At 37.6% G+C, this 144,179-nt stretch overlaps 1 protein-coding gene across 1 annotated transcript; it reads left to right on the forward strand.

Annotated features, from left to right (window-relative positions):
- Positions 1 to 6,499: 6,499 nt before the first annotated feature.
- LOC143180627 (lachesin) lies at positions 6,500 to 90,251 on the forward strand. Its single transcript, XM_076380495.1, has 8 exons — positions 6,500 to 6,648; positions 52,584 to 52,744; positions 66,523 to 66,708; positions 67,301 to 67,496; positions 69,650 to 69,778; positions 82,410 to 82,529; positions 82,800 to 82,970; positions 89,970 to 90,251. The coding sequence occupies exons 1-8, from the start codon at positions 6,585 to 6,587 to the stop codon at positions 90,215 to 90,217; spliced, it is 1,275 nt and encodes a 424-aa protein (XP_076236610.1). The 5' UTR covers positions 6,500 to 6,584; the 3' UTR covers positions 90,218 to 90,251.
- Positions 90,252 to 144,179: the final 53,928 nt, after the last annotated feature.

Genomic DNA, 144,179 nt, shown 5'->3' on the forward strand with positions numbered 1-144,179 from the left:
GCTTTCTCTGTTCGGCGTGGAAACCAAGCTGTGAGGAATTGGAAGCGCGAAGGTGTATGGGCGAGATATGGACCTGAACCAGCGTATCGACGCATGGTGTAAAATATCAATTGTTTTAACGCTTAATTCTAACCAAATTTTTCATTCGATTTTTTTCAATGGTTTTAATCCATATAAAGAGATGGAGAAAGGTCATTAAATAAAATGACATATACTATATTGATTAAATGAAATTTTTAGTAAATACAATTTTTCTATGATTTTTGTCAAGAAAATGGGACAAACTTTTGCATCAATCTAATATTAATCCTTTCATACAGAAGAAGAGAGGACTTTTGTATTTTTTAAAATATTCCTGATTTAGAGGATGTATTTTCTCTTTCAGGCTATAGATATTCTATATATTTACAATTATTGTTAGTCAATCAGACTATTGATATTACACATTGGTAGGTAGTAATATTACTCGGTGTTTTGTGCTCGTTGTACAACTCGGACGTACTGTGGAAATTGTTTAGCTGATAAATAACACTCTCTGTTTATTTAAGCCGATACAAAAGATTCGCTGATGTTATTCAGAATATTTTTCTTTTTTCATTGCCTTCGGCAACTGTCAGCACAATGTTCAGCGAGTTTTGTTTCTCGCTGGGAAATTTCCGCGTTTTTTGTCAGTCAAAGAATTTAATTTTCCATTCAACGTATCCACATCGATGTGCAATGTTATCCTTACCTGAAAAGTATACAATTTCGTAACATCGTTTCTTTTTGTTCTCACTGCAATTTCATGCCACGTAGAACATTTTGGATCAATAGACGCATGCAATAGTTCTACATTTGTCGAGCGATTTCGGAATAAAGGATAAAACTGAACAAGACATCCTTGATAATCTATTTCTCTTCCAAATAAAGAAAGTTAAATTGTAGTTGGCAATCTTTACCGAGATAAATTATTTTTCTGGATCTCTGAGGGAATAGTAGACATAAGAGCAAAATTAAAAAAGAGGTTTTGAATTTGTAGAAGTTGCCTGTTCCATTTCAATTATGCCGTGCAAAACTGTGTAAGAGGTGTATCTGTAGCAATAAAGCTGTCTCGCGGATATCAGTCCCTGTAGATTTACTTTGGACGCCTTTCTGTATTCTTTACGGGACATTTGTTAAAGTTGTCCCGGTTTTATGTGACGGTTAATCTACAACGGAGAAGCTAACGTTCCCTCGAGAGTAATGTGTACTAGTCTAGACTATTGCTTGTCCCCAGAGATATCATCCATCTAATAATCATTTCGCTGAAACACTTACACCTTTCTCCTCGGTAGGCTAAGCTGTCTTCAATTGTACTTACATTTCTATCCAAGCGAAAAATTCATTCCGCAAGTCCACTACCCTCGAAGAATAATCCTTGTTGGAGCAATTATCGAAGGAATATGAATTGCTAGAGGCTGAGATCGATATCATGGAAGGCTTCGCAATTTAAGGTGTAATTGCCCGAAAATACTCTTCGCTATCGCTAACAAGGAAACGAAAGTACATTGACTCTCTCGCAAGACCAGTGATTAACATTTTTCCTTACAAAATATAGAACCAGGCTTTATAGAACCAAGATTGATTTATCTCACGATTATTTGTATTACATAAAATAGAAGTCGAGTTATATTTTTTCTTTTGAAATATAGTTGTCTTCGAATGACCATAAGTTCACAAATTTGAAGATTTAGGAATTATATTATGTTCACAGTATATTAGATTTTTTAGACTGATACAGAGGTTAGTCCACGATGAATAGAGTGATTCGGAAGCTGCGGTATGGGTGCAACGTTTCAAATTTATCTTCACGTAAATTTCGTCTACTCTTGCAACGAAATACCTGCGCAGCCGCAAACGATCGTCATCGGAAAAGTGATAGTGTCGCGGTTTGGTCTGAAACACTATATGTGTATGTACCTACGTGCTGCGCTATGTGTATAAGACCTTTGTAGGCTCAATGGCCTGCGATGAATATTTTAACCATTTTGGCGTGACGTTCCAGATATTTGAGAATGCTGAATTGAATTATTTATCCCTGTGCATCCTACGTGGAGATGATTTTTACATGTCTACGTTCCAATAATAGTTTTATGACTTTGTCGGTTAGAATTTTCATATCCAATGAAAGTTCCGATATGTCGTCGAATATGTTAGTTTTTGAAGCTTAGGAAATATTGAAAGAAAATTTTAGATAATATTAATAATAGCGATTTTCTTTTAGACAGTAGAGAAGTACAAATTATTGTGTCTTACTACTACTTCAGATTAATTTTACTAAATTTCATAATTATCCTTGTATAGTATCCAGGTAGTGATTTTTTTCAACACACTAGAAATTTATTACTAATTAATTGCCTGTTTCTTTTTTACAATTCAAAATAAGTGTTTAAGAGTGGATATATTACATAGCAAAAAACACAGCAATAATAATACAGTTACTTTTTCCTCTAATAAGAAACTCAACCAACCACTTAGCAAAGTCTTTAAAATCGTATTTAACATTTCTTCATTACCTAATTAATCATTCGCAGGAAACTAGGAACTTTGCTAACAGTCACGTGACACCTGAAAAATAATTATCTTGGATGAATGATCTCTCACGCTAAGCCCATCTGAGACCACCTTAATCTGCATCTAATCTAGCTACGTGAGCCCTTATTACACATGCAACACGGAGGGTTCACGATCGCAAGAATTCCTAGCGGAAATAGTTTGATCCTTGCCCACAAGGAAGTGATGCGGATAAAGGAGATATTTTCATAACATTTTATCAGCGATACTCAATCTAGTATCATTCATATTACTCATGTAACTTACTCGGCATTTAATTCGCTATCTACACACGAGATCACGTAACGATTTTAAGTAGTATAGCCTGAAATTTTCTCTCCTTCAACAACTGCTCCCTTCCACAGTAAAAATTTCATTCCTTTCAATTCCCCTAAAATGCGTCTTCCCTTCGCGAAGACAGTATGTACCGATGAATTCTAATTCGCCCAGAAGCCAGTAAAAATTAGCCGAACGACAGTGGAAAACGAGGTCTGAAATGTAAAGTAACTCGAGTAGCAATAGCATTACCTTAACGTCGCTTCTCCCAGAGCAAGGAAAAGGGAGAGCCTCGGCCAAGTTTTCGGGCTCGCATTCACCGACTGGCAGACGTGCCGCAGAAAAAAGTGGTCCTTTCAAAGTCGTTCCGGTGTTAACTCAAGACTTTCTCATTCGCTTACAGGGAGCCTTTCGACCCCGTCCTCTCTGCACGCGCATACGTGCATTGTAAATATGCACCGTACATAGGTGAGCGCGAATGTAAATTAGAGCTAACCCCGTCCCCGTGTCTTTTTGTTCAGCTGTCTGCGTGAAAGAGCCAATTCGTTGGCGCTGCCGCCGACGCGACGCCACCGCTACTTCTGCTGTTTGTGGTATAGATCGGCTTTACCTTCCCGGTAACGAACTGCAGCGTTTCGTGTGTTCTGCGCTCCGTGTTTCGCATTTTACGGAGAGGAGCTCGCCTACGCTGCGGCGAAGACGTACGTAGGAGTCACTGCCTTCGTAAATATCGCCATCAGAATTCCCCTGGGACCGATGCAAAGGTTCATATCGTGATTTCTGTTTGCGTTCCTCCGCGAAGCCGACTTTTAGCTTCCAGCGGCGCGTCGTTCAATTAACTGATGCAATTACGATGTTTACTTTATGGCTAGAATTAAGGGCTGGTCTCCAGTGTCCTGTTTAGAGGTTTAACCGTGACAAGGGTCGAAGTTCAAAAAAGGGCTGGATCGATGCAACGTTTTGCCTATTCGATCTCGTGTCCATTGCAGAGAGCTCCGCCGCTTAAAGGGAGCACCGAAAATGATCGATTGTTGGAGAAACTTGACACCTCTTCTTTTTTTCAAGTTGACGTATGGTTTGTGTTTTTCGACACTTTGTGAGGTGAAATTTTTTAGAGGGCTTTTGTTAGATATTTATTCTGGGCTTAAAGGAAATTAAAATTTGATCTTTCAGGGATTAATCTTATGATTAATCTTGAGGGGTAATTCGATAATAAATAGAAAGAAATAATTGACAGTGCTAAGTACAGTAAATGGTAGAAAGCGTGAACATTCTGCTTCGTTTCCTTTCGACAAAAGAGGTTCATGCAAATTTCTACTTTTCGATGTTACTTTCTTCGTGTAGGTCATAATTTTTCAAACACGCACTGGGTACCATGTTTTATGAGGTATTATATTTGTCGACACACGACACATTTCTCCTCGTAATTTATTTGTAGTTAGGAGCGTACGCTACAATTTAAATAATTTCGCTGGGACAGACATCGTCGGTTGCGCTCAAAGTACGTTGCACTTCACGTTCCACATTCAACTGTATTTTTTACTTCGTGCCTGCACCAGGAACTGTACAATTCCTCACGTCGTTTACGAGATTTCGTAAATTCTGTCTAGGTTCTGATTTGTGTTGTGGTTCCCCGCGAACCAGTGCCATCTCCATTTTCCTGTAATCATAAGCTAGCTAGGTTGATTTATGATCTACAAAACCCAACTATTTTAAGGACAATTTACTTTAAAACGAAATTACCAACAAATTCAGAATTCATTCTCAACAGAATCCACATTTCATGAGAAATAATTCGAAAAATGAATTCTACAGGTTAAAATAACCTGAGCCCAATGCCTTCGTTCACGAAGCCACGACAAATTACGGTAGACTAATTCGATTCCAGCAGAAAATAATGGAACAATCATTCAGCGATACCGCGCAATCTAATAACCGTTCCAAGGCTCATACAACTTTGCAATCATTGGAAGAACCGATTCACCAATATTTTACGATGGCAGATAATTTCGTCGATCGGGCTGGAAATTAGTGTCCCGCGAATCAGCAAAACCGCAGAGGCAGGCGTGCGTTATATTGTTTATGTCGTTCTCAATTAAAGCCCGCGACATCGCTGGTAATTAATAATTTAGTGCCCGTGTCCGTCCACGGTAACTGTATCAACGACCAATTGCGCGCCGATGATTCGAAACGATTTCAACGAGACGGCCCGTACTTTAAGCTTCCGTTCCCGATCGCGGATTAACATTACAAATACACTTTATTGGCGGCATTAAACTGTCTCGCCGCTGGAGAACGGTCGGAAGAGCTACGAAATCTGATCAATGGCGTGTGCACCGCGTGGCATGCGTTTCACCGAATGCACACGCCGCCTCGTGGCATATGGAAAATCAACAATTCTGCCAATACCCGTGATTCGCGGCCAGCGAAATGGTAACGGGCGTAACCAGTGTCATTTGCAAATAATCATGCGAGTAATATCCGCGCGTTACAATTTTTCGCCGCGTCGACTGTGACACGCACAGAGTTATCGGTGCATGGGAACTCGGTGTTTATTCGATGTTTATGCGCTTAGTAAATTTCGGTGGGTTTTAACGCTGTCCATTATTTTTTATCACGCTGGATTTTTTTCGTGTTCATTCTTTTCATAATTTTGTAGTGGTGGTTCGTGGTGTTGTGTTTGAAAGTCGAGGGACTCTGGACTTTTTGTGGTTATTTTTCTTCTTCTTGTTCTTTTTTCTGTTTTTAGTCGCGTCAGGTATTTAATTATTAGCGATTGTTAATTATTTTATATTATTTTGGCTCGGTTTGAAGAAATTACTGAGGTTCTCTTTTAGTAGATTATTATTTAGCAGTGACTTGATTTTGAAAATATTCCGATTATTGAATTTAGGGGAGGTTAGGCAGTATGTGGTTTATCGTATTTGCTAAGTTGCAGTCAGAGCAAATAGGAACAGGGTTGACAGGGTATTTCTTGGATAGAATGTATGAATGGGTGATTTTCGTATAGCAGATTCTAATTCTAGATAATGTTTATTTTTATGATAGTTTAATGATAGAAATATTTGATCACTTTGAGATTTTAAAAATTCCCTCAAATGTGAAAATGGAAAATAGAAAAATAATTTTAATACCTATATTTTAGGGGAATATCAACGAATGAAAAGTGCAATTTTTGTTCAGTTCTCGTAATCATAATTTCTTCTAGGGAGAAAGTTAGAAGGCTCCACGAACAAAGAACTTAATTCACATACGCTATTTCAACCCCTCTCCCAGTACGTCTGACCCCACCCTCGAATCTCAGTAACATCATCGACTGTTCGCCTTTGACCTGCCTATTAGGCAAGTTCTGGGGAACACGATCGGACGTCAACAAGGAGAAACGACAGGCTGGCGTCAGATAGCGGCGGTAGAAGTGGTGGGATAGTCAGTATTGTCAGGCAAAGGTACGCGAGTCGAAAGTTCGTTCGGTGGAAACGGCCGATAAAGCGAACCGATGACGAGGTCTCCTTCTGTCCGTTCATTCAAAACAGCCCTCCCATGTCCCCGTCGCTGTTCAACCCTTACGCCTGTTCGACCCACGGTTACGAAAATAACGATTAACCGAGGTTTCGCTGTTTCAGGCATGCTATGCGTCAGAAGACTGGAAACAGAGGCCGCCGAGGAAGATGACAGGGTTAAGTAGATAAAGGGGAGTAAGACTGGTTCCATCGACGGACAATTCCATCGCGTTTCCCATGCAGTGCACAATGCTCTGCCATCGCGCCCTTGTCGTTCTCTCCGCTGTCATCGTGCCAATCGGTAAGTGAAAAAGTTAATCGTATGTCGAGTGAACGTTTTTAATAGGGCTCCGTTTTCTACCGGATATTGACTCACGTTGGTACTGTGGGAGTGAAGTGGCGGTTTTCAATGGTGGCTTGAAATTGAAAAATTTTGGTTGGTAAACAGTTATATTGCGTTTGGTTCAAACGCAGTTTGATGTACTATGTGGACGTTTCTGTCGGTTTTAGACTTTAGTGTACTATGTTTGTATAGTATGGTATTAATATTTTAATTGGGAGTATATTTAGTGTTCGATGACAGGAGTCAGAAATTTTAATAGGTTTAAGACGGTCTGATCTATCCATGAGTATTTTACTGCTGTTCTAAATGTGTTAAGTGGTGATTATATGTATTAAAATAAGACAGCATTACAGTTGAGGCTTCGTTTTTGAGTTATGAATCGCTAAAGCTACATTTAAAGTATCTACGCGTAATAAGTGTCTGACTTATTCTACTTGCTTTGTTGGACCGAGCTAGTGAGCGCTGGCAGTAGAATAGGTCTCAAGTCAGACACACTTAACGCGAACTTTAGACGTTTTGGCATGTAGGATCCTCTTAAAATTTCTGATATTTGTTATCGTAAACTAGTGGTATACTAGTATAATAAAGGCATACTAGTAGTACAATACATATATTTGTCTATTTTTTATTTCATTTTTATTAATTTGTCATTTTTACATACTTTCAATTTTTTCTATAATTACTCTGTTTTATAATACTTTTAAATTAAAAACATTTAATTTTTCATATATCGTAGTATTTGAGATTTGAAATGTTTTAAAATTTATCTTACTGTGACTAAATAATGTTTCCGAAATGCTTCGTAAAAGTCAAAATTTCATACGAGTAACTATGACAAAAACGTCCATACAGTAACGATGTTAGTGCTTCAACGTGACAATTATTGTCATTGTAAAACGATACAATGGAGCAGGTTATTAGAATGAAGCAATCAAACTATGTGCAATTGCGAACTTTTATATATCAGACAACGATAATGTACACGCATATTTGGGATTTATCGACGTTGTATGGCACTTAAATAGTCCAATCGTTGGAAGACAAAGGTCTTTTGTTCCCATGGAATAGTAAAATGGCTCACATATCTATACGTGTGTCGTTCCATCAAAATCGATATACCGGATTTGAAGCTTTTAAGCTTTATATGGGCGAAAAACGCGTTGGGTGCTCTCAAAGGGAGATCTCCCGCGAATTATTTCAATTCCACTGGTTCCACGTCGAGCCTTAAATAAATTTATGTGACTGTTACAATTTCAATGCATATCCTCGGAAAAGTTTATTATTCAGCAAAACGAGCAGTGAATCAATTTTCCCCTTTCAGTAAATCAATTTTTTGTTAGGTAGATTTAGTATTGATAGTGCCACGAGAAAAACCGATTATTCAACCTTACATCTTTAAAACTATTATTATTTTTACACATGTGATTAAAAATTACTGCAATAGGTACTTATATACTATACTATTTATAATAATGTTATTATAAATATATTAATAGATTATTATCATAGTATCATAGTATTGTATAATGATCTATTACAATTATAATATTGATAGTTCGCTGCCAAAATAAATAAGTCCCTAAGCCCTCAGAAAAGTTCGCTTCTCTTGTACCATAGGCCGAATTCCATCTCTGTGTCAGAGAAATCTGTGACCATTTTCTGCAAAAGCTTATGCATTCATCGCTCCCTAAATAGCCACACCGACTCAAAATTAGACCGCGATCAATCCCATTCCCTGTTCTGCGTCAGCAGGCCAGGCTCCTCGGGGCAGCAGGATCCAGATCGGATATCAATTCGCGGCTGGTGGGTTGCGTTCGACACGGTATGGTAGGCAGAGCAGAATCCGTTGTGCGCTGACGTCCGATGCAGATACGCAGCGGAGAAGCGGTGCCAAATACGGACTCGTGGAAGCGGTTCGGCGTTTGCACGAGATGTGGCGGGGCCAGGAGCCGTCGGTGCAGCCAACTTCTGGCCCTGATGTTTATTCGGCGAAAGGGAGTAGAAGCCCCGCGACTGGGCTTGTCGTTCGCGAATTAATTTACCGTTTCCTGGGGGCACGAACCTTCGTCTCTTCACGGAGACGCGGAGGGTCTGCGGGAGAGTCCCGACCTTCGATCCCCTTTCCACGAGGACCCTAGCACGAGGATTGTAGCGCGAGCAGGATCGCGTGGAATTCGAAGGCTCTTTCGCTCGAGCTGTTTAATTTTCGATGGGGAAAGTAAGTTGCTCTATCTCGGTCGTGTGTCTAGCCCCGCAGTCTCGGTTCGAATGAAACATACGGATTGACTAATCGGTACAGGAATAATTGAGCTAGCCTGCGGTGGGCTGGTCTCACCTGTTCGATTTGGCTCGCTGGGACTGGCCCGCGGACGGATGGTGGAAGAATAATGAAATAAATTCTCCTGTTGGGGACACGCTCATTGGCGACTGGCCAAGCCTGTTCTACAGGGATTGGGACGATTTAAATGTGCGGTATTGAAAACGTTAGCTGAATTGGTGGAACGTATTGCGAATTTTGCGGTGTGGGCTTTCGGTTTCGGGTGTGCTGGACTGCGGTTAGGTGCACGAGAAGCAGATGTAAGTAAAGAGTTGAATAATTGGCGGAATTTCGTGTAGTTAAGGTGCTGTTGGAGTTGTGATAGTGTTTTGGAGGGCTGAATTTGGGAAGTTTGAAGTGTCTGATATCTTGGGAATTTGAGGGGTTGAGGAGCGGGGAAGTTTTGAGCGAATATATGGGGTGTTTAAAAACATATGCTATTGAAGTTTTTAACAGAAGATGTCTGGGATATGAAGATTGCCTGGGTTTTCGTATCTTCTGGGATTTTTCTTTTTTCTCTTGTTTCTCCTTTTTAACAAATATCAGCCACTTGTTATTAGATTTCAATTATATATTATTAAGCTAGTATTAGTATATTCCTCTTCATACTTCCTCGCTATAGACATAAATGTAATCTAACTACAGATTAATTGAAAATTCTCATATTTCTATGTATACAATATTCGGCATGCAGTAGCGTCTTACGTCAACATCATATTGCAATCAGTGTTAGGACTGTTGAATTTATGGTCCACTAAATGCACAAATTACTACTGTGCAAGTAATCGGCCTAAATGCAACGTGCACCTGTAAACACAGATATAACTTCTTACATCATCACAAACTATAATTAGAAATTAAACCAACAAATTATATATGGTACGTTCCTACCTATAATCTCAGCTTTCAAACAAAGGCAACAGGTATTTACACAGAAGTTACAACTTCTAGGAAAATATATCAAACTACTGTAGTACAATATTTTCTGTCGAATTGGTGCATATAAAATTTATGTACTACAAGTGATTATACATTTTCCTATTTTTCTCAGAAGACTCAAATATTTCCTGATTTTATTAATTATGTATGTGAAGTTATATGAAAATGAAGAATTCTATTATTTCAAGTTTTTAAGTTCGAAGTTAGAATTCAGCAATTTCATATGTACGTAACTCGAGAATGTCTATTCATAGATATTTTCTCGGTATCTATCAAGTTTTATTTATTAAATATCACGTTTTTAGTTATTAATTAGTATCACATATAGTCAATAAATTTTCGTGTTAAAATTGCTACATTCCTTTATACATCCAATACCACAGTATCCATTGTAGACGCTCTAGATATGAGAGCTCTAGATACCCGCGGAATCGAGGGTAAGAAAGGGAATAAGGAGAGGAACGAAGAAGGACACGAAGGTGGAAGGTGAAACAGTAGGGTAGGGGTTGCAGAGACGAGCAGAAATTGAGTCCTATCTCTTGGCCAGCAGATAAGATTGTTTGTCCATACTCTGGATCACCGTCGGACTCGTCGATTGTTCCACTGGCTCCTTCTCGTTCCCTCTTTCTCTCACTCTTTCTTATCTGAAAACAACGACCTTTCCGGGCAAATTGGTTGGCTCGGCTCGAAGTCTAGTAAAACGTGATTAATCGCTCGCTTCCTTTCGCGGCATGTATCCACCTTGAACACCAACACCGCCGTCGCGTCGCTATCGCCACCACCACTACCACAGCTACCATCACTGGCATCGTCGACTGTTCGAGCTCCCTGTAGCGTAGCGACTAAGTATATAGTGATAATCGGATAACTGTGGCCCAGAACTCAATTGGGTTCCAGCTTGAAGGGTCAGTCTCGCGCACTGCTTTCTCCCGAGCGTGGATGAACAAACGTGGGGGAAAAGAAACGGGCGGAAGAAGTAGCCAGCGAAAGTACACGTTCGTTAAACTAGAAGCTTCTTCTCTAGTTGCATCTGCAAGTTTTACTTCTTACTTGTGGGAAAATCGTTTCTTTGATCGTTCCTTGGAAACGAGCGTGAACCCCAGCTCGCAACGATTAAAGTTAGAAACGGCAAGGTTTTTGGGGTGGGATCATATGTCAGCGCTTCAGGGGATAAGAGTGATTAAACCGACTGATTGCGTTTTATGAAGTTTGATAGGGACTTTGTGCTTGTTTTGCGAAATGAAACCAGGACCTGTTTTGGTAGCGTAGATAGATTTGCAGTGACTTACGGAGTGCTTCACGTGTGTCCTGAATATTATTTACTTGTGGAAGTTACTACGGTGAATTTTTTTCTTTTGTGTAGTTTTTCTTTAATTTTGATACAGAAAGTAAGGCACTTGTCTTTAAATTATGAATATGAACTTATTTAATAACGAGGAAAGTAATTGTACAACAAACTTGTGTGTCATCTATCGAAGCACGTCTGGTTACAGTAAAAAAGGGACACTTCAAGGCAAAAGTATTGCAAAATGGATGTTTCTACGTTTCCTCGAACTATTTGTTACTTTTGTAGTTTTTTAGCGATAGATCCTTTCCACGTAATTTTGGTAACAGATGTACAAGCTATTATTATAAAAAAATGCGTTCCTCTTATATCACACCAGCTGGAGGGTTAAGTAATAAACATTTATTTAAATCGAATTCTATACACTGTATTAGGAATCTATGGTTACAAAATTATACTTTTCGGGAAATCGTAAATTAGAGATTTAATGCGTTTATATTTGGAATTGGTGATTCTAGATATTCTATTTCGGGAGGAGAGAGTAATCTTTTGTCTTCTTTTGCTTAATTAAATTTAGAAGTTCTGATGTAATAGATGGCTATAAATCAACCTTTGGAATTATTGGATACATCTACCATGCGTAGAGAGGGAGGGAAAGGGACATATTTATACTATCACGAATCAAGCTTCTCTAATTACTTTTGCTTTAATTAAAGGGATGAAAGGTCTGTTCGCCCGTAACCATAAAATCGCTTTATAACGGTATCGAGAGAAATTCTATCAAAAATTGAACGGACAATAAACGAATTTAATTTCGCTTTGTCGATGTACTGATTAATCTATCAAGAGCATGTCCACACGTGGACATTGTTTACCTACTAAATAAATCTCATTCTCTCTGTCTCTCACTCGATACAAATTCAATTTAATATCTACTAGATCGTTAAAGGGCTGAAAGTTCATTTATAGAAAAAGTATCAAATGCTGAAGTTTTTTTAATATACAGACATTTAAATTTCAGAATTTTCAAATATTCAAAATTTCAAAATTTTTAAATGATTAAATATTAGATTAATTCAAATACACAAATTCTCAAATTATGAAATTTTAGTTTAGTTCAGTGGAGAGGTGGTTTTCTGAGAATCTTTTTCTGAGTCAGACGGCTCTCAGGAACTTGATAAATTTTTTGGCAATCTCTTTAAAAGTAAAATTAAAGTTGGAAGACTCCACTTTACAATGAACCCTTAAAAATTGAGCTACGATTTTTTCTTGCCAATTTATTGCACTTTGAAGGAAGTATACTGCTGGTGTTAGAATTACCAAAGGCATACTTTTCATTCAAAGCACGATAACTCGGCGAAAAAAAAAATCGCAGGCCAATTTTTAAGGTCTAATAGGAAAGAGGAGACTTTGTAATTGAAATTTACTGCAGAATTAGGCGCTAAAAAAATTTATCCAATTCCGAAGAGTTGTTTGAATTTGGAAAAGATTTTGGGAAAAACCATCCTTTCTTTCTCGGCGTGTCGTGAAGTGGAGAAATTTTTTCTGATGAATTCAACTCAGGAGTGAGAAAATAGAGGCTTTGTCCTTTAAAATGAGACTATGCTCATCCGCTTGCGATTTTTTTTGACGAAGTTACAGCAGTTTGAATATTAGCCACTTTTTCGGTCTCTGGACCTCTACGTGATTCCAAAGCTGGAGGCTCAGTTTTCCTTCAAAGCATCATAACTCGGCGAAAAAAAATCATAGATCAATTTTTAAGGTCTCATATGATAGAGGAGACTTCATACTCGAAATATGCTGTAAAATTAGTCGCTAAAAAAATTTATCAAGTTCCTGAGAGACGTCTGAACTTGGAAGATGTTAGTCCAAAAAACCACCCTCTCTTTCTTGGCGTGTCGTGAAGTGGAGAAATTTTTTCTGATGAATTCAACTCAGGAGTGAGAAAATAGAGGCTTTGTCCTTTAAAATGAGACTATGCTCATCCGCTTGCGATTTTTTTTGACGAAGTTACAGCAGTTTGAATATTAGCCACTTTTTCGGTCTCTGGACCTCTACGTGATTCCAAAGCTGGAGGCTCAGTTTTCCTTCAAAGCATCATAACTCGGCGAAAAAAAATCGTAGATCAATTTTTAAGGTCTCATATGATAGAGGAGACTTCATACTCGAAATATGCTGTAAAATTAGTCGCTAAAAAAATTTATCAAGTTCCTGAGAGACGTCTGAACTTGGAAGATGTTAGTCCAAAAAACCACCCTCTCTTTCTTGGCGTGTCGTGAATTGGAGAAATTTTTTCTGGATAAATTCAACTCAAGGATAACAAAATAGAGGCTTTTCCCTTTAAAATGAGACTAGAATCATCTCCCTGCGATTTTTTTTGACGAAGTTACAGTACTTCAAAGATCGACAATTTTTCGCCCAGAATTAGAATTTAAAGAATCCTTTAACTTTGCTACGAAATATATAATAGGAACACAAATCTCCATAAAAATATCTGGTGCCCCTGTATATCGCTCTAAAACGCCCTGTACTTCAACACTACACGCTCCCGCTGCTGACCATGCCCCACGCGCAGCCCTAACAGCGCCCAAGAAACGCGAAGTCAACCGCAGCCCTTACCGCGACTAAGCGACTAACGTATCCGTGACAAAAAGGTCGGGTTGACGCGAGGCTGGAGCTGGGCCATGTGTTGGCGCGCGTGAGGCACATACCCCTGCCCCTTGCTCTGTACATACGTCCGTATGTAGCAGCGGATTTCAAGTCCGTGACAGAGCACGGGAGAGTTCGATTTGATCGCATTGCATTACGAGCCCCGCGCGCTGTCTTGTATCGGTCGTGGCGAGATTCGAAAGTAGATTGGGAAGAACCGGGGCAAGCGTGCGGCAGACAGGCGAGGTAATACATACAACTCGCTTGTTGTCTGGCATCGAGTTGCCACGGCGAGAGAGACAGAAGTGAAGCTGGCAGGTCTCGGGGCTAGGGCGAGGTGGATAGAGCAGAGGGGCAGGGGAGAAGGAGACGAATGTCGGGGTGAGCTTTGAAAAGCGTGGCGGCAGCTACCGGAAGTCTTATAAACAATCCTAGGAGCGATGGGAACGGAGACTCAACTACCCCCGGCGCAAAGAGGATCAATGGTGAACGGAATGCGTGTAAACAGTGGAGCAACGTTACACGATCGCTTCTCTGTGTGCGACGCCTTCAACCCCTTGTCGTGTTCTTTCTTCTAGCACACGAATACGAGAAAGGAGCATCGATATCGTCGAAGCTGCGTTAGCGTTCGTCTAGGGGAGGTTCGGGGGTGTCAATAAACGCGGCGTCGACTGACTTAGGATGCTTTGGACTTTTGGTGCCTAAGTGTGGGGCATGCACCTGTTTCGTTCGTCGACCAGAGTCAAAGTAATTTTCTGCGAGGCGTTAGAGCTTTGTGCTTTTAGCGTTGGTTATTTTGCTTGCTCTGTTTTTATGGTGGATTTTAGAACATGATTCTTTTGTGCTCTTATTTCAGTTTTCATGTAGAGAGTGTTTGGGGAAGCTGGAGATTTTCGTGGGGCTTTGTGAAAATTTGTTTTGCAATATTAGTAGATAGACTATACAATTATTGTAATATAAAACACATTACCATTTCAATATTGAGATAGGTCGATTTTTTGTTTCATTTAAGATCCCTTCACATTTCTCTAATTGTTTTAAATGGAAATATATCAGACTTGTTATACATATAGTCTTTGAGATCTTTAATTATTGAATGAACAGTATTATGTAAGGACTTAAGGAGAAGAAGAAAGGACTCGAAGGTCAACTAGTGAGAGCAGAAAATTTGTGGGAATAAAATTTAACAGCGTCTGAGGGTACTAGTATCATAATGATATCCAGACCTGACTGACATATCGTTATATAGAACCTAGTATGGGATATTGAAGTTATGATGGTGTCGAGACATTCTATTCACAAGTTTCGTTATTTCCTCCGCGCGCCTCCATTTTCACGCGATTTAAAGTTCCACGTATCCAGAAGAAATGTTACGCCCGAAGTTTCCCATTACGTTTTCTATTTAACAGATTCTAACTCACATATTAACCAATTCTTAGAATCGAATCGATAAAAATTCATGCTTTTATGCCTAGCAATGAAAGAAAAAACGACTTCATATCCAAACAACTAAAAGAAGAATGACCACAAAATACATTTTCATCGATACTTGAGAAATCCATTAGTTCATACATTCGACTACAGTTCGACTATTGGCGCGCCTCGACAAACTCTCAGCGCTCGTATAAAAATCGATCAGACCGTTACGTTATTTGCCACGCGGCATCCATCGTAATTCAGGAATCGCCTTTATCGGAATACACGGGAGAAGGATAGGCAGTCCAGGAAGACGGACACAGTGAAAATCCGTTTCGGAATCATATCCTTTTCTCCCATCGCTATGTATGATGTACGGACTGCATGCACATGTTGCATTATGCATCGTGTCATAATGCAACCCTGAGGGGTGGGGGAGTAACGCCAGATTCGCGAATTCCTTTTGCCTGTTTTGCAATATCGTCGGATGCGGTTCTCGGGTTTCCTTTGCTTCCGTGAAACCGCTTCATCCGTTCCTCTTCCATTCCCCTGTCCCCTTCGCTCGCGTTTCCCACGGTACGTGGTAGCGTGCGCATGGATCTGCTTAACACGTGATTCTCAGGCGGCAAACCGCTTGGCAGGATGTTCACGTGCGATCGGAGAAACCGTTTCTACCTCGCTCGTTTTCTGATTATGAAATTATATCGTGCCCCAGAGAACCGACACCTCAGGATTACGCGATGCCGTCGCGCGAATCCTTTTAGAGCCACCCTCCGCCTCTAGTCGCTGTCGCACTGACACGTTCCATTTTCGGTTGCGTCGTCATCGTGTTGCCTCATCTCGGCCCCCTTCAACGACTAGGATCCCCAATTTGGCAAGTGGTAAAAGCCCTTTCGCGAACGAATTTATTTTTCCATTATTGACGTCTTTTAGATTTAACTTCTGATTTCAGTATGGTTCCAATTGTATCGCCTGATTAGTCTTGAGTGAAAAGTGTAATTGGCTTAGTCGAGCAGCTTCTGGACATTGTATGCCAAAATTGTACTGTTTTAAATACAGTGCTTGAGAATAGTAGATTGTGCCTGGCTGCTCAAGTGACTATTAAATATGTAGGTGATTAACAATTAATTTATTATTCACTGGCTCTGATGGTCTTTAATATTAGTATGTAGTAATTGATTTTTCTACAGATAATTCCTAGCAATCTTTTTATCATTGCATTTACAAGTTATGATAGTTATGAATAAATTTTTTAAGATTGACTAGCATTCAGGTACTTTAAAGTGAAATGTCAGACTTTGTAATAATTGCATAAATAGTTTCTTTCTCTGTAATGCCACTGTGTTTGTAATATTTTAAGATATTCGCATGCCTCGCTCAATCATGGACCGCAAATCGCATTTTTGTAGCTTTAGTTTTACGAGGACCTAGCATACCTTCGCGCTTTTCTATCAGGATCGCGTCCCTTCGGCTGAATACTCAAGGTGTCTCGAAAAGGCGGGGGCAAGGCTCGCGGAGAATGTTCACACGTTATCGCCCCACGGGGATGAGGGTGCAAGGAGACTTCTAATTTGGAAAATTGCTAGGCAGATCGCCTAGCTCACCTTACAACCTAGTATTATTTATGTTCCTCGAAATTGGTCATATGTCCTTACTTTACATACTACCCCTAATACCCGTGTAATATTATATTACGTATTCGTTCTTCACTTTCCTAGTCCTTCCTTACAATGTCGCGTAGAAAGAAGGTCCTCTTTCATCAGACTTGTCTGTATTAAAATACTTCACTTTTTTAATATAGATAAAAATTCAGTTTCACCTTTTTGCAATTGCTTACAATTTCTTAGATATACGTATTTTTTAGAACTCTTCTATTGAAATTCATGATGAATATATCTCAAAATTAGGAATAAGTCTTAGGAAGATTTTAGAAGATTTAGGAAGAATATTTTCAAAATTTAGTTGTGCAATTACTTTAAAAGTGTATGGAAATTTTAATTAGTATACTATAGGTACAATTTCCTTTCTTATAAACCTTCAGTTTTCAACTTTTCTGTCAAAGGAAATAATGAAATATTATTACAGATGTTCAATAAACGATTAAACTTGAAGCATAATGTTCCTTTATTGTTCGTGACTGTAAGTTTATTAATTTTTCAAAAGGTGCTAGTTCAAAGGCCTCTAAAAATATTTTGATCGTTACATAAAAAAAGCATTATTAGTAATAGACAGAAAGTTGCCCTGGGGGTAACAGCTACCCTCTAGTCTCGCTGTCTCATTATTCTCTTATTAGTTTGCGTCGCGATTGTATCTCATCCTTCCACAAACTCTCGTCCCTTCATCAACAGGGGATCGCTCATCCACGTAAATACGGCGTGAGAAAATCGTTTAAGCTTCCGTACGGAAGATCCTTTGCGTTCTTGTTTAAGCTGAGATAAAAGAAAATACAGAAGACGACGACGAGGCTCGTAAATGCGCCTTTAATGGCGGTCGTGAAAGATTATCCACCGACAGACTCGGGTGTCTCGTTATTTATCGTCAATTACGAACACGTACAACATTTCACTGGAAGTGTTTAAACAACTTCGTTCACTGCCTCTTGCTTTATTATTTTCTAAATGAAATTTGAAAATATTTTTTCATATCTTGAGAAAATATTAACAGATATTTTGTCTATTAATAGAGAATATTCTTAATATTCTTCAAAAAAATGTTGACAGTACTATTTCTGTGAATATTGATATTTATGATTACAGTTTCGTTTTTTGAGACGGTGTACGAAACTATCAATTTAAGGGGAGAGAATAAGTGAGTGAAATGAAGCAACAGTGATCGAATCTTCGCTTAGGTTTAGGTTTAGGTTTAGTAAGCCATTGGTCATGTCGATCAAAGAAAATTGTTTGAATTTAAAAATTTGAAAATTTGAAAATTCGAAAATTTAAAAATTTGAAATATGTCAATAACTTAAAAGCCGCAAAATTAACGTAAAAGTACACATTCTCAATCCAACCTAACAATTGTATCTTACACTACTATTTCATACACACGACAAAAATATTATACCAAAAATAATGCTCTCTTAAATATTTGTAACGAGCCACCACTGTACTACATCATAAAAATATATCCATCAAAGGCCCAACAAAAAGCTAATCAGCGAATACCTTGAAGAAAAAAGAATGAATTTAAACAAGCCTCTGGGTTAAAGACCCGAACGTCATCAGCCAGAATCAGACCGCTCGCACAGTTTTGCCTAGCAGTCATGCGAGATTAAGTTGTCGCGTGTCATGCTGGCTATTGCAAACAACACTATGCTCGCTTAGGAGCAAGTCGACACGGTTAGTCGGCACGACAGGGAAACGGCGCGCTCCGCTATCAAGGGGTGTGGAAGGAGACGCGTGTTCGTCGGAAATGGGCGAACGTAAAACGCGACCTGGTCTAGGAATAACGAGAGTATGATCCCGGGGTCAGGGGATATGACGTAATACAATATGTGCGGTGTCGTCTGTCCTATCCCATTTGTCCGTACACAGCCGCGGCGGTGCCACGGAAAAACGTTCCGTGGCCCGTCCGATCCGCGTGTCGAGACGAGCGCGGCTTGAAAAAAGAGGACGAGCGTCGGGACGGCGGCGGGAAAACAGAGAGGGACAGGAAGAAGAGCCACGAGCTGCGCTGGCGTTGATAACGACTCGCCAGCGTTCATATTTTACGCGACGCTCATCAATAATTCATGCTGTGAATAATGCAGCACTGTTTCGCGTTACTTTATACTGGTCTCTTCCTTCCTTCCTTCCTTCCCATCCACCGTCCACCCTCGTCCCCCTTCTTCTTCTCTCCATTTCTCGGGTTCCTCGCATCAGGTGGCCCGATAATCCTGCTCCTTTCCTCCCCCTCTTCGTCTACTTCCTTCGTCTCCTCTTCAGCTTCATCGTTCGCCAGGGAAAGGGACAGACGCGAATTTCCGGTCCCGGACACTTTTATCTTCCGTTTTATCCTCTAAAACGGAGGCACGCGCACCTCCACTTCCTGCGCCCCTCACCCCCTCGGTTTTCCTTTATTGCCAACTGCCTCCTTCTCTGTCGTAAATAACGGTCTTTATGCGATGATCGCTGCCACCACGGCTTAAGAATTATTAGATATAGAGAGAGGGGTTCGACGTGTTTTTTCAGTGAAAATGAGACGTTTATTTTTAATATTTTTTTTTAGGCTTTTCTTGTTTCTGATTTTTTATATTTTAACATGTTAATTATACGGTCTTCTAGAGCAGTGTGTATTACCATACATTGTGATACTATCATATGTGAGGTAATGTTATGGGGAGTATGTACCTGGATGAGAAATGGGGTTTAACGATAAAAGATTATAGATTGTATTTTTATGCTCCACAATAATTATATATCTATATAATATACTACATTCTATATCGTAATTATGTACAGGTACTATGTAGAATATGGTAGAGGTCTCTATTGGTCTTTAAAATTACTGATAATGAAACCTTCATATGTAATAAATAGGTTTTCATAAAACTGTACAGTTATTAAGCCATCGATTAATAGTACCTAAACATCGTAATTATTTGTTAAAAAGTAATGCCTTTCAAGTTCAGAAAGTTTATCTTCCATTGTAAAGACAATGAGCTTCAAGCCGTCATTAAATTTCGGTTCATTCCTTTTCTCCGAGCTTCCGTCTTCGCGTAATAGCATTTTCAGTTACACTGCTTTAATTCTATTTCTTGGCGCCTCTCCTCGTTACACCGATAAGCAGCAAACTTCACTTATTTAGTGGGAGTTTATTTGGTGGATTGTTCGCGCGGAAATAAAAGAAAGTTCTTCTTTCGGCGGACAAGAATATCCGCGGGAGAACTTTGGAATAATTTTATGATGGCTTCCACGATAAATTATTTACTAAAATCCCAAGTCGAATTCCTCATCAATAATTCATGGAGGAAGACGAGCACTCCTACTTCTTTCCGCCACTTTGTACTGGAGCTTTTCTATCGTTTTCTGTCTTTCTTACCCCTCCCATTTCCCTCGCAGACAATGAACTTCGGATTGAGACACTTATATTTCCATTTAGCTTTCGATGGTGAGGTACACCGTCTGCTTTACATTCAGCTTGCATTGCGGTTTTCTGTATTATGGACAGTGAAGTTTCGCTCATATTTAAGCTGTTAGTACAATAATTATCACATGTAAAATTACTCAGGAATAGCGATAAATTTATCGAGAAATGTTCAGGTATATTTGAAGACGTTGGAAATATTTAGTGATCAGTTATTTGTAAATACTTTTATTTTCTCAGTATTTAATTATTTTCGTTCAGAAATGCATATCTCACAGAACGAGTGAATGTTTTCCAATAAATCCCTCTCATTAACAATTTATGGAATTTAGCAGTTGCTTTTCTTCAACCGCTCAGCGTCGAGTCCCAAGAGATTTAATCCGAGATAGATTGGATGCTTTTCATTTATCCGCGGAGAAGTATCTCTTATCAGCCAATTGTGCTTCTTCCCTGTCCAATTCTCTCGGTTTTCATTTTCTGCGCTCTAAGAAACTTCCCCCATCGAATGCTTATAAATCGACGGAAGTGTAATACCTTTAACCTAATTCGAGCGATTAAAATGAATTATCAGGGGTGAGTAGGCGCAATTTCTGCTCATTGCCGAATTACACGAACGAGTGCTTTCGAAACATTAGCTCGTCCTAAACACGTGCAGTTGAACTACACGTTTGAGACCGTCGAACAGGATTTATGTTAATTAAGCCAGAATGCGCGCTCTGTGTGCTTGTTATGTATTACTCTCTACAATACGACGAGTTTAATAAGCGTTCGCCTTATCAGCGATATCATCGCAACACAAATTGCAGCGCTTGCTTGTGGCTAAAATAGATTTACAATTATTTTTCAAATTATTGATAACTAAAGATGCTTCTATACTACATCTTATATGAGAAAGTTATATAATTTTTTCGAAAATAAAAAATAGACATATATATAACATCTCTCTTTTCTATTTTATAAAATGTAAAGCTGGGTCTACACTACATTTTATATATCAAAATTTTGTAACTCTTTAGAAAACAGAAAAAAATATATGTATAATATCCCCCTTTTCTGTTCTTTGAGAAGTTATACGACTTTGTTTTAGAACATGTAGTGTAGACCCACCTTTATGATAACTTAATCAAGAACTCTTTACGAATAATTTTAATTCTCAGTCGATTTAGCAGCTTTATTAGATCAGTTTAGAGTGCAGTTTAGAGTACTTTGGTGTCTGTTTTTTTTGCATTTTGACGATAGTTTTGTACACTGCTATCGTGTACCGAGTTTTTTTGTGTAGTTTAGAGTATTTTTAATTTGAAAGAATGCGCTGGAAATTGTAACGAATCTGGGACTCCGAGGTTCGTTTATCGATTTGTTCTTACGCCCTATTGTCGCAAGCAAGTGTGTAATCGCAGCATTTTCCCCAGAGATTCGATTTTTCCGATCGGAACACATCCGAGCTCATCCGATCTGATTCAATGCACGGTGATTCATGCTCTTCCATGCTCTTCAATTTCGCACGATTGAATTGCTTCGATCTGATACGATTCGATTCAAGCTAGAGTTCTACTGGCTTTAACAAGATGTGCCTGCGTGGGATCATAGTTTTTGGTGATCACTGGCTTCTCAGCTTGTCGCGATTAATAATTAAATATTTGTCTATGCCTGCCAGAAACTGAGAATGGAATTCAATTTTAAAGCGAATGATCCCTTCTGTGCTATTTAATTAAATTCTCTTGTATGTAAAAGGTGCACGATAAAAGCACGATTAAAATTTACTGGATTCTTGTGAACTTCAGAGGCTGAGGAAGTAAACGGTTTATTAATGGACGTGGTCGTGGTGTAATTCCATGCTCCAGTAAGCGACATAAAAATGAAACGCACGTAGCTCTTCCGATCCATTGATAATATTCAATATCTTGTACAGTAGAGTAATTTTCTTCAAGATATTTTTTATCAATAGACATTATCTTTGTGTTCTTTGTGCAAGAGAGTACTCAGCGTCAGAAAATAGTTCACACTATTATTAGCGTTTTTCTTTTTGAATAATCAGTGGGTAATTATAATATACCTAATTAATAGTCGACAAAATTGTTGACTAGTTTAAGTACTTCGGAAACAGAACTTTAGAATTATTATTAAATTTTGTTATTTCTTACTGGAACCTACTATACAATTAATTCAAATAATTTTCGTTTTCCTGTTCAAATTAATGTATTTCTGTATTCTACTACAATTACATCGAGGAAATCCGATTGTAAGTTGGAGTTACGTGTTCGTTACAAAACTTCGCATTCCCCGTGGAATTTATTCTGATATTCCCTTCTGTTTACGAACTGCATTCAAATCAGATTTCTCGATAAATATTATCAGAAAATGCAATTTTACATTAAATTCGCGAGGTTGGTTTTCTTGTTTAGAAGCTTTACTTTCTAATATTACAATAATTTTAATTCACACCTCCTCAAACAAACAAATTTTTATATTATTCCAATATCTGTCAGTAAAATACTGAAGTTGCATAAAACTTCATAAGAAATTTCAAAGGTATCACGCATTAACAATTGATTTTTAATGAAAGTACAAAATCTGTTGTATTACCAGAAAATTGACCCTTTTCCTCGTCTCTGTCATTAGAAATTTAAATGTCACCGTGTTTCGAAGGGAAGAAGGTTACCAGCCTCGTTGATCTTCAACTTCCAGTGTTCTTCGATAGGTCATCACGAGGATAAATATCGTGTCACTTATGCCTCGACCTTTGAGGAACGCGGTCTTCTTTGATTGCGAGTTTGAAGAGATCGTATCAGCAGGTTTATCGATGCGAGTGTAATATCTGCCTATTCCATATAGAATGGCACTGTATCATTTTCACATAATGGGAAGGCTGGGTAATACGAAATGGAATACAAACAAAGCCGCGTGATATCCCTCCTGGTGCTATATCATATCAACGTTTTATGAATAAAACATTTGCTTTAGTAGCTTTCTGCCCGCCACCCCATATATTAGAATGTTATTTTGGGGACAACGTTCGGAGAATGCAGCTACTTATCGAAATGAAGAATGGCTCGCTCTGGGAGAAATTACTGAATTCGTAGAATCGATGTCCTCGTTGTTTCGTTTTATGAACAGGAATTTTATACCTCTGATAGAGACGACGTTCTTCTTTTTCATTTTCTTTATTGTATAGTATCCTAGCCATGATTTAGAAAATTGTTTCAAATAATATTCGTAGACTTTTTTACTCTAAATTAGTAATCGAAATTAATAATCTGCAAAAAATTATAGAGAACACACAGGGCTGTAATTTGTCGTAAAATTGAAGACTAGAAATTTATTGATCTTCTTGCAATATTTTTAGAATTTTATGACTGCATTAGAAAAACTAGTGAAGACTTTTGCAAGGAATTAAATTCTTTATTTTATGTTTGATGTTAGAAATTTACTTCTTTAAGTGAGAGGATAACCTTTTTCAGACATCTTTTTAGTAAACTGAACTTAGCGTAGGATCATTATCCACTCGATAAGAATCAGGTGAATGTTGACTCAACGAACCGCGGCTTTTCATTATTGAGAACACGAAGATCCATTGTTATTTGACTCGCTCTATTAGCGTGATTCGTGCTCGCTAAGTAGTTAGTTTTAATTCGAGAAAAAGTTTTCTCATAAGATCGTATCGACGGCATTCTAACAGCGAGGTTATCGGTTCAAAGCACTGACGCAACTTCTCGCTCCTACGTTATTAAGTGATTAATTCTTCCCCCGTAGTTCGAATGAATTGTTTGGCATTTTTAAAATACAGCATAACGGTGTATATTGTACTAAAAATGGCTAACGAAGGAACCTTCATACCGCTGATGCTGGAAGCAGAAATGAAAATGGGGGAACAGTGCGCTCTCATTTTCTTTTCATGGGACATAGAGGATTACACCGAAGTGCACCAATTTATTTTTTACATCTCACAAATACAATCCTTCCTTTTTTAAAATAACACAAATGGAATGTGCAACCGATACAGTGACATTTTAATAAATTGTTTAAAAGGTCATACAACTCATAAAAGCATGCTTCCAGAAAAGGAAAAAATTATTCATTAGCTCGAAAAACAATTTCGTGTCGCTTTTGGAATACTTACACCTATGTCTAGTATAATATTCTATCAGCAGTAGTTCCACGTAGCAAACAATCGTGCCAGTAACTTCGATTGCTTGGAGAGTCCTGGCGTGAAGTCGTCGTTGCACATTCAAAAGACATAATAAGCCAGCGTGTAACATCGATAGACAACGATAAGCTATCAGAGCAGAGAGCAGATGATCAGTAGATATCTGATAATAGCAATTTTGATGCGGTGTCGGCAGATCGAAGAATAATTCTCGACTGATCTGTTAGTGGCGATTATTACCATAGCAACCAATCCGTGCCGTTTACCACAAATGTGATCGATTACTTAGACTAATGTGCTTGATTCGCGTTTCCTCGGGTCTTGAATCCCTCTCGTGGGAAGAGTCTCGCTGAGACCTGTCGAAAGTCGTGATTATCGATGCTCTTTCATATCTCCCCATTTCGGCCGAGCGACTATACCACATAGGCGAACCTCTCCCCCCTTGTAATCATTTCACGCGAACGAGCCCCTCACCCTTGTATCCGCGTCTATTTGCTCTACGTGAGTCTCGCGACTCGAAATCCTTTCGCTGTTTTATAGTTTTCTCCTCGAGGGCTACCCTGGACGCTTTGTAGCGAGGCTGTTTCTGTTTTCCTAGACCGCCGCTTCCTAAAACGAATTTAGTAGACCAACGTTTCAGCCGAGTAATCACGGATCGATACGTGATGGGAATCCAGCAACCTAAGTGATATCGTCGAATACCGTGCATGCTTTCCTGCTTCGATGAAACGGGACTATCATTGATAAGAGGCGCCCTTTGATCCTATTTTTTCAATAAAATTCATTTTCGACATGGTCCTTTTGAAGCTTTTTGGGAATATTCTGTTATCGGTTCGAGCCTTGGAATTATTTTTATACAGTTTTTGTAATAGTATATCTGGTAAAGTGATTGATTCTGTATCTAATATCCTTTTACCTAAACATTTCTGAATGTGATCTGTTTCTTAATCTAATTTAGTGCTCCGTTAGTACTAAATCTATAATACTGAAATGAATGGAGTCGAGGAGGTTGAAGTAATTACTGTTTCTTTTTTAAGTTTGATAGAGTGTTATTAGTGTTTGAGGCTTCCTGAGTAATTCAAGCTGAACAATTGAATATTCCTGGTTGGTGATCAATGATCCGTGACATGAACACAGTCGGACTACATAGACCTAAATTAGGTATAGACCAGAAGCACGCCAGTGTCCATGTGTCATTTGCTCTCTGACGAAGCTAATTGCAATGTTCGCGAAACTTTGACACTGAAACTCCTATTGATCACTGCTTACACTTGCAAACTTCAAATAAATAAGAATAACTGCATAAGCAAAAGAAAACATTTTTCAGAAATGCAGTGCAACTGCAACAAAAATGCAGAAAATTTTCAATCCAGTGTAGGTTTACAATCTATTCAGTTATTCCGTAATCCAAAAACATACAGTTATCTATGTGTATTACTTTTCTTCCTGCAAGCTCTCCAAGTATTGAAATCCTAAACCTCTTAACACAGTTTTATGTTTTCCATTTTCGTTTTCAGGTGATCTCCTATACCCACATTGCGTGCATACATATATTCTATTCGTATTATGCTTGTAGAAACTTCATTCTTATTTATTCTAAAGAAAATAATCCCCATTTTCTTCGAACAAAGTTTCATAAAGGGATTTATAGTACAAATCTCCCTTAATGTTACTAGAGAGACCTTGGGTACCTATAAAAGAAATTTTAGCGCTTACTTAATGCAATTCTGAGACGTCGCGAAGGAACATCTTGGCAATCGCGAATTTCATTTCTAAGGGCAAAATCATTTAACCCTTTCGCTGCGATGCGCATTGAATGGAAAGTGCCGGCGGTTCGTAGTCGCATGAAGTTGCACGGGCACGTTGGCTACAGTGCATAATAACGCTCGAACGTACTTCCCTGGGACGTTCATGTACGTTCTTCGCGAGGAAACGGGTAGACGATTATGACACGAAACTTTACGTTTACAGAGGGATGGGAACTCCAGTCGAGTATTTTTAAAATAATAATTCTAGCTAAATAGTGGGAGCTTCTGTTGTATAGGAATTGTGATGGAGCAGGTTGATTTTCTAGGGAAGAAATCATTAACTTTGTAACAAATTTTGGATTATTTTGTAAGTGAGAAGTTAGCTTGTTTCGAAGTGAGCCTGGTGAAATAAATGAGAGGAAAAATTTGGAATCATTGAGGGGTTCGTAATAAAGACAACTCTTGTCGAATTTTGCAATTTTGTTTATAAGAGTAGGTTCTAGTGATTGGAAGAGAGAATTTTAAGAAAATAGAATATATAGCATCAAAAACGTAATGTGTATAGTATGTTGAATATTTTGTTAAGAAGAATTTCTTATGATTATTCAAACTTTTATCTCTTATCAATCAAGCTATAAACGATCATATTATTGAAGTGTATGGTAGTTCTCATCATTCAATGTGCATAAGGGGAACAAAAATGAGCTAAGTAGATAGAATCGTCTGATCTCACATACACTTTTAGATATAGCGTATTATCGGTAACTAATCACAACTACTAACTGAATCGACGTATCCCCTATATACAAAAAATTGTCTCAAAAAACTGTATAAAAATGTGTCAAAGATGCAACCTCGCTACCCCTGCACAGCACTGTGTCCCCATGCGTCTGAATCGAGCTCACATCGACTCCCACAGAAGTCAAATCGTCGCGCCACACTTACCACCTGGGTGCTCTTCCTCCTGAAACGACGGTATAAAACTTGATACGAGTTTCGCGAGCCTCGATACGTCAGATACCAGCAGCCACGTTATCAGGCGTATACATAAACGATGGACTCGTGCTGCGAGCACATTACTGGTATTTTCCTAGCTCGCGGGATCGACGAATAATGGATTGGTAAGTTTTCCGCTTGTTACCCTGGACATATACTTATTTCGCCTGGATCGTTTGCCGATCCCCTCGGCTTGCAACCCGTTCCCGCATCACCGACCATGTCCAATGGCTCTCGGAGCTTTCCAACCTGTTTTCTCCCCCTCTCTAGCGAATACGTATCTAAGGAATCCCCAAGACACGGCGCGCCGATATCTCGATCGTATCAGGAACCACCCCTGGCTTGCTTCGATACGGTGAGACAACGTTTCGTGTCAAATTAGCGAAAAAGTAGTGGCGTTTTGTCCCGCGGGAGAGAGCTGCTTCACGGTACATGCTCCAATCGTATAAGAAACGGTGGGATTTTCCATGTCCCCTGACCGACGTTCCTGTAATTCAAGTTCATATTGGACGATTCCCTGTTGCGGATCGATAGGCTCCCTTCGGGACGTTCGCTCCTTTTTTTCTTCGTAACCGATCCAGCTGCCTTTTATAACAGTAACCACGAACCGATAGATCATGGAATTGCTGAGTGGAGAGGAATCGGGAACATGTTTGGGGAACTGCTATCTTACTGTTTGCTTTATCTCTCGTGGCAGCAGTTTCAGATGGAACTGTTCGTCGACATCGCTGGTATTTCGGTAGATTCGGAGGTGGAGATAGTTTCAGGTTACTTGGGATCAAATTTTAATAAATAGTACGGGAATAGAAGATGTTTGGATGAGTTTGTTGTGGACGATGAGCGTTCTGTGTAAATATTTGATGGAACAAAGTTGAAGTGTGAATGTTTGATGGCTTAGTTTAATGAATAATATTGAAATTTGAGAGCACACTAATTGTAAAATTTCACTTCAATTATGGGTGTAAAATCCAGATAAGAGTTGAGAAGTAAATGTTTAAAATTATTTCGAATTTTATCGATAATTTCAATTCTTTCTTCTTAAGAAAATAGTCTTTTTTTAAAGAATTCTTTTTTCTTAAAACAGTTCTGTTTCTAAACATATTTTACTGTATCTTTCCAATTGATATTACCTAAACATTAAAATAATTACAGTAGTTTCAAATTTGAATTGCTTTTATCGACTTGTGCGTGAAATGCATTAGAGTTATTTACACAGAAAATGTTATTGCGAACTATTCCCCTCGCCTTATTTAATACGTTGTAATTTCAATATCATTGATGATAGAACGTTCCTGAGAAGTTTCACGTAACGAGCTCTTAATATATGCACTGTGCCATCTAAGCTGTACTTGAACGTTTGAGATAAACTCGTGGCTTTTAAACTCTGTCCCTTGCGTCCTCAAGGGACAGTAAATATATTTGTCGCTTCACGTAACTAGTTTTCCTGTCACAAAATGTGTTCACGTTAGTCTGCATACTTTCACCAAAAAGTATAATTGAATCGCAGTGAATGTTAAACTTTAAATAAAAAAACAATTTAATTAGAACAAAAAACAGCAAAAGGGGAAGAAACAGAGAACAGAAGAATAAGAAAAAATTGTCTTGAATGAGAAGAGAGCGAAGGAACTAAACATTAATTTATGTCGAGAAAATGATGTGCCCTAGTGACAGGATCATTGAATTAAGAGTCAATATTGGAAACGTGTTAAAGCGAAAAATACTGAAGGGAGGAAGCTGAGAAGGAAAACATCTTTCACCGTCAGACAAAAGCAAGATTTATCGATCTCTGAAGGAGAGTTCGTAGAGGTGTCTCGATGGTAGCGAAAAACGTCGAACATTCACGTCGAGTTTCACCGATCCTCTTTGAATATATCACGTCGGTAAGAAGCTCTCGTTTTCACTTGCTGCGACACGATCGAAGAGACGATGAGAGGAATCCGTATAGAATTCGTTGCCTCGAACTCGAGGAACATGAGTAAGATCGAGGGTGGAAGAAAAAAATGGAAGGAGAGGCGGAAGGAATTGAGAAAAACGAGGTGATGGAATTGTAAAGCAAGAATAACGCGCAGTCTGCGTATAACACGTTTTCCGAGTTATCCGCCACCTTTCTTCGATAATGACCCGTAGGTGAATCGTTCCGCCAACCAAAGTTGCAAATGTAAGAGAGAAATAAAATTCTTGCACCAGAGAAATCATACTTTAGACAAATCGTACTTTAGCAAATCCTGACAGTTTCATTATTTGGATTAAAACAGCTTTCACTGGATATCACACAGTGATTTATTACTTAAGGTACCTATTCGAAGACAGATAGGACATGTGTTTATATGACTCTTTTCATTGCTTTTAAGCATACTATCAACTCTCCAAGTGGGTTCCACACGTTACGAAACACTCTGTATGGTTATCAAATTTATTTAGACTGTGTAGAATATCAAATTTCGATTAAAAACCAAATCTCCATGTATCTCAGACAAAGTCTAGTTTTTTGTTATTTTTACCATACAGTGTCTATTTTATATAACTTCACAAGTAAAAATCTAAGATAGCAAAACTTAAAAAATTAAAGATTGTATTCTTTTACTCATTTTTGTGTTAAGAATCTTCTATTTTTTGTTCTGCCTCGATTTCAGGGACACCCTGTATTTTTCCCTAGTACTATGAAGCACTATCAGTAAAGGAGACTTTTATAGAGGCACTAGACTTGAGATAAAAGGCCCAGTGTAATGGCACTTGGGAACGGAGGGGAATTTCATTTGAATTTCTCGATTTGTCCGTAAATATATCGTCCTCGTAGGAAGCGTTCCGTCGCGCAATGATTTCGCGAGCCAGGTGCAAACAAAGTAAAGTAAACGGGCCTGAATATCAGATCTCAGACTTTCAAGATCTCATTAGGATTTTCAACTTGGCAAGTGCGGAACCAGGCAACGGGGAAACGGAGGCGGGCGAACTGAGGAGAAAAGGTGCGTTTTCAGGGGTGTAAACGGACGGTATCGCGGGAGAAACGGAAACAGATGAAGAAAGGGTGAAATAGGTAAAAGATATACGGAAAAAATTGTGAACTGGGAGCGAGAAGCGGGAGAAACTCTTCTACGAGAAGAAAAAAAATGTTAAGTGGGAACGGAGGAAGGCTGAGAAAAGGTGCTGAGAATATTCTAGATTCTTGAATCTTCGTACCATATTTTTGCGTAGAGTTTGTGATCGGATTAAAAGGGATGGAAAGTTTCAGATGGTAGTTTTTATAATCGTCTCTCTGAAGTGTTAGTAATTATGGAAAGGGTAACGTGGAATGAAATAGTTTAGTGTTATAAAATACAATCGATTTTAATTCAATCGGTTGATGGTCTTGCTTTCGCGATGAATTTACGAGAATAAATTGCCATCGGTGGGCGAGAAGGGAAAATAGTATTCTCTACTAGTAATTGTGCGCTAGCAATTTTCACCCCGGAGGTGTAGCAGCTAGTAATGGCGCGTAGCCTGACTTTAATGACCTGTGAATTAAGCCGCATTACAAATATACTGGCACACACAGAGCTGCATTTGAATTTCTCGAACCGTGAAAATATTTTCATTTTCGTTCCATTGCTCTTTATCGTAAGGAGTGTTGTCGACGTTCAAGTAATTTCGAATGAAATTTGACAAGTGGAATTTATTGGGAGTGCTTCGAACAATAACTGAAGTCGCATTGAATTTAGAATTTTGGAATAATAAATTTCACGAATTGAAATGTTAATGGGCGCATAAGTCTTCGGTGACTTTCCCAATTTCCTACGAGCAATACCAAGTGCATTCCACCCAGGAAATGGACAGCAAGGATTCGAGAATCGTAATTAAAACAAATCCATGTCAGACTGTCAAAGAACTTGTAGAACTTGGCCCAAGTGCTCTGAGAGTTTCCAGATACTCAAAGGAAATTAGTGAAGTCACGAACTTGAAAAGTGGGTTTCTTAGATATCCAAGAGGAATCAGGAAAGTTGGTGACATGAAATGTTCAATTGACTTCTGTAACACCAGTTCACTTAGAAAATGGATCTTTTATGAAGGTTGATGACGAGTAACCCATCATTAAAACTTACATCAAAGCTACACATATTTCTATTCTCAAATAACAGTGAATGGATTTTAATCAATTTAAATATCAGCTCACGCAGTGAGAAAAAAACAGAAACATACAAACTTTTTAAATCGATTTTTTGATTTCATTTCTCTACTATTCCTTGTAAATAATTTTCAAAAAGAAGCAGTCACTAGTAGCTGAAAAACAAAGATGCAGCAATCAATCTAAATGCTCCCATTCTCTATCACAAAGTTCTAATACATCTCCCCTATTTTCGAAGTTTACATTTCGTTATCTACCTACCCCGTTAACATTTATGTAAATACCGCCAGTCCTCGCTTCATTTCTGCAAATACCAGTTCAGAGGATAGTTCCCGCAGTTCGCGAAATAAATAAACTAATATAGTGGCGGGTTATTCACAACGGTGCACGAAACAAAAAGAAACCGACTGCCACAGAAACTAACAAGCGATAACTTTGTCCGGAGTACAAGAACTGTGCGCGGTTCTAGGAAATGGAGATGGATAGGTACTATTCGATAACGATGCCGTTTCTATCCTAACTTCTCTATATGCGGTTATCACAGTCGCCCATCCTTCGTGCTTCATCCCTTGGATTAAACTTTACAGGGGAGAGTATTGTCTACCTAAAACACTGGGAACGCGTAAACGACGCAACACCCCAATAATTCCACCATTAGACCAGCTGCTCTTTAAAAAAAATATTCAAGGATCCTTCTCATCTCTCCCTTCCCCACGACTTCTCAGATTGCCACTCAGTTACCCCTTGCCAGTGTTCAAAGTAAATCGGCTTCGAAAACCCGTGCAATCTAAACGACACCGAAGAACAAAGGCGGAGAGGAACCGCTGGAAGCCGCACGAAAGGACAAACAAACAAATCCAGAGGCGTGAAATCCGAAACAGTGGCAACAACGAAGGCTCGTTGAAGGAGGGAAGAGAGAATTCGTGTTCGAAGGAAAATATACGGGAGAGGAGGGGGAAGGAGAAAGGGTGGAATTGTACTGGAGGGGGTATAAACGCGAGGAGGTGCCAGGCACTGGAGTCCCAATGGCATCGGAACTGGGAACAGAAGTGGAAGAACTATGGTCGCGGTGGATCGTGGGGGATGGGGTCGGTTGGACCGTGGTTGACGTGACACGTGGGATGATGCTCGGACATACTGGGCAGAAGTAGTGGATTTCCTGGCTGGGGTCTTCTGTTTACTTACACCCAATCAACTCCAACCTTTTCCTATTTCTTCCCGTTTCGATGGTACGTACATACACGCTCTGGTCACCGAATGCGTGTCCTCCTCGTCTTGGGTACACACGGACGACGTTTCTTAGACGGTCAATCCTCCTGCCAGCAGCTACCCTTATATCCATTCCACAACAGGGTAGACGTGGCGAACGTTATCTGAAGGGCTTTACGTACACGTACCTGACTGAACACACACGCTAGATCCTCTGAGGAGATACGGGGCAGCGATGAATAGTCGTTTGTGATAATACGCTTGTGATAATGGGATGACGATTTCCTGATACCCTTGTCAGAACTTGTTCGCGTGTGGTTGAATTCAATGCACACTCGTTTCTACGAATCGCACGGGAGGTTTGTTTAGTGTATTTTGCCAACTTTTGGTGGAGTTGTTGTGTACGTATTTAGTATACATGTATAGGAACAGAGTTAATTTCAGGTTGGGTTCATTGAGTAATTGTTTTAGATTTACTACTTGCACTCACATGTTCATTTAATTATTCTGTTAACTTGCGAAGGCGAATTAACTCGTTATTTATTGGCAAAGTTTTGTATACTGGTAATTTATAAACGATCATATTATCAGTGTGAATAATTGTATATTTGATAATACAGACGTTTATGAGGTTTTAATAATATTTTTTGTGGAATTTTAATTTCGAACACAATTTCTGTTGCTGGTAAATAGAAAAATGAGAATTAAACGGTGATAAAAATACGGAAATATTTAAGAAAAAATTCAACTTCAGTGATATAAAAAATGCAATAGTGTAAACGTGAGCTGGTTCAACGTTTCTATTGTCGATTGAGCCAGTAATCGAAATTCATTTCCGAACTCAAATATTTCGTTTGGCAAACTTATACATATTTGTGCATCCAGGGAACTGCTATACGTTTCCATTGTGCCTTCATGTTTACCTCGACCGCAATAGTACAAACTCAAAATCGTTCGCGAATATAGTGATGTATAACTCATAGGTGGTTTAATTTTCTGGTTTCGAAACACCTGCTGCGAACTTTAAACGCGGAGCACCTGTTTATCTGATAATTTCGTGAAATTGTTCCAATTAATTTTAACGTTTCCCGGTTGAAGTTTAAATGTTTGTTATAAGCCGAATTTGCAAGTGTTCGGAACGCTGTGTTCTTGTAATTGCTAAGCTTACGCTGAGTAGCTTTCTCACTTGTAACCGCACCATGGTATCCTTATGCAGGAAAATTAGTTGAATACAACTTCTAAATCTCTTTGATTACACAACATAAAATTTAATGTACTAATACTACTAAATCTTGACAAAATTTAATAGGAAATATTTGTTACTTAGAAGAGAATCGAGGATATAAGTTAGAAAAAATGTTTAATATGTTTCTAATTAATTTTAGGGTTTATGAAATTTTATGTGAAATGAATTATTTTTCTTTTTATTAATTTGTGATTCAAGTTGAATATCTCATATTATAAATGACAAACAACTAAGCAGCAAAATGTTACGATATACTGTTGAATCAGATTGATTTACTTTCGAGTACCAGTAGTTTCAGGATATCTGTTTGCCCTATCAATCTTGACAACTAAACAGCGCAGTTAATGTAGCATCGCTTTCTGTTAATCATGTATGATGACTGAAATACGCCGTCCTCGAATAAACAAGTAAAATTAGTTAATAATTTAACATAAACAATGTACAGAAAATTTAGGCCCAGGTTTGTATTCAAGTAATGATAAATATAACAATTTCTTAACATTATTAATTTATTTAATTTATAGTAAGAAGGTTAAAAACTTATGAACTCGGGATTTAATTCATTCTTTACTTTCGGAATTAAATGTCTGAAACATACTATAATAAAACAATTGCTGTACGCTGTTGTAACTTGTAACAGTGACAATAAACTTCTACAGTATTTTCTGAAAGCACCAACTGTCTACATTCGCCTACAGTTCCGCAGGACAACGAGAGTTGTCTTCAATTATGCGAGTATTCTCTTTTGTGTTAAACAAAGTAGGACAAAAGTCGTCCATTTATATTTATGAATGCTTAATGTCCAGGTTGCAATAAAAATGGCGATTACGCACTATGTTCTTCTTTAGTCCCTGATTGTAAGCAACGTTTGCAAGGATAATTAAAACATACCGTCATAATGAACTTTGTCCTTTTTCCCCTTAATCTAGGGATGGAAGATTAGCGGATTAAAAATACATATTTTGTACTTTCGCACAGTGCGTTAGCATTCACAATAATTTCACCAGACCCATGCAAATGGGAGATTTAAATTAAAATTTCAAGACAAAAGTACTTTGTACTTTCAACCATGTTTTTTGTGGGACGTTTTCGAGATTCTGTTAAAGTAAAAATTAATTAATCTTCTATTGAAATGAATTACAAGCAATTTTAGAGTAGCCTTGAATAACATGTTCATTTTATTCTTGTTTCATTTAAAATGATGAACATCGAATCCTTTTATAATCGATTGCATTTGAAATGCTATTTTCGCGAAATTAAAAAAGCAGTATTTTAACTTCTATGATATCGTGTTCCTCCTAATTTTAAAGTTAGAAAGCTATTATCTTATTTTATTTCAAAATTGCATTTTTCGTTACGAGGAAATAACATACCATTTTCATTTTCTGTGCCTCTTTCGAATAACGAATTTTGTTCTATCTTTGAGTATACGTAATTGAGCATTCAGACGTTAATTATCCACTTGTAGCATTTGTATTGTCCTTATCTTGCTATTATTGATGTTACAAGCAACACTTTCAAGTGTGGGCAAGGCGTTGCACAATTCTACCGTTAAATGGCGGCAGGAATGAGAAATTTCGGTAACATTTCACCAGTACCATTCCAAACACGTCCCGCGTCCAGGGTGCAGTCGGTTCTGAGCACAACGGATCATTTCTTACGTTGGAAACAAAGAAGGACGAAGTAACTGGGTCGTTCACTGAGGAACGATTGTTCAACGTCACCGTCCCTGCTTAAGAATGTGGTTCTGTATTTATCCTAATACACTTTTCACTCACTTTCCACTGCATCCCTTGCAATCTGCGCGACTCTATGAATATAGAGAGACTGTATGACTTTCCTTTTCTTTACTTTTCCATCGCGTCTACCTACCATACATCATGACGATTCAAAAGCCCGCCGACAGTTTTCAGTTGGAATAGTTAGACGATGATTCTTCGCTTCATGATTCCAGTCTTTTTATTCATTTATTTCTAAAGTTATTGATTTCTCTGGGAAGATTTTTCACTACTCGATTTTGGATTAAAATTCAGTTTTAACTAACCTCAGTTTTGTAGGGTTTAAGAACAATAATTATTTCTCTTTCTTAATTTTCTAAAGATTGTTTTGATAAATATTATATGATATGGATATTTATTTTTATTTCCTATAAAATTAGGAGTATAAAATATAATTTGCTGTTTCTTCCATTATTTACTGTGTACATTTAATTTAACACGAATTTGAAATATCAAGGACAACTAATAAAAGTAATGAAACACACAACGACAACTAATAAAATACAATTTAGGCAACTGAAGTTACATTGGCCCTACAACTCAGTCGTTATGAGCTTGTAATGCCTCCCTTACATCTAGATGGATAATTAAAAACTGAAATAGTATTCGTGCACACTGCACGGTAATTTCATCGCTATTGCTGCAAATACGTCGCTGACATTCGTTGTTCAGTCAATCTCCCGTGTGGAAAGTTCATTTTCCACGTCGTAAGGAAGGAAGATAAAGTAAGTGGGTCGCGAACTCCATTTCACTGCCATTCTCTCGTGCATCTTATTGTTGGGACGCGTCCTTCCTCTATCGTTTTGATTGTTTCGACATGGCCACTACTACGTTAAACATATTCCAAGTATTTTTAATATTTTTATTTCGCAGAATGAGATGTTCTGACAAGGTCTTGTTCTTAAGATGTTTTCTCATTCGACATTTAATAAAAAAAAAAATTGAGATACTCAAATACTTGACTCCTTACACTTGATATCTGAATGTAATTTAATTGTGAAATTATAGATATTTATATACTGTGAATATTCCTACACACACATTAATTTACAATTTTTTGTATTGTTTATAGACTAAACACCTACATACGTAATAGTAATAACTTCTTATCTTACAATTTTCTTAAATCTTAAATTTCTAATTGTCCTTAAATTTTCCCTCGCCTCCAGTCAGACATTCTATAGAGTACATACCGAGCAATCTTTCAAATGACTTCTAAAACAGATGCTCCATATTCTCAATTCCCTTTTCAATGAACTTCCTACTTACTATTACAAGATCCATCGACAACCAACAAACTTAATCGCGCAACAAGCCTCGTCAAAGAAGCAGAAACAACATTAACCCGTTCCACCCTCGTCTCCAACGCTCGTACTTTACATCGAGCACGGTATTATATTTGCAGGGCGAAAGCGGTCACAGCGACAGCGGGGCGGAATGCATTTTTTAAATGTTTATTCGCGATGCCTCGCGGCCAAGGAGGAAAACACATCAGAAATTCGTTTCGTCGAGGCAGATATTAAACGCGCCGCGGTATTACTGAAGCCGCGGCGCGGAATTTCACTGGCGCAAGACGGGCCAAATAAAAGGCAGAAGAAAGGAGAGACTAGGAAGGCAGAGTATAATAAAGAAATATCGATCGCGATCGAAATTTTGTAAACGTCACTATTCGATATCTTGGTGTCCCATTTTTGAACACTCGATCTTCTAATCAGAAATTTCTATTAATCCCCTTTCACGTCCACAATTATCCGAATGCCGTTATCGCATCTACGGCTGCGCGCATGGTGACAGAGGAAACATGGGGGTGGGTGGCAGAGAGCAAAATTTAAGCGGCTCGGTTGGATCCTGTGTTCAATTACACATGCTTATACGCGTCGAAACGCTTTTTGACGCGACGATGTAAAAACCCCGCTTGTTAAAAAAAGGAAGGCAGAAGACGGAAAAAAAGTGTGGGCGAAGGGTGGAAGGGGACACGGGGGTAGAGGAGGGGGCATGCTGAAACATTGGAATGGAGGCTGCGTACCGGATTGTGGGGCTTTTGTAGCGAGCACACAGAACACGACACATTGTGAAACGGATTGGCTGGTTGGATCTGTCACGTGGTATCTCGACTGACAAGAAAGACGAAACAACCAATAAACTGTGTCTGAACCCTTTGTTGTGCAGCGGCGGTCGTGTAACGTTGCCATTCGAATTGAAAATACCTCGTCAGCGCATTCGAATTGTTACGGCTGACTGTTCTTGATCATCACGACCGCGCACCTACCTTGGCGAAATTATTCGGCAAGCTGGGGGGAACAGCAGGAATGGGGGAATGGGTAAGATAGGGGATGAAAATTTCGTGTAGTTGGCTCGTGTGATCGCGATTAAGCTAACAGAGAATTAAAGACAGGGGGATAGGAGTGCAGTTGACAATTTACGTTACGCGGGGAATTATTGGACGATTCGTGGGCTCGTTATATGTCGTGGACTATGAGGAACGGTTTAAGTTTGAAGTGTGACTGGGTTGGATCGTTGGCTAATTTTTGATACTGGAGAAGCATTTTGTGATAAGGTCTTCTCATTCTTTTTCATTTGTTAAGCTATGTTTCTTTGGTTTGATAGGAAAATTTTAAGTTTTATCGATAATTTAGTTTCTAATTGTTTATAAAAAAGAAGAAGGTACAGTTTCTCTTATTCCTTTTGTAAAAGAATTTTTGTTTATTGAAGAAGATTTCAACATCATCGTGGTAGGTGAGAAGGAGAAATAAAGAAAATAAGAAGACATACAGGTATGTTTTATATGTCACAGGGGGTTAGCTGAATAATTTATTGTTATTACTTGCCACAATATCGGTGGACTGAGTTTTATGTCGTCTTGGAGCGTCTTCTGGGAATTCTGCAGCAAATTTCCAAATTTTCCGCATTCCCTGCCACATACAAGTGAAGTAGCAAGCGCATACTTGTTAGTAATTTAAATTCCAGAGAACATGAAAAAATAACGAGTACAACGTTTCTTTCCGCCATCCACCTTGCAATTTTCTTTACAAAAATATCCTATTGACAATACAAACGCAATCCATTTAATTATTTATTCATGACCTGGTCCATGCCTGTAAGCATGCAGTCTTTTGTTTGTCCTTGCAGTTAGTTGGCTTTAACCTCTTGGTTTATTCTCCCGACAGAAATCCTTTTTTTATGCACACGCATCGCCTTGATAAGCAAGGGGCAATCACGGTGACCGTTTCGAGATAATTGCATTTTTAAATTGAAATGCGTGACGCTTTTTCCACTCTTTCTCCTCTCTGCGGCCTTTACAAGTTTCAAATCTTTTCTTTCAATGTATAAACCGAGACATGGATATAGTGTTCATTAACTGAAACTTCTGAACTTCAACAGTGAACATAATACATTTCTGTATCCTTGACAATAACCCCGGAAAGATCATTATTTTTCGCACTAACAAGGCTATAGAGCAACACAAATATATTTTTTAACCCAGCTGGTAACGTTCTACTTTGACATGTGTTTTAATTGGGATATTTGGAAACTAGAATTTACATACTGAAATATCTGAATATTTAAATAATTGAATGTTCGAGTATTTGAACGTTTTAATAAAATTTGAATATTTAAATACTTGAATATTTGAATATTTGAATGTTTGAATATTTGAATATTTGAATATTTGAATATTTGAATATTTGAATATTTGAATATTTGAATATTTGAATATTTGAATATTTGAATATTTGAATATTTGAATATTTGAATATTTGAATATTTGAATATTTGAATATTTGAATATTTGAATATTTGAATATTTGAATATTTGAATATTTGAATATTTGAATATTTGAATATTGCCACCAAAATATTTACCAACGTATTCCCATAACTATAACCCAAGATATTTCAGGATAAATTGATCTACCCTATACTAATTCAAATTAAACTTCCCCTCCTTTAATGACTCGTCGAAGATCAAGCTCGCAGTTTATCCTGCTTAAAAGGAATCGCAATTTGATCGGACCTCGCAGTGTGACGATGCTTCCGCTTAACTGCAAAGCGAACTCCTACCGTTGCCCCTGAGCAGAGGCAACGTCCTCGATGATAAACTCTCAGCTACATCCCACGTTGGCCAGAAAGTAAAGTTGATGAACGGCGCCAGTGCTCAAAGAAAGACCATTTGCTTCCGCTCTAAATCCGACAGAGTTGGTCGATCTCCTCGCTCATAGAGAGTACTCCCTCGACATGTATGTAACAAAATCTAGATTCCTCCCCCTTCCCATAGGTCGGCTGGTTAGTTTTCGTTCAAGCGGGAAGAGTTTGTTTCAACGACATCGGGAATAGTAGCACTCGCGGGAGAAAAGTAGACGTGTAAGTAGGGGGCAGCCGAGAAAGCGTTTGAAGAAGGGTCAGAGCTGATCGGCAGCAATACTCTCTTGCCAACGATGGCCTCGGTGGTCAGATCCCCGTGGGAGACGTGGGATAGCACGTTATTCGCTTGCGACTCCTTATACCCGAGGACACGATTCGACCCTTGACCCACGACCACCTACCACCCCACGCTCGCTTCCCTGTTTTTCTTGCTTGACCCACCCCTTCCAACTTCTTCCCTTCCATTCCTTCTCACCCCTCGGCCCTCCTGTCCCCCACCCACTCCTTCCACGACTTCTTTTTCCTCCCATTTTTCCCACCCACGTTTACTCCCATCCGACTCTCACTGTTTCTCTTCATCTTGCCAGCCCTTTTTCTGCCGGTTATACGACTATCTGCGGATGGTCATAAACGTTCCCCCGTTTCTCTCGCCGCTCCCTGGGCACCCTCTTACCTCCCAGCGACAATTATTGCCACGAGTAGCGGTTAAAATAACGGACGATTCCTGCTGAGCACGTGCTACTTGACGCCCAGCTACGACCTGCAGACCGACGATGAGGGAACAGATCCGTGTCGTTCGTTTATATCGCGCGTAATCACTCGTTAGTGGGACTTTTATTTGGCTCTAGGCTTCCGTTATTTCGTGCTCTTTAGCAGCTTGAGAAAACTGGTTACGGGGGAAGCTGAAGTTACGGGTATTAACAGTGTTCAGTGCAGGGAGTTATTTCGATTTTAAGGTGATAGAAATTTTGTGTGTGTTTGTGCATGCGTGAGGAGTTTGGAATGAAATTTAATAGTGTTTATGTGGAAAGCTTCTTCAGATGTGATGTGAAGTCACGAAGTTAATAGTGAAACGAGTTTGTGAAACAGAAGTGTTATTGCTGAGTGAGGGGAAATGGTGGCGATGATTAAGAATACGAAAACTGGTACGTAGATCTGAGCAATTATTAATTGTTATAAACTATTTAATATGGGTACTTGGTGGTAGCCTGCGATACTCTTGGTAGCACGTTTCAGAGGTCCTCTATAGAGTCTCTTTTCAAAGAATACATATGTTTCTAAATGAAACGAGATCTCTCTCTTCAATAAGAACATTGCATATTGTAAAGAATATACACAGCATAGATCTCTACATTTCTCCCGCCACAAAACTTCTAGACTCAGGCTACCAATAAAACCGCAAACTTTAGCATTTCCTTAATAAAACCTCGACTCTGCGTTCCCACATAAAGATAGGATAAATCAATTTTCATCACCGCCAGAACCCAACATTCATCCTTCTTCTCTGGACGTTTGAATGTATTTTTCAATGATACTCTCGCAGAGGGCACTGTTTATTCAACTTGATCCTCCATATCCGCGGGATCAGCGGCGAAACAGCCCTTTATCGCGCGTTCTTAATGCGATCCCAAACAGGAGGAAATATCTCGCTGCTCGCCGTGAGAAGTATTTGCTGAAATAACCGCGGAACCGGTTCCTCTCCATCAATGCGTGGAAGTTAATTGCTCTCGTTCCCAACGCTATTGACCATCTAGTAATGTTTCGCGGCAGGTTAATGAATCGTGATAGATTAACACCAATATTTCGTTCGGTCCAATTTCAGCCTGGTTTCCATGGAAGTCGACGTTTGTTTTCGAACGAGCCATACTATGGAACCTAGCTGCACTCGTTTCTCTTCTCTTGCACGTAGCCAGGAATGGAAATATTGCTTCCTGCGTCGGGAGTTGCTTAGAAGTTCTTGCAGTTCATACTTCTTAACTCTCGACTTGTTGTGTTAGTATTAAAGCATGATATAGTAAGATTGCTGTGTTTCGATTACGAAAATAAATTTTTGTATTAATTATAGGAAAATAGATAAGAAATTCACGACCTTTTAGTCTCTAAATCTCTGTAAATTATTTGTGAATAATTTTTGGAACTGATATTAACGCTAGAATTATTGAGCTCAAAGTGTCTGTCTTTAATGGTATGACAAAATACGAGTTTTTGAAAAAGTGTACAATTTACAGAGAAAAAAGATGTGAAATATGTATAAGGAATAGCTGTACCAAATAACTGCAGTTATTTTGACTGCTCTGATCTAGAGTCTTATCTTTAATAGTTTTAATGTTAAAAATTGAACTAGTATAAATACCGATTCGCATCATACCAGTTACGAATTAAAATCAGTCTACTCGATGAATATTACAGTCGCTCCATAGAATAAATATTTCGAGTATTGCATCGCGAAAAATAGCACAGCATCAGAACATGTACAAACGTGACGCCAGTGTCAAGTAGAACTCGCTGTTCTTCCGGTCGCATAATCCAGAATTTATGATGTGTCTTTCCGCTGTCTTGTAACATTTACATTTTCTGCGTCGAGCTAACGTGTTCCTCTCGGTGACATGTTTTCGAACTTTCTGAGAATAATATGGCGTGACAGTGAAAGCTTCTTCAATAGAAATCTTATAACAAGACTTATTAGCATTTATCTGTATCTAGATATTTGCTGTGACTCTTCGTTTTCTTTTGCTGTGAATTAGATTTCAAAATAAATTCGCTGACATCGCGGGGAAGGTGGTGCACAGAGTGTTAAAGTGTTTGTCCAGATTCTCAAAAATGAAGAAGGACGGGTGGCTGTGCCCGAGGGAGGAATTCTTCGTACGACGCAAATTAGTGTTTGAATACGACGGATGGTCATTGAAATTACTGGAATGTCCGTTTACTCTCTGGAGGACATTCGTTGGCGGACACGGTCCATCGGGGAATCAATCTTGACAGTGGAAATTCAACGAAAAACAAATTGCTTTACCTACGCCGTAGAACAGATATTTCAACCACTTGCGTTTTATTCCACATGTGAACGGGAATTCTCTCTCAGCTAGAGTTTAATATAGAATTTATTTCTATAATCGTCACACATTTTTATACATTTTGTTCTACTCGACTGTCTTTACTGGATGTTTAAAAATATTCGTCCTAATCCCTTCGTGCCATTGTTTTTATGAAATGCTAAGTATCTGCTTTCGAAAAATGTATTTATGTGACGAGGTCGAAAAGGGTAAAGCCGCTTTTCGTTTATTCTGAAATCTTTATAGATAAATATCTACTTGTACATTTAATACTTTTTTCTGTTTTAATAACGAGGTTAGGATTGTACACATTTTCTAGAAACTTTGAATTCGCGTTAATTCTAGTAGTTCTCTTTGAATAAAAAGCAATATTTTCTGATAAATTGAAATTAAATAGTAAATGTTATATGGTGCCAGATAAATTTTTTATTAATAACGACAACAAAGCAGTCATGTATAATATTCACGAATTTACGCAAAATAATTTGAGAGAGCGATATTTATTTTCTAAAATATATCGTGAGATAAATGGGGATTGATTAATAATTTTTCTTTGAAAGCAGCTTTCTGAACGGTGTATTCCCGTGAGCGTAAATTAAAATTTAAAAAAGCATCTATGAGAGGGTAACGTGAAAAAGAGATTAAAATTACTGTCAACCATTTAAACAAAATGCTAAGTGTCTCAATCGGCGCGAAATCACTTTTGATTCATCAATGTTAATTAGAATCCGTTTGTAATACTGCCGTATTGATATTCATTATCAAATGTCACATTAATTTTCATAGATTCATACTTAATAAAGTCTTCGATATTAATCCTGGAATTAATCTCTCATGTATTTCGATTGTTTATTTAACACGAATAAAATTCACATGAATATTCAATGGAGGCAACTTGCAAATAATTAGTCGTTCAATTAAATTCAAACGATTATTAAGTGTTTTAAAGTTTAAATATATAATAGTATCAGGTGACAGAACTAAAAATTTGAGGCGTCAGTTTGATAGAAATTAGAGAGATTATAATTAGAAATTCATTATAAAATACACTGCAGTATATTCTTCCATATATGCCTAATTTTTTAGTTTAAAAATCTTGTAAATTCCGGTTCATGAAAATTCTTTATCATTATCTATCCTAAATTTCTCACTCCAGCTATTCGCAGTATAATTGTCAACATATTTTATATTCGTTAATAACTTCACCTTTCGCATCCCCCGCGTACTGCACACGTTTAAAAGGATTAAACTGCGAGTCGCAAAGTTGGATGGATCGTTCGTTGTAGCGTATTTCCCTCGTAAATTTCTGGATACGTGGAAATACATGGGCGAGAGGAAAAACAGTGTCTAGCCGTGTCACGTGTGTTCGTAGAGCAAGGACTAAGAAAAGTGGTGGGTTCACAAATAGTACATCTGGAATATTCAATGGGCGTGCATACAGTGTGTCCAAACGTAAGAATTCGCACGTAGAAGAGTGATGCAGGTGGATCATACATACGAGCATGTAGACAGCCTTGTGTACGTCGGAGCGTTAATATTCATATTACCGTGTATACAGGTACCCAGCTGCGCCTGCTGGAATCCGTGTTGCTGCTATAATTCCCGCTTAAGTCTGCAATTACCTCAGTAAATATATAATTCCGGATTATGAGTGTCGCGAATCTTATGGGAATGTTAAGGCTATCTCCTCAAATTTAATGAACGATCGACGAGGTCAGGAAGATTTAATTGAGTGGCTCCTATCAAGTACACTCTCCACAACATGCATAATAGTGAACTCGCTAACAACGTCGTAACTTGCAGCTTACGAGGCTCTGCCTTTGTGACCCGTGCAAAATTTGTACCTTTGTTCTCAATTGATCGTAGAGTTGGTAAGGGGGATAGTGCCTTTATAATTTCTAATTTTGTAGTTCATTCAGATGTTTGTAAGTCAGTATGAAATTATTTTTTGATTTCTGTTTCCTTTCAACATTCAAATTTTTGCGTTGTCGAAGGTATATTTTATACTTAGTGGACACTGATAAGTAGTGTTACACAGTATATGGTCAGCCAGACATGCTTCTCTAGTATTGACTTGTACTACTGAGTATTATATATGAATAAATAAAAGAGCAAGTGAATTGTTTTTCAGTACGAATGATTGCAAATTTTCAAACATTCAAATTTTCAAATTTTCAAACTTTCAAATTTTTAAATTTCAAAAATTTTCAAATTTTCAAATTTTCAAATTTTTAAATTTTCATTGATTCAAAAATTAATGCCATAGAGTATAGTGATAAGTAGTATTATGCAGTATGTGATCAGCCAGCCCGACTTCTCAAGCATTGACTCGTACTACTGAAGTTACTCACCACGAACTCTAATAATTTTTGTTTTCTGATCACCAGCGATTTCTAATTTTCAAATCTTTAAACTATCTATATTTCCCAACAATATATAAAGACACCTACCACAAACCAACATTCACTTTCAACTACAAAATTTGTTATTCCCTATCATACTCATTATCACCCCTCACCCCTTCATTTTCCCCTACAGTCCATATATTCGAATAGCCATGCATCCAGCACAAAAGCTCTCCCTGAAATCACGATGCAACTCTACCCCCAAGCGACATTCCCTACAAATGCATCCAAATCAAGAAGACAGATTCCCAGGAACACCTCTCGATGTCGGAATCCGAGCGACGTCGCGGTCGAGCCACCGAAAAAGATTCATTAATCAAGGAAACAATTATACCTCGTATCTGCTTCCTATTGTGCGGCATTAATAATGCGTCGAGTAACGTGACATGGAAAAACTGGCTGTTCACGGCGGTGAAACGCGAAGCACATTAACGCCGATCCGCGTCGCGCTCGCTGCATTAACATTTTTCCGTCGCTTAAGCACAAACGGAACAGAGGGACGCCGCGTCGCGATACGGCCTTAATTGCGAGCGCGAGTACGTACTATCTCGGTTACAGCCTGATCGCAAGAAGCCTGGCGAGGAGAGTTACGCGCGTTGCAATAAACGCACCGCTGCATTCTTGAGCGTACCGTCGCGACGCTGAACAACTCACCCCGGTTACTTTGTCTTCTTCGCGGAGCTTGTCACAGAAGGACTGGCTCACGCAAGACGGAACGTAATGCTGACTGTCTCGCAATTTTCTTTTTTCTTTTTTCAGGGGTAAGATTCAGAATGTTGTAGATAAAGTAGGTGCATGGAGTTTGTAAGGATCTCTACATTGCTTTGACGAGAGTTTGCAATACTGCAGATTTATACTTTGAGGAAGTTGTTAACGATGTTTTATGAGTGTTATATGAATTTTGAAGTTTGATTTTGTAGTGGTTAATAAGGAGTTTTATACTGTATATAATTCATGTTTTCTTTGTGCTAGAAAAATAGTGCATAGATGTCCTCCTCAGGTTTTGAAATGGCTTTTTTGACAAAATTTGGTACTTTTTTCTTACGTGTAGACACTCGTGTTTGTATCGATAACAAGCTTTTAACGAATAACCATAGTTTTTATATTTACTCGCGTACGTATAAATGACTAGCTTCTGTTCATTGAATTTTTTGCTGTGATCAGGAATAATGAGCGGAAACCAGATATCTATATTTGTGTTCATTAATTTCGCAATCTCTCATCGCAATTTTATCAGGGGTCAGATGATCTACCGATACGTGTGTACCTGTTTCATCTGAAAGGAAACAATGCTCTGGGTATTCTTACTCGTTTTTTTGGCTCTTATAAATTTCTGTTTGTGCGGATAATCGTATTAACAATTAGGTGCCGGTTCCGCTGTGACTTATCTAAATTGATTGCAAGAGTAATTGCATTCGTCCCCCAGCCTCCTCCGTGCGAAATTAAAGCACTGGTTTATCGTACGTGTTCTCTCTGCACTCAACCTCACTCGTTGTATTTCTACTTTTCTACTATTGTATTGGTATGAGAATGTCGAAAGATTTGCTTTATTATTTGATGCACCTTAATTAAATATTTGATCGTTGAATTCGAATGCTTAAATGCTGTTTGGTCTGAATATTCTTAATCGAAAAACTATACAGGGTACGCTGTAAATAAGGATGCAATTTGAAAGGTGTCGATTTCATAAAAACAGATATATCTATAGTACGTTAATATACGAAATAGAATTGATTAAAAACATCTGAGATCTTAAAATTATATAGATTATATTCAGAATGGCAAAAGTTGAAATTTTGAAGGCATCTATAAGCATTGAAATTGCTAAAAGGAAGAAATAGCCAAGTGGATTGTCAGAGTGCATTGGGGGAGGGAGACTAAGAGACTTGTCTGAGAGAAGGTACTCGCAATTAGAGTTAATGGTCCTTGTTCCGTCTAAGCTTATATAATTATAATTGCTAATTACTGCGATTCTATACTAACCCTTTTCCTATGGATCTCTTTACGCTGGTCGACCTCATTCTTCTTTCTTTCCCTTGTGCTGAGATCTTGGAATACTAATTTCTTTCCTTACAATAATAATAACTTTCCAACGATCCCTATTTTCGAATTTTCACCTACACGAATTAAAACAGAGTTTTTAATTTACCCCATCCCCATTTAATCAAAATACTTACCATCACTTGCACCACACGCTTTCTAATAGCACTCACCTAACACAAGCCTTCTAGCAACTTAAATACATCATTTTCATTGCCATTAGGACAATATTTCCGCAGATAAACCTGAATCATCGTCAGAGGATTATCCAATAGCAATATCTCTAATCACAAGCTCCATCAATTCTACTCCCTTTCACAGTTCCTAGAACACTTTTCACCCTCATTGAATCTCGGTCGGCTTTTATACGGTGGATGATCCTCAAGGCAAGCATGAGCGCGAGGATGCGCTTCGAGGCGGCGTTCTCCGCGTCTCCACTTTCAAGTGGCTCCGCTTCCCAATGGAATCAGTTCCGGTTCGAGTGCATGCATTATGAATAAAGACAAGCGGCGGTCTTCGTTGAGAAGAGAAACGAGTAGACGTAGGGTGGCGCGAGAACAGAGGTGGCAGGGAGGGCAGCGAGGAGATAAGGAAGCCACGGTGATACCGTGTAAGATATTCTACGCGAGGCTCGAGCCTGAGCGTGTTCCTTATCCGCCTCGCGGCGGGATGAGAAAGAAATCTTTAAAGCGCACTTTGATTCATAGGTGGCCGCCTCGCCACTGAGGGACAGAACGTGACCTGGCATTAAGTGCCCTATAAAATATTGCGCTCATGTAAATATCCTCGTAAAATTCAGTCGGCACTGTTGCCGCCTCTCACCTCCTGGCACGCCACGCCACGTCGTACCCCCGTCACGCTATGCCACGCAGTGATGCTCGTGATATCGTTGATACCAGCCAGTGATGCAAACCTGAATTCGATACCCTGCTCGCTGTGCTCCTTCTCCTGGCTGTGTAAACACCGTTCCTTCCAGTTCCGCGATCAGATTTTTATCTATCGTTCCCCCTCTTTCGCGACTGCATCCCGCGATGCTTATCGTTCCTTTGTTTCGCTATAGTCGGTGGACTGATTAATCGAGACGAATTGCGTGCTGTGGAGACGAGTATGAATATGTTATTGATTTGTAGAGGTGACTAAAAAGGCTAGGAAATAGATATTTTTTTAAATTCTATATTCAGGTTTTTTTTAAATATCTGTATCTAGATATTTTTTTCAATATCTATATTTAGATATTTTTGTTCAATACCTACAATCAGATATTTTTTTCAATGCCTATATTTGGATATTTTTTTCAATATGTACAATCAGATATTTTCTTTAATATCTATATTTAGAGATCTTTTTCGATATCTACATTTAGATATATTTTGAATATCTACAAATATTTAGATATTGTAAATTTTGCAAATATCTATATCTAGATATTTTTCTAAAATATTATAGAGCAGTTTTTTTGCGTGTATCTTATTTTTTGAAAAGATTGCGTTCTTTTATCAAAATATATTTTGGAATGTGATGCCTCACATACATGATTGCAAACATGAAAGTACGAAAACTCGTTTGTCGTTCTTTCTTTTTATCGAAAATACTACACGCGATCGCAATGAAATAAATTTTCACCTGTTCCCTCAGTAGACCTGAACATGGCCACTGGCAAAACTGTCCGAGTTCTGAACTTTCAACTGCTCGCGATGCCACTACGGAAATTTGTATGTACGTAGTTGGTAACGTTAAACACGGTGTTGCATACCTCGCTGGATCTTTGGGGCCAATCAAAAGTTCACAGATTCATTGAAATTTTCATCAGAAACTTTTGATGAGAAGTAGCACTTCTGCATGCAGATTACTTAAGAAATGTTTTTAATTATGGTTTGGATGCATGCGTGTCGTTGCAAATATTATTTTTCATGAAGGGGTTTTTTTTAATAAATAAATGAGAATATAGAATACAGATACAAAATTGAAATTGAAACGAATTGGATAAATATTATTTGGTTGAATTTGCTTATCACGATGGTGTTAACCACTACATTAATTGTATTCACATTTAATAGTCATTGATGTTTTTAACATGTTACACATCTCCAGGTAGAATTTTCTCAGTTTATTTAAAAAACATGTTTTCTGTTGGCGTACATGCATACGTAAAAGTTTCTCTCTGTGAAAAATATTGGATATGATTTTTAAAGTCGAAAGAGTTTTTAATGGTTGCGTTCTTTTATACGATCTGTCATAGACTGCTGACCCGCATTCACATAAATGACATTTGATATTTCAAAAAGCGTTTCACATTCATTTTTTACTCTTATCTCTAAACCGATTTAAGCAAAAGAAAAACGGATTAAAATGTCATCTTATGAAACAGTTTTGAAGAGCCTTGCAAAAATGTTATTTTTTGCCCCTGGAACGAATAAATTTATTAACACACAATATTTTATACATTTTTAAACTTATGCTAGATAAATAAAATAGAAATTCCATACTTTTAAAATGCACAATTTTCTTTTAAAAATTTGACTCTAAAAAATTCGTTGAGAAACATAAAGAGAACAATATAACAATAATATAAAACATAGAACAGCACAAAAATTTTAGCAGTATATTTTCCAGGCTTTCAAAATTTACACCCGCAAAGAATCCATAATTCTGACTCAATATGAAAAATAAAGGAGTTGTATGACCTATCAGCCTTCAGTGACTATATATCATTTTTTAAAAAGCTCCACGGTCTCTATGCTACATGATTTAGTGTTTGGATGCCGCGCAAAAAGGTCCTACGTATTCTTCGACAGAAATCCACGAAATGAAAAATTGAGCCTAACTGTCCGACGTCCTATCCATCTTGTATTTCTTGTTACACGGTATCGCGGCGAGGCAGTCGTTGCTGAGCAAATTTGAATTCAACGCGCTTACGTTTTTCCTTAAAAACGTACGAAAAAGCTTCTTGGAGGATTCAGTTTCTTCCCACCTGCTCGTTCTATTGAACTTACCCTTATTGCATGACCGTCGTTTCCGCAGTAGGACCTTACAGACGTTTCTTCTAATTTTTCACTGAAATGCGATTTGCTGGATGTCTCAATGTACTCATTTCTGTGGATATTCTTACTATATGTAATTTGTAAATCAATAGAGATAAATTATGAATCTGTAAAACGTGCATAGAGTGTTCAATGGTAGTGTCTGACTAGACTTATTTTTGTGACATCGTGGCGTCTGACCTGATTATTGGACTCCTGAAGTAGAATAAGTCCTAAGTCAGACACATTTTCTGAGGACTCTGCTCGCTTTTGCAATTATCAATAACTCTATAAGGAAGCCTCAAAGGTAATTTTATTAGTCTTATTTTGTGATATATTTTAACACATTGAGTAACACAGTAGACAAAATATGAAATATTTTTTTTTGAAAAAAAAAAAAAAAGAAAAGGTTTACTTAAAAATATGTTACTGAAATAATTTTCGTTCTTTCCTTTCATTTTTCTACGAGTAACTTGTAGAGAAATATAATATTCAAACAGTATTATAAGATTTTACTTAAATAGCATTCGTTCCTCTTGAAGGAGAGGGAAAGCGAAGAGCAGCGATTATCACAGGGTGTACTTTAATCCATAACCCTGAACATTAGTTATGCGAGCAGTTATTTCACTCCTCCGCGGCTAAGAGCTATGTTATCTCTAGTGTCCTTTTTGCGGAGGACCTCTCTTCCCTCCAATTTACTTTTTAATCCCGTACATCCCTTGAATTTCCGGTCTCCTAGATTTTCTAATACAAAGTAGCATTTTTTAACTTTTCACGGAGATAAAATTCCTGAATTTACGTGAGTAGTACTCGAGTAATTTTATTACAAATATGAAAATTTTGCGTTATTTATATCTCGATTAGTAAATAGATTATTTGCGATACTGTTCTTCAAAAGATTTATAAAGTTCTTCTCAAGAGAACAGATAAAATGAAAATTCATAATAATTTTTGAAATCGGTGATTCCCTAGCCCATTTTCCACACACGTTATCATTTCGTCTAATTATATAACTACCATCAAGTTTCCTAGAAAGTTTGACTACTTTCCTGTAGTACTGTTTCACGTATGTATTTGAAAAGTATGTCCCTTCTATTATGTATCCCTTAAAAATACTAAAATTAAATATATTTGAATTTATTTTTAAAAATATTACTTATTACAGTATTTAAGTGTTTATTATAAGTCACGATTACAAAATACGAAAATACAGCAATGTTCAAGTAAACAATTCGTCGAGAGAACGTAATACCTCGTTTGAACTATAGCAGTTCATATTTTCTCTCCAGTACGCATCGTATTATGATAATCGCTGGCATAGAATATACATACCTGTTCATATATTTCCTCGGTACATAGCCGTGCTTCCATTCAAGATAGGTCGGACCTCCCTCCTAGTTCCCTTATTAAACCCTGTTTCATTGCATTGAATACGTTGAAGCACCACTGCTTACCATTCAATTCTATTTTTCCGGCCATGTATAAACCGCGGAGTTCTGCCTGATAAACGCGATCTCATAAAGTAAAGTGCCATTCGATGTGATAAACGCGAGGTATCTCGTCTGAAGTTCTTTAATATGTAAGCCACGTTCAAGAGACGAGGGCAGCGTTAAAAGCGGAATGCAGAGATCCAAAATACTCGCCAAAGTGGCGTTAAGATATAAAAAGAGGAATGGGATTGAAATGTAACAAAGAACATTCAGATATATTATTCCTGAGAATATGCTTCGTAATTCCAAACTGCTAGGTAGATTGAAATGGTTCCTGCATCAAATTCTCTATTATTAGCGAAGACAAGAATTAGTACGCTCTGAATCGCTTAATTCTTGATATACTAGCATAAAAATGAGATAAATTCCATATTTTTCTCCAACTGTATAAACATATAAAGGTTTCTTAATATCTTTAGATTTAGGAAATTTTCAATTTCTAAGTATTTTTTATATATTAAATTCCTCAATCCTGGATTCGATACCAGTTTAAAAACCTCTTTTTCCAATTCTCTAAAAAGTTATATGACTATGTTATAAAAAATACAATGCAGACCTAGTGTAGCAACGAACATGTTACCAATCTTCGTCATTAAACTCAACAAAGCTACTTCACCTCATCGAAGGTACCAAAATTTCGAGGGTCGACATTCCGTTTCGCCTGTCGAACCGCATGTCACACCTCAACGAAGCAAGACAGCATCGTGGGCCAGGCTGACAGAAGGGTCCAGGTCCACGATGCTGGCCGTTAACACCCTAATTTCTCGCGTGTCGGCGAAGTTGGTGCCCGTGACACCGTTGCCCTGTTCGAGCGGCAGACTTTAATATAAAATTACCGGTTAACTGTTCCAGTGACGGGGCTAGTGCCAGACTTCGTTTTCCCGTTGCAGAACGTAACGATCCCGCAGGGTCGAGACGCTACTTTCACCTGCGTGGTGAACAACCTCGGTGGATACCGGGTGAGTCCTTCCTCCTCCGCGAGCGGAGATCACTCTGGCGGCTCCACGGCCCGGGTAACTATTTTACCATTAACCTGTGTCCGCCTGTAATGGACTACCTTATCTACTACCTACTACTACTATCATCACTACTACTACTACTGTTACTAACTACTACCACTACTGCACTACTTATATGCGCGTGTGCCTGCACCTCACAGCACTTGCATTTAACTGCACCACTGCCAGCTATGAAAAAGAAAACCACCGCAGCAGCCGCCACTACCATCACTAACCTGTCTCTCTCTCTTGCTCTCTCTGTTTCACTCTCTCTCTCTCTATCTCTCTCTATCTCACACTTTCTCTCCCTCTTTCTTTCTTTCTCTTACTTTCTCTCTGCCTCTCTCTCCTCTTTCTCTGTACGACATCCATTTTCACCCATCAGCCGATAGAAGCGCTGCACACGGACGTGCCAGTCGCGAACTTAAACTTCTCGCATAGTTCTTTCGCGCTCCTTCCCCCTCACCCTCCCCTAACCCCTGTCTTCTTTTCTCTCTACTTTCGACTTTCTCGCGCGGAAGGTTCCTCGTAACGAGAGGAAAACAGAAAAAGAAAGAAAGGAAAAAGAAAGGATAGCTTGCAGAATAGCTGACGATAGCTTGTGAGAACGTCGTGCATATTGTTCCCTTCTCGTAGGACGACGACTTCGACTGTTCTTAAAGTACAGTAGAACGTTAGGTTCTCTTCGCGGTGATACAGAGTGTTTCAGGCGTGATAGGCTGAAATTTGAAGTGCGACAAACTGTCTTTAAGTGTTTCACTGCCTAATTATTGATAGTCAGTTTAAAGACGAATTTCTTAAGAGCAAATTTCTGTGGTAAATTGCTGACAGATAATCGAGTTTTCAGTTCGCAAAAGTGAGTGCAGTAGAACTGGATTTTTCTCGATCTTTGTCATTTAGAATTTTGAATATTTGTCTTTTTACTTTTTTACTTAAGTAAACCTCAAACTATCACTCAGTAATAGTTTATCAAAAACTGAAAAAAAAAATTGATCGTGAATTTTGAAATTAATGTTAATTCTGATAATCTAAGTCCTACTGCACTGTTAGAATATTTCTAATAATCGTATTCTATATCTTGAATCATTAAAAATAGTTTTTGTTTGGGTACCTAGAACTATTCTGGTCGAGTTTGCTTAATCATAGTTTATACTACTGAACTGAATACGAACGCAAGGATTTTTATCTTCTATTTCTTACGCGATTGGATGAGTTGACATGTTTTGAAACGTGACTATGAAACACTCTGTATGCGTCGTCCCATTTCCCCACATTTGTCCTACCTGCGAAGTATTTAATTAGCATACAGTCGCGTTCTTTAGTGTCGCGAGAAACCGGTGCAAACAGGCTTATCAACTGCTGCTGGGTTTAAGTACTGAACTAGCATGTGCTTTCTTTTAGACTTTTTCGTGGTAATGTCATTCCTTAATGTACTTTGTAGATGAAAACGTAGAGTTTCAAGTATTCTGTGACAGACTAGTGGCTAATGTACACATTTCATCTCTCTTACAAACTCTCTTTCTCTCGAAAAACATAATTTTCTACCGAATGAGGATAATTTTAATTACGTCAAGTTTCGTTTCAAGGGACTCAGAATTTAATGCTTTACACTTTCGAGACAAAATGATTCTTTTTAGTTTCTTTACATCGTTGTCAGTAACGTTGTTGAATTGGATATATTTTACAAAAACGATACATGAGAATGGCATTACTATAGAAACAGCCTAACACACCGAAATTAGTAGTAGTTTGAAACGTAGATAATGCAGGATTTAAATGACGGCTGTTAAAAAGCTAGAGAAAAGTTTAGTAAGGGACCAGTAGCAGTAAAATCGAATTGCCAATACATACATATATCTTGAGTCATTTGAGTGCTCCTCCAAGAGTAACTATACACTAGTACCACAAGTATTTTCCCTTTTCAATAGAATTTGCACAGGCGTTATGACAGTGCAAAGTATTACAAAAACATTGTCTCTTCATAGCATAAATCCTACTATCAAAGTTTAAATGGTTGAAGTTTGGGGCTCAAAGAATTCTTTTTAACCCTTGCTTATATTAGACTTCACTCTTTTTAATTAATGAAACTTTGCAAAGTAGACATTAATTAGCAAGTTTTTTCTATGACATAAATTTTTACAATATTTTTTGTATAATTAATGGAGAACACTTTATTAGAAGAATTAAACAATATTTAGAGAGTAGATGTGAAAGTGACAATAATGAAATATTTCTAGAGAACAAGTTGTTGAATCTATTTATTTAAAAAAAAAAAAAAACGAAAGAAAAAATGTATGTCTAACACTTGAATTTTCAAAAGATTTATCTAGGAAAGTTATCCGTTTAATTTATTAATGTTTGTGTTCAAAACTGGCATTTACTCAGTCGTAAAGGAAGCTAAACACATTGACAATTAATCAACTATTGCATGTCAGCAGTGTACGCTGGAAAGAACAATTCTCTAGAGAAATCAGACCGATGTGTCTACCATCTCGTTTGTTAAAATGTAGCAGTCATTTTCTTTAACAATATTATTCGTGTTCCATGTTCTGCATCATACAATTTCCATGAAAAGTTTCCAATAGGTTATATTATAATAAAAAAACAAATACTCTTTATATGTACAAATATGTAGTTAAAAGATGAAGGATAAAATCTTTATTACCTAAAGTAATATATAGAAAACAAGAACACTAATATTTATTACATATTTATCCAATAAAATCGCTACTCAGTTTGAAGTTGAATAATTAAACCAATCATTACGATATTGAATACAGAAAACAATAAAGTACAAAGTCTTTATGGTAATTAGTAATTCAAAAAAATAGTGACAAAAATAATAAATAACGAAACACTTTCTAGCCAATTTGTAAAAATAATATTTTCAATATTTTTACGAAATAATTTTCAAGCAAAATATTTATTATAGCTACCCTGGGAAAGCTAAGTTACCTCGTGTTAACTTCCTCGTATTTGCATCACCATTTTCCCTATTGCCTCGCACAAAACAAAATCGGCAATTTCATAGCCGAAACTCGGGGGAAATATATTTGACAGTTTTACGATCCCACTTGTTGAACGGATTTCTTGCGACACGAAAGAGTCGGCGCGGGGAGAATATTTCTTTCCAAAGAGATTTCGCCGAAAGTTGGCCTGTAGATTTTAATTAAGCCATGGAACGCTAAACTTTATAACTCGGGAAATAAACGATTCTTTCGGCCAATGGGGTACGCGATTCGACTTCTTTCTCACACTACACCCGAACAGTCCCCTGCTCGAGGCTATAATCGTTTACACCCCTTTAGTTATGAAAGAATCTTGCAAAGGGACTCGTAAAGCAGATTTATTAAATTTCGGTGTGCTTTATGATACTTGTTCATTAAACTTTTATTAATAAGACGGGTCAACAGGAGGAAAAAGTTTCATATTCCGTACGTGGACTTAGGACGACACAATAAAAATATTTCTTCCTATATTAGTAGCCATGATCATTTAAAAACCTCTAAAACAAAGTAGAGATTAATTCATTCCTAATTCTTATATTTATTAACATCAGTAAGTTTGTATTTGTAATTGCAAATGATATCATATTATTCGCTGGTTATTTAAGTGGAAACAGGAAGTCATCTTCATCATTTTAGGAAGCACAAATTTTCCCATCTCTCAACTAGTATAAAATTTAAAATTCATTATACTTCCTATTTTTTATTGCTAGCCTCATATCCTTACTTCGTTTCGCAGTTCTTTTGACGTTCCACGAAAAATTCGAGTGTCTCTCCTGGATCTCCAACTACCCACTGTAGGCGGGAATGAAACTGATACAAAAGGAGATGAGGAGTAAGGGAAGGCAACGATGAAACATATTTTGAAAGTGCATGCATAATTCCGGTTATCGCGTGTTCTTCCAACGAAAATCACCATTCTTTCTTCCGCGAGGGTGAGAAGACGAGCGAAGCGCCGCGAGCCTGTCTAACTCGCAACCTATTTGACTTGCTGATTCGTATACGACAAATTATCATTTTCATTTTCAGTCTCATGATCAAGAGACCCGGTAAAGTCTTGCGCCAAATATATGCGCATATATACGGGCGTAAACACGCCGAGTATCTTTGTTCTGTACGAATATACTGACTGACGAATCACACTAACTTTCCCATTTGACATCTTGTCAGGAGGCTAGGAAAGAAAAGTTTCACTATTTCCCAGATCGTCCCTCTCCACACTTATAAATACTGCCTCAATTAGAGTTCAATATTCTAGAAAGAAAAATTGATTTTCGAGCAGGAAATCAAATTAGATTGAATTATTGATTTTTTTCTTTGTGTCTGTTCTACAGTTACGTTTTTTGTGGTTTCTTCTGAATCTATAAATTGTAATTAGGTACATTATATTCGCTATTGTAACGTTGAACATTGGAGTGTTTTCTTCAGTCTGAGAAATAAAATAGGGTGTGATTAATTATATGGCCCAAAACGTATGTGATTTGAATGGGTAGTGGGACAGGGAAAAATGGATTTTCGGTCTGTCCGATTGTGTCTGACGTGACAGACATTCTTTCGAAGTATGTCGAATCTTTCGTTTGATAAATTGGCTTTTCCATTGTATACCTCGGATATAATAGAATTCGATTTCATTTCGAAGTCATCATTAAAGTTCTATTTGACCTACTTCAGTGCACTGTGCATTCTTAAATAATTGCATTATTTCATACCCTTCCTACATGATCATACGTAATATATTTATCAGCTGGGATTTAACTTCTATTTTACCTACTTGCAATTTTTATAATACATGTCTACCTATTGCTCTTCGTCTTGACATTAAAGATAATTCATTCTGTTAAAATAAAATCCTGTCAATTAAAATTTGAGAAAAGCTTGCTCTACATTCGAGAACAATTTGTAGCTCGTATCGAGGCTTTGGTGTATAAAACAGAAGTTATTAATTAGAAACTGTTACGGAGGGTCCAGTTTGACGTTAGCTTGTTAGCGATATAAAAAGTTAGAACGTTAATAAGTATAATCGATCGCGTCAACGATAACGACCTCATCAATGCAAGCTAAAATTTCTACGCGAATTTTCGAATGTGATATAGAAAGTTGCATTAATATATAACAACAAATTTTAACAGAATCTCCTTCCTCTTAGGCCAGCTATTTCATAAAGTTTTATGAAACGAAGCCGACCTATCTGTTATTTAATGAATACCTGAAGCACAGTGATGTCTCGAAAACTCCTGCAAGAGTGTACACAATAACATTGAATCGCGGAAACGTCGTTTATTCGATTAACGTTTGAAGGAAGAGGAAAATTCAGAAAGTAATCTGACAGTTTCGCGAGGAACGTTCCGAAGAAATTCCGAGGCATCTTTCCGCGTCAAATTCCTGGCAGTTTCGCCGACATTTTTCACGCCTGCAACTTGGATAATCCATTGCGCAACGTTTTCGAGCTCTCTTTAAATATTCTTCCCTCGTGGCTCTCTGTGCAGGCGCAGATCCAACAAGACGAGTAACTTAAATAAGCACACCCGGAAAGCTTAATCTTGCCATTCATGCACCGATGAATAGCCGGCAATAAATGCATTCTGCAGCGACAGTACGCGGCAGTTAGAAATACAAGTTCCGCGACAGCGATTTCGCTTTTCTGTACAAATTCTTGCTCCTCGGTTCTCATCGCTTTGTCGACGCTCTCAGTGAACGATGAGAAGCTATTGTTTCTGTTTAATCTAGAAAAGAAACATAAGATCGTCGGTTTAAGGTGCAATTTTGCGTCATGATATCGGGGATATGGAAAAATTGAAATTTTCTGAAGTGTAAGCTCGAAATAGGTACATTATTTCTTGAAGTGCAACGATGCACTTTTCTCTCCATGCATATGCGTCTCCTTTATTGAATTCATTATTTTGAATATTATCGAATACGAAATTGTCTAAGTTGAGAGGTTGCAAAATGGGACGCAATTATAGAAGAAAGAATTTTGTTATTTTTTTACCTTGTATTAAAACAAAAGATTCTTGTAATAGTTGTGAATATGACAGTTCTTAAAAATAGTATTTTTGTTTTAACGTTTCGTAGATATCTTTTTGTTCATTTCGAACTAGAACAAGTACTGAAAATTTTACACAAATTTTCTGAAAATTCTACTACCCCCATTGTTCGACTTCCTGGAATGATATCTTCATAAAAATCGAGTGGTCGATAAAAATGTGATGTAAGCGGTACATGGCTTCTTGGCTTCGTAGATTTAAGCTTTTAACGCTTAAATGCAACAGTCAGAAAGCTACGAACATGCTTCAACATAAATTAAAAAACATAGATTAACAAACTACGGTCGATTTTTTTTACTAATTTTAATAAAAATTCCATACTTTAATCAATCAGCAGAAATCTATTATACTATAGAGTATATTAGAATCATCACATATTTATATTTTTACTGCAGTTACTATACCAATATTATTATTAGCAATATTTTCCAGCAAATGAAAAATGACAACTTGAAACCCCCTTATAGCATCACAATATTGATTACTTTTTAAATATCCAATCCTGAATTTTTTTATAACTTATACCTCATTTAACCACATATCGTCAGTCAAGAGATCGAACGTGAATCATGCAGACACTTGATCCTAATTTCTAATGTTCAATCAACTCCTATAACCAAAATCTGGTGGCTGTAAAGAATGTTTCAATGGCAACAAATGTTTTCCACCCCTTCGATCGGCACCGATCCATCACAAAATGCACAACGTTTGTCGCACATAACGTTTGTTCACAATGCACAACACACTTGAGATTGTTTGTTCATGGGATGAGATATCGTGCAAGCTGCATTGGACGAGAATTGAGTGCACAGTGATAAGATATGTTATGCGTCGTAAGTAATAGCCAGGTCGACGAATTGAGTCCTGTTGAATATCACGTTGTTCTTTAGCGTGTACCACTGAGATTCTCACTCACGTGAGGCATGCCTTGATGCATGAATATATATCTATATATATGATAATGAGAGAGGATACAAGGTTGCATGAGCATGTTTTTGGAATAAGCATTAATATAGATTAAATAAGGGAAATGAATTAATTGTTAGATCATAGAAAAGAGGCTCTAGATATTAGGTGTAAGAGATGAATTCGTGAAAATAGATATTAATGCGATAGGAAAAATGAAACACATGTATTCAATAATTAGGCAGGAGATATGCATAGGGTATCTTAGGTAAATGCTAGTAGAATTTAGGAAAGAGGCTCTAGATATCAGACTTACTGAAATGAAAGTTGAATATACTGAAAAGAAATTTGATATCAATAATTGAATCATTGAAAATTGCCCAACGTTATAAGCTGCATTATAGCTACAAAGTACAGTAATTATTTTAGAATTTCAAATCAGGTTAACAATAAGATTGAGTGAGGAATAGTCTTAAAAATTGACAACTTAATAATCTTTATAATAATACAAAAGTGCCTAAAGAACTTTACGATTTTCTATTATTGCTTACATTATTTATAAAAATATTATGTGAAAATAATTTGCAAAGATTTTTTAAAGCAGACCTGTGTAATATTTATAGAAAGACGTGCCCATGAAGTTATGTGGTCAAACAATACCTCTGAATTCCATGAGCATTGTTTTAAAATAATGAGATACAGTTAATTCATCAAAATACGAATCTTCTATTCAGCAGCAGTAAAGTCCTCGAAGGACCATCGGGATACTGGTCCATTCTGTGCATTATTGCTGTATCTCAAGGCAGCATTCGAAATTCATTGTAGTAGTTCGAAAGATCTTGCCTGTATTGTTTATAATCTATTATTAGCATACCCATTGCTCCACTTTGCGCATGGTCTTTAAGGGGATCAGCGACTCGATGTTTCTCGCACCCCGTACGTTTCGTATTTTCTTTGCGCGTGGCCTCGTTTCTAAAAATATAGAAAGAAAAAGAGTTACCTATACTCTCTAATTAAAAAAGAATTATAACAAAAGTGTTTTAATGGAAGTAGAGAGAGCTTTATACTGTTTCGCAATTTGAAGCGATTACTCCTTTGTCACGGTTGAGCTGAAAGTAACCTGCTATGAAATACGAGAGAGTGAATATTTTACAATAAACTCGAGTGACGAAAATAAAGTTAAAAAGTTGAAAATACGTTTTAAAAATTAATCTTTCATCTGCCTTATACTTTGAACCAGCCAAAAGAATGTCCTCCCGAAAAATTTAAACAAATTATTCTACGAAAGACAATTTCTCATCGCAGTAGTATGAATATAAAATCGTAATTTAAACGCATCTTTGGAAGAAAATTCAACCAACAGCCAGTGGAAAAATTCGCTAAATTCCACAGAGTAATGAGAACGTCGAACAGTTAATCAAAACCTGAAAAATGATGTACGTCAGAAGCTATTCACATAATATATGGCGAAATTCGCTCATTTAGCCTACGACACAAATTACGACGGAAGTCACAGGGAGATTAAATTAACCCTTACCTCGAATGAGTGTATGTGTATCAAAGGAAACGATTCAAAATTCATATCTACCTAGTAGCATGTCATGAAGTAATTTATATGTCGGTATAACATGGTTCTGCAGGGGATATTAAAAAATATGAATTTTTTATAAAGGGAGAAGGAAGCTCGTATATCTACCTTAAGGGAATATAGAATTATCGTTATAAGCTCTTAGCTCGATTATACACCCTCTGCTACAAATATTAGAATAATTATCATTTTCAACAAATTTTCATTTTTCAAAATAAATTGTACATATCAAGTCACTTTCTTTTACAAATTTAATTATTTAATTAAAATGTAGTTATTAAAATCCTTAAAATTGTTGAAGAGTGATAAGGTGTCTCCTCCCAGTATTTCATCCTGAAATCTGCAGACAAGTTTCAAAAATCTGAAGAGCTTCTAGAATGACAATAGAAAAATATAGAATTTGATGAAATACAAAAATTAATAGCTAGGATGTCTAAAATTCGTAAAACTATTCCGATGAAGCATGTGTCCCAGTACTATCGCACGGGGGTGTACATTCAGCACCGAGCTTACAGAATTATACTACAACTGTTCGATGACAGAAATCACCGCCCCTCTGGCCACCGATACAACCATTCCTCCGTTCATCAAACCCAGTTAAAATATTTACCAATAATGCGAAAAGGATAATCCTCGCCTGTAGCAGGCCTCGCTAGCTCGTCCCATGCGTGACACTGGACAGGACCAGTTAATCGTCCGTGCTGCGTGTGTAAACGCACAAATGGATGAGTGCGTTTCACTGTACCCAGCCAGTGATCTAGCCAGACCGTGGTAATAAATTCTAACGTTTAAAGTTGTCTCGTGTGCAAAAAATCGCCGAACAAAAGGTATGAAATAATAGTGTGCAACGGGAGCAACACCTGGAACCTGGTCTATAAAGCAACCACGACGAGAGTTAGCAGGAGGAGCGGAAGGGGGAGAAGGTGGGGAAGAACGAAGGCGAAAGATAAAAAAAAAGTAGAAGAAGAAGAAGAAGAAGAGAAAACAACATTAGACGGTGAGAAAAATGGGTCGGGGTGACCAGCGGAAATATCAGGATGCTGAAGAAACGGCACGAGGATCGGCTCGACCTGGGAAACTTTTAATTAGCAAGCTTGTCCATTTATCTGCATGCTGTTGAAAGAAGCAGCCCCGTGCTTTACTACCGAAAATAGGGGTGGAGAAAAATAAAAACGTTGGATGCTCCGTGTACAAGTGGCTGTCAGACTCCTACGGACCCAGAGTCGGCGAGATAGGGTGTAACGTGGAGAGGGTTGAGGGGGGGAGAAGGAGAGGGAGGAAGAGGGAGGAAATGGGCGAACGAGAAGATGGCGGGAAATAAACGAGGTGTGGTAGACTGGACCGAGGCTCCTGATCCCACAATGCGCCACAATAGAGCGCCGACGATGGTTTTGCATATGAAAGAGGGCCGAGAATGGAGACCCGCGAGAGATAGGTGCACGTAGTGTGATATTATATCTGACTAGGGCTCCATACCACCCCCATGTTTCTCTCTTCCTCATCTTTCCCCCTTCTTCTATCGTCGTCTTTCCGCGGCTTCGCCGACCTTTCCGCGCACCTATTTCTCTCCCCCTCGGTCGACTGTCTCTTTCTGTCCCGCCCCGCCCTGTTTCCTTTCTTTTTTCGTCGGCAAGCTACGACCACGACGGTCGTAAGTTGAAAATGCGTAAGGGAAACTGCATTAGGCGAGGGGGCGTCTTTCGCTTAAGATAAACTCGTTTCCATAGAGCCGTGGGGCCCTTCGAGTCGCAGCTCTCATTGTGCTGCAAATTTGCGATCTCTTGCGGGACGCAAGCCACGCGGCAGCGCGCCCGCGCTCGTTTACCGCCTTGGATTATATCGAGACCCCTACCCCTTCATCGATGGCTCTCCAGGGTGGAAATGGAAGAAATAGAGAGGGTGGCCGCGATGTTTTCGAACGAGAAAAGGGTTTTCCTTCGTCGAGTTAAGCCAGGATCGTTCGACAACTTTCGACTCTATGAATATTTCGACCGTCCCTCCCTTCGACGTGGGCGAACAAGCGATGTGATCGTTTTCCCCTGCGTGAACCGGAAAATCTCATGGTTTCTGGGATATGGAAATTGTCGGTGCTGGAATTTCTATGGACTTTGGTTATGGAGTTGCGAAGAAGCTGGGGATTGGAGGTTTTCTGTTGCTTTAACACTCGGCTGGTGTGGGGTTAGTAGTGTAATAGAAGGTAGTGGGATTTTATGTTGGGAATTAATCGTGGTAGATACATATGTATGTGGAAAATTCAGAATTTTTATAATTATATATAAATAATGTAAGCAATAACAGGAATAAGAGTATTCAATAGTCAATGTTAAATAACATCAGCAGCGATTTTAAGACACTATGCTGTTGTAGGTACATGTACCTATATTAACAAGGAAAGAAAATTGAAAAAAGGTCTACTATATTATACTTCAATAATAGCTTAATTAAGTTACTTAGTAATTTTATTTTTTAATATAATAATTTTGTTAAGTTGGGAATAGTGAAAGGTGCAACAGAGACACTGCTATGACTTGAAAAGTATCACACTATCAAACGTTAAAAGTCTGTAATGTCACAATGTACGATTATTCTACTAATCAATTTCAGGATGGATATTGAGAAAAAAAGTCAGTAGTTCCTTCTTTAAAATTTAAAAGAAATCTTTACAATTTTTTATTAGAAATATTTAATCAAAATCAATTTAAAAAATTTGTTTATTTCTCCCACGATCAGTGCTACTGTACATACACCCCTGTTCTGAAGTATTAGGACACTTACTATCTTCAATGAACTTCCATTTTACAATATGAATAATCTAAAATTTCTAGGGGTATCTGACTTGGAAGCTACTTCCTACTGATTTCTCTGTACCTAACTTAAGCCTAATTCTTTTGATTCCTTCGTGTCTGACTTGGGACTTATTCTACTGATTTTTCTATGTCTGATACAGGACTTATTCCACTGGTTATAATCTGTTTGACCTGGAACTTATAGTGCTCAGGTCGCTGTGTCTAACCACGCCACTTTATGTCGGTAGTAGAATAAGTTCTAAGTGTCCTAATACTTTTGATCCAGGGTGTACATCCCAGGATCAGACTCTTCTTTTCAAATTCCTAACTCAAATAGAGCTCAGGCCACTAAATTTACCCCCAAGTCCGAACACTTTCCCTCCGCCTGTTGCGAAGCCGCGAAACGCCCCGACGATTAATCGTCGCTCGATGAATCGAAGGAAAGGAGACCCAAGAAGAAAAGAGGTGAATGGTAGGAGGAGAGGTGGTGAACGGGGGTAGGAAAGCAGCATAAATGTTTCAGAATCCCGAGCATCTGTCGTCTGGGGACTTTTTCGGTTTTCTCGAAAAGTGCTCGTTTTTGGTGCTCTCCTCTGGAGATCAAGGCGAAGGAGAAAGACAGCCGAGAAGGGAGACGAAGGGGAGGATGTGCAGGGGGAGGTTTACTATCCTCGTATAATGTATTATAAGTGGAGGCACTCACAGGGCCGTCAGTACCAAACACTCAAAGCCCACCCTTCACCTCTCTCGGCTTCTATCTACCAGTTCCTGTCTCCCTCCCTCTTTTCCTTACCTTCTCGCCCCCTCCTTGCCCCCCCTTTTGGCCCCCTCTCTGTACACTCCGCTTTCGAGTTATCGATAAGAACCGCAGACCTCTTTTGTTGGTTGATAGATAGCCTTTCAAAGCGACGCGAGGTCAAATATTCGACATGCCGTGGGTTCAATTTCATGCCAATAATATCTGCGCGAAATAAGGGCCGGAAGCTGCCTTCGCGGAACCACTTTTCGCTGCTTTTCGTTTTCGGGCGAAACTTCCATGCAGGTCTCTGACCTGCTACCATCACTATTGTGAGATTCTATAACGACTATTGTGATACTAGTGTTTGTCGTTTTAGTTGTTAAGGGTGTGAACACATTACTGTCACGCCACGTGAACTCACATACTGTAGCAAATCTATAGCGTGCGCCATGTGTGAGCCAAGGCTTTGCCCTTGTTTCAGACCTATTTTGCTATAGTATGAAACAAATTTGCTATAGTATGTAACGTGAGTTTACATAATATGATAGTAATTTGTTCGTACCTTACAAGGTGGGGATGATACTTTTCAAGATCACGTGAGGTGTCTGTGTTAGCATTTCTCGATTTCTATGTTTTTGACAATTTTTTAATCACTTTGACAAAGGCATATTTTGGCTTTGTTTTGATTTTGAATTTTTGTGTGTATTTTGGTACACAAAATAAATCAAACTGAGTAAGAGGTGTTAATTTTATAATTTAGATAGGGATGTAAACCTAAATTTTTGGCTTAGTGAAAAGCTTTGATTCCTCTCAAATTAATTGAAATAAAAGGTATCGGTAATACTTGTGTAATAATATAGAAAATATTATAGGAGTCTCTTAGAAGTGGAATAATAATCATGAACTCAATGCAATACAAAAAATATACATTGGGAAGCAAACTACGTTGTTTAATCAACTGAATATTTAACTGTTGCAAATAATGAAATGGAAAATGTAACCACGAAGATATCTATCTTTTAACAACAATTAAACATTCATAAAAGGAGAATGGAAAGAAGAAAGAGAATGATTCAAAGCTAGCAGCCTCATATTTATCTATTAAACGAATATAACGTACAGAACACAAGAATTAATTTTTTGAAAGCTTTATCTAAATTTAAAAGCTTCGTGAGCTTATGGAAAAGTGAAGAATATAAAATACTTTCGGTTAGATATACTTCAGATAAAAATATTCTTTCCTACTATAGTGCAAACTTTCCTAAACGATCACGAATTTCGAAAAAAAATGGCCGACCTTTTAACTACCTATTAAAAATATTAAAGTCCCCATTGCGTTTCAAAATCGATTAAAAAAGAGAAGCATGCTTGAGTTCAAAACTACGATCCATCTTAAGTCACTCTATATAATAATGAAGAACTTATTTAAGTTCTTCTCTCTTAATCTCAATTGCAATTCTAGATTGATATCAAATCCAAATCTATTTAGACTTCAATAATAATTACCCAAACCCCATTCATTTTGAGCTCAAGCATCCCTCATTATTAAATCAATTCGTCATCGAAAAAATCGACGTTCTCCACGCGTAGAAGTTACGACATTGAAAAAGCAACGAGCCTAACCTTATTATTAGTTATATAAGTTGCATCGACCCCGCGCGAGCAGGGTCACAATGACTGGCAAGAAAGTGCGCAGTGTGTTAAGAAATGGGTTTGTGAGGCCAGGTGGCGTGGATCAAAGCGGATACCAAGGCGGTCTTGGCTATTCACGAGCACGTGATCACGAACAACGCGCGTTTATCAGTAACCCACAGTGACCTCAACACGTGGACGTTGAACATTCGTGCAGCACGCCGAGAAGATCGAGGCATTTATATGTGTCAAGTCAACACGGATCCTATGAAGAGTCAGGTACGGAATGACTATCTTTTGGAATAGAGGGAACATGTAGAATAAAAAAAAAATGGGAAGAAAGGAGGAAGGAAAACTCGGAGAAGTGGAGAATCTTTTTATCCTAGATCTAGGTCAGATTTTTATTGTACGCGATGCTTTTGCACGAAGGGCGTTCATTTTAAAATGAAATCCGTTTCGTGTGTTTACTGTGGCTGTAGCTATTTCCATTGGTCTGCTACAATAGGGGAAGCTGAGTTTCGCGGAATCGTTTTTGAGAATGTGTTTGAAAATTGCGTTGAGGGAAAACGATGACATATCATTGGTTTAAATTCATCTAGTACAGTAGTCATAATGTCAGACTGAAAAATAAATTCACTTATATTGCTTTCCAAAATTTAACGAAAACGCGTATATATAAACAATTAACGATATAAAATTAATCCCATTTCAAATTGCCCACCAATACAATGCACAGTAGATATACCAATGAGATCCTAGTCATGTGACCATCGCGCACACAGTATCTATCTAGTCTAGTCTGTCTTGAAAGTTAGTATAACAGAAGCTACTAAGAGATGACTAACGCTCTGTTAATGCATTGAATTTATAGAGCGCGTTTCTGGAAGTGGTGATACCACCGGATATAATATCAGAAGAAACTTCCAACGACCTGATGGTGCCTGAAGGAGGGTCCGCGAAACTGGTGTGCAAGGCGCGTGGATACCCAAAGCCTGAGATCCTCTGGAAGCGAGAAGATGGCGCTGAGATTATTTCCCGTGCTGGCCTTGCTGGTGGCAAAACGAAATGTAAGAATTTATAGACTGTACCCCTCTTTAATTACCCTTTTAACGAACCATCTGTGTCTACTTTTCGCCTTAATTGGACCACTTAAATGTTAAAGTAATTTTCCTTATTATACAATAGGTTGTATAATGTTAATGAGCACGTAAATCTGGGTTTCTTATTTCATCAGAAATGTGTAATTCGACATTGTATAATACGACAAAAAATATAGCACACGAAATGTGAACGATTTCAAAATCCTGCACCGTAATTGAAATAGAGAAATTTACAGTAAATAAAATGAACATTTATCCAATACATTTAGCATGTAAAGTACGCGAAAAGATGGAGAAATGGCGACGCCAATGATGCGTGTATACCATGGCAATATGTTTCCGATATAAGTAGTATAGTCCATAATATGTCAGACACAGTAGAAAACTGATTTTATATCAACGTCAACAGACATCCATAATTTTTTGGATTTCAAATCATAAATCGTAATCTTTGTTCACAATCTTTCTTTGTGCTATTTTTTACGTAAATGTTATAACAAGATTTTATTATATTTCAACACTATTGCATTTCTGTTTAATTCTGACTGACAAGAAAATAATATCTTTCGAATGAACTCATTAAACTTCTCATTTCTATAGTGTCATATTTTGCAAACTGAGTTATAACTAATCGGCACATAAACAATGACATTCTCAATGCGTTATGCAATAGTTTCAAATTTCCATCATCTTTGCTGTCGTCACTTCCTGTTTTCGACAAATTTTCCACGTCAATAACATTTCATCTAATTCTGCGTATTGTCACAGGTGATTCGGTAGTAGCCAGTAATTCTAAACTGATTACTGTTGTTCTCGCATTTCACGCGAGACGGCTCGAATAAATTGAACGGCACATGACGATTCCTCTGCTCGTTGAATTCTGGGAAACTTTTGCCTCGCTCGCGAAACGCAACCGTCGACGATCATATTTCAGAATTTGCCTTGCAGGTACATCGTGTTACCCTGAATGACAAAAATATTTATATTCACGATATTTATCATAACAATTTTTATAAAATTCTATTTAAATAATACAAAAGTAGTGAATCATATCAAATTTTTATGAAGACTGTAACAGTATGTTGTGTTAACCCTCGGAAGGCGAATGGTTTTCAGTGAAAGCGGGAAACAAATCAGAGTCATTTTGTTTTAGTTATCTGTATTTTTTTGTATGATATTTATAAATAAATTTATTACAGTTTTGACATCTTGTAGGGTCAATGTCAGTCTGCATTCGTCGTACGAGGGTTAACTGTAAATTGTTAATAATCCGATTGATGAATCGATAGATAATTAATAAAAATATTTACGTGCTGCATTAATTCTGCAATTTCTAAATCCATTTTCTGTAATCTTCTACTTAATTTCGATTAAACGGAGCGCGGTACATCAACCTCTTAGCAATTCCTCCTCTCGAAGATAGCGAGTCATGGAGAAGGGTGAAATAGCATTCCCACCCCCAAGGTGTATCACCGCGCTCCGCAGGGAGAGAATAGTATCGAGTGAATACTATCGACGTGTTGAATCGAAAGAGACGCTGGTAACAGCTCGAACGTCGTATCGTACCTAATTCGGTGTTTGATTAGTAATCGAGACAATTCAATTATTCACTCGGTATCGTTGAACGGTTTTGTTACCTCGGTTACCTTTGAACTGCTAATCCAATCTTCGATGCAAGGATTTCGTAATTTTTGGTGTCGCAAGATTTCATTTCAACACTGTCAATTTATTAGAATTTCGTAATTTCATCGTACAGTGATTTTTGAATTAAAACAGTTAATTTAATATGACATATCAACTTCGATATTTTCTACATTTAATTTCCTCGATTCCAAATTTATTGTCTACTTTTTAATACAATTAATGGGACATCATAAAATTGGATAGTTTTTATAACAAGTTATAAATCATTCATTGCCCTTTTTTTCATATCTGTCACTGTTAGAGGACGTATCTATAATTTGAAATTTTCATTTACCATAGTGGACATTCTCGCTTTGTGCACTTCGCAGAGATTTAATTAGAAATTCCAATTGCTCTGTATTTGCCTAAAATGATTAATTTAGCTGCAACTGGTGGAACAGATTTTCAAATTTTTTCTCTCAACTTGTGTATTGCAGTACCTACCGCCGAGGGTGAAACGCTGACTTTGTCGAAAGTAACCAGGAGCGAGATGGGCGCCTACCTGTGCATCGCAAGTAACGGAGTACCACCATCAGTCAGCAAACGGATGATGCTGCACGTACACTGTGAGTACGCCCTAATATCGTTCCCTTAGGTACTTTCGTCGAGAATCTATCTCCTTCCGAAGATTATCTACTTAGCTCGCGACGGAGTCTGCCGATTCCCTCGTCGGAGTTAACTTATTTTTCGAAATCCTCCTTTGCGAATCTTTGAACGATCGTCACCATGATTGATTATTACCTGCAATTATCGATCCAACTGCTTTGCGTCAAATAGGGTCATTTGCTAGGGAAATGAGATAAATCGAGTAAAAAATTTTATTAGGTAAAACAGTTATTTCTTGTTCGAAGGAACATAGTAATTATAATTATTATATTGAAAATGGAAACGGAGTATGGAAATAATGTTGTTTGGAAGTAACTATTTTAAGCATATGTAGAATGTAATTTACATAGGAAATATGTGTCTATATGAGGGATTTGGAGTCTTAGTCTTTTTTCAATTTATTGTAGGAAGTTTCGTGGCAAAAGAAATTTTAATGTTTGAAGTTCGCTGGATTTTTCTGAGGTATATGTCGATAAAAAGAACAATACTGTATGCTATTTAACGAACTTTCACAATCTCTTAAATTACTCTTCGCGTTTTAAAAACTTCCCTCGTTAGCGAAAAAGAACGGCCATTCGATAACTGAACTTCATCCTTTAACGAGATGTTATCTCTTTATTATCGATAAACAGTGTCTTAATATATAGAGATCCGAATTTATAAATACTTCGAATTACTGAAAGGAAACTGGTTTACTCTTTTTCTATGAAATTCATTTAACTTTGCACACTTTAATGTTCTTCTTCTTTAAAGATATAATTTGTAATAGTTTCTATTGCAACAAGCAATTATGTTCCAGAAGCACGATAATATTGAAATATTTCGATCACGTCATTATCACTTGCTGCTGCTATACGACCTTGCAAATTCAGTTGCATCATGCGACATACTCGTATGTAATATATTCAACCGTGTACTGAATTCCACGTAGATACGTGAATTCTGTAACCTACTTTCCACGCAGATGCTATTCAAAATAGATACGCTTCAAAATGTCTCTACGAGATGATACTGTCTTTAGATATTTCGTATAAAATAGTTTGCGTGTTATTAATGTCTCGTCTACGAATTATGGTTTAATTAATAAAACACTTCTCTCGAAACTCGATTAATATATTCTCTTAAAAAATTACACACGTTACTAATAATCAAATATTTACTGTATTCAGTATTTTCACTCATAACTAATATTTAGATACTGAAACCTATTAAACTAAAATCGAAACTAGTTCCATATATTAATCAAAACTAGTCAAAGAATTGTTAAATTATTAAATTCCAATAACTTCAACAATTCTTAAAATAAAAACACTGCAAGTTCGACTCCCACAATCTTAAATTTATTTATTGTGCATCAATTTTAAAAATAAAACTCAAATTAACCTCAACTACTATTAAAACGAAGCAACCACCCCATCAAGGACTGACGCCCCTAAAACCGTCCACAGAAAACCCGTCTTTGAAAAAAAATTCAGTGAACGAAACGCGTCATTGGCAAGGCAACGACGGAAGAAGGAATCATCAAAATAAAATTCCCTTTTACCCTCCTCTCAGCGTCCCTCAAAAATCAGTCGCCTCTCTCGGCCACTTAGGCACGGAAACGTTTCCTCTCAATCGTTGGGAGTGTAAACCTGCAGGAGCCGAATTCGGTCTTATCCATGAGAAGCAGCCTCGAGAACGAATGCACGGTTCCGCGACGGTGGCAAAGGCAAAAGCAACAGCCAGCGTGCACAGAGATAGCCATCGTCTCCTTCTTTGCATAATTTCAGCGCGGCAAAAGGGGAAGCCCGCGTGTCCATATTAGAAAAGAAGAAGGAAAGGCGGACGTGGCGCGGGATGTGGAGGACCGTCGACGTTGCAAACTGTAAAGGGAAGAAAAAAAGAATGAGGCAAAAGTAAAATACGGCTTAAATAACAGCGCGAACCGAGAAGGCGCGCCGAAAACCGTCGAGGTTGGAGAGAGGCGAGGAGGGCGACTACGCTGGCGTCGAAAGGAGAGGAAGATAATAAAATTACAGTTAAGGCGATATACGTAGCCGCCATTTCGAGTTCAAAGGGGAGACCGTGGCGAGAACGCCTGGGAAGAAGCGAGGAAAGAGAGTGGAGAGCAGAGTGGGCGATACGGGCCAGAAGCTTCGGAGAAAGGAGATGCTAACAAGGGCAGATTCTACCTGGAACGCCTTCTGGGTGGAATTCGATTCGCTATGGAGAAATTAGGAGCTTCTAATCGGACACCCTTGATAGAGCGTTGGGAAATTTTGGATGACAGGGAAGTACTAGGGAGCTCGTTTTTTGGGTATGTGAGGCAGCGTCCTGAGTAAAAGACGTCGTTTAATGAGGATGGATAGAAATGTGGAGTCTGTTCAGGGGGAAATGATTTTGAAGGTAACGCGACACAAGGGGATCACTTTTCTATTTTAACCAGAGAGCTTTCTCTACTTTGGTCTCCTGGGAAAAGCTAGTCGAGGTGCAAGCTAACACAAAATCATTGATATTGGTCAGGATAATAGTTATTTATCTAACTTCATTTTCAAATTTTCAAACTTTCAAACTTTCAAACTTTCAAACTTTCAAACTTTCAAATTTTCAAATCTTCAGATCTTTAAATTTTCAAGTCCTCAGATCTTTAAATTTTCAAACTTTCAAATCTTCAGATCTTCAAGTTTTCAAATCTTCAAATCTCCAGTTTTCCAATTACTCAAATATCCGCATTCACTTCACTTCCTCCATTTGAATTTTCCAAATATAATCACCCAGTTCCTCCCAAATAGCATCGCAACCGAACCCTTAAAACGCAATTCTGCTCGCTCGCATCTGTAAGTTACTTATTCAGCAAACGACAACCCATCCAATAATTCACGCAGACTGTCCTATCTCAGTTGAAATCCCCAACAAAAGGACGGAGAGCTAGAAATACGTACCAAAGGGATAGCACAGCGAAGAGGAGACGGAAATCCAAAGAGCCAAGGAGAAGCAGTAAGAGGGAAAGGGTTGAAGGGAAACTGTGAAGGTTCCAACGACGAGTTAAGTCGCGGTTACGACTGCGTTCTCGGTGTCTTAGGTCCGTGGGAGAGGTAATTCTTCCCCGGAAATTGGATGTACCCTCGGCTCATGCTACGATCTTGCACCTGCCCCCAGGCGATAAGATCGCGCGGGATAATCGAATTTCATTGAATACGCTCCGTGCCCGCAGACCGTATAGACGACTGCGTCCGCGAGCTATTGCTTCGAAATTCAAGTGATCGGGGCTATTGTCGATAGAGGGGCCGGGACGAGAAGGACAAGCTGGATCATCTCGAAGATGTCTGAGGATCGGTGGTCGGATCGATCGATCGAGTGTTTCGTTCTGTTTGTTACGTTCCCTCGCGACGACGAGATATTTACACTGTTAGCAAACAGAAGGGGTCGAGTCCTTTTTATCTTGTTGAAAAAAGGGTTTGTTAGACCTTAGAATAGCCTACGTTATTTGCATATCAGTGTGTGTCGACTTCTGGGAAGCGTGACCCAACTAACAGGACGTGGATATTTTAAGGGGTTCCACGAAATTTAATTTTGATGCAATCTCGAGGTATACGTTGTTACGACGATTCTCATGGATTTTCGCGCGCGACAATCTGCATTGTGCTAGGACTGCTAGGCAAGCGATGGTGTTTCCTTTGAACAGAGAACTTCCTTAGACGAAAGTGTCTGTTCCTTTCAGTGGAGGAAAAGGATTCCTTGTCTTTGTGGGCGTAATTCTTTCCTTTGAACGACGGAAATTAAATATATATTAAATACAGTGAACCTCTCGTTTGACCCGATCGCGTAGGAAGTTGGATTTCTTTTGGGTTAAATGAGGTTTTGAGATCGTGCTCGTGAAGATGTTCGTTCTCGTCTAGGTAATTCTTCAAATTATGAGAGGTAGCCTTTTGTGAATGATTGAGGAAGTCTTTGCTATTGTAGTCACGTTCTTCTGATGGTTATATCTACATACAGATATTTAGAATGTATATTTTCTTTTTAATATTGTTTACATTTGAAACGTTAATTTTCTTTAAAGTTCAAATAACCATTAGGTACCAGTATAATAGAATTTTTTTGCCTGAAATAATATAAATTCTGTTTTCATATAGGAGTATGTACCTTAAAAAGTCTTAATAAAAAGTCAACAAATTGTATACAAATTAAATTCTTCTTAAATAAGCAATGAAGATTAAAATTAACTTCTGGACTCCAAGGTCCTGATTTTTCCCCTCAGAAGGGACAATCAAAGCAAAGGGTTAAATGTCGAATCAAGGGTAAAAAATTAATAAACGCTAGGAGAGTTGGATTGAATTTCCTCGCGAAAAGCAGGACAGTAAATAATTAAAAAACGTCTCCATCGGAAGTAGAGTAAAAAGTAGAAAAATAATCTATTCTTGACAGTGTTATTTTAAATATGGTGGTCGTAGTAATACTTCATATTTCCATCAAGATAATGAGGTATTAATACATGTATATCAACCACAGAATTATAATTAATTCAAGTTAATGATTTTGGCGCAGAGTTTCGGTCCCTTTTTTTTAAACACACCGAAGCACTGTTGCATTAATTTTTATCATTCTTCTTTTATCAAAGAAACTAACTGTGATTAAACTGTGATTTTGTTTTTAGACGCATAATTTTTAGATCACAGATTGCTTCCTTGATAAGGGTCTGAATTAGGACTGAAACGTTGGAAAAATGATAAAAATTAATGCAATAGTGCTTTGATGTTTTTACAAAAACGACCGAAACTTTGCGCCGAAACAATTAACTTGGATTAATTTTAATGGGTTGTGTCTAATTCAGTGCATCCCAATTTTAAACTGTCGCATATGGGTTGCAGCGACGGAAAATTAGATTAATAATCTCCAAGCTGCGAATTAAACATGCAGCGGTTCAAATTCAGCGCGTAATTCCCAATTGTGCGGTAGCTGATCATTATTACGCAGAAAGCGTGCTTAACCGTTGCCAACACTTTCCATTTTACCTCCCCCTGTTGTACGGTGCTTGAATAGCAACGTGTGAATGGAAATAATTGACACGCTTTCGAGTGCGTTCACGGGGATGCTGGTTAATTATTGGTTGATTGCACACGATTTATTATCACGCGGCAAACAAATTCAATCGTTTTTAATCGACTGAACAATAGCCACGAGTAATCCTTCTCGTTTGACTTATTGCACACGTGTAAATGTTGTTTTAGCACAGCTTTGTTCTCTTTGAAAGGATTTTATTATTTTACGTATTCCAAGTTTTGTAACTCTGCATCACGAAGACATTGTTCTTCTATGTGTTCATTTCCATAAATGCATACGTACGTTTCGTAGATACTATTTACTTGTTCGTAAGCGAAAAACAAAGTTCAACTCGGTAAGGTTGCTCATATTTTTTGCAAAAAGAGCCGGGGTCAACATGCAAATGTAATGGTAAAAATAAAACACTGTCTGAAGTACGTAGATGGAGAGACTTTAACATGGGTGGTCTTATTTCCATCAGCCAAAATACTATTATCAAGTTTTCCATATTCATTTTATACAGAATTGTAGACGACGTTAATGGTAGCTAACTTTTCATTAAATGGGGTATGTACAGTGTATATTATACACGATGATATTAAAAAGCAGAGTGTGTTTATTAAAATGAAAAATATATTACGTTTTAATATTTTTGTAATGTGTTGAAAAGTATTCCCAAGAGAAAAATTGTTTTCATAGCAGAGGAAAAGGTCTTAAAAAAAAGAGTCTCGTGAAGAAGTATAGAGTATGTAATAGGCCAGAATCGGGTGTTATCTTAGTACAGCAGAAGTACCGCATTTTTCTCGTTTAAAGGGCGAGAGAAAATTCTACTTTTCGTGGACCGTACTTATCTCGTGAGAACCGCGGACTACTAAGAAGCTTGACTCGAGAGTGCACTGATCGTGAGACACCCTAATGTCTTGCCTTGTAAGCTTATTTTATGTTAAGATACACAGTGCAACTTAAGAGGCTCAAAAATTTGATTAATCCACATTATTTGGAAAATTTTCAACCTTCTATTCTTCATTTACTCCAATTATAGACAACGTAGAAATGTCCATAAAATGTTGAAATTTAAAATATTTCCATAGGGTGTCAAAAGAGAGAATGAAACTCTGAAAAATTTCAGTATTTCATTTCATTTATGTCCTCTAACATACATGAGAATAGAGTACAATAATTTTTAAAGTAATAGTATAGGTATTCTGTATGAAATAAAATATTCTTCTTTCTGTATAGAGAATTTTCTACAAAAATTTCAGCTGAAAATAATTAAAATTTCACACGATTACATTTAATCTTTAATTGTAGCAGTAATTAATGTTATGTACATTGATGTATAATATTACAGAAAACATATTATTAGTGACACTGTCGCTTTGTCACACACGATGCTAAAATAAGGACAAGCACACAGACTTGCACATCCAGACCACTTCCATAGAATACTTCAGCTGGGAAAATTAAAGGGCTAAATCTACCATGTTGGTAACTATGCCACCGTAACTAAACGTGCCCACCAGCTATCCATCTAGTCTGCTTTGCACGTAAGACTTAATTTAGATTCGTGTGGATTAACTTCCAACTTTTCACCAACTCTCCAGCCACTACGAAACTCCTCGATCACGCCATACATTTTCACTCCATTGCCTCTTAATATGCTATTGATTAACTTAGTTGAAGTATTTACATCGATGATAAAAGATTTAATTTTCTCATCATTGTTCTGGCGTGAAATAGAATTCCTATCTATTTCACAATTATCACGTAAAGTTTATTCCTTTTTATTTATTCTCGTGATCTATTGCTCATAGTTTTATGTTATTGAATATTGGTACGCGAGGAGTTTTATTGTCTAGTATTAGTATGTTTGTCAGAAAATTTGAAACCTTTGTAATTTTGAATCTATATACGTATATAGACTTAGAAGAATCGTATCGAAGCAAATGAGAATATTTATATATTTAAATAGATGCACTCACTAGAGAGACCCGCGATACCGTTTCACAGAACATTCGCGGGTTCTTCGCAAATTGAAGCAGCCTCGCGCTGCACCTGCATTTATCGCGGCTGTCTGCGTTAATCAAACTGATTACAACTACTGTAAATCACTGCCACCGTCGGAACAATTTCGGGGCGGCCAGTTCACCTCTTCTGGGACAAATTGTTCGAAGCTTTATTTCGTTCCCGCGCAATTCCGCCGCTTCCGGTGAGCTCTGCCAGTGGAATCGTTGTAATTGTTTATGACGATATGCGCATAGAAAATTTACGCAGAGAAAACTAATCAAGAGAGGCTATCATGCGTTCTATGTCTCTGTATATCGTCCACTAACAAGTTCTAAAAATTTGTAATTCAAAATGTGAAGTTTTTAGCCGCTCAGATCTTACAATTAATACAATTTTTATGTAGATCTATAGAAGTAGGCAAAAATTTGAAATTTCAGTACATATGTAATATTAAAGAAGATTGTAAATGTTTCGTATACTGTTTCCAGCTGAAAAGGAAAATCAAATATTGAGTGATATTCAAATTTTACCAGCACCAAATTCGCAAAAACCCTCGCAAAAGTTACAGCGATTGGGCAGAAGTTTCTGCTTTTATTCTCGCGCTGCAATCAGAAATCTCGCCTCTCGTTACTGCAGACAGGAACTTTATGTGCATACCTACCAACGTTGCATTGGATTTCTGTCTCCTTTTATTCCCTTACACGTTAAACTGCAGTTTACGATAGTCTAGTTTACATCCCTTTTTACGTGGTGCACTTTTTAGGCAGGCTATCGTGATTTACGATCGTATTATCGTTTGTAATATCACGACCGACGAATTCCTTCGGATCACGACGATAAATACGTTCTTGGCGAGTCTGATCAATGACAGATATGGAATTGCGTGATATTTGGGTAGAAAGATTTGCTCGTTTTCTTCGTATTCTCAGTAAAACTTTTGTCACATGGTTGAGCTTTCTTCATTTTCCACAATATTGGATACTTTCTTAAGGCTGTGGTTACAGTGGATGGGTTTTCTGACGAATATATTCATACTATGTATCGTATTCAATTTTTTAAATAATAATTCATGTACATCTATTAGTTCCAGAGCTCAGAATTAAACGAAATTTTACCAAATTATGTTAAAAGATATTCCTGTATTTTCATGATCGATAATAAGACAAATTTCCTGACGCTTTTCGAGCTGTAGATTTCTTTAGTTTCGTATCATTATTAAAGAAAGTAATATCGCAGCAAACGCGTAGGAAATCGCAAAGGTTGCAACATTACTCGCGAAAACAGGAAGATCTGTCCTTTCGTCCATGGAGCAAAGGGAATTCTGCTTTCTATGGGAACCAGTTCCACAAAACCACAGTCTGCTCCCTGGCCAGCCAACCCAGAAACCTATTACAGGATTTCGTAACGTTTTGCTGCAGCGTAGCGGGCGTATTTCGCTCCTGTGATACTCCTGCTGGACATCTTTAAACGTTTCGCTGTTTTAATACGCTGAGGGATCGCCGTTCTTCATTCTGCTTTGGGATTCCAGGCGCTCTTGTTCCCCTGTCTCTTAAGTAATGTTGGTAATTAGTATTAGTTTTTGTATTTGTGCACACTTACATTTTTGGTGAGAAAGGAAATATGTAAGATAATTGTGGCCACTGGAAAATGGTAATTAGAGAATGGTAGCACTTCTTAATAACCTGTCTCTGAGTACCACTATCTCTTAATATTAGTCAATTCATTGACTTCTATTTTTTTTAAATTTGATTACTAGGTTACTATTGGGCTACATAATAGTAAATGGTAAAAATAGCTTCTTACTATTTTTTATACCTCTTTAAAAATTTTATTTCAACAATTTAGTACGGTCTTCTTCTTCTAAATCTTCCTCATTTTGGCCAATTAGCTCTCTATTAAAATTTGTGCAATGCTATCTACTGAAGAGAAACAAGATTGGCGTGCAGGCATTCACGCCAAGCATAAGGGAACCTACAAACAGTTCTTACGAAGAATAATGTTTTCACACACGATAAAGACTCGCGTGATGCACGATAAATATGCGATAAAATCCACGATTACTTGGGAAAGGCTGACGCAAGGTTACTCCCTACGCTGTTAATACAAGTTAAGAAGGATTTATTGTAGGTTATCACGAACGTCTGATATTATAGTGCTAATACTCATCATGGAGATCGTCTACCATCGGCGAATACCACATAAAGCGGTTTGACCAGCCGACCTGGAAACCTATTAGGGCGACCCAATGTTTCGCCTTACGAGCTTACTTCAACGCCGCAATCGCATCAGAGGACACACCTTCACAGGATCCTAAGCTATTAGCTGGGATTTCTCTTTCCTCCAATTTAAATGATTTATTTCGCGGCGAGCCAACCTATCGCCTGGCCAAATACCATCCTAGCCTCTAACATTTCAAGAGAATGCCACCCTCACTGTGTTTCGTAAGCCCTGTCGTTTGCTGGCCCTCTTGGAATTACGCTTTCTTCCTTAATGGGGAAATTTGATTTTCCAGGAAGATTAGACAATTTTTCTGAGAGCTATTGATAAGCAATTGACGACAAAATTGCAATTACGAGATTAAAGTGGAAGTGAGTTATTGGGGAATTGAAAAATTGATGGATATTGGAAATTTGTTTAATTAGAAAGCTAGAATATGGTTTACTAGAATTTATCTGTGACTGCGATCGTAATGAAACTATAATGAAGATAAGTAATTATGAATTAATTGTCTGGTCAAACCTAAACGACTACTAAATTAGATTGAATCCTGTTTATTTTATGGTATAATGAATGTTGAAATGAATAATAGATTTTATGAAAAGTGACAAATAAATTATTCAAGAAGATGTAAAGAGCAATTATATCATTAAGATGAATCACATTTAATCTGATCGCTATTAATAACTAAAATTCGGGTTGTTATAAATGCCAAATGACGAACATATTTATTTTATAATCTGTGACACATACTTTGCGACCTACTGCTTCAATGGAGACACGAGAGGATTCAAAAATATTTATCTTTGTATATCTGATTTGCAGAAGAATATTATAGCATAAATCAACTTACACGTAAATTGCGAAAATACCCGTAAAATCACATCTTCGCGAGTAATTACGAAAAAAACTCAACGCGAATTTTATCTATCACAATTTTTCCCCACAGAAAAGATGGATACGCTGTCAGTGGTAATTCAATTGTTTAAACCGCGTATTCATTGTCGACCGTACGTCTTTGTCCACGTTTTTGATGTCATCGCAATTCCACGCGGCCAATTACAGAACTCGATTACCTTCGACTCATTAATCTAAACATTCAACCGAAACAACGTAACCACAATCGAACCCCTGGTGAATGAATATTCGCAGCAACGTGTTCGGTATCGAAATATAAAGATTGATTTATGAAGCCTGCGCACTGGTAGTACAATCGAGAAACTTTTAATTGCACTGACAATACATTAAAATAATTTTGCTCAATCGTATCATTTGACCCAGAGGTCCAGTTGCAAGCGAGAATTATTAAATTGTTTTTTATCGAGTAGAGTTATTTCCATTCCCCAGAAGCAAATACACAAAATTAATAATATTTTTTAAATTCTACTCGAACTATTAAATGAACGTGAAATAATTACCTAAGAAGCTCCTCAAGGAAAGATCCAAAAATTTAAGCTGGGTTGGAGTTTTATATCTGAAAACAGTTTTTTGTATTTTAACTTGAAAATTTGTTTAATCGGAGCAAATAGGAAGAATTCTGACCTGCCACGTCATGTAACCCCTAAGTTCCTATTCTTCCTATTAGCTCCAATAAAAAACAGCTTTAAGTCAAATCCCAAAATACTGTTTCCAGTTTTTCATAAACGTGTTTCACAAACGCGTGTCCCATCGTAAAGAACAGTCGCAGCGATATAACGCGACACATCGATCCACGGTAATCCCTCTCAAAACAGTTTGAAACATATCGCAAATCTGTCTGGAACGATGGACTAAGGGTCTGCCGTGCACATGTCCACTTCTATTGTCTTATCTTCCGAATATCCATCGACTAAGTGTGCACACAGTGCTCCTTGAAATGCATGGACCAGCAGAACGGTCGAAAAGACTATCCAACGAAAGGATGGTTGTTAAAACCGAGGCAGCTCACGAAAAGCTGCTTACGATACTCGGGACAGAGACTGGTCTCTATCGCGAGTTATAATACCTTCCGTTCGTTTTAAACGACAGGTTGTCGAGCATGTCAGCGTTTCATTATCGCCAGTTATTCCCCCGTGAGTAGCCCACGCAAGTAGCTAATGGCGTCCACAAAGAGAAACCATGAAATACTGCATAAGGCGATTGCACTTTTCCAATCGTTGCAGCGTACCGACTTCATAATCATTATTTTTATACTCAATACTCCATGGGAAACGCCTGGTGGATCCGGATGTATCGTCTGTATCTGCAATTCTGTAGTAGCAGAAGTTAAGAAGGATTTTGCAGGGACGTTTGTAGCAGTACTTTCAAATGAAACTGAAACTTCTGTGACGTGGGTTCCTTTTTTAAGTATTTCAGTGCGGAACAGAATCTTAATTGTTCGAGTACTTGCTATCTGGATACTGTGTTATTAAAACGGGCTATTAGAACGTTTAATTAGCCGAATGGAGGATATCGTTGTGAAACATTGTTTCCTCTAATGGAATTGCTCGCATAGTCATTGAAACTGATTTTGGCTGTTACAGTAAAGCTGGCAGTATGCAGGATGCGGTAATGTTATCTGTGAGAATTAAACATCAGATGGATAAGTAATTGAAGAACATAAAAATGGTGTAAACTTTCTAATTGAATTTTGATGAACATAATCTTCTTGTCACGTACTTACTGCACGAATTCAACATTTAGGAAATAAAAATTCTGAGTTTGTACTTACTAGGTACTAATCCTAAACTAACACCACTGTGATAATAATTGAATTTCTCATTGAATTCGTTCCTCAGGGTTGCTAGAGTAGAGTATTGTGAGTTCATCGAATCGAGTGATGGAGAGAAAGGACTTTACAAAGAACCTTTAAAAAGAGAGTGTTACAGGAATGCAGTAAAAAGCATTTCAAGTGTAGAGAGTTTATTATTCTCTTATAAGCAATTAACTTTCCTACACAATTTCTCAAAATTCTATATTAAATATAATTTTAAAAACTCTGAATTTGCATTGAGCTTTAGTTACTTTCAATCCAACAGTTATTACATAAAAATTTCACAATATCTAATAATTTCATAAAATTACACAAGAATTATTTCCTACTCCCAAAGTTCATTTCTTAAATTCAGTGGCATTGAATTAACTTTTATGATCTTTGAGGTTTTAATTCAGTTAGTCATTAGGTATTCATGAATAGATTTCCCGAGAACGGCTGTCATTGATAGAATTTGACGCAATTACATTTACTTTAAGAGAACGTGTCAACGTGCATTACGTTTCACCGATCGGTATCATTCCACGTGACAAATCGCGATGTAGCCGATAATTATTACGTACACGTATACTTTATGTTTGGCTATTGATTAATGGCAGCATCGCGATAAATTGCAGTTCACCCGATGGTTCAAGTACCGAACCAGCTAGTTGGCGCACCAACTGGAACCAACGTTACGCTGGTTTGCCACGTGGAAGCTTCCCCGAAGGCCATTAATTATTGGACACGCGAATCAGGTAAGATTCAATTAACTATCGCGCTGTTGGTACATTTCCATAACGTTTCAGTGAACGAGACGAAATCTTCATCTTTTTTCACTGTTAAGATCAGACACAATTTTTCCTTGAAATTGAAAAAGATAAATGAGAATGTTTATTAAAGTTCTGTTTCTTGTAAAGTAGTTAAACAGAGACTGTTGCAAAATAAGGATATTAGTAGTCGTTAGTAAATCCTCAGTTATTATTCTTCGAAATTTTATTTTGAACGTGAAATATTTTTGTTTATAGGTGACATGATAATCAGCAACAGCAAGTACGCGATGTCAGAGGTGAAGACATCGGTGTACAGCGTTCAGATGCGCTTAGTGATCATGAACCTGCAGAAGCAGGATCTCGGTGGTTACAAGTGCATCTCAAAGAATTCGATCGGGGATGCTGAGGGCAACATTCGACTTTACGGTGAGTTACTTCGAATAATGTGTTGAGAAGAACGAAAGTACGTCGTATAAGTTGCGACTAGGTCTGAAGGCCTCGAGACCTCAAGACCTCGAGGCTTCGTCGACCTACTGACACGATATCATCTCCTTTACTCACTCTTGCCTTGTCTTCTTCATCTATTTCTATTCTTGTAATAAACTAGGCTACGATCAAAATACTTAACAAATACACAGTAAAGGTTTATTTCGAACCAATACTATAATTTAGACTGATTATTTGTTAACTGAATGTAAAATAAGTCCACGTATATTCAGTTAAGGGAGGAAGACTCTAATTCGAGTAAAAATTATTAGAAAAATATTCTATGTGAATTATATAGTTAGATTTCCTACATTTTTGTTAATATATTCTATATATTAATATTCTAAAGAAAAATTCTAAATAATATTCTAAATAGTTGTCAATGTTTCCAATATTTTGAGAATGTAAGTAAAAAAATAATTTTCAATATTCGGTGACATGAAGTGTAGTATGGGCCACGATGCAGTGAGGTCATAAAATGGGTCAGACACTAGAGTAAACATTGTAAATGTCATCATTCGCTTATTGCATGAAATCCTGAAACAGAATGCAACACATTTAAATGAAAAAAACTCAAGAGTTTAATTTATGACCCGTGCAATAAAAAAAATTGAAATATCTTGCCTGTTGAAATGCAAATATTGCCCATTGAAGGGCACAGAAGTTGAAAACCAGCCCCATAGATCGTATACCTGCGTCTGTTTTTATGGCACATTGGGATTATTTACAATTGAGCTGTCGACCAGAATGACGATCCCCCACCCTTCGCTCTATTACAAAAACCTTACAAGTTCGCGACCTCGACTCCTAGACACGCGAGTTCAGTAAGGTTTCAGACTTTGCAAAGTGAACAACTAACTATAAGACTCTGTGTGACGTTCGCTAAAGACGTTCGTGTCGTAAAGTGTTCTGCTTTTTCGGTGACCCCAAGCTAATTATTAGACGTTCACCTCATCGTGTTTACTCAATGATGTCTGTGATATGTGTGAATATTAAATTTAAATTATAATCAAAAAGAACATTACCTTCAGATTGTGTAAAGAATCAGTGCAGCTAAGGAGAAGTTACTTACATTCTCAGAGTTGATAGGCGTATGTAGGTTTCAAAATAGCATCGTGATTTCGTGCACCGTAGTGGCATAGTAATCTAGTGATCTAGTGTTAATTGGATCGCGTACGTGTACTCGTTTAATTAAAGAAAGTACGGTAAAGGTGGGTGTGTGCTGTAGTCACTGGTAGAGGAAGGAGCAGGTAAGCTATGTCTGCATTCTTAAGCAGTATTAATCATTGATAAACATTAAATATGCAAGCGTTTTCTCAGAAACTGTTTTTCTTACTTGAATATATTTATTGTAATCTAGTATTATCTTCAGTGTTATATTTTTATCAGTTTGTGATTTTATCTGTGATAGGGGACAAAAGTTATTATAAATTACAGTAGTAATAATAATAGTAATCAAGTTATGAGTATACGATTGCAATTTTATATTTTATTAGTAACGTGCATTAAGCGCTATTACTTATATCTTTTAACAAACTCACAGAAGCTTTTCTCTCTGACTAAATTTTATTTCTAATTTGTTTAAAAGAATCATGCATTGTATTTATTCTTACAAAATTCACGATCTATTAGATGCCGGTAGTAAAGTAGACGAAACAGGGTAGTTATTTGCGAAATATAATGGTCGTTCACCTAATGACAATAGCAATTAGCATTGATTATTAATTTGAACGTAATAGCCGCTGTATCGGGGTGCAATTGCCCGAACAGCTTATTTTTGCAAAACTGATGATTATCGCTAGTGTGGTTTAATCCTCCGTGCAAATCCAAATTTGTTTTGCTCTAATACACTACATTGGAATCTTCGCTGCATATGATATTGGCGAAAAAAATTTTTCACGTGTTCGTCTCTGCTGTGTGGCAGTAAATTCTGATCAAGTATGTATGAGCGTTACATGAAATAGGTTACTGAAAAATTCGTTTAAAACAGATTACTTCTTTAAGAATAAGAAATTTTCATTACAATTGGCACTTTAAATATATGAACAGTTAATTAATTTGACGAACATTCTTGATATTAACTGCGTGTTTAGTATTTTCTGTTTGGACTTGCAAAGAAAAATGCAAAATAATTTTTTACCCTATCTAGCTAATATTCATTTGCATATTAATCCAAAGGAGATGATGTGTTTTTTCTTGAATTTTTTATTATTTATAATTTCATCCTTTATGACGTGTTTAAAATTTGTCAGTTATAAAAATCGAGTTTTACAGGTTCCAATAAAAGACTTATTTCAACTAATCTACTAAGTAATTATAGTTTGCGATTCAAACTTCATGAGCGTTTCGAATTAATTAACTGTTCCGCTACTGTGTTTTATATCCTGGAAAACACAAGTACTCCCAACAACGTTTTATACTTCGAAATAATCATACTTCACTGCGATAATGTTTATCCGTCGTATTTAACAATATAAATTCACCGAGTAAAAGTTCTGGGACAAACGTATGCCGTATAAACTGAACTACAACTTTAAAATGATCGAATTTATAGCTGCTCCCCGTTCGTTGAGCGCTCGCGCGCATGTTTTATAACGCAAACTTCACGATGTAAATTCTCCGGGGACAAAATTATGAAACAGATGCCTGACTTTTACATACTCTTTGTATTATTTTGACCGAGGACTTTTCACGCAAAAAAATTTTAAGAGGCTGCATACAGAGTCATAAAACAGGTTGGGCACCTAAAAAAGAAAATCAACTTTGACTACTTGTTACGTTTCTAAAGTGGGAAATCTTGAAAAAGTGTGACGTACAAGTAAGACTGAATGTGCCCTTGTGAAATACTTTAAAATAGGATATTCCACAAATGAAAAATAGTTTTCTGAGAAATACTGAAATGAAATATATTCTTTACAATTTTGATGATCTCCATTTTATAATAATAAAAATTGTAATGTACTTAAAAAGTATTACTCTTTTCAATTTATTGAAAAACTTTTATAAAGTTTATTAAGAAAGAAGTACATTCAATATTTTTCATTTACTTTCAAATTTTACTTGTAAATAAATTCACTGAGCATAGTTTCAGAACTGTATAATTGTACGAAATTAATTATTCTCTTCTCATTGGTAAGAAATGACAAAGAAGAGAAAAGATGAAATGCTACAGTGTCTCTGTAATAGCAAAACACTTGGCAACTCAACGCTCTTAGTTTGATCCCCTGGAAAAGGTAACAAGTGGAGCAAATCGAGCTTAAGTATTTACGAGGAAATCACTGTAATACACAGTCCATTATCAGCGTGCGTGGGCGTGCGCGCGCGTGGGCGAAGTATCACACCCCTTCACGCTTAGGGACGGAAATTTTATCGTGTAAACCGTGTAAACTAACAGGCGTCGTGCGAGTGTTACAGCATAGGCACGCTTGTGTACACGCGAAGGGTTGTCTCGGCGTGCTCGAACTTCTCGTTGAAGTCACGCGATCAGATAAGCTCGGGGGATTAATCCTTAAACCGATGGTATAAACGAAGCGTGAAGAGAACGTTGAGGAAAGAGTAAGGGAACCTAACGGGTGTCCCCTTCGACTTAAGCTACAATCTGTTATTCTAAGAAACTTAATTCATTTCTTCAGTTCTTCGTGTGTAACCAAAGGTGGTGAAAAATATAAAATAGTAGGTGGTCTGATAGAAGTGGTCAATAATTTAAAATTTTTAAATTGCAGTTATTGGTAGGAAATTGTTTATAGAAATAGATGGTTAATGGTACCAGTAATTGGAGATATTGTACAATTTGTTTCATATTTTTTTGGTGAATTTCTATATGGGGTGGTAGAAGTTTTGAAAACTTACTATATTGGTAGACCTGCATTTATTGACCAAAAAATATTTTACAGTCCTCTATCACCTCCTGCTACATGAATCTATAATTCTAAATCAGCTTGTCAGTCTGTCTCGCTAACTGCTTGAAGTTTCGTCATGAATTCCATTAACTTCATCGTCATCGTTATCGTTATTTCTCTCGTTTAATATACACCTTCTACCTCTGTCAACCGTGCATTGACGGACGTTATGATATACGTTTTACTAAATTTAGTGGAAGTTATATGTTGAAAATTAGTCTTTCAGCTAATTCCATCAAAATTGTATTTATGAATGAAAAGGAGAAACTAACTACAGAGAACAATTAACACTTTGACGTTCATGTACATTTATTATTTCTTCATTACTAACCGAAAACTCAGTAAACCCTATTACCCATACAAACTCATTAAAAGTTGCTTATATTTAAATACTCTGTATTAGAATTCTACCCTACAACACTATTTTCAGCAATTCACTTATCCAATCCAATCTCCAGTTCCTCGTATCAAGTGAAATAATAAAAAGGACAGTTTGTCAGAAGTCTCAATTTGCACGCTCATCTCGCGGATACACAATTCAAGCAACCCAGGAAAAACATCTGTCCTCGAGACACAGCAACAGCCCAGCTCAATCAATATTTATCGACAAAACGATCTCGAAGTTGGCTCCACTTTGCTCGCGCGCTCCGTACAAGAGACGAGGTCGAAGGGGTGGTTACAAGAGATAACCAGGGACGTGGGGGGGATGGCGATGCGACGACAGTGTCGAGATGTTGGCACGTCACGTCAAGGGCTGAAAGTCCGCGAAACAATATCCAGCCAACAGCCCATCCTCCCCAGCTACATCTTTCTTTCCTTTTCTCTTGCTGCGGCCTGTTCTTGCCGCTTCTTCTGGTTCCGTATTAGTTATCGTTTATCAGGCCGGCCAGACAAAACGCGCCGCCGGGAATTGGGTGAGCCATCTGTTGCCAGACATGATCGATAAAAGTCCGCCAAGTGCTATCAGTGCTAAACTGCTATTTCGACGAGCTGCCGCACGTTTCACCCCTCCGCCGATCCCCGTTTTCTCTCTGCCATCCCTCTCCCTCCGCCCCACACCTCGATCCCTCGCCATTTGACGAGCGTTCACCACCTTCCACGATTTCTTTTCCCTTTCCCGCGGTTCTTTCCCTCCCCGCTCCTTCGTCCTCGTTTCTTTCCGCAACATCTGTCCGGAGCCGGATCACGGAAGTGTATACGCGATAAATCGAATCCGCCCTGCAAATTGCTCGTTACTGCTGATTACGTTTTTATGGGTACGCGCGTACGTGGAGGAAGAGCCTCGACTAGTCGCCCTCGGGGATCGAAATGAAGTCTTTTTTCGTTTGACGGAGGAGATTCCAGGGAACGAGAGGAGATAATATTGCATCGTGATGTCAATGACAGGTGTTGCACCTTCGTCTGTTTTTTCTTCTTTTTTTTTGGAGTTTAAAGAGATACTAATTTGTAACAACGGATGTCTTAGTCTCTTGGAGATTTTTAGGACTTTACTGGATGCCTTTAAAACGTTTTTAAGACATCTCTATGCTATATAGATTATATTATATGTGAATAACTATATTGGTTTCACTTTCCCTCTTCAGTACAGAATATTATAATTAAAATCTGTGAGGTTGATATGTTGATACATTTTTACATTTTGTAATCCTCTGTGTAACTAACTCTGTGACTAATACTTCTATGTTAAAAAATTGAAAATGAGTTGAATTTTGGAAGAATACTCTTGTTTAGATTCTGGTTGATACATTTGCTCACAATTTATTTTCGACATATTTTTCTCGATTTCCTTTTGTAGCCTTTGGTTCTTAATGTACGTAGAGTGACCACGTCGAACGAAAGATAAAGGCCAGCTTGTTTGCTCTTGTATTTTCGTAATTTCGGTGAATTATTTCTAGGATATAATAATTCGAGAGAACAATATCGAAAGAGTACGCTGGTAGAGAGGCGAAACTTCCCATTTCGCCTTTTCCAATTTCTGGAGTGTCAATTTTGCAACACATGGCCCTTGCGTTATCACAATGGAAGATTACACTTCTTTTTCTTTTTTTGTTTCTTCCTTTTTTTCTCAGCGGAACGTCGGACAATTCCTTGGGATAGCTCGATCAAATTGTACGTTTGCACATAGCAGATTTCAAGGAAAATGATTTTGTTAGAGGAAATTTATTAATATGTGTGAATAATGTTAATATACACTGTTAATATAAATACAATTTTAGTATAATAAATTTTAAAGGTAGCTAGAGATTATAAAACTTGAAGCTCTGTCATAAAACCGCAGATACGCCGTATACATTAGTGTTGACGATGTATATGTATATTGATACATGAATAAATTGAATTCACTACAGGAATTCTTCGTCAAAGGGAGGAATTCTAGCCTCCTCTTTTTCCGCCAATACTGTTTCCTACGTACGGTGACGTCGAGCGTAAAAACGCTCTGCTCTATAACAGTGTTGCTGTTCTTATTGGAGAGTTATGCAGCTAAAAAAATCATACACAGTATCACTACAATTTTATTAATAACGTGACACAAATAAAACTTTCGTATTTTGGTCCTGTGAAATAAGAAATACGAAAGTGCCTTAAGAATTAATGAGTCTGATGCGCCAGAATTCATTCTAAGTAGTATAGGTCAACGAATTATCACACAGATGTTATTCTAAGAGTAGTTTAACATTCTTTGATCTTTAGTTTACTTTTTATCCAAGTCCTGTGCTTATGTATTTATAAAAACACATTGAGACTGTGTCTGACTACTTATTGATCTATACCACTAGCTCCACGTAAACTGTACTTCAATAAGTAGTACAAATAATTCTAAATTTCTTACTATTCATTATTCAGTAATTCATCTCACATTTTGAAATACAATTCAGAACATTTATCTTACACATGGAATTATTTTTACAAAAAAAAAAAAATAGATCAAACGTCTATCTCATACCAAGTGTGATCACTAACAAACGAGACTTGAAGTCGTGTGATATTTTAAAATTTCTTTTCTCCATCTAATTGAATTTTTCTTTCTTTTTCTGTTTAGACATGGATCTGCCTAAGCACTCGAAGAAATTGGGGGATCGTCGAGGGGAGGACGAGAACGAATCGATCAGTGATCGTGACCACAGACTGAATCACATTTACCAGGGTTCTTTGCGGGAAACTGGTTCCACCTTGGAACCGTACTTCGACGGTGACGTCGTAACCGCGTCGACGTCTTCGAATGAAATTCTACCGCCCGCCACTTGTATCCTACTGATAGCATCTTGCCACCTGTTTGCTTTGACGTAAGGAATGTTAAGGTGTACAGGATGAATGAGACCGTGCGTTCAGTTCGACGACCGTCGACCATTGTTTTTCTCGTCCCAAGTACATAATTACCGAACTCACTGCCGTGTGAAAGAATCGATTCGTCTGGAATGATCGTTTCGCGCGAACCTCGTCAGAAACGTTTGTGTTCTCCCTTCGTCACCCCATCGATGATACGCTACCGGATTTAGACGAAAAATTATCGTTGACACTCGATTCCGTTGCTTCTCTTCATGCAGAATTTGCTCGGTGAGTAACGATTTAACAACATTTTGGTTTACTTTAGAATGGTGGAGGGTATTTATTTATTTTATTATAGAAACGTTTTTGGGACATTTTATGTTTCATATCATTCGTTTTCGTTTAATATATGAGTTTGTATGATATTATTTTCAATATTGATAGATCCTTGATAAGTTCAGTAAATTTTATAATCCGAAAGATTTTTTATACTAAAGTGACATATTTCAAAATTGACTGCTCGTAAGAAGCTCCGAAACAAAATTCTAAGTATGTGTATACCTAATGATTTTTATTGTTATATATGTTTTATTCTAAAAGAGTTCTAAATTGTAGCTCCGAAATCGTAAACTGTTTTGAAATATTTATACATAGATTATTTAATCAGTGAACAGATCGTGTAAATTTTTTTTTCTTACCGAGCGAGAAAATCATTCGATATGTTTGCTCGATGCTAAAGTTTAAATTCTTTTCGTTGTCGGAGCTAATACTTTTACCAGGCCAATGAAAAAAGACTCATCTCGTTAGAACAATTTTACCATCCCACCTGTTACTCAGTAATCTACTTGACCTGTGTGCAAGTCCACACTTTAATGTAGCATCACTTGCACGATCTTTCAACAAAAGAACAAGACTGGGAGGACACTTTAAAGTGGTTTTGAAGATATACGTCCAGAGCTTGCTGTGTGCAAGCCAACTAAACACCTTGTTACCTTTCGGAACAAAACACCTGAAGCTGAGAGAAAGAATGGGATAAGTGCCATAAGAGTCATTTTTAAGAACTCCCATCTTTTTCCTCTGGTCGAATTTGAACGACATTTTGAGGATAGAGATTACTATTCTACTTACTATTCGAATGTGACTAATTAATTAAATCGAAACTCATTGTGAATTTCTAACATTTTATACGTATAATTTTACAGAAAGTCAATCGCTAGAGGAAAGAGATAGAAGTTCCGATTCATTTGAATATCGTTCGCTCGAAATTAATGTTTCATTGGTTAAACAAGGATCCTTATCATGAGATCCATTCGATCAGTTCAATTATGTTTCATTGGCAAATTTTCTGTATCCGAAATCTCACGATATTTTACGCTTCAAATCGCCCCTCTACAGGTTGTTCGACAAGTGTTAGAAATTTTTAAAAATGGAGAAGTTATGGAGTTATTAATTATTGGAAACATGGTTAAGGTATATGTGAAATATGTCTGACTAGGGAATTGCTCTACTTTTGGTGTGCATTAGCCAATACAGAACCAGCGATATCAGTAGAATACATCAATAGAATAAGACAAGTGAGACATATTTCACACACACTCTAGCTACCCATATAACACAGACAGGTCTTAAAGACGTCTTAAAGACACCCAGTAAAATCCTAAAAATGTCCAAAAGACATCTCTAAAACGTAAGTCTTTGAGACGTCTATGTAGTGTGTCTTTAAGGCGTGTCTTATGGATGTAAATCTCGCAAATCTTTAAGACGTATACTGTTGGATATTTTCAAGACGTCCAAATAATATCATAAGACGTTCAGGCATGAAACGAACATAAAATAGACGTCCTATGCTATCTGGGTATATCTCTAACAATTAATAACACAAAAACGAAGTCTCAAATGCAGTTTCTTTATTCTTAACATTCCTCTTCTTGTAGCACCTAGAGTACGCCCTTAAAATTTCTAACACTTCCAGTCAAACACCTCGTACCAGCTCTAAAAATCATCAAATCAGTCGCTAAAAAGAAAAACCAGAAATGCATCTCTCCTTTAAAACAAACCCTCCAAATCGATCTCAAAAAGAAAGCTGAACAAATATCCAAACACAAGCCTCTATTGATTCAAATTCCCCGCCGCGACGATACCCACTTTGCTTATTCCCTTCGAAGCAGTCGATAACACCGCGTTTGTAAATGCTCCGTATTGCATCGGAGCAATTTCGTGATCGAGGCGAACGTAAAATTAATATTCTAACGAATATCGGAGGAACGTGTAACGACAATAGAACGAAGATCGTCGCGAACATCTCGTCACGTCGAGCGGTTCCAGCGACGCGATTGTCCGTCTAGGCTTAACGAGATATCTCGTTAGCACCGCGTGTTCGTCCGCGACGCCTATCCCCTTTCCATGCCCTCTCCGCCATCTCTTTAACATGGTCCGTCGATTGTCTGATCTGTTACAATGATAGAATTATTAAATCCAGAGACTCGATTTTTTTTCTCCCACCTTTCCCCTCTGCACGCGGGTTCGATACCCGTTCGACCCCTCTTACCCCACCGCTGGTAGGTTGGCGCGTTATTATAATCGTTGATGAGATATCAGGCCGACAGGATGAATTCACGGTCGCTAGTGTGATATCCAGTTACGTCGCTCTTGCTCGGGTACAAAGGAACGCGGATTTTCAGTTTGATTGAAACCAGCGGGCTGGCATGATGTACAGAGGAGAGGAGGGGTGATTTGAAGTGTAAATTGGTCATTTGTTTGGGAAGTGTCGTTTAAAGGAGGTGACGTGGCAGAATATTTTGGGCAACCAGGAGAATTCTGTCGCCTTTCGAGGTAAAGAAAGATCGTTGTGTTATAATGGAAATTCTGATTTTTATACGAATAGTATTTTTTGAAGTAATTTAAAGTATCTTCTGGGTGGGGAAGGGTTGTTCTATAGGAAGTTGGGTTAGATTGTTTTAACTGAAAAATATTGGCGATCTTATTTTATGCGTAAAAGTGAAAGAATTTTCTTGGTTACTTGATAACACAAGAAATGATTATTGTTTGAAGTATTAGTGTCGAGTGGTGTTTAATTGTTGTATTGTAGTTGGAACTTGTCGGAACGTGGACTTTCACTTAAGTTATGATTCAGATATCTGGTCTTATTGATATCTGTATAAGATACTCTTTGTGAATATATAAATGAAAGTATTTTATTAATAAATCAAGACTGACGAAGGAGTAAAACGAGGGTGAGAAAGATATCTCGTGTTTTGACAACTTTGCACAGTAAACAAGGGGATGAATGCTATTTTCCGAGCTTTTCATGCGCAATATTTCATTTCACTTCCGTGTTTTCTGGCTCGAGTGTAAACATATTGTTATTTAACAGAGAAAAAGAATTGAATCAACAAATGTCGTTTCTGTGAAAGAATTTTCATAAAATGAATAAAAAAGGTGTTATAAAAGAAGAAACCACCAACCAATAAGGTTTCTACTATAACCATTTTCTATCTTTACATTAATTTATATTTTAATTTCCCATGAAATATTTCTGCTAAATATGTTACTCAAAATCGTTGTTTCCATTTGTTTCGATCCGATCATTGACATTTCACTGTTTCCAAAATCTCTATCATTCCAAAAAGTAAATTTTCAAAAACCTTAAAGATCTATAACATAAGTATCATCGAGGGGAAATTTTGTTCTTCCCATATCACATAGGTAAGAAAGTGAAATTAACGATCGTTAGCAACTTACAAAAACCCATACATATCCCTAATCGACTATAGAGATATAATTTCTCGTTTTTTAAGCAACGTCTAGATATAGATCTGGAGAGATTAGATTTGCAAGAAAGAAAAAACAAATAAACTAAGTTTACGATAATCGTTACAAGATGATCATCTTTATATTTACTAAATATTTTCATCATTGTCTATTATAAAAAAGGATATCAATTTCATGCTTACTTAAAAAATAACAAATTTATCGACAAAACTCTGCTAACTCCTTCCAAAAGAAAAAGCCACGCAATATTTGCGTCAAACAAAATATTTTATCCGTATCCCGAAACGACTTTTCGACTCAAATAATTAAATATTCATGCATTATCGTTTAAGCCCAGGACTTAATTAAATTGAAACTCCGAATAGGTCGCAATATCGCGAAATTCATAAATAGCAGGAAGTAGTGGAAATACTGAAATGCAAAGGAAAAAATCCCCCAGCAACAGCTGGTCTCGAGCGTCGCCTTATCTACGTCGAAGCACGGCATGCAAATCGGCGTCGGGTCGCTTGTAACGATAACCGTAAACGCAGTCCCGCGAAGAAGTATAATTATTCATTCAGCGTGTGCAGGCGCGTTTTGCTCCCGTTCACACGGCGATCTCTTCGCCTCTCCGCGGAATGGAACAGAGTCGCACGAACAAGCACAAAGTCGTTAATTAATGTCGTCGTATGTGCGAGAGATAATAAAGTTGCATCCATGCTTTCGGTACCGTTGCATCGATACGCGTGCACGAAATGCCACGTTATTCGTATGATGAGCTTCCACCCTAAGTAGCGTGTATAAAAAATAAAAAAAAAAGAAACTGAACTAAGGAGCGACAAAAAGTCACGGGCTATTGTGTGAAATCGTGCTCCTTTGCTTTTGCAAATATTACGGGAAAAATTAATATCGCGAGGCTGGTCGAGTCTGCGAGCGTGTACGTGTGCGTGGGTGTGTTATTTTAAGATAAACGTACATTTAATGCGTGAAAATACGAGCTATCGTGTGTTTGTAAAATAATCTACATGTTTTTTGGTTCTATTCTTTTTACACGTGGAAAGTATTTTTTTATTTTTAATTATAGATTTTGAAAAAGAATTGTTTCTGAAGATTAGTTGCCTGATTTGGGGGTCTTTGAGTGATTATTTGTAATCTAATGGAGATTGAAATTTTGTTAATAGGTTTGTATTTTTTGTAGCTAAGGTTTTTAACGTGATTTTCTGTTAATGATAAATTTGAGTTTCTTTTCGGGTAGAAGTTTCTTAGATATCAATTTTCTTGAGAATTCTATTGATTTTATTCGATTAATTAATGTCACAGTAAATGTAAGGTCTATTTACGAAGTACTGTTTAAGGATAATTAATTTAAAGTTGAAGAATTTTTATAAGACGAAGATGAAAGTGAAGGGATTGTTAGTTTTGCCTATTCAAAGGAATGTGCCAAATATATGAATGAATTTGGAGAGAAAGTGTTATCCATTTGACATTCTGGACGTGCATTATCTTTTACTGTTCTTTTTATCATTGTTCCGTTAATTTCAAGCATTTCTAACTGTTTTGTACAGTGTGTGGTATTTAAATGTTTGCAGTGTTGTTTCATACGTCGTTATTTTTAATGTGACTATACATATTTGAGTTGATAAACGGAGTACTTGCACTGGTATTCAATGCTCGTTTTTTGTATTAAAGTCAATTTAATAAGTAATGAGCACCGTGTGCCAGCATTTAGCTCGAATTAAACGACTAGTGTTTTATTTAATTCGAAGGCAAAGTGTGATGCACACAGAAAGAAATAAATTACATTTTAACTTATTCGGGACGGTTTCCTTTCTCCAGTGAATTATTAACGTTCCATTTTGCTTTTTTAAACATGCGTTCATTAACTTAATGATTTATTTAAGCTTTACTACATCAAAAGGTGTGTAATTCTTTATCGAAATACTGGCATAAATTAAGCAAACAAATATCTGAAAATATAATAAATTGAATATTTAAAAATATTGCAGAGGATTAAAAAATTACGAAACTGAAAATACTTTAAAAAATTAAAAATTCTTAATATTTGAAATTGTGATAACTAAAAGTTTGCATAAAATTGAAGACAATTGAATGATTTAAAATTTATGAAATCGAAAAGAATAATACCATCGTTCCTCCCGGATAAGTTAGAATTTATAACTGAACAAGATTGTAATTTCACCTACGAAGTTATATCGTTTAGGGATGAGTCAGTGAATGAGTTGACGACTGTTAGCAACTAGGGAAAAGAATCAATGCGATATTTAATATCAATGGACACGAGAAAACATTTATGTGTAGATTGTGTAAAATACGGAATAGGATGAAACGATACTATTGAAAATTATTGGATTGTTGACTGTAGGTGTTTATGACGGTTACGCGATATACATATATATATAAATATGTAATAGAGTATAAGTTATAAATACAGAGGAGCGAATCAAATGATAGCTAAGTCGGCCTTCCACGTCTCGATGACACAAATACAGCAATTATTATTCTTAGATTGTCGTAAATGTTTCATTCATTTCTTTCGAGAATAATACTAAAGCAAAAGTGAATGAAAAAAATCATTATAACGTAATCTAGTCAGACGTTTTGTTAATCGATCGTTGAAGTATTATATTTTCATTCATATTAAAGTAACTTATGACGATTATACAGGGTGTTCTAAGATTTTCTAATCTAAGTACTTACTAATATTATTTATAGATACATGTAAGTAACAAAATTCTATATACATAGAGACATAGTTGCTTTTTTAAATAATACTGAATAGTAAAATTCAATAGATTTTTTATTTATAACTGTCAAAGAAATCTAGGAAGATATAATCTGTTTTAATAATGAAAACAGTTATAATGCTAATATTGACAATAATAATTAACATAATAACTAACAATAATCATCATCATATTCATGATCTATTAATATCCTATACTTTATTCCTCTCCACCCTGTTCATGATTTTACATTGTTTCCACAAAATTTTAATCAATAATTTATGAGCCCTTATTTGTGTAACGTAATTTTATTACCATTCCATTCTTAATTTTACCCATAGAATACTTTTATCATGTTCACTCGAAATGCCTTAGGACACCCTGTCTGAACAGTAATATTATTTCAATAGATGTTGCCAGTTCAGTCAGTTATCTAATATTTATAGATCGTTTATTCCCTCGGCAGAGTTATTTTAAACAATCAGAGGAACATGTGTATATTTGTGCAAGACGAAGTGGTCAGGTTGGGAGAGCGTATTGTAAAATATTCTACAACATTATTTAACTGTTAAAGCGATGATTCTGCGAAGTTGTAAATACTTCTGTTCACGGGTCACTTAGTTCTCCCAACAAAAGGTCCCAGATGAAAATCCCTTTACAGGGCAACCTTAAAGTCTGACACATGTACGCAGAGGTCGATGAAATCGCAAGGGAACCCTGTGCTGCCAAAAATCTATCAAATTTAATAGAGTAAGTTACTGTCGCTCGTAACACGAAAATTGGACAGAGATATCGGGTGAACCATATCAGAAACATATCGATGACCTATCACCTTCGTACGACACGTTCCCACACATATCAGAGGAACATATCAGAGTTCCCTTGAAATTTAGGAGCTCTGATGGATGAGACATCGATAAAGTGATCAGTCGAAAGTATATTGCGAGTAAGGAATATATACGTTTCATCTTTTCAGTGTGTAATGAGAACAAAGTCAATTAGCCGCCCAAGGCCACTTAAGAGTCAGACCAGTCATTCGTATTACCACTTGTCTACTTTATAATTCTATCTTATCGCTAGATGCTACAAACAGATACACTCGATTCCCCAAGTATAGAAATGAAATCGATAGGACATGAAAGTAGAACTTTGATATGGTTCACGATCAAAGTGGCCTTGAATGGTCAATTGAATTTAATCTAGCTGTCGCAAAGTCGCGTAAAAGGTATGATTGAAGATCGAACTGAAAAACGAGCTACAACGATAGACAGTCTCGATGTCAAAGATACCAGTACCTCACTAGTGACTGTCAAGTGATCTTATCTTCAACCCCACTTAACAGTCCAGCGTCTCATTCGAAAGAGCTCCAAACGATTTTACTTCTCAAAGAGACATCCTATCGACTCTCGACAAGGCTTTCCCTGCTTAATTGTTCAACCGATGCGAGTATAGCGCTAGATCCATTGAGATGTAAACTAGTAAACGTATCCATGTGTCGATTTGATATAAGTGAATTAGGAGGAGGGGCTATTAGGACGACGAAGGATGTCAGAGTGTTTAGGTAGCCTTTAAGAAGGACGTTTAAGCTGTCCTCGTGTGAATGGTCTGGCCTTAATATATTTTGCAATACATATACATATATATATATATATAAATATATACACGTTAACTACGAAACGAGAGACGCAAAGGAGGAGCGTTTCTCCTATTGTGAATATGATCATGTTCCCCTTCCCCTCCCCTCGAGTCTGATGTTTTAAGGGTCACGGCGCATCGCACACTGTACAATAATCACGCGCGTACATATGTTATATACACGGAAATACATATAGATATATATATATATTATACATACGTACATATAAATATGAGTAACGATATGCATACGTGCGTCGATGTAATTAAATAATGTCCCGTGTAACACGTGACTTGTACTAAGCCTACTGACGAGTTATCGCACTGCTGGTACCAACGGAGATGAATATATAAAAACGAATAAAGAGACGATTAATGTAATCCCTTTATCTTCGATTATTGTTCAATACCCATACATATGTGTAGACTGTTTGGAATTATTATTATAACATTCGCCTCATACACTTGACCTCATTTGTCAGTGGTGAGGTAGAACCTTATTAAAGCCTCTCTGTAATAAATAGTAAATTCTGATCATTTTTTAAGCTACTAATTCATAGCTATTGATTCAATATAGAAACTTAAAATAATGTTTGTTCACAGAGTTTACATTTTTGAGAATAAGACTTTTAATATTTGAGTATGCATACAATTAATTAAGATTGGACTTGACAGATTTCGTTAAATGAATTTTTAAGGTATAAATATTACAAATTTAAAATTTGTGTAATTTGTAATGTTATACGTGGCTGATAAATTTTTTAATCGAAACATTTTAACATAGCAATATTTGGAATCGTAAATACCCTTCCGCATTGCGAACGCTAAGCTATTGAGTTTGCTCAACAGGAAGCAAACTTTGTCATAGTTAGGAGAGGTTATGCGTGATTCAATATATACGACACGTTACAATGTATTACACAACGAGATAGTTTAGCTACAACTACGTTACATGCGAGAGATGCGTTTTGAAGTCCGTCGCATGCTCCTCTTGCATGTGCACTGACGGCTCATCTTATTGTGTTACGTGCATCGCATAACCGAAACGTTGCATTGACATCGATGATTATTCAATTTAGTGGTCTGATGCTAGCATCCTTTAAACTGTAACAGAATTAATTGGATCGTTTAGAGAAACATTTATACTTTACAGAGTTTGAAGAATTAATATTAACAACATTGTTTTAATTAAACAGTTTTATTTTACTTTAAAATATATTCTGGTCAGATAAAATATAATATCAATATAAGATATTAAAATACGTTGAAGAATAGAGTCTATGAAACTACGCATTTTATTACAAATGTGTTGTATGTACGTACATACAGGAAACAAATGTATTAAAGGGATTTACAGTCGTTTCTGAAAGCAGACAAATGTTCGAATATTTTATTGCTTTTGTTACAGTTTGATGATAAAAACTTCCATTTAGTCTCCATCTAAAAACAACATTTGCAATACGGGACACCTGGGTTTAAGCTTTTAAATTGGGGAAAGTAGAAAGACCAGTGCATGGTCAGACAACGTTATTACATTTTCTCATTCTAATGAGAAATAAAAGCTAATAGTAATTTCCAATTAGCTAAATACTTGCAAAGTGGTACACGATGCAACATAAACAAACGTAATTGTTATTAATAAATCATTTCTTTTCAGTTCACTATTCACTTTCATAATTCACTCGTTGAAAATTATAAAGCTAGTACTACTTCTGCTTCTGAAGTCTGAAAGAGTTAATACTTTCATATACGTAAAAGCGTACACAGAGATCGATAAATTTGAACCTATATTTTTGTAATATCGAGCTTCCTTTTATTCACACAAGCACAAAATCGATTTTAAACTTATTCGATCTCTCCCAATGGAATGAGGGTTTATCTCTTAGTCTCTAAAAACGTCTGTTACAATCGAATAATTTCATTTTTCTCGAATTCGTTGCTGCTCTCGTTGAAATAGAAAAATGTTTCACGTGGCACGCACTCGAAACTCGGCACACTGCGGTCTTGCGCTATTTTTACATGAAAAAAAAAACAGGTTTGCCTCGGCACAGGTCGCTCTCTATCAGGAAATGTTTCGCCTGCGCCGAAAGTGCGGCTCGATATCTACAAAAACTGGTAGCTTATTCGAGCATTGGTAGTCGTTGACCCTGAACAGGATCATCCAGCTTCCTGCCCCCTTCGCTTGCCTGGCACAAAGACCGCAAAAGGGTACTTTCCATTTATATCGTTCAAAGGGACACGAGCGCACTTGCAACGGCCCGTTATTCCAGGATCAAATGGAATGAGTTGTATCGTGTTTAGCCGTCACGTCACGAAATGACTGATGGCGGAACACCAAGCGTTCCCTATCGGTTCTGCTAATGAAATAAAACTGTTCGAAATGTGGAGCATTCTCACAGCAGAAAGCCGAAATAATATTTTAAATACATAAAACAGGATTGGAATTCATGAACACAATTAGTATGAATGAATGCGTTAACTGGTTTAAAATTAATTAGAAATACCTGTAATTAAATAGGGCTGATCTATGACTCTCTAAATCTACTTGCACATTAGTGTTCCCAGGAATTAAAATTTGGTATAGGTACATACAGTAATACAATTTTTGACTCTCTTGAGATGTGCAAAATTTATGTCTATCAATTGAAGGTAAAGTTTCTTTTGAAAAAAATAGTATTTTTTTTTACAAAGAGAATTATCGATAATATTTTTTTCTAAAATTCATCTGCGTCTTATTATAATGTTAGTAAAGTCAGACAGTTCTTGTTAAATAATTCCTTCTAAAAAGATTACACTCACCCTAATAAGCGTGAGAGTATGCAATAATTTTTGTGTGCATCTGTTTAACGTCTGGATCGTAGGATGGGTATCGCTCTTCTGGCGAAAATATTTCTTCAGCGTTCCATGGTCGAAATTATATGTTAATGCGAGAAAAGGGTGAACAGGTGATGGGTGCATAAAAACGAGTTAGGCTAACGAGAGAGGAAAATATGGCGCGGCGGAAAGTAGCATGGGAACGATGATGAGGAAAGTTTACAAGTACGTGGGGGAAAGCTCGGCTGAACCTAGTATTTTTCTTGGAAAGAGGTCTTTGGCGAGGAATACCGTAAAATCAGTTTCCTCGTAAAAGGAGTTTTTAAGAATTTCTAACTTGACGCAGCGAATTCTTTAATTTTACTGTTTCCCCATACTGCTTACTTATTTATTGATTTATATCACTGCTTCCTAGTGAATTAACTCTGATCATGTTAATTGAATTAACTTAAATATTATTGCTTAACATGAGAGTCATTGTATCTGAATTTATTTTTATATTTTTTATAAATAAAGACCATCAATAAATCATAGAGATTTAAAAGTTTTTGAAAATATTACAGCAAATGTATGTTCTTATTGCTACCAGGTACATTATCGACAAAATATTCATGGCAGGGCCTACTAAATGCCCATCGCGAACAAATGAGTTCTAAATACCATATTTACGTGATGTAATACTATTTAAATCTTGTGACAGTGATTTATTGGATAATGATGCGTCGCCAGCGTCGGTAACATTTCGCGAAGAGGATATGATTTATAAATCCAAACCAAGCAGACACGAGTAGCGGGAGCCAAATTGGTTCTGTCCGATTTGAACAATGAAAGTACGAAGAGTGATTAATGAAGCGATATACGGCTGATAAACGGATGTGGCATGAACGTCGAGTACATTATCGCGTAGAATGGAAAATATGTACTCGTCGAAAGCATTATGCGTTCTGACTACGAGCCACATCGATGGGTATTATTATATTTTGCATTCTGGTCGCAATGCTCGTTGCTGAATTCACGCTCGGATTCGCCGAATATCACGAACGAGACTGCTGTTTGTGAAAACGGACTGCGCTCTCGAGAATACTATGCTCGAACATGTAATTGCATTCCGCGAGGCTCTGTGTAATTATTTTTTGAATTAGAGTATAATAAATGCAGTGAAGGGACGATAACGAAGTTCTGGACTATACGAAGGTCCCAGAATATCAAATATCAGGAAACAAATTTAACATTCTTAGGAAAGTGGATCTGGCTACCACAGAGATGTGCTACAGACAAATATGTGCAGAGTGTTCTAAAATTGATGGTACAAGCGGAAAGACGGTGATTCTATATGAAAAAATAAGTCAAAAATATACAATAAACTTTTTTGATATCGTGCTTCGTTTTTGAGAAAATTGAGTTGGAGTTAGGGTCGAGGGCATGCGTACTGAAGTACAGTTTTGGGTGTTTGAAGGGTACACGGGATAAAGGGAACACTCTCGGTCTAGCCACTGACTGTCTCTATGGTACGCTAGAAGCATTCTCCTTTCCCTATTTACCCCTCAAATATCTAAAACTGTGGTTCAGTACCCTTATACTTGGCAAAAATTCAAAGTCAATTTTCACGAAAACGAAGCGTGATATTAAAAATTTTAATTCTTCATTTTTGTCTTATTTCTTCGGGTAGAATCATCCCCTTTTCGCTTGTACCATTAGTTTTGGGACACCCTGTATACGATCAGTTTTTACTTAATATACAGAGTGTTCGACAATGGGTATCAGCAATTTTAAAAAGTGATTCTGTAGGAAAGAATAAGAAAAAAGTCAAGAATATTGAAAGTTTGAAAACTTTGAGGCTTCGTTTCCTGGCTATTAATTGTTGAGAAAATGTCTAAGACATGCGATGAAATGTCTGACTTAAAAACCCATTCTACTGATACCGTTGCGCCTGACCTGGTTAACACATGTCGGCAGTAGAATAAGTCCCAAATTAGACATACTTCATAATGAATAATTCAGAAAAGAGGCCTCAAATGCAGTTTCATCATTCCTAATTTTCCTCTTCTTTTGGCATGTAAAAACGCTCCTTAAAATTCATGACATCTGCCATCAAACATTCTCTATACAATCCCATCGAAAGACTCAAAGTAACCAGATCACAAATTTAGTGAACCACAGTAATTTTTTGAGCTACAACTTCTTAGCATCTTACCCCTACGAAATTATAATTATAATAACTTCTGCAAAGCTCTAACAACAATACCAAGAAACTGATTAAACTCTAACAGTTCCCATAATTTGTGGAGTATTTTCCTCCTCACAAAAAACCCCTGCATTCGGAGCACTCGCTCTACACGACCACTCAGAACCGATCGACCATCTCGCAGGCACGTTCCCTCGAAAATCGTCGCGCAAACATCGCCGTAGACGGTCGGTCTGGACTCAATACAGTGGATAGCGGTGCTTGGCCGAGTCGACCTAACATAACTTCGGCCGACGATGACCAAGTAAATTGCAGATACCGCATCCTCGCCAGTTCGGGATATGACCTCGATGATTATTCAATTTAATGAGCCATTGTAGACGCCCCCTGAAACGTGACGTTTACACCGCAACCGATTTCCAAGCCTCGAACGATCGGTCGTTCATGCTTAACGAGTTCGCGACTCGCACCCTCCTCCTGCACCCCCATCTACGCCCACAGTGTCACCACTTCTCTATGTCCGTCCGTGGACGTGTGAAAGTTGCGCTGTCGCGCATGTGTACACCAGCGTGCTCGGGCCACCAACACGCGGAAAGGTTTACGGCGGTTCCTCTTGCTAGAATTTCGATCCCATGACGAGCACGCAGTTCGAGCCAGCGCCAATAATTAGTAGACACTTCGAATCGAATTAATCCGCAATACGACGACGGGGATGGCCCTCAACGGTCGGCCATTAATTAAGGATTACCGGCTAAGGGATACGACGCTGACTCGACCCCCCAATCGTGCTCGATTACAATAGTGTAAATAAAATCTTGACGGCGGGTTCGTTAATGAAATTGCATTTATTTGGCGAGCCGAGTGTCGGTGACCCTGTCTGAACGTTAATTCGCCAATGGTTCGGCGATTATTAACGAAACCAATCGCAATGGTATGACAAGTAGTTTGAGTCGAGGACAATGTCACGTGGATTGGTGTATGGAAGTGGTGAAATAGTAATTTGGGAATTTTAGGAGAGCTGCAGTGTGTGGTATTTGGAGATGTTTTCTTGATACTTTGTGTATTAAGTGTGCGTATTACTGGGTTTGGTTAATTTGTGTTGGTAATTATAATTATGGAGGTGGTCTAAGTATAACATTTACAAAAATTGAATGTGTCAGTAATTTTGTGCAGTATTGATTTTTGATCAAAGTAAAGACTTGAAGAGTCAGACGTTCAATTTTGTTTCAATTTTTTATTTAGACTGTTGTCATAGTTATAGCCCCATGTTTGGAGGAATAAATTCTAGTTGCATTGTTACACTTTGAGAAATCTGTGCTAAGTAGTATTGGATGGCGCGTGGTCAGACATAAAGTAGTATGACACAGCACATAGTCAGACATGGAGTAGTATGGCACAGTACATAGTCAGACATAGAGTAAAGACACAATACAAAAATGTAATGTTAAGAGTATCCAAAAATAACAAAAATTATTTAAATCGTATGAATATTTGAAGGTTAATAACAATGCTAACTGTACCTACTTTTTTTGGTAGAATATTTTTTATTTTCATTAAGAGTCAACTATAAGTAACATATTGAATCATTTTGTCATTTAAGAGTACAACACTCTACTACAGATTGTAATATTGATTAATAGTCTAAAGAAACTAAGTCCTGTAAAATGGACCAGGTTTCTAGATCGAACGGTTTTCGACATATTAAATGTTAAAGTTTGCGAGACTCGGGCGAAGTGGGTCGATCGCTGCATAGTTCGATACCTATGACGTACTTCAAGATAATAGCTTTAATGTATAGTCACTTTGAAGTTGCAGCTACATGCTTCTCAAGAATGTCGAGTGAATTTAATAAGGTAGGGTGTAATAGTATTTGAAGGTAAATTGTTCATGTAATTAATATGATGCTATTCAATGTTGTAAGTTTCTTGCTAAAATATGCTGTATTAAGAGGAATAAATTCAAGCAAGAATATTATGTAGATATTAATTATTAAAATTGTTGAAGTTCATAGTCGTCAAACTGAAATATGTACATATAAAGTGCTGTACCTTAGGTATTATTCTAGAAAGAATTAAAATTCTTTTACTTTCTAAATTTTCACTATTAGTAATTAGGGATGATAATTCATTACATCAATATAGCAAGCAAATCGGTGTAGAAAGATATACAATATTGCAGAGGGGAGATACAATACTACAACACTAAAGTTGGGTTTAATTCAATTAAATTTGCATTAGATTATAGTTGAGCTCAGTTTAGCAATAATTTCAGACCGTGATAGACTTCAGTAATTAATTCCACGAGTTATCGGAGGAAGCCCTCGAGGCAGTTTCTTCATTAACAGTAGAATTCGACAATACATGGATTCAATTACCCCATAATGAGTAATAAATCTACAATTACTATTTCTCCCGAAAAATATAATAACCAAACTCTTCTATCACGAAACACTTACAAAATAACATTCCACAGATATCTCTCGCCTCTAAAATCTCCAAGAGAACACAATTAATTACTAACAAATAAAGACCAAAAAATCTCTCGAATCTACCAAACACCTAAAAATAATAAACAACACACTAATACCCAAACAATCAAAGCCAATCCTCGGAAACACCTTCGCCCCACATAAATCGCCAACGTCCCCCTACCACGCCCTCTCCTCACGGAAGTCAAAGAGCAGTAAAGATCGAAGAATCCCTCGACCGTGCTCGCAAAGCCCCGCCGAACAAGTTAGGCCGTCAGTTAAGGCCAGTTGTCGCAATTGATTCCGTCCGAGTCGAAATCAGGAAAAGTTTTGCATCGCTCGCAGGGGTCCGCTAGTGGCGCAAGTAAAAAGAGACAGCGTTTGATCGCGTAGCCGTTCGATCGAAGCGTAGGAAAGTCTCTCGACTAAAAGAGTCGAAAGAAGGTAACGGATCAGAGGAGCGTCAGATTCTACCAAGGAAAAAGAGAGAGGCAGAAAGGGAGAGAGGTAGAAAAAAAAGGAAAGAAAAAAAAGAGGGAAGAAGAAAAGGGGAGGTACACAGAAGAGGGGAGAGACAGAGGAAAAAAGAGAGACAGAGGAAAAGAGGGAGACACAGAAAAAGAGAGAGACACAGAAAAAGAGGGAGACACAGAAAAAGAGGGAGACACAAAAAAGAAGTGAGACAAGAAAAAGGGGTGTTCTAAGAAGAGCTCGTAGGAGGAAGCAGGAAACCTAGGAAAAGCGAGATGAGGCAAAGGAGCGATCTCTCGTAGCACATATCTATATCGAGAGGCTCGTTTCGACTCGAGTCACGAACGGGCCGGATGGCCTGAGTCCTGGCTGTGCTCGAAGTGGCCGACGGAAAAAGGGCCGGCTCGTTAATCCAGATCGGCGAGAAAACGTCGGGAAAGGACGAGGAAACGCCGGAGGGAAAAGGTAAGAGGGTGAACGTCCGACGGGGGCGAGACGTGCCGCCGCGCGAGGTGGGGAGAAGCTGGAAAAAAAGAGGGCGAACGGCTAGAGAGGCTTTCGGACGTTGATGACGGCGCCGCGGATAGCAGCGAGAAGAAACGCCGTGCAGGGGAGCAGAAAAGGGGGCCGAAACGTGGGGACAGTGGGGAAGGGGGGGAGCGGTCGACGGACGGCAGGGAAAAGAGGCTGCGAGGGTGGAAGGGTGGAAGGGAGAGGAGGAGAGGAGCCTGGATGGCTGGAATAGGATAGAAGGCTGATATCGTAAGTGGCTGCGAATCCTTTATAACTGAGAGAACTCGTGGGCTGAGCGGGGCGAGCTTGGAATTTTTGATGTAGTAGCAACCAGATATGAATATCGGAAACTTCCCAAAGGAATTCCGCGGGATCGAGGGAGAAAGGGGCCGCGGCGGTGACGGAAGCCGTGTACGGACTCTCGAGACGACGCGACCGAGAAAGAGAAAGGGTAGCGTTTCATGAGAAGGGGGGACAGAGGGGAAGGGGTAATCCAGCATTTCCTGTCGGCGCTCAGCCGAGCGACGGAAAGTTTGAGGAATCGCCGCGAAACCGATAAACTCGCCGCCCAAACACGACCGCGATTTCGCGAGCCGATAGACCGATGGATCCCGACGCGCTTTCGTCGCGGATCGTTCGCTGGGCAAACGGCTGCTTGCGGTTTTCGTTCGGAACGACACGCGGCCTGAATTTTTATGAGCGCGGATTTAGCGCTTTGGGGAGGGTCGTTCGGGAGGCGGCGGAGACAGCGAAAACGATCGCCTGTCGTGGTTTTAATGTTGCGGCGACAGCTGTACTGTTTGGGACAGTGCGCTTTAGGTAATTGGGCGTAATGGGATCTTGATGGATTAGTTAATACTCGTTCGATTAAATTATCAGCTGATGTGGCTCTTTAAATTAATTGTTCTGGAATGAGGTGTGGGTTTTTGGAGGGAAATTACCTGTGTGCAGTTATCTATGGGTACTGGATTTAATATAATAGCGAAAGCTTCTGGTTATAATTTTTTATTGAAATTCTTTAAATTTGTACTTTTTTTGTCTGTTTTTCACGATTTTTATTACTATGATGGATGAACCATTTTACTGTTTTCTTTTTAAATCTGTTTGCTGGGGAAGAAAAATTAACTACAAAAGTTCCCACATATTAGTGAAAATTTAATATTATTATAAGGATTAATTAGTAATTCCATATGTGACACTTCAAATTAGCCAATTTCATTAAATCACCTATTGTTAATGCAACAACAGATTTCCAGTCTATGTAACTCGTTGACATATTGATGTCCATAAAATCGGTCATCAAATGACACACCAGCACGAGTTTATATCGTCGCTTGTAAATAGTTTGCTGTAGCTGAATATTTGAGGGTGCATCAGTACCGTTTCCAAGCTGATCAAATTCATTCGTGGGATAGGGAACTTTGCCTCTGGGGCGTAACAAACTTACGATTCGACTATCGTCTCCTGCAGCTCGAGCCGAATAAAGGAAAACTTTGATGTTCTCAATTACGTGTTCGGGCCACGGTTGTTGGTATGATACGCTTGTAAACAGTTACCAGGATGACCAATAACTCGTTTATGAACTACCTAGGAGCGGTGTCAAATACCTGTTAAAGTTCAGTTAATCGAAACAATATTCTAAACACGATATTATTTGGAAACATGTGTTTTTGTGTTTCCTCGAAAATTAAGATTTCAAAAATACGATTTTAAATCAAATATTAATATAATATCAAACAATATGTAGTAATATACACATAGCTATATCACAACAAAAAATGTTAATATAAAATATATGAATATTGTTTTTAATGAAATATGTGCGTGTCAAAAAAGTAATGATGTTTCATTCTAACACCGCTAAATCCTACAGATATAATATGAAGAAAAAGATTTTTAAGTAGTATAGCACCACGTATAGTCAGACATCTTGGCTGCTTAGATATTGACTCATACTACTAGTTATTAAGTCTGGTCTACAAAAGTGCTTGATAATTTATCTTTTCTTGGTTGTAATTAATTCTAAATTCTCCAATCTTGGAGTCTAGATAAAGAATAAGAATTTTTTATCGGATATAGTATAATTCGATAACTTTTACTTTAAATTTACTTTTTAGACGTTACCTATATTTATTTCCTTTTAGACGATATAAATTTTGCACTTTCGCGGAAAACCACTTTTTGCAGCGCATAAATCTCCGAAATCATGATTCTCGCTCAATTTTACAACCCACGAAATGGAACCTCGTAATTCCCCTCAATAAAAATATTCCAAAGAGTAGAAAACAAGGAGATCTTAAAAAAGTTCAAGCACATCGCCATAACTAAAAGCATTTCATCCCATGATTCGCAATTCAACGTAGGTTATTTCCGTTCCTACATCTTAATATCGATATTTAATACCCCACCTATCAGTAATCCATAACGCAATCCACTTCGTTAAGGTAACCCAGATCATGAAAATAATTTTAATGTAGTACCAATTTCCAAATCATATTCCATTTCCCTCAGCGTCAGCTTTACAGTCGCATTGGATCATTAAATTATAATCAAACTTAAACTATAAATAAGACGATAACGTAATACTTTTAAATAACTAATAACAAACCACTTATCTCCAATACACTTAACTTCGAATTAAACTCTAAGTTAATCTTATTCAACTTCATTGTTTGAAGAATTCAAGAGATGGAAAACAAATGCTAAATTCATAATTAATTCAATTTCTTAACTTCGTTCATTCTACCCAGAGATCTACGAGCCCATCATTCACTTCCATCACAAGCCAACTTCCGCCAACTCGAGGCTTCATATCGATCTCGATAAATTTATTCGATTGTAACTACTCTCCCCCTCAGATGCCGATTTTAATCGACTTCTACTCGACGTCAGCCAACTGCTCCGCAGCCAATTAATCACAGTCCTCGTAATACTTACATACCGCGGAAACAGAAAGAGTGGACGGGCTGGGGCGATTCACCAGCGAAGGTAAAGAGGAGCGAAGCACGTTTCGCGCCCTATCGCGAATCTTACGCGACGTGTAAACTCGTAAAACGTCGACCTTTGTAACTCGAGCGGGCCGTGGCGTAAGTTAAGGCCCGACGGAGCTGCAATCTTCTGGGAACGAGTAATAACGTGTCGCCCGTCGTAATTCCTGGTTTTATCGAGGCCTTACATTTTTAATGAGTCGCATTTTACGCAACAACGTTAGCTCTAATAGACACGTTCCTGTTGGTCCTATAGAAATGATCCATCGTACTGTGCTGGAACGAGCTATGAGTAGTGCGTGTGCATGCATATATAAAAGCCAGGAAAGAAAACTACCAGTTTTTGTTGATGCCATTCGAAAGGACAATATCCAAGGTGTAACAAATACAGGCTTCGATATTTTAAGGAATGGAAGGAGATCCAAATTGGAGGACATATTGGAGGACTATATTTCCTTGAGCTTTTTTTAGGGTTAATGCAAAATGAACATGATGTACAGAATAAGTTTGAGGTCTTTAGTTAGTCGTGCCTAATAAATTTTTATAAGTAGTGAAAGATTTTATTCTCACTTGGTATTAAAAAGTGTGAGAAGTTGTGCCAGTGACTTTGGTTGCTTTTGGAATTTAGTGATTCTACTAGATATAATAATTAAAACTTCTTTACGTGAAGCATTAGAAGAATTTTAACTTTGTAATGGAACTTCAGAGTTAAAAATCTTCTCGTTGAAGTTTGTTTCACTTGTTTTTATTAAATTCTGTATAATCTTGTACAAAATATTTGCAGAAATGTTTATAATGTAAAATGCATACACGCTTACCGTGACAAAAATTTGCACATGAAAATGAGCGCAGGTTCCAAAAAGAGGCGTCATTAAAATCCCATTTTGGATGATACCTTTTACGTAAAATTAACGAGCGATCTGGTTCTTGTTTCTCTGTCTCGTTCAACTTCAAAACAGCGCAGTTACGGTGGAAATTTGCATTTTAAAATTCTCATTCCAACGCGATAAATATCCCGTCCAACTTATTTGAGCGCTGCTAAAACAACTCTCACACTTGAGGAATAAATTCAAAGTTATCGCGGCTTAAAGAGGGCTACAGAAGCAAGTTCCTTTTCTATTTAGAAAGTTTAATATTTTAAGCATTTCTGAAATAGTAACATTAAAAAAAAATAATAGAACTATACCAATCTGTTTTTTAAAGAGGCAGAGTTTGTAGAATTGGTCATCAAGTAATTAATACAGGACAAATGTTAATATCATAAACATGCGCAGATCAATTTTCTCGGTCTAAATTTATATTCTAAATTGTAATTGAAAAACCGAATGAATTACCAGATGTCGAATTGAAAGCCAGATGCATGTAAATTAAACTCTTTTCGCTTATATTTTGACTGTACTCTGAATGTTACGCAATAGCTTTCGATTAACGTGCACCACTTATTCACCAATTAAGTTAATTGAGGATCATTTCAGATCTACATTGTACATTCATGAGGCATTAACGTAATTAGAAGTAATAGTAGGTTAGAGTGGTGTAAACGTAATAAATAGTAATTACATGATGGACAATAATTACTAAATAATAACGTGTTGACTATTATTAGTATTTGTGATAGTCATTATTATTCTCATCGATATTGATAATTAAATTATTTCGCTAATTATTACAACATACATTTAATAATACCCAGGGTAAATAAATATAAATTTAAATCATGTTTGGTTTAAATAAATATACTAAATATATTCATTTACTTTTGATTCTTACCATGAATCATCGTGAAATATTTTATTCACACATTTTTGCAAAAATCTCAGCTTTTGTTTAAGTTGCCTTCCGTAATAAAATAAAGAAATCAGAGGTTTTCCAAATAAAATCTCTATGAAAATAATATTTCAACAGTTTGATGCAGTAGTCTATATGTGAAAAGTTTACAATTTCACAACTGTTCAATTTATATTTTGCACTCACGAATAAATCCTACCAGAACGAAGTAAATCAATCACTAAATCCTGTTATCTATCATGTTACAAAAATCAGTTTTTTATTTTTCACTTCCGTGAAACTAAAATTTAAACAAGAGGAAGGAAAACACAGCAGCGAAAAAATTGCAAATATAAGAATGCGTTGTCTAAATTACGATTTTTCACAGGTTGAACGTAGCTTCACTTTCTTGCTCCTTTTTCTAGATAATTTGTCCACACACGAATAGCCCTTAGGTTTGGGGTAAGTTTATGGATCGTCCCTTGTAAAAGGTCGTTAGAAGAAAATGATAGTGTGAACTTTCCACGCTACTATTATAACTCGTTACCTCGTAACAAAGACAAACTTTTTTTAATACCTCTGAACCAACGTAAGCCTATGTCATCCATCCTGTGGGAGGAACATCGTTGTTACACGCTCGACGTATAACGCACGTGATAGAAGATTTAATGCAATTTGTTGTGAAAAGAAAAAGAAAAGGAAAAAAATTCTACGAAAAAAAGAAACACTACATTAAGGAAATTAAAGAATTAAATTGATATAATATTTATAGCAATTAAATCAATTAAAAAATCTGAACAATATAACGTGTGGTATCCTTTGAAGAAAAATAAATAAAATATTAAAGAGGAATATTCTTTATTAGTATATTTAGAAAAACGTGGAATAAAAAGAATATCCATTCCAAAGGGACTTATACTGTAATTTATTGGTTTTCTATATGTTTTACAAACGTAGGTTTGAAATTTGAAACTCTGGATGAACGAAGAAAAATAAACTAGATTTTAGAAACTAACACAAAAAGGTGTACGCTTCAGTCGAAACATTTATTGGTAAAAAACCCATCAGCGAGAACTCGTATTTTGACAAAGACCTAAATGATCCAAAGTTGTTATAGTAGCTTTTCTCTTTGGTTTCACGTTTATCTTTTTCATTCTCCTCGATCCTACAGCATTCCACTGATGTTACACTGCGGCATACGTTTTTTGCTGGCATTCTTTATGGCTCGAGTTCCAGAAGGACAAGCATCAGAATCATCGTAAAAATGTAAAGCAAGAAAGCCTTTGCAGCGAAATCGCTCTCAAAATTCATAGCAAATGAAACGAGGGAAAGATCACGATCCTTTGGCTCGATCGAGAACAGTGGACACTCAAAACGCCGCGTGTGACACATGTGTGTTAAGCTTTAGTATTAACATGCCTCAGTAGATTCCAAAAAATTTACAGGATGGTGACAAATTTTCACAATTTGACAAATTAATATAGTATATTCTTGTTGCTTTATCAATTTTGCTAAAATATAAGAGTATCACATTACACAGGACCTCAGTCAGTCAGAAATGTAGCACTCTATTTCCAACAATTATCAACTCCCTTAACACCCAATACTGCCCAAGTATGAACAAAGGCAGTAACTGCACAAAAATATGAAATTGAGTTTCCTGCGTTCTTGAATATTTTTGAATATTTTACATCTTATTTTAATGTAAAATAGGAGTAAAATTATTTTCGATAGATACTGCTTTTCTCCATAATTAACCAATATTCTGCCCCATCTCCATGGTATCAAAGGTACCCGTCGTTGTAGAGTTAAAAAGATTTTAAAACGAAAATGTGGAGCATCAATTATCGCAAAGCTCTAAGAAACACGCACTGTTTTAATTACGATCCGAAAACAGCCAGCATGGTACCAGCGACGCAAAAAAGTGGTCACGCTAGGGACGCAGGGCTAAGTTTGCCACGAGGATATCGTGATCCCCGCGAGGGCTTCGCAGACACGGGGGGGAAAGTTTCGTTCTCGCCAGTTTCTGCTCCATTTACTGCTGTCGGTGTTGCACGTACGGGCTCGCGTGATCTGCTTAAAACAGTAAAGTGCGGTACGCCGCTGGTGGCGCTACGTTAATCAATTTTATCGAGAAGTCGATTCCATCCGGATAGGGCATGGAAGGGCCGTCCCAGGTTAAACCCTGTGAAACGCTGCCCCCGTATCCGCATTATTAATTGGTCGCGGCGCATAATACAGCAATAACATTAGCCGAATAATATAATAATGCTATCGGCACTCGGCCACCAGGGCTGGCCGCGCTTCGACAGAATCGCCCATCGAATTTGGTGACGGAGCACGACAAACATATTTGCATAATACAATGTAACCCTCGATGGTCAGCCGAAAAACGGGACTGAAAATTTCACCAGTGCGTCGAGATTCGTGCAGCAATTGACCATTCGAAATCACTGGTTCGATTTAGGGAGGTTTACTTTATTGGTACCCATCTACTTTAGCGCGGGAGGTGTATGTCCCTTTCTAGGTGAGGGTAAAGGAATGTGTAGGATGGTAATAAAGGGTTCGGTAGTTTAAGGGTAGACAATTTTTGAGAAATTAATATCTTTAAAGTTGAAAACAATTTTTCATTGGAATTACAGTGTCTTGTTCAGATGAGGAACTGTTGTGCCTCATAAGAAAAATGAATTATTTTGTTGTTTCTTCTTTCATTAGCTGTAGCAGAATATTGCATACTCTTTCAGAAATTGTGTATACTATGCTGTTGAGAAATTCGTACAAAAAAGTCTAAAATTATTTATTTTCAGACGTGCTTCAACATATAGCTGCTAGAACACTAGTGTAATAGAAAAATTCTGATGAAAAGCTGAAAAAATATTTATTTTAAGGTTCTAGTAGTGTACTTTGCAACTATAATAAACACGTGCAATTACCAAATTATAAGTGTTTACCTAATTGAGGAATACTGAGACACTTAGCGTCATCTTCGGTTTGAGAGACACATTAAGAAAATATATTTATGAAGTCTGGGGTACTCCTGGAGCCCACTGTAGCAGTTAAGGGTTGAATACAAAGATCTAAGAGATTATGGTCTATATTCATTAGAATATTAGTTTTATTATTCATTTTTCACCAACACAAGGAATTGTTTTCCTCTACTCGGTGGACATTATGTATCTTCAAAAATTCTGACCTCCCTCTTTCTACCACCCTGCACGAAGAGTCTTAAGCACCCCTTTTCAATTAAGCATGGCAATATATCTTCCAACGGACAATAGTGAAACTGCATCATGCAAAGTGAGATATTTCCCATCAAATATTAACGTCACAAGCAGGACAATAATATAAATCTGAATAAGAACCTCAGAAAATGATTCCAAAACAACACACTTAATTATTCAACCCTAACTCTCCTCTCATTTATCATACGTAACTTAAGAGCACAAAAATTCCGGATGAATTCCGAATTCAGGAATATACAAACGTGCATCCCATTTCAAAGAGAAAATTCCATTACAGGAAGCTCCCCATCGCTCGACAGATCGAACTTAATGCCAAAAATATACAATATCCATTTCTACACGAGCCGTCTATGAATAAACAAGGACGAATATTTTCCTTTGACGTGCCGACAAGCAACGTTCCCATTCCCCTTTCAACAACCATCCTTCTCTCCGCGTTCGCAGTGTCTCCCGCCCGTGCATCTGTTCGAATTGGTTCGTGCTTTTTCATTAGACACGAGCCCACCTATAGACCATCGTATCCCGATTTTCCCTCGCAACTGAAGCTTCAAAATCTGAGTCGGCCATCGTCGTCGGGGCGTGCGAATCGTCTCGCCTCTGGACGAGTGTTTCTGCTCGTCTTCGTCGTCGTTTATAATCCGTCGTCCCGTCTCTTATTCAGAACGCGAGCGTTAGGGCGGGAGGGAAGTCGAAGCGACAGGTAGCTGGATGAGGAGCCAGAGAGGGATGGATACGTGGCGGCGTAGGTGTGGGTTTTAATTATTTCCACGAGATGAGATTTCGCCCACGGAGGGCTAGTATTGAGCGTTAGTCCGGTGTAAATTCCAGGATCCCAGGCTAATCGGCATAATTCCACGGAATCCGTAATAGACTTTGGAATGGGTTGGGGACGCTAGTGAACGTTAGCGACCGCCATCCCCTTCTTCTCTTTGAGCCACTCCGTCCCACCTTCGCCGCTTCTCCGTTCCCCTTTGGGCCACGGTTCGCTTTCATTGCCTGTCCTCTTCGCTTTGGACCCCCTCGATTCCTTCTTTTCTTCGCGATCCAGCTCCCCTCCAGTTTCTTCTCTTTGATCTTCGTCTTTTCTTAATATCCTCTGCATCTTCAAACTGCGTTTCCGTTTTGTAATTCTCCTACCCTTTTCGCGGGGAATTTCGCGCACCCTTTCGAGTCGTGTTTTATACTTCCTACAGCGGTTGTTTACGTTCGCTTCTGTTCTTTTCGAGATTCTTCCCTTCAATAACGACCCTACGTGTTCTCCTTTCTTTCCTCTCGGATGTTTTATCGTTTTTGTAGCACAGTTTTTTGGATAACTTCTTTCCTCTTCGAGAGCGTACTTTCTTCTTTATTTCTACTTACATCTGACTTTCTGGATACCTTTGTTTGGTTCTTCCTGTGAGTTTTCTCTTGAAATATCTTCAGATAGTTCTTAGTTAAACGCAAAGGTAAGAACTTGGTTCGAATTCTGTGGGAAACTAATTTGGACTACGAGAAACCCTTGTGCAAAATATGGATTCGATTGCAGTGTAGGTACCGAGGAATTATTAATCGAAGTTGACACATTTTAATATCATAACATATGATAGAATTAAAAAAAACTGCTCTCCAAACACTTTTTGTATCAGAAACACGAAAAATATTTTCAGCGCGTTATCAAAATTCGAATGAGGTTACATCGAAATGTTATAAAGCGAATGTATTAATTTCAATAAAACTGTTCCAAACAGTTTTTTCGTAATTACTAATGAAAAAAAAAGATTGTGTAAAAATTGGTCTGCCAATTGCAATGAAGCTAGTCAATTGTAGTTAAACACTAGTGAATTAAATCTCCTATTTTCGTTCTACACCATTATATTAAAATTTAATTTTCTTCCATAAATCTAAATAATGTTAAAAATCACTACTATAATTTACATAGTATTATACGAATTTTATACTCGCCAGTTAGTAACTAACTCTCATTTAATCAACACAGTTACCTAAGAACTACCTTAAATTCAACTTTGTGACCTAAATATCCATGATGTGTTAAAATCTCTTCAAGTAAAAGTCTGATTTTTTCGAAAGTTTTTAGTCGCTCAAGGATCAGATAATCTAATATTAAAATCCCCTTGTCATTATCGATCACTTTGACAGTCCTGAAAATTTCATTTCCCATTAATTGATCTGTGATACCTAGATACTGTCGCTATTTTGGCAAATTGACCCTCTTTCTCATTGACCCGCCATCTCTTATAACTTAGTAATACTCGTTCCAAATTGAAGACTTCAAAACTTCAAAACTGAGCTTGATTATCACGCGCTTAGAGAACGTCGATCGTCGTAATCCGCGCGTACGCAGATTCTTCCTGGTGTAATTGCGATCACGGCAGGGAATACGTGTCTTGCGCTGCTTTCAGACGACACTTAAACCGATGGATTACGAGGTGCTAAGCGGATTAGGTATTATGTTAATTGCAACCGTGCCAGCGGCCCACGAAAACGTTGTCTTCGATCGATTCAGGGGATAATACAGCGTGAAAGTTCGAAAATTTTTGTTTGCATTTTCTTGGGGTGTCAAAGTAGGTTGCTAAAGTCTTTGTAGCAATTGTATCTTAGTATCTATCGTTGCTATTGGAAATTTGAAATCTTGTTCTCTATGATGTTACCTTAAAGTGACTGTCTCGATACCTGGATACTAAAAATGTGAAATACCTCAGTAAGTGGATAACCAAAAAATGTATACATATATCTCTACAGTTGAATTGCGTTCCAGTAACTGAATATACTATTTTATGATAATATCCTTTATTATTTATTAGTAGTACAGGTTTTATATTAGAATTTAAGCTTAAAATTAAATAAAATTAGCGTTAGTGTCCAGGTATCCGAATATGACCAACTAATGGGACATTTATTTCACCTTCTCATTAATTATCGCTTTAAGTACTTCATTCGATCCCCCTGTTTCTACATGAATGAGCTCAACGTCACTGTTGAAATGAATTTGAACGTTCAGATCGTATGTTATCAGTGATAACTTAGTACACGAAGAGTATTGTTGGCAAAGGGTTAATATTGAGCACGTCGTCTATTTGATTGACGCGACGAATCCATGATTAAGTGGAGTTAGATATTAACACAGACTGGGAATACTAATTCTGTGTTTGAATATCTCATCATTTAAAGATTACGGTTGCTCGAGGAACAACTCTTGCATGTAGATTTTACAGGAACCTTCTCCAAGAGAGTACCTTTATCTTGATACTATTATATACTCTCATAGGAGCCAGAAATTTCCTTAATTCAAATCAGATAAAATTCAAACTGAAGGAGTGTATTCGCTGACCCCACAGGTCAACTTCAGCTAAAGTTAGCCTAAGGTTAAGCGAAGAGAACTCTCTCCATCCGCAGCAGAATGAGCGGAATAGTTTCTCAGTTATTTTAGATGTATTATCCTTGTCAGAAACATTTGCCCTCGTTCTCTGTGCAGCTAAAAATACGATTAATTAATATAAAACGAGGACATTCGCGATAGAGAAGCACTGGTGCAAGGTTTTTTTCTGAAGAGGGTGGATAGTTGTAAAGCAGCAATCGCGTATTGAAAGCAGGGATCGCATCGATTGATTGCATTGGGCACGGTATTGGTTCGTTAAAATGCCGACAGTTTGTGTTTGCTGGGGATAGTCCAAGATCAACTTTGATAAGACATTCTCAGATTGCACGCGCGCGGAATACGGAGATTAATGCAGTATGTTGCGACGCCAATTACTAGACGAAGGGTTGCGAGTCATTTTACTGGCAGTCGTGTTGTAAACCAGAGCTTCTGGACAACTGTGCTTACACAAGTTAGCAGAGGTTGGTAAGCTTAGTTAACTAAATAGATCCCTTATAGAATAAATGAAAGACCTAGTCAATATACATACTTACTCTCAACAAATATAACAAAATATAATATTTTAGTTTCATCAAAAATACAGAAAAATTCTTTCATTACTTTTTGAGGATACAAAATATCTTTCTTGAGGACAACAAATTTTTCCTTCTCAGATTCTTATTTTCCAAAATTGTATCATTTATATTCGTGCAATAATTGAAATCAAATTCTTCTTTCATATGTATGGGGAAGAAGCTTGTGTACTGTTTAAATAATTATTTATTTCCATTCAAATATTATATACCTATTTTATATTTCTACTATAAGGTATTAAAGATGAATGAATTTCATGTATATGGAATTCTTATTAAAAAAGTATTAAAAACTAAAATTCAATTCTGAGTCAAATTGATCCCAATAGTAAACAAGTGTTAATGGAAACACTATGTTAATGGTATTTTCCCAAAACAGGAACGTTGAAGCTACTGATATACCTTATAGTCGTTGCTGTCTTAGCAATAGCGTAGATGGAACGACAGATATCGATAATGGTTAGTAGCGTTCCCACTGCATACGAGTAGACAAGTCCTCTCGGAAGAAGTCTCGGTACGAATAGCAGACTTGGACAGTTCAGTGGCAGAGGGTTCGATGCTAATGAAATTCCGTCGGTCGCTCTCATAGATTGTGCAGTCGGTCCAACTGACTGCTAGTTTGGCATGAGCACGGATCCACAGAATGCACGCGACTGGATTATCTGGGATTCGAATGCACCCAAGACTCACTTCTCTCAAGACCTCGATGCATTTATCTTTTTCCTTACGCAACACATTTATGATAACTACTTGCGAATTTGAAAGAAGGAAAACATAAAGTAGGTATTTTAATAACAGGATACAGAAATTAAAATAAATTCACTGAGATGCATAATTTAAGTTCAACAGTAAAAAATATCTTGTGTAAAACCTTTTAAGTGAACTTGATGAATATTACAGATTTTATAACAGTTTTCTACAAATTCTACATATCTATCTGTATATGTTACATAGTGTTTTGGTTTAGTGTAGGTTTAGCGGTGTATAAGTCGAAATACGCGTCGAAACAATGAACGAAATGCTCTTTGGGGGGAGATTTATTTAATTCAATTGCTCGTTCAATTGAATTGTAACATTGTTTACGACGTTACATTCGCAGCGTGGATATTTTGTAGAATTAGCACGCTGCAGCCCGGCAATTAATGTTTCATTGAAACGTTGTCACGACCCACGGCGAAATAAATTTTACAAACGCTTTCGGTTTGCCGCGTAAATGGTTTTAATGCTGTTTAAACGCGCCTTTATTGTAACTGTTCCGTTTCTCAGACTTAATTTCATTTCGTCTTATTGTTCACCCTCGAGTTTCTGGGGCATTCCTTACGGCAACGACCCCTCAAATTTTCCCCATCAATTATCCATTTCGACGGATGAATTGCTCGTCCTCGGTAATATCGATAGGAAACATCTAATTAAGAGCGCTGACACAGGAAATTATTTTCTGAAATGCATTGTGTTATCTTGTCGTGTGGCAGTAGAATTTAGATAATGACGTTGGAGGGATCATTTTTTAATTGGAAAAGATGGCTGTAACGAAGATGAATGCAATACCTTGGTTACGTTGGAAGCTCGATAATAGGGCACGTTAATTATGGTAATTTTCTTGTTGACGTAAAGGTGGATCTACGCTACATGTTATGTAACAAAGTTATGTAACTTTTTAAAAGACAGAAAAAAGAGATATTATACATATGTCTCTTTTCTGTTTTTGTAGGCCCAGCTTAAGAAATGCTTGCTATTGGATGAAAATTTTAGGTTTCAATTAGACATGACAATAAATCTATCTAGTAGAAGATTAGAAGAGTACTATAAATACTATTAAACTTGCAATTGTAGTTATAGTCTCATTAACGATATAAAATTACACCAGTGACACGAAAATAGCACTTTATTCCATTTCCAATACTTGGCACCTACTCTATTCTAAGTTAATTTCATATTTCCTATTCAGGAAGATAGATTTATGTAACTCAATATTATCGTTTAATTCTACAAAAGTAAAATCAAAAGAAAATAGAATTTAGGATACACAAACTAAATCAAGTTAATATTACGAAGCATTATTTTTTCTCCTCTAAAAACCCCAATAGTGTTAATACTTTCTGAATTATTAAATAAAAAAGAGTAAAATTGAAGAAAAATAGAATTTAGGACGTACAAACTAAATTAAGTTAATATTATAAAGCATTAGTTTTTCTCCTCTAAAGAACCCAGTACCAGTAATATTTTCTAAATTATTAATTAAAACAACAAAAAATTATTTGTGTGTGCATGGTGTTCAGAAATATTAAAAAGAATTTTAAAAACCGAATGTGACTACAATTGCGTCGAGGGAGCAATAAATTTTAATCGAGTAGAAGAATGGGGACTACGAAAGGATGGAAAGAAACATAGTTGGATTTAATAAACATTCCCGGATCGTAATCGGCCGTCGACGGGTACAGGGATCAATGTCCCCGATTTCCGGGGCAGGAAATCTAGATTCCAGGGTAGATTAAACTTACCGGAGATATGCTCATCGTCGATAAGTGACTTTAACTTTCGGAAGCTGTTCATAGTTCAGTGCGTGCATAATGAAGATTCGCCGGGGAGTTACGAGAAAGTCGTTGGAAAGTCTTGGGAGGAACGCAAACGCGAATAACGAAAGTTTTCCTCTTTGATCGAATTATGGTCAGTGACGAATGTAACTCTCTTTTTTAATTTACGATTCCCATGAGCTCGTCCACGATCAAACGAAATTTTTTATATCGCGCAGAAGTATTAAAAGTAAATAATTTATTGCGGACTAATGGATTTCAATATTTCTGTGACAAAAATACAGGCTGTTTCATACAAATCTTGGATTCTCTTTAAAAAATATCATGATGCGTGATTGTGAGATGAATATTTCATGAAATTTATCCTATTTGTATGCAAAACCTGTTTCACGTACCTTACACTTTTCGTTAAATTTCTACTTTTCTTGAATTTTAGTGTATCTACTTAAATGATATCATAGTGAGTGTCTACAATGTAGGATATTATTTTTCGAAATATTTATGTGTAGAATTAAAGCAGGTAGGAAGATGATGATATACTTGTTTGAAGGATTATCCTCGGATCTTCTGAATGTAAGCTCAGCGAATCCTGGAATGCTCGTAGGTACATGGGAAAATGAAATGTTTCGACATTTGTAATTATTCATGGTGTCAACGTTTCCGTAGGTTTCACGGCATTTCGAATAGATTCTATTCATTACCTAACTCCTATCCCATCTGCTCGACATATTCTTCTGTTCTAGTCGACACGGAATGTTAATGCTCGCTTCTGGTGACGCGTGATAAATGGCAAGTGCGTCGATCTAAGAGAAAACTAACTTCTAAGATAAAATTATCACCTTATACGAAAAGATCACCTAATTCTATGGGAAAATTGGTTTGTGAAAATTAACCCATAAAATTAGTGTCATGTCGTCAGTAGTTATTTTTCGATAAATCTTCTTGCCTATTTGATTTCTTATTTTGGGTGATACTAAAACAATTTTAATAAAATTTTAAAGTGACCTTTTTTCAAACGATAGAAATTAGTTAATTCTTTTAGTCCTACGTCTTAATTAATCTGCATAGACATTCTTGACGAAACGATCGGCGGTATAATAGGTAATAATAATTAATTGTCTGAAACTTCTGATTATTTTTATGGGTGCATTGTGAAATATCATGGTTGTAATATATAATAGTTTATGAAAGAACCATAATTGAATGAGAAAAGTTTCCCCGAGGGAAACAGTCAATTCTGAACGAGGCTATTAATGCTAAAGAAGAAATACGAGAATGGAGAACACAGTTGGATACTGATACATAAACTAAAACACATTAGAATACATGTACGCACTAATATTTCAAGTTTCAGAATTAGTTTTTAAGGTGACTTTCAATCATCCCGCCTAATTCCTCTCATTTCAAAATTTCATTAATTATTACATTAAGTCGCGCAACGCGAATCTAATTCTGGACAATCTTCATTAAAGTTTACTCTTCCTGTACCTCCTGAGGTAATATTATCTCTGACAACTGACACAGTTTTCAGCACAGCTATTAATTTTCAGAAATCTTTAATGTATTTACTCACTATACGCTTGCAACTCGTTACTAATGCAATCGCGCAGTTTATGCAATCTAAAAGCCACGCTTCTAAATATACAATAACTCAAATGTTGGCAACTGGTAGGATTGACATCTTAAAATAAAATTACAAAATCAAGACAATTATTAATAACTTAGAATTAACTTGAGATTACTGGATTAAGATAATTAACTCGAGATTCTCTTAAAATTCTTTTGAAATGAGATTGATAGAAAAAATGATAGAAAAAACAATGAGCTTATAGCGAGTAAATTGTGTACAAGCTTCTTCTAATTCTAATGCCACTGTCTGAAATCTGAGGCCAAACACTCTTAAAGCGTTATCCTCTCAGAAACGTATACGTTCAATTCAAGCAAATTCTGTCATTCGAGATATTACTCAGGAAACCACGGCGTATTCATGCACAAATTCGACAGCCTTGAACCTGTCCATCTTCCCAGAGATTAAAGGGCTTTGTACGCGATTCCGTCCCTGTGACGTTAAATTTGCCAGCACACGGATCGGCGAGAAGTTACGTGTGGCGGTTGTATACTTATGCACGCACAGTATTAGACATTTACATGATCACAGTGGCACGGTGACAGTGGCACGCGTGTCTTTGACGTACTCTCCGTTACAATGGCAACCGTTACTCGGCCTTTGTGCGCCCAAATGTAACCTGCACGCGGCAGCACAGCCAGTAATGGTCGCTGTCATTCATTAACAGACCTCGCGAAATAAATCAACGATCTAAAGGTGATACTGTTTCACGGCTTGCTCGCTCGATATTGGGGCAGACAGTTTTGTGATCGTTTCACATCTTACCACATTATTAGCGTTAAATGTTTGTCGCGGCGTGCTTTGTGTCTTTACTGTCTCTGTTTTTAGTACATGTTAGTGATATGTGTGAACGATTAGTATTTTTACTGGAGGCGAAATTATATTCGTAATAATGCAAAATAGAGTATTCTGTAATCCAGTAAGTAGTATAGCCTTGAATATGATCAGACTGCAGGAAATAGTATTATTTCGAGCATGGCCAGGCAACCTGTAAGTAATATAACTTCGAACGTGGTCAGACAAGTTGTAAGTAGTATAACTTCGAGTGTGCTCAGACACTCTGTAAGTAGTATAACATCGAGTGTGGTCAGACATTCAGTAAGTAGTAACACCTTAAGGGTAATTAGACACTTTGTAAGTGGTATAACCTTAATCGTGGTTATGCATTCTGTAAGTAGTATAACCTTGTATATAACCAGACATACAGTAAGTAATATAAATACTTAAAGAAGATCCAGATAATTAAAATAATTATAATAATTAGGCTACCGTAAAATATTTAGTGTTAGTTTTACGACACCTGAAGCTATCCCACTCAAAATAATTTTCAAAACAAAGATCATTCTCAAACATAAAATCGTATTAACATATAAAAACTTAATACTGTTAAATATTCAAGAAGCTCCTAATTCCTAATTTACAAAAGTCACCCGACGAAACTGGAAATAAAGCATAATCCAAAGCGCCAAAGACTAGACTTAAAAATTCATAACGACAAGCCGCGCTCTCCTAAAGCTAAGCGCTCGTTCATCAAAATATTTCGAACGCGTAATAATATTTGTCACAAGCGCTTCGCCCGTTGTTGCAGGGAAAAATTCGTTTAGTCAACTCTACGCGGCAGGAAAAATTTGGAAAGCGATATTTCACTGAGGTGTAGTAATAAAAGCGGAAATTCTGTTAGCTCCATTATATAACACAGAATTTACGAGCAAATATTTTTATAATTGTGACCAGCGGAATGCGCGTAAATGCGGGGCACAATAAACCAATTTGAATTTCAAATTTCCCTGTAGAAAGGCTGGTCGAGGCCCTTTAGAGGACAACAACAGTTTTCATCGTGCCCCTGCGCGCGAGAAAAATTGAAACAGGGAAAATTTTCAATTTTTCATAGGAAGTTCGCGAGAAACGATTATTCGTTTTCAGCATCCTCGCTTCGAAACGATCTGCCAGACCCTTCGATCTTTTCGGCCGCACGAACCGTGCTCCTTTATTCCCGATTAATCAGTGATTTTAATTAACAACGCCTCGCGAACTCAAACAGTCTCCGCCTAATCTTTTGGAAGTTCTCCTCAGTGTGCAATTAAGCTTCCGCTTAAAATGTGATTTCAGCGCGATCGACGCGCTCGCCGTTGGGCTTCCGACGTCGATTGATAAAGTGCTAATGCGAATATGAACGTGTCGGTTGCGATAAGTATCTGCGTCGTTTCGTATCGATCTGGGCATCTGGTAATGTGAGTGAGCTTTAACGTGCCCTGAACAAGCTATTATGAATATTAATGTGTTAATAGTCAAATAAAGTACATTGGTACTTTAGGATTATGAGTGAAGGTTTGAAGAGTTTTTTGGTTCGTTGTTATCAGTTTGTTTAGAATCCCTCTTTTTTGTGGACCAGCCAACAAATCTGGTTGTAGCTTAGTTGTGGGAGTATGGTTCGTTAAAATTTTTCTAAAAATATATTTGTTAGAGATTTATTGGTACAGAAAATAAGAAAAATGTTCTTTCTAAATAATTCGCTTCTTTTGACTCTTTGCAACTTGTATGTATATACATATAATGTGCTGAAAATGTGCTGAAGCATCGACTTCCAGCTTTTCCTTCCCAGGTACAAAGCCGAAATAGAACAATCCTTAACTTACGAAGATAATTTCCTGTTGGTGATATTCCACAAAGAAAAAGTGCGATACGGTTCTTACGCGATGGAAAGTGCAGCGATACACGAAGTTCAGTCGACCGATTATTCGTATATATTATCTGCACAGTGCTTCCACAATACCAGTAGCGTAGGCAAAGCATGAATAACAACAACCGCCTCTGTTGCACCAAATAACCAATACTTAGAACATCATGACACGGTGCAAAGTTTCAAGTAACTACCAGAATATATTAAAAATAAAAATACAAATAATACATGTACAACGTAGTAGCACTATAACTAAAACTATAATTATGTACCTGATAGCTAGTATAACCCAAGTCCTTTTTTACTATTTTTCAGAAGTGTTGAAAAGCAAATGCAATTTCTCATTTCTTAACACAGCATTTGAAATACTTCATACTATTATATTGCCTTCACTTATAACGTCACTTAACTAAATTGCTATTACTCTAATAAAAATCAGGGACAGCAATAACATTCAGTAACAATCTTAATTTCGAAAGAAATGGACTTGGGTTAGTCTGACTCTGAGATACAGAATTATAGCATAATCAAACATCCCTAAAAAAATTGAGTCACAATTCGATTTTTCTTCATCTTCATATTTCTTTAAATCAATTTATTCGTACATAGCAAATTACTTTCGTGCAAGTAAAATTCAGGGGATGATTTTCACCGATACAAGGAAGCTTGTGCCCCTCATTGTGGATTAATTACCAGCAGATTCGAAACGACAAATATTCGACCGCGTTCTACGCCATTGGCAATAGTTGTTTCCTTACCCTTCTGCATATCCTACACCTGTATAATTTACCACCGTCCAGCGAACCGGGTATATCCATATCCCATTTGTATTCGGTATTACGGCTGCATAGATCGCACGGGAAATCGCGTTTCTATTTCCGGCAATATCATATCCGTCACGGGGGCGGTCGTTCGTTTCTGGTGGTTGCGGTCGCGACGCTGTTGGACAGCCAGCGGTCGTGTTTCTGCTCCTTGGTACTGCAGCACTAAAAAAAGAGCCAGATATCGAGAAACGAGGGAAACAAGGCGATACTGTTGAAAGAAATGCTCGTGATTATTGAAAAAGAAAGCAAGGAGATTACTTATATTTTTAGAAGAGATTAATTAGGGACCTGATGAATAATGTGAATTGAGGGATGGACAGAAAATATTTAAACGATGAGTGAACTATCAAGTTGGAATTTTATTTGTACTCAAATGCCAAGTATGGATGAAATTGTTCGAGAAAAAGGACACCATCAATGTGTGAAGTTTTTTTTTGTAATAATAGTACAGAATATTATATATTTTTATAAGAATACAAAATATTGTGTAGATATTACAGTCATTTACTGTTAGTAATTTTCATATTCGTTTTAACAATGCAATCAATGTAACCCATGTAGTACACAGGTTTTATTCGATGTCATTCAATTTGCACGATCAATTCAATTTCGTAAGTTATATAGAACGTGCCTGGCTATTTACAGAGAGAGCAAGTATATCCACTAGGTGCAGTAAAATTAAAATGCAAGGTACAATATTTGACAGAAAAGTAACGTATCTGGCTGGGATGAATACGTAACAGTTTTACATGTTTCTTTGCTCCCGAAAAAGGGGCCAGCCGATAGCAGGTACCAGCGGAGTAGATACACACACGTGTATCTATCAGTTTTACACGTGTAGCATTCCCGTGCATCCTCGTTCAATCTCCTTTATGTCCCTCTAGTTTCTCCAACTGCTTTGCCTTCTCAATCGATATCCGTACACGTCGTTTCGGCGGTACCCTTTGTCCCTCCCGGCAATACATACCTTGACCCACGTAGTTTGTTCTCCGACGTCTGATCTTTCGCGCGAAAGTTGCTTATTGCCACGCCGAGTGAACTGCCCTCGGAAGACCCGACCGTTCCGTCTTGCCGAAACCGTTTCATGCCCTTGAACCCCTCTGTACTATCAAAAAACAACGAATCAACGTGTATCTTCGTGAAGAAATTCGAACGAAATCACGGATGGGGTTGAAAAATTGCAGAGGGAATATTACAGAAATTTGTGTAAAGTATTTGGAGTCTTTTGATGTCTATTTTAAATTAGCAGGTAGAGGCTAGGCTATTATACTGGACTAGTATATGTGCTATTATACTGTTATACTATTATATAGTATTTAGGATATTTAGTATAATTTATTTAGCGAGAGGACTCTTTGTTAGATAAAGAAATAAAGGTACTGATCACACGAGTATAAGAAAAATTAATGTAAACTAAAGAGATAGAAATAAGACAGATATAAAGAGACAATAACTATAGTAACGTAATAATAATAAATAATAAGAATAAAAACTAAGAAAATATAAATGTAAATATTAGAAGATAAGAATACAGTCCTGACTGCGAATTTCATCTCAGATCATTATATAATTCCAAAATCGTATCTAATTTCTCGAATTACTACCATGGAAACTCATTGTAGCAAAAAAATGTAGGTATTTCATGCACGTCCAAGTTCTTATGCACGATAGAGTGTTTTTATCTTAAAAAAAGCACCTCGTGAAAACTGAATAATAATAAAAAAAACATATTTCCATTCGTTAGGAACTTCCTCGAAACTAATCCCAGAAAGCAAAGCTCCTCTTCCCCCCTTCTTCAGAGCAGTTCCATTTTCCTGGCGCTTCCTCTCTGACCAGTAGCACAGGTCAGCGGTTAGTCCAACATCCCCAAGTAGCGTAGATCAATCCTCGGTCGGCCATAGACGGAAAGTAACGCTAAACTGAGGCGATCCCGTCGCGGAATAATATCGTTCAACTAACTGGCTCCGATTTTATAGCATCGTACTGAAAACTCGGCCGATCAGGGATCAAAAAGAAATCCCTTTAAGATTCCTGAAAAGTCGAAACTGGAGGGAAGGGAGCGAAGGCAACGAACGTAACTCGTCGAAGTTCGTTCCGGTAGATTCTCTCCCCGAGCTTCCATGTACCTTTTCCACTCCAACCGACGAGCCAAGAATGTTAGGGGGTGGCGGATGGGTTAGATACGCTCGTAAAACCATCGTCCCATAAAACTGGCTAGTTCACCGGCTACCGAGACGCCCATCAACCATTCCTTACATGGTCTAATTCCGAGCCGACCTCGCATCCTTCTCGCGTATGTCTCATATACGATCGTACGTGTGATCGTCGCCTGTGAGAGCGTGCACGTACGAGCTGGTGTGGCACGCGTGCGTGTGCCACTGCGCGCGTGCATGTGGATTGCCAGCGCGAGATCCACGGTTGTGTTCCCCCGCGCGATGGGGATGTGCATATACGAAAGATAAAAGCTGGCGGTAAAAACGGCGAGACGTAGAATTTTAAAGAGTCGAACAGAAGTGGCGCTTGGAACGTAAGAAGACGCGGGGTCGAGAAGGAGGGAGAACGAATGAAGTATTAATTATGTATGGAAATGGAAAAGTGTCAGTGACGATTGTTCCTGGCGTGTAATTGCTGTTTAATGATACGTGCAAGCAGACGATTAATCTTTTGCATTCGTAACGTGGTTGGCCGGCGACGAGGATTTATTTTGACGGTGCATTATTGCTGTTAAGTACAAGTGCTTGGGCATGAAAAATTGAGCGAGGGGTGCTTGAAATGATGACGAAGGTTTAGAATGCTCGGTTTGCGAGGGAAGGGAAATGAGTAAGGAATGTTTTCTTCGCGTTCTTTGCATTCAAGTTGAGTACATCTTTAAATTTAGAGTAGAGTACTGTTTGAGATTAAAGTGGAGTAATTGGTAATTGTACTTTATTAATGTTATGATTAATACTTAATTAGTGTGGAGTGATTCTTTAATATTATGAGAGGCTGTATCTTCTTTCTTAGAAAGTAGAAAAGTCTGTTAAGGCCAGACCAGTTATAAATACTAAACTCTTCAATAAAGTCTTACCATACATAGACAGAAATATCATTTTGTAGATACATATGTAATTTTAACCAACCATAGTAGTAAACACTTATCATCATTATTTGGAAAATACTTTTGCAAAAGTCATTAAACCTTATTGAAAATATCAACACACTTTTGTCTGAAGTGATACATTATTTAGGTTTAAAGACAAGTAATTGGCATGACAGTCATCATTGTTTTACAATTTTAATAATTCTAAAGTAAAGACTGTTCCTGTTATAATATTCATGTGGAGTCTTGCATTTTCGTGTATACAAATCCTGCAAATAAATATTTAATAAGAACCATGATTGATTTAGGAGGAAAGGAACTTAAAAATGTCAGAGGTTTCAGTATAGAGTGACCATTTTACTTCAAGTGTCTGAAGCCCAAAGGAAGTCGCAACACTTTTTCTCAGGACGACGATATAATTCATCGTCGGGATTCAGTGGTCCCAAACGTGAGATTTAGGGATAAGTCATCGACGAAAACGATATTCATCTTTTACCAGACGCTCCCTCGGGAAGTAAGGGCAAGAGTTATTCGATCTTTTATTGTCCCTTTCCTCACTTACTGTTTCCTTGCCTTTCTCGTATCCTGCTGTCGTCTCCGAGGATCAATTCAATCTTAAGCTAACTTTTTTCGAGGACTATCGATGCCTCTACCCTCCCAACCCACAGTAATGAATCCAGTCGATGTCCACTAGAATGATTTTTGCCCAAACATCCACTGTATTTTAAAAAAGGTGGATCAGTGTTACAGTAAAATAACAGTAGAACACCTAAATTACGAAATAAATATTTCTACGTGGAAACATAAAACAGAAGATTTTAGTATAATCGTATAATATATTCTAAAATTAGAAAAATATTCAATTTTTGTTTTACCCATTGTATATTTCATACTTTTGACACGAGGAAATAAAAAAACCAAATTGTTACGGCATGTTACACGAGAATCGATTTCTATCGACTTTCAAAATTATCAGAACGACCATACACAAGTTTACTTCCATAAACACCACCGCCCATTCCAGAAAACGTAAAATTTGCGCACGTAATGCTGGAAAATTTACATTTTCATATCGACACCAGCGAATAAAATTTCTATCTGCAACGTGCAGCATATCCAACAAAAGCAATTACTCGAGCAGTATTTTATTCTCGATACCGAAAGCGAAGTATCGCTATCGTCCGCGTTCGCGTGGCGTTCGCCATTAAAGCTTCGTCAAGTGTTCGCCATTAAAGCATCGTCAACGGGCGTTCGATTACTGCAATTTGCAATTTGTAATTAACATATCTTGTGGAAAGTCCGACGCGTTAAAGTAGTTCAATTTTAATTAGCGCCTCGTGGTAGAGCCTCTTCAGGCGCGCCTCAACGAAAATCGTCGAATCGTACTTAACCGCTCTGATTGCCATTAATTTCCAATATCCGATAACAAAGTATCATAATGCCCTTGAACGCCACAATGTGTCTTTTCGCCGTGTTAAGCCCCATTGGGTGATGGTCGAGCACGTTCACCGCCACCCCTCGAGGACGTAATACGCGATGTTGAAGTTGGAAACTCAAAATCGTTTGTAATTCGGGAACGCCTGTTTGTCACGGTCAAAAGCGGTTTATGCGATTGTTTCGAGAATTCTCTTCTACGGTGGAGTTCACCTTTTGTCGCATAACGGTCTGCAGAAATTTATAACTCTTCGTTACGACCATCTTTCACCGTGTCGACAACGTCTCCTCTGGTCCACCAAAATCGCAAAATTTAACGATTGATGTAAATTCTCAAAATAATGTTTTAATCTCTATGATTAGTAAAGTTTCTCAGATGCAATATTCGCTTCTTAGCCAGCTTATAGAAGTTGTCTAAATGAATATATTAGTACCCATTTTTGGAAGCATTTGGCTAATTATTTAGGAGATATTAACATTCCAGTTTCTATACGCGATCGTCTTATACTTGGAGGAAAGAAAGATATAGAGAAAACATTTCCTTGTTTCGACTTATTTTTCGTTTAGTATAATTTGTGTAGGATCAGTCACACTAACTTTATTAAAATTAAATTTTTAGAGTCTTGGTATTTGTACAGCATAAACATGCTGATTTAACCAGTCCTGCGAATCTATTAAAACTAAACTTGCATATAAGTAATGAAGTACTTGTTCCCTTACTTTCTTGAAAATAGAAATTATACACCAAGTGACAAATAAACATAATTTCTTATCCAAAATTACTTTACAAAATTACCTGTGGAAATAAACCTAGTCTTTCTTGTTGTCGTCTCTCCCTAAAATGCATTTCAGTGTAATAAATCTAGAGTTGTAAACGATAAACAAAAATAATCTGACAGTTCTATCGACAGAGTCGCCTTGTATGTATTTATTGAAACAAGTCTGAAGCTGACAACCAACCGCCACATTGATCTTGCGCAAGTTCCTAAAAAAACGTTCCACATTCTCCCTCTATGTCTGCCTTTCCTCTAAGCTCTTAAAAGATTTAACCATTTGAATGTTTGGATGGTTGAAAACTTAAACGAAGTAGTGGTTCAAACAGATGACGCGTGACTTCGAAGCAGTTTCCATTTTATTTCTTCCCTTGTTCAATCGTAAACAGAGAGAAGAAATTGGAGTGTTTCAACGGAAACAGAAGGGACCTCGAATAAATCGCCGAATGATAAGATTTGCATATTAGCAGCGTTACTGTCTCGGTCGCTGGAGTCGGGAGCTCCAGGTCGACCGCCCTTTTCGTGTTGCGACCTACCCCCCTCATTCGTTCGCATTCTCCTAGGGGTTCGCAACACCCGAATCCCCCGACTCCGCGATTCTGACCACGACTTCCTTCCCAGCCCTTCCCATCGGGCAGGGAGGCTGAATCGACGGGAAACGCCTCAAGTTCCTGGAGCGGTGTAGCTAAAAAGTCTTAAAAAACAGAGCAAGGGCCACGGAGTCTCTGGGTTAGACCCTCGATCGCATTGAACTACGCTGGACGTATCAGAAAACGACGAGTCTGGGAACGAAAGCTGCTTTTACACGGTTACACAGTGGCTATTCGTCCAGCGCCGCGCCGTTTTTCTGGAGGAAGACGTTGCGAATTCACGTGTTATATCGACGCTGCGTTCGTGACCGAAACGACGGATCTGCTCGTCGGGAAATTGAACACCAGAGAATGATTTATCGGTGGGTAAATGCACTCTTCTCTTTCGTTGATTATATTGCGATGTTTCATAACGTGTAACCAAGTATTTCAAAGTCGTTTAGAGACAATTAAAAACTTGGAGATTATTGCTTCGTGGAATTTTAATATCGATAAGATATACTCAGAGGTATAGCAATTCGTTTTTTGTGAAGAAGGTAAAGATATAATTTTTAATAATGAAGCAAAGGGAAAGATAAAAAAATATTTTTGCTGTCTTCTTATTAAAGGAATTATCTATAGAGGAATTGACTACATACCTTAGGTTTCTTTCTATCTCAGACCTTAAATAATTTATAATGAGACGTTCATGTAATCCAGAAAAATTAATATAATTGGTGTGAAAAGCTTTTTTGAGTGATATTATTTAATATAGATACTTATCATGGGTTATTCGTTAGACATGTTGCTACGTTTAGCTATGTACAGCACACACACAGTAGGTTCAGTGTTTGATCAGACGTCCACAAGTAGTGCAGGTCAGTCCATTACACGACAAGCTATTAATAGTATAAACCAGTGCGTGGTCAGACATCTGTCACATAACATAGATCAACGTTTGTTCAATCAGTGGCAAGTGAAAATGGCAAATGGATACGAATGCGTATCAAGATTGTCAATTATGTTCCCATTACCGTCATATTCCTTGTAATATGTTGCAAACTAGCTATTCATTATACACAATGGTTCATATTTTCCTCCATATTTTATCACCTAACAAATCTATGCATTCTATATAATACTATTCTTTAACGAATTTTATTAATTTTCTTTATTACGGTTGTTTCACTCGCCACCTATAAAATTTCTGTAAAGAAATCTCTTAATTTATTTTTTTAACGAGAAAAATAATCTGCACTTCTAAAAAGAATTTATAGTGTTAAATTTATTGGAAATTCTTTTATCTTTAAATTCGGAACATCGCATTGACATAATTCCTGTATAAAAGTTTCACTTTACGTAAGTGTTGTTCATTTGTGCGTCGTAAATTCTGTTCAACATTCCCCAGCTTATTTTGAATTGTTCGCGCGTTTATACACTGTCCCAGAAAGCAAAGGGATTGAAACAGGATCAGGAAACGTCCTTTAAGAAGGTCGGTGATAAATGATTCTAGGGAACTGACGTTGATTCAATTTGTATAGGCGTTCATTTAACAGGGACGGATACGATCCATGAACTAGACGGTCTTTTACTACTTATAAGGTTACTTTCGAGTGGATAACGATGGTGTAGCTTGTCCATTCATTAATCAACGCACGCCACTTTATACCATGATCCTTATCTATGTCTGTTATGACGGTGTTGTATCATGATCGAGTTACGACAATACTCTTGTCAAATTGTTATAGCTACGAAAACAATTCTATACTCAATTAACGTGTTTCTAATTAAATTAAATATGATCTATAAATTAATTAATGAGTAGATTAAGAGGTTGGCAGGATATTATTAGGAACAGTCATTTTTGCAAACATTGTATATTATAATTAGAATAGTTTTGTAGACAAGAAAGACTTTATATATGTAACTTCAATTACGAAGAAATTTTTTAAAATTAATATTTCGTCCTAATTTTAGATTGTATCATGCAAATAGAGTTAGAACAAAATACTGATTTAAAAAATTTCTTCGTAATTGAAGTTACAGAATCATAATTCTGTCATAATATAAATCAATTTCATAAAATTGATACACAGACGTCAAAGCCTTCAATTTATGATTCGAAAGTTCAGAAACATCGATATTCGAGGGTCTGCTTCTGTTGAAAGAATCTTCGAGGAATATAGTACTACTGTTCGACGGGAGGAAAAACGACCTTTACTTTCACGGCGTTATATCTTCGGCAAAACGTGCCCCGAAATCAAGTTTTCCACTTAAAATCACGGAACAGAAATTACTTGTACATAAGTTAGCGGCAAATCACGCGAAAGTATCTTCGACGTAAAATGAAAAGTTCACTTCTCGCGCGCGGCATGTGAGAAAAGGGGAAAATAAAGAATCGGCAGGATAAAAATTGGATTCCTCGTTCAATGTGGAACTATCACGATATCGCGTTACAGGTCAAAGTATTTCACGAAACATGTGATATCAAGGTGAAACATTTTTCTTCCAGTCTAAGTATTCAATTAATAAATATTTTGTATATGGATGGATTTGTTAAAAAATTCTTAGATTTCTTCAGATAAAGTCAATATTATTTATATATATATTTAAAATAATTTAAGGTTTGTCGAGAAATGGATTAATATTGTAACCTACTGTAAAGGGGTTACAATATTATAATAAGGCCAATAAATGAATAAATAAAATCAAATAATTTAAGATGCTGTACAACCAACTTCATATACATATGTATATCATTTCATGAAATATTGCTGTACTAATTGCCTCCTCAAACTGAACCTGAATATTCTCTAGAAAATTTATCTGTATAAACGATCATTTTCAAAATAAGTTATAACACTTTACGTGACTCGTCCTATACCAACCATATCAGCAAATTCTCGCTCTCCTTATTTTCGATCCATCACCTGTATAGCGTATTTTAGAAATATATGTCAATACTTCAGCAGCTAAATCTACACACTAAAATAAGTAAAAAATGTTATATGGACGTATGTCCCACATACCTTACATTTCAAGTTGTGGATTATTCAAGAAAATGTTCGAAAGTGTCTATCACTCGTTAGACTTGTATCTTTAGGTCTATTTAAAATTTATTGACTATTGAATGCAAGTAAATAATGTACACGAACCGCCACAAAGGATACAAAATGGATTTGAAACTACTCGAGGGACACCTGATATTTTCGAGCTAGTGAGAAACTCGATGCTAATTACAAGATGCTAATTACAAGACGTGCAGTAGCGTGTGTTGGAGCAGACGGTAAACATAGCATAGTAAAGTACATAGAACACATGCTCATATGATATTTTTTGCTTACTTTAGTCTGTAGATTCAGCTTCTGAAACATTCACACGTATTTCTGAAACACCCTGTATAAAACCAACCAGAGACACTATTTTCAAAATGAACCTAGAACCTGTTTTTATTCCTAGAACACACTCTTACATTCTTAGAATACACATAGAATACAAATCGAATGGTATCACTGATAAAAACGAGTCCCTCATCGACCATCCCCCAAATCCATCCACTATTCACTACTTAACAGACTGAACACCCTGTGTTCAATACCATCTTCATCCAAATTCCGCAACAATTTACAGAATCATTTCGCCCCCGTTTGAGTCCATTCGATAATCTCCAGCATAATGCGTTCCCCTTTGACACGCTCCATTTCCAGACGTCTCGAAGAATACTCAACATCTTATCCCCCAGTTATAATACACAATCCAGCGTGTCCTCCTCGGCGCGTCCCTTCGAGCCCTTGCTCCCTTTTTATCCTTTTAACCTCCACTTCATCCCCCGAGTTCTCCGCCGCCCACTTCTGGCAAAGCCCCCTCTGTCTATCGCAGGACCAAAACGACCTTGCGTCTCGCTCCTCCTCCACCCTCTGTCTGTCCCTCTCCGCGCCGAAACAGTTGCGGATATCTAGCACTCGCTAATGGATATTGCTGTTGCCCTTGCTCTTGCTCTTGCCTCGGCCACCTGACTTTGGAGCCCGTCTACCTCGCGTTTCGGATAAATTAGAAAACTCTCCAGGCTTAGCCTCTCTTTTTCCCTTGGAGATCACCGGCTACCTTTTGCACGCCAGGCAAAAAAAGCGTATTTGCATGACAAACGGCCACCGCTCTGTGTGTCCACGAGCCTTCGATCCTGACCCCTGCATCTTTTCCTTCGTCGAGGGAGTCCTTTCTGAGCGACACTGTTGTCGCTCGAGTGGCCAGTGTCGTTAATCGAAAATATGATGGTGTTTAATGTGGTACCATATTAAGACAAAATGGACTTAGTCACGTGCTTCTGTTTTCGAGTTGCTGGCGCTTTAAGTTTTCTGCTTTAGTACTGTCTTATGGGCTTGTGTCTTCTTCAACCCTTTTTTCTTTCTGAAGATATAGATTCTATGTTCTATATGTCGACTAAGACCTCAGCTCGAATTTTCTGATGCTTTTTCAAAAGTATATGACATATATCGTTTTGCTTTACAAATATACCTATACAGAGATACAGTATTTAACAAATATGTTGCTACTTTTAATCCACAAAGTAAGGAAATTTGGCAAATTGTTTAACTTAAAAACTCGGTAGAATCTCAAAGATAGGCTCGAAAAAGAACGATTTAGAGTACACATAATCATCGACTTAATTTTTCATCGCGCAATATTGACCACCCTGCAAATAATCCCGCAAACAGTAATACACATAGGGTATTAATCGAACTTTCAACGTATCCGCGTCGAGCATCGCCGACCTCGGAACGATTAATCGATTCCACCGAGCCTGTTGATTTATACCCCGATTGTGTTGTGTGGATACAGCGGTAAAGTTTTAATTATATTCTTGGCCGCAGACACGCGTCGGCCCGTAACCAATGCAGCTAAGAAGGTCCACAGCCCGTTGGAGAACGTCCGCTATCTGAGCAGCCCCCTTCCACCCCATCTTTATCCCCTTCAACCCCCTTCACCAACGTCGGCCGATATCCTGGGGATACAAAAATTAAATTTGCCCCACGGTGCATATCGGTGAGCCCTCGAAGCCGTCAATATTAATCTCACGGCATGCGCTCGTGGAATTCCAAGAAGGAGGCAAGGCAGACGCGAGCTACCACCAGCTAGATTTCACCGAAGAATATTAATCGATCGCTTCGGAACGCTTACTGCCTCCAGCCGCGAGGGCGCGTGCATAATCTCGGTCAGGCTTACACTGGGATTCGAAAAATCCTGTGCAAAGGTATTTAGCGCGATGGGAAATTGATATTCGAAGGGATCTGGTTTCTTCTCTGATAGAGTCGTCCCTTGATTTACGTGGTCCTCTTTTTATGAAGGTAAGATTGGTGTTTACGAGGATTTCTTTCGATTTACCTGTGTATAATATCTATTTGGTGTATACAGTATCGCTCATAAAAATTCGAATGGTGGTACATGTTGAGAAAAATACAAGTTTCTTTTTAGTAGCTGATGTATATTCTTTACATTTGTTTTGTGTTTTTGTTGTATTTTAAAATTAGGTGTATAATAATTAAGGTGATTGTATTTTTTAGCAGTAATTAATGGTTTAACGATGGTAATCTAAAATTAAATCTTGGAATTTATGCTTATGTATTCACTGTTTGTGCTTAATATGGTTTACATTTGTTAGTTTGTTGATTGTTCCTGTATATCAGATTTAAGAGAAGAATAAGGGAAACTTGACTATTTTGTACATGTAATACTTTTTTATATTATTTCTTTTATATTACCTTGCATAGTATTCTTGCGCAACGATCAATTCCCTACGCTTCGCTGTTGCAAAGAAAGAAGAAATAACGTCAAGAGGGAAAAGTTCTTGACTTCCCTTGGCTTCCAATAAAATATCCCTAGAGCATAATAGCTCGAAAGTTTCAGAACTCGCGTCAAGAATTAACGCAAATAATAGTCGCTTATTGGCGTTTTGAAGTATCTGTCCTGGTATGCATCCGTTATTGACCGATACTTCCTCCAACCAAGCAAGTTTTTAGACTTCCGCCAGCGGAAGGAATAGAAAAAGTATCACAAAGTCCAATCGAGCGTCTCGTTACCTAAGGTCCAGAGACGAACCAATTCCCCGTTTGGCTGCCACTCGACCATCTATATTGCAATTCGATCTGCGCTCGTCGTGTTGACACTCGAATGCGAAATAGCCTTACGAAGGATCCATTTTAGTCCATCTTCGATCTGTTATAATCAATATATACGTTTAGGTGTATGAAATAGAATATCCGAGTACTTTACTTCGTACGTTTCTTCGTTGCTATTTCAAAATCTATGATGATCCTGTTTCCAAAATTGAAAGAGGGAGATAAGGGTATATATATTTTGTAGTCATAGGAGATAATAATAGTAAAAGGGAAATGTATTATGCATCAGTGGTGACGACGATTAAACAATATTCGAAAATTTGAGTACTTAAGAATTTGAGTATTTGAAAATTTGATGATTTGAAAATTTGAAAATTTGAAAATTTGAAAATATGAAAATTTGAAAATTTGTAAACTTGAATATTTGAATATTTGAAAATTCGGAGGATTTAAAAATTCACAGACTTAAATATTTCGAACTGTACAAATTTATCAAGAAGAAAACACACGAAGCACATTTAATTATTAAGACAGTAGAAATATTGTCAAACTACTAGCACATACTTAAAAAGAAAGATGCTATTTAATGCATTCTACAAACTGAACAAGACCCATTAAAAAGTAAACGTTCCACTTGAAGAGCTGTAGTCATAAATATTTCAACTGTGTGCCTGACCACACACGTTCTACTTTTACTTGCCCAAGAGGAATCTATATATTACGTTAAATACACACACTTATATAACTTGTAACAAATCTAAGCACTCATCTAGAGCACTGCACACACTGTGTAATATGTTATACGTATGCGTGCAAGGCAGCTATGAGCCGGATGCTGCACAAGTAAAAGAGATAGCGTGCTTCGTTGCGGTTCTCGGGCCGCGTAGAAGTCCAATTGCTCGAGACCAGGGAGGAAAGAGGAAATATCCGGATCTCGCCTCCTCCTTTCTTAGCCCTCGACAGGAAATGGTAGCGATCCACTCGGAACTCCTTTTTCCGAAAAGAAGAGGGAGACGTTTTTTCGTACAGTGAACTCCTCGAGTCTCTGGACTGTGGCCGAAAGTTTAGCTCGGTCCATGGCCAGTATTTATGTTAGAGTAACAGACCGTGCACTTTCTGCTCTCGTGCTGCCGAACGAAGGACTGATCATGAAATCCTCTCGACAGCTTCTCACGCCACGAACGAAGCCTATCGTTCTGTGATCCACCTTCGCTCGAGGTTCATTAATTATCCTGGGTTCTGATTTTGTCTCTGATCTCCTACGCTCTGAACACTATTTTTCGCGAAAATACAAGTGATTGTGAATTGTCACACGTCATTGTAGATACATAATATACTTTTACTTAAAATAATCAAATTAACCAACAGAAATAAAAATTGTTTCATTTAACCAATATTGAAAAATAAGTTAATAATATAGAATATTAGACATAAAAAATCAAAATGGTAGCTCCACTTTACTCCATTTCAATTGCACCAAGAACACCTCTACAGAATCAGAAATTCAGATTCAAGAAGTAATTCGAAGTCCACCATATTTGTCTTCTTTATTCAACGCGCAAACACCTCCACGTTCAATCTCCATCAACAATTCAGTAAATTTATCCAGTCTAATGCATCCCTTAATCCCCATCACGCATCGACATGAATTAAACTTGGACGAAGAGAAACAGCAAGCCCGAACGATCGCCGGGGGAAAAACGATGGAAGTTCGGCGCACGGGGCGTCGCTCTATGAAAGGCTGTTAGTTCTCATTAAGGTTAAAGTAACAAAGGAACTAACGCGCTTACTCGAGAATCTCGAAACGGCCGAAAACGAAGAATAAAGTGGGAAAGTTCCCCGTATCTGGTTCCCTTTTCGAGCCTTTCAACAAGAAGTGATGACAGGGTGCCTTCCGCGGAACGCGAGGCCATTTCGCGCGCAGCTGAATCCGGTAGTTTTCCAGAAAGCTTCAAGTTCAAACGCCCCCGCCGCCCTTCGTCCCCATCCTCCTTGGATCCTCGTATCCGCGGCATTCGCGTCACGGTTTTCTTGCGATGCCCGCAATTAGCTAAGATTATGGGGGTCTTTGTGCTTCGCCCGCGAGTTTGTCTAAGATATCCAGCGGCTTGCCCCACGACTGAAGATCCCTCTGTCAATCCGAGTTTCGTGGAATCCAGCGGCCTCGGCGCACTTCGCATGCCGCAGAACGTGTAATTTGCAACTGCTGCGACCGCGTCCAGGAACTGTCGCTGCATCAGCGAGAACGCGCGTATCAGGGACAGGAATCCGTCAGCTGCGCCGAAACGACCACCCTTGATTAGTTCGTTCGAACTTTTTAATGGGACCTCCGCCCGCCTTGTGGACGATGTTCCGTCGGTGCTTCAGAATAGCGATTCTAAAGGGTTTCGGGTACTTGTGGTGTGAATCAGGAAACTCGAAATACTCGTTGTTCTACGTTGTTATGAATGGAATTTCTAGAGGTGCGTTTAAATCAAGCAAACGAATGCTTGTTCTTCAAACAGTTCAGCGAAATTCAAGCAGTCTAAATGCATCATAAGAATCTGTATCTAAAAATGCAATGGTTTTAGTATTACCTATATTTCTTTCTTCTGTAATGCACTGAGACTATTTATCATTATATCACACACACGGTGATGTAATACTTCTAAATAGAAATTTTATTTGAGACGTATATGAATAATCAATACACAGTCGTTAATGGTATTCTGAATCTACTGAAATTAGTGATTAATAATTTATCCATTCAAAGAGCGTACTTTTAAAATCCTGTCACGAATAAAAATCTTCGTTTAAAAATGAAATCAAGTACCAAACGCATCTCTGAGCGAACCTATTACTCAACCTAACGTAACATGGGAGATATTAAAAACCACGAAATCACTTCGCAGGGTGAGGCTAAACGACGTCACGAGCAGAAGCGAAACTTCGAGTTACCGCAAAATAATCTCGAGCAGGTTTTTCGTTCTTCCCCCTTTTTTCGCCGTGGTTGAAAGAAATTTCATTAAAATCCGAAGCAGGGCGGCGAAATGAAATCTATCCAACAGCTCCTGTTACCTACTGTCCACGGTAGCAACAGGTAGTGGTTGGCTGCCCCTCAGCCTCCTTCATTTCGCAGACTTCCGATTACCTATTTTAGCATGCGAAACGAATGTGCGCGAGGGATGAGGATCGCAGAAGTATTCGTGGATCGAACGAAAGTTGAAGTCGCGGTGTTTTAACCCTTCACTCCTGATTGCCTCTTCGACACGCTTCCGCTACGAACAGTTCCTTCTGGGTTATGACGAGAAACCTTGGAACTTTATGCGTGGATTAGACTAATGAAATTACCTAGATAAAAGTTCAAGCCTTGAAGGGCGGAATAAAAAGCGAGATACCTATGATAAAAGAAACTATGCCAAGAATTGCTTCGTAGCACAATCCTTCATTTCATGACCTGATACTGCTTTCCAAGTTAGCTCAGGTGCGTGCAATTTATGAGACAGAAAAGCCAGAAAGAAATTTAATACAGTATTATGAGAGTATTTGTGACAGAAAATAGGAAGCAAATAAAATATATCTGTATTGAAGAATCTTTCTTCAAAGTGACAATTGAGTTTTGTCACTTTTGTTATTATGTAATAGGATTTATTTATAAAGTTCCCGTCAATGGGACAGAAGTACAGAAAATGTTTGATTCGTGATCGTGAATAAATACGAATGAATGTGTCCCGCTGTGGTAAGCCAGGACGAAATTGATGGTCCCACGCGATCAAATTACATTTTGTGTCAGCAAAATGAACGCTCGAAATTATCAAGATGCCCAACGACTGCGGGAAATTAAATCAGTTGCATTGTCGCTCCAGTGAAGCCACAATGCAACCCCCAATTCGTATAATAAACTGGCAATTTGTCGCGTACGCCAAAAGCGACGATTATAGTACAAATTTACTGTCACATTCTATCATATTCTACCATATCACGTGTATTTCACTTATCTCCACTTCTTGATAGTTAATCTATAGAATTAATGTGTAGAGGCTCAGGCCAATCTAACGAGCGCGAGAGGAGAGAGTTGCAAGCGACAGTAAATCTTTCCACGGATTTTCAGTCTAAGCAGTTTTTTTCAACTCGAGGAGAACATAAACCGATTAAGTTGGACCTGCAGACATAAATGAAATATTTAATCCTAGTAGCACCGTGAATATAATTCCGCCCTTGTAGGAGTTACGTAATTATCGCTCTAGAAAATAATTCGCGTTTAGATTCTTAAGAATAATCGAAAAACAAACAAGTTTCTAGCATTCTGTTGTCTGCTTTAAAAACATAAAGTAAATAAAAATTATTATACTGTTGAATATTTAAACCGTTTCAACAGGTTATTATTCCTGGAGCTTTTAGATTCAAACTAATAAATCATTTTCTATTGAAAGATATATCAATTTATTTATTCTGCGCTTGCAAGCTGTGCAATTATTTGAAAAACAAAATTTGCGTATGTATATATCATTCCTTTTTCAGGAAATTCATTGCATATATTGATCACCTATATTAACTCTGCAGTATCGTGTAGAATGTTGTGCAAAGATAACATCAACAACGATAAATATTTAGAGATCTATGGTGAGTTGTATTACACAGTGGCTGACCATACACGAACCTATACTACTTGCAGTATGCCTGCTCGCTACATAATGCATCTGGCAAACATTCTATGCTTCTGATACCCAATATTGTGATAAATAAGCAAACACGAGAGGCTGCATTTACATTATTTAAATTTGTTTAAACAAAAAACCATTAAAAACAATTTTTACTATCTATGGTAAAACATTTCATATCAAAAAGTCACACTAAGTAAATTACTTACTAAAAACTGACTTTTGAAAAGTCAAAAGCTTCTCACGTGCATAAATTCAGAAACATTTGTCCCCAGTTACAAAGCTCAACAGCCTAAATGACATACTTCCATTTCTCCGGTTTTTACATTCATTTTAAATCTTAATCCTGCCTCATGCATTCTGCATTATTTTTCTGAGAATGCAGCTCGCATCTTCCACATTCCGATTCAGAAATACCCTCAGTTTCCTTGCAAACGTGACTTCAGTCGTTCCTGCCATACAACCGCAGATATTCTCTGCCGCTAACCGAGCCATCGCCCATTCACAAAACCCGCCAAAGGAGCAACAGCAAAGCTAGTTACTTCCCCAGAAAAAGAACTCTCCGTTTTCAAAGGTCTCATTCACAGGAGACCTTTAATTCCCACAAAAATCATCCGTTCTCGTGACACGGATGCCTCGCGCAGCGCCCCAGCGCAATAGGAACGCCAGAGAGTAACAAGATCTCGTCGAAAGAAAGGCGAGAGCCCAGCGGCGGCGCGGATTGTTAACCTTGTCCTCAGCGACGGCGGCGATTAACGCGTTAAAAGCAGCGTTTTGGGCAGCGTTAGAAGAGGACAGACCGCAGCCGACGGCGACTCCCATTCGACGGGCTTTACTAATATCCCTAAGTGCATCGTCAGCCGGTTGATGCAGTGTTGCACAAGCTCTGATACGCTGCACTCCGGGGTTCACTTACTTTTTCCCCCTCCCTCGTCGTTCCCCCCCACGAGACTCTCTCCCTCTAACCAGAAGCTTCGTACTTCCTCCCCCTTCTCTCTCTCTCTCTCTCTCTCGTTCCCTTTCAAACTCTCCTCTACTCTATCTCCGCCATCTCTCCCTTCAATTCTACCGCACCGTAGTACGCGAGCTCTTGCCCTCTTCCTCGCGCGCGCGCGCGCACGCAAACAGGAGGCAGCTCGGCGCAACGAGTAACCGACTCGTTCTCGAGATCCCCACTTCTCATG

Source organism: Calliopsis andreniformis, chromosome 6 (genome assembly GCF_051401765.1).
Source record: "Calliopsis andreniformis isolate RMS-2024a chromosome 6, iyCalAndr_principal, whole genome shotgun sequence".
NCBI classification, from domain to species: domain Eukaryota; kingdom Metazoa; phylum Arthropoda; class Insecta; order Hymenoptera; family Andrenidae; genus Calliopsis; species Calliopsis andreniformis.

Excerpts from the sequence above, each read along its gene's own strand:
- LOC143180627 (XM_076380495.1), top strand. The coding sequence starts at position 6,585 with ATGCAGTGCACAATGCTCTGCCATCGCGCCCTTGTCGTTCTCTCCGCT. Across the intron at positions 66,709-67,300 it reads CGGATCCTATGAAGAGTCAG|AGCGCGTTTCTGGAAGTGGT; the intron begins GTACGGAATGAC and ends TTGAATTTATAG. Across the intron at positions 67,497-69,649 it reads TGCTGGTGGCAAAACGAAAT|TACCTACCGCCGAGGGTGAA; the intron begins GTAAGAATTTAT and ends TGTGTATTGCAG.